The following is a 102,322-nucleotide window of genomic DNA, read 5'->3' on the forward strand; positions in this document are numbered from 1 at the left end:
TTCTAGGGCACAGTGTGTGTGTGTGTGTGTGTGTGTGTGTGTGTGTGTGTCTTCCAGGCAGAGAGACTCTTGTTCTAAACATCATTGTAACTCCTTCCTAGCCCAGCGTCTCAAATCAGGGTGCTTAAGGAATGTTTGCTAAATGAATAACCATCTTCTCTGTCTTATTCTCCAATGTGTCTTTTGTCTGTCCAGGGATTTTAAAATGTAAAATTTCCTTAGCCCCTTACCTATAACTTTCAAATTTGTCCATTCTACAGTCTTTCATGGCAAAGCAGTGTGATGCTATTTTCCTAAAGACCCTACGTTAGAGGCTCACAACATTTATTCTGTTTCACCTGGAAACACCTTGGCCTGAATAGAAATGGTAGTGCCTGTTGGAAAGAAAACTGAAATTCACGTGTAACAGTGGGTGCCGAACTACCTTAAGCATACATATGAGGTTGGGATGTGCCCATCTTCTGCCCCAGCTTTTGGGCATTGGTGTTTGCTGTGGGCATTTTAGGTGCCAAGAGAAGGTTCTATGGCTGCATCGGGGCTGCAGTCATGGTTGTGCAGGTTGTCCACTGCACAAGAGCTCCTGGCAGAGGTGGTGAGGAGGGCTGAGATACAGCCTGTATTCCACTTACCAGGCTGTGCACCCTGGGGCTTTGTCCACCCAGATGGAAGAACGCTTTTTTAATCTGGCACAAATGCATCACTGAGTAGGGGCTACTTGCAGGCCTGTGTCCTTGGCTGTCATCACTGTGCTGTTCCAGCTGGGAGAAGAGTCATGCCTGAGAGTCTCCCTGTCCCTGAGAGTCTTCCTTTCAAAAGAGCTCCCTCGGGCTTCCCTGGTGGCGCAGTGGTTGAGAGTCTGCCTGCCGATGCAGGGAACACGGGTTCGTACCCTGGTCCGTGAAGATCCCACATACCGCGGAGCGGCTGGGCCCATAAGCCATGGCCGCTGAACCTGCGCTTCTGGATCCTGTGCTCCGCAATGGGAGAGACCACAACAGTGAGAGGCCGGCATAACGCAAAAAAAAAAAAAAAAAAAAAAAAAGCTCCCTCAATTCTCTTCAGCTTCAAAGTATCTTTTCAGAGGATCTTCTCAAGCCCTTTGGTGGATGACTAACGCATCACTGGCAATCCACAGATGGAGAATTATCCTCTGCCAGGAGACCTTCTGAGTTCTGTAAAAAGGCAAAGATAAGCTCATTTCCCCCATGCTTCTTGTAGCCCTGCAGTTGCTTCTCCTGCCACAAGATGGCAACCTCCCCCAAGTACTATAAAGAGACTTCACTGAGGACTAAAGTGGGGAGACAGAGGAAGTGGGGACGCAGGGGCTGCCTGTGTAGAACGGACTTTAGTTTGATACCAGCCTTTTTTTTATTATGTGATTTGGGAAATACCTTATCATCCTGTCATGTAATTTTATTAAATGGAGTAACAGTTTCACAGCACTCACCAAGCTCATATAGAGCCTCTTTTCTTTTTCTTGTTCGTCTGGATATATTTCAATCCACAGACGTTTAAATCCAGGAGACACAGGTCAAGGCATAGGGAACACAGTTCCCTGAAAACTAGTATTTCTGGGAAATACTACAAGGCCTTATTGATAACATCATGGGGTGTTGGTTTCATAAATTCTGATTCCAGGCAACCAATAGCTATTAATCATTTTAGCATTCTTCTTTTTTAATTGGGGCATAATTTACACTATATTTAAAAGTATAATTTTTTTTAAGGAGAAGGTTTTTTTAGTCAAGTTTTGATTATGATTTTTCATTGAACTATAGTTAATTTACAACATTGTGTTAGTTTCAACTGTACAACAAAGTGATTCAGTTATACATATATATTTTGATTCTTTTCTGTTATAAGTTATTATAAGACATTGAATATAGTTCCCTGTGCTTGTTTACCTATTTTATATAAAGTAGTGTGTATATGTTAATCCTAAACTCCTAATTTATCCCCCCATCCCTGCTTAAAGGGAAAATTTTTAAGTGTAATGTTCAGTGTGTTTTAATAAATATATATGCCAGTGTAACCACCACCCCAATTAGGATATAGAACGTATTCATCATGATGGTAAGGTCTCTTGTCTGCCTTCAAAGTCAACCCCCAAGACCTGAAGAAGACTTAAGGCCCAGGGGAGTGCAAACAGTGGGTTGAGCAGGGAGTATGTGGCCTTGAGGATAGCGTGCATTATAAGAAATTAAATAGAATTCTTTTTTTTTAAACATCTTTATTGGAGTATAATTGTTTTACAATGTTGTGTTAGCTTCTGTTATATAGCAAAATGATTCAGCTATACATATACATATATCCCCATCTCCCCTTCCTCTTGCGTCTCCCTCCCATCCTCCATATCCCACCCCTCTAGGTGGTCACAAAGCACCGAGATGATATCCCTGTGCTATGCGGCTGCTTCCCACTAGCTATCTATTTTACATCTGGTAGCGTGTATATGTCCATGCTACTCTCTCACTTCATCCCAGCTTCCCCCTCCCCGTGTTCTCAGGTCCATTCTCTACGTCTGCGTCTTCATTCCTGTCCTGGCCCTAGGTTCTTCAGAACCTCTTTGTTTTTGGATTCCATATATATGTGTTAGCATACGGTATTTGTTTTTCACTTTCTGACTTACTTCACTCTGTATGACAGTCTCGAGGTCCATCCAACACATTACAAATAACTCAATTTCATTTCTTTTTATGGCTGAGTAATATTCCATTGTGTATATGGGCCACATCTTTATCCATTCATCTGGACACTTAGGTTGCTTCCATGTCCTGGATATTGTAAATGGAGTTGCAATGAACATTGTGGTACATGACTATTTTTGAATTATGGTTTTCTCAGGGTATATGCCCAGTAGTGGGATTGCTGGGTCATATGGTAGTTCTATTTTTAGTTTTTTAGGGAACCTCCATACTGTTCTCCATAGTGGCTGTATCAATTTACATTCCCACCAACGGTGTAGGAGGGTTCCCTTTTCTCCACACCCTCTCCAGCATTTATTGTTTGTAGATTTTTTGAAGAAGGCCATTCTGACCGGTGTGAGGTGATAGCTCATTGTAGCTTTGATTTGCATTTCTCTAATAATTAGTGATGTCGAGCAGCTTTTGCTGTGCTTCCTGGCAATCTGTATATCTTCTTTGGAGAAATGCCTATTTAGATCTTCTGCCCATTTTTGGATTGGGTTGTTTGTTTTTTGATATTGAGCTGCATAAGCTGCTTGTATATTTTGAGGATTAATCCTTTGTCAGTTGCTTCATTTGCAAATATTTTCTCCCATTCTGAGGGTTGTCTTTTTGTCTTGTTTATGGTTTCTTGTGCTGTGCAAAAGTTTTTAAATTTCATTTGGTCCCACTTGTTAATTTTTCTTTTTATTTCCACTCTCTAGGAGGTGGGTCAGAAAGGATCTTGCTGTGATTTATGTCATAGAGTGTTCTGTCTATGTTTCCCTCTAAGAGTTTTATAGTGTCTGGCCTTACATTTAGGTCTTTAATCCATTTGGAGTTTATTTTTGTGTATGGTGTTAGGGAGTGTTCCAATTTCATTCTTTTACATGTAGCTGTCCAGCTTTCCCAGCACAACTTATTGAAGAGACTGTCTTTTCTCCATTGTATATTCTTGCCTCCTTTGTCATAGATTAGTTGACCATAGGTGTGTGGGTTTATCTCTGGGCTTTCTATCTTGTTCCGTTGATCTATGTTTCTGGCCAGTACCATATTGTCTTGATTACTGTAGCTTTGTAGTATAGTCTGAAGTCAGGGAGCCTGTTTCCTCCAGCTCCGTTTTTCTTTCTCAAGATTGCTTTGGCTATTTGGGGTCTTTTGCGTTTGCATACAAATTGTGAAATTTTTTGTTATAGTTCTGTGAAAAATGTCAGTGGTAGTTTGATAGGGATTGCATTGAATCTGTAGATTGCTTTGGGTAGTATAGTCATTTTCACAATGTTGATTCTTCCAATCCAGGAACATGGTATATCTCTCCATTTGTTTGTATCATCTTTCATTTTTTTCATCAGTGTCTTATAGTTTTCTGCATACAGGTCTTTTGTCTCCTTGGGTAGGTTTATTCCTAGGTATTTTATTCTTTTTTTTTTTTTGCAGTGGTAAGTGGGAGTGTTTCCTTAATTTCCCTTTCAGATTTTTCATCAGTGTATAAGAATGCAAGAAATTTCTGTGCATTAATTTTGTATCCTGCTACTTTACCAAATTCATTGATTAACTCTAGTAGTTTTTTGGTAGCATCTTTAGGATTCTCTATATATAATATCATGTCATCTGCAAACAGTGACAGTTTTATTTCTTCTTTTCTGATTTGGATTCCTTTTATTTCTTTTTCTTCTCTGATTGCTGTGGCTAAAACTTCCAAAACTATGTTGAATAATAGTGGTGAGAGTGGGCAACCTGTCTTGTTCCTGATCTTAGTAGATATGGTTTTAGTTTTTCACCTTTGAGGACGATGTTGGCTGTGTGTTTATCATATATGGCCTTTATTATGTTGAGGAAAGTTCCCTCTATGCCTACTTTCTGGAGGGTTTTTATCATAAATGGGTGTTGGATTTTGTAGAAAGCTTTTCCTGCAACTATGGAGATGATCATATGGTTTTTATTCATCAATTTGTTAAAATGGTGTATCATGTTGATTGATTTGCATATATTGAAGAATCCTTGTATTCCTGGGATAAACCCCAGCTGATCATGGTGTATGATCCTTTTATGTTCTGTTGGATTCTGTTTGCTAGTATTTTGTTCAGGATTTTTGCATCTATGTTCGTCAGTGATATTGGCCTGTAGTATTCTTTTTTTGTGACATCTTTATCTGGTTTTGGTATCAGGGTGATGGTGGCCTCATACAGTGAGGTTGGGAGTGTTCCTCCCTCTGCTTATTTTGGAAGAGTTTGGGAAGAATAAGTGTTAGCTCTTCTCTAAACGTTTGATAGAATTCGCCTGTGAAGCCATCTGGTCCTCGGCTTTTGTGTGTTGGAAGATTTTTAATCACAGTTTCAATTTCAGTGCTTGTGATTGGTCTGTTTATATTTTCTATTTCTTCCTGGTTCAGCCTTGGAAGGTTGTGCTTTTCTAAGAATTTGTCCATTTCTTCCAGGTTGTCCATTTTATTGGCATAGAGTTGCTTGTAGTAATCTCTCACGATCCTTTGTATATCTTCAGTGTCAGTTGTTACTTCTCCTTTTTCATTTCTAATTCTATTGATTTGAGTCTTCTCCCTTTTTTTCTTGATGAGTCTGGCTAATTATTTATCAATTTTGTTTATCTTCTCAAAGAACCAGCTTTTAGATTTATTGATCTTTGCTATGGAAGAAACTCAATAAAATTCTTAATTACTCACAACCCTATGTTTTCTGGTTTTCAAACAACCGTTTATTGTTAAGAAAGAAATGGCATTTAAGAACCATTTCATTTTACCCAGCGTTTTAGTAACATAATTTTCTTCCATATATGACATGGAATATATGAAATTCTCTAAAATGTGTTTAGTCCTTTCTTTGTAAAGTCATTGGTTCTCATAAAGTTCTTTTACTATGCAATTGTTGGGCTGCAGCTGAGAAAATTATCAAAAATGTTTAGTGAGACCACTGATTTGTTTTGAAATTAATTTTTCCTGAAGAACCAATCAAAGCATTCATCAGCCCAGGAGTTTTAATTCACTTGTCAGTCTGCACTGGCTGTGCCTTTATTACTCTGCTAGAGAAATGCAAAGCATACATATGGGAAAGTGCACAGCTCAATGAATTTACACAAAGTGAACACACCATGTAATCAGCACCCAGATCAATTAACAGTTACCAGAACCCCACAAGCCCTTCTAGTCTCTACAAAGGTAACAATTACTCTGACTTTTAAGAACATAGATGGATTTTACCTGCTTTTGGACTTTCCACCTAAACAGAATCATATATTAGGTGCTGCTTTGTGCCTGGCTTCTATTACCCAATGTTTTATTTTTAATTATATATATATATATATATATGTAGTTTTTCTTATTCTTTTCCATTATAGTTTATCATAGGATATTGCATATAGTTCTCTGTGCTATATGGTAGGACCCTGTTGTTTATCCATTCTATATATAATAGTTTGCAGCTGCTAACCCCAAGCTCCCAATCCATCCCTCCCCCAACCCCCACCCCTTTGACAACCACAGTCTGTTCTCTATCTGCATCACTCAATTTTTTTCTTTTTATATTTGGCTGCATTGGGTCTTCATTGCTGCATGCAGGCTTTCTCTAGTTGCGGCAAGCAGGGGCCACTCTTTGTTGTGATGCGCGGGCTTCTTGTTGCAGTGGCTTCAGTAGTTGCAGCATGTGGGCTCTAGGGTACTCAGGCTTCAGTAGTTGTGGCACTCAGGCTCAGTAGTTGTGGCACACGGGCTTACTTGCTCCACGGCATGTGGGCTCTTCCTGGACGAGGCATTGAACCAGTGTCCCCTGCATTGGCAGGTGAATTCTCAACCACTGCACTGCCAGGGAAGTCCTCACTCGATTCTTTTATAACATCTTTATTGGACTATAATTGCTTTACAGTGGTGTGTTAGTTTTTGCTGTATAACAAAATGAATCAGCTATACATATACATATATCCCCGTATCTCCTCCCTCTTGCATCTCCCTCCCACCCTCCCTATCCCACCTCTCTAGGTGGACACAAAGCACTGAGCTGATCTCCCTGTGCCATGTAGCTGCTTCCCACTAGCTATCTATTTTATATTTGGTCTCACTCAATTTTTTTTTTTTTGTGGTACGCGGGCCTCTCACTGTTGTGGCCTGCGGAGCACAGGCTCCAGACGCGCAGGCTCAGTGGCCATGGCTCACGGGCCCAGTCGCTCCGCGGCATGTGGGATCTTCCCGGACTGGGGCACGAACCCGTGTCCCCTGCATCGGCAGGTGGACTCTCAACCCCTGCGCCACCAGGGAAGTCCCTCACTCAATGTTTTATTTGAGAAAACATTCATGCTGTTGTGCTGTAATTTGTTCTTGCTCTTGCTGTATTGTGTTGTGTCACCATACCACAATTTATCTATTCCACCATTGATGGACATACATATTGTTCCCAGTTACTGTCTATTACAAATAATGCTGCTATAAAAATTTTTGAAAATATCTATTGATGCACATTACCCACACATTGCTGGGTCATAGGAGCTACATTTGTTCAGCTTAAATTGATGCTGTCAAACTGTTTCTCAGTGTGGGTGTACTAATTACACTCCCATCAGCAGTGTAGGAGAGTAGTAGTTGCTCTGATCTGACAATATTTGATAGAACTAGTCTTTTTCATTTTAGACATTCTGGTGTGTGCAGTGGTATCTCACCAGGGCTTTAATTTGCATTGCTCTTATGACTGATAAAGATGAGCACTTCTTATCATGTTATATTGGCTATTTGAATATTCCTTTTTGTAAAGTGCCAATTTTCTGCAAAATACTTGAACAGGTATTTTACCAAAGTTGTTATTTTCTTCTTTATTTTTAACTTTTCATTTTGAAATAATTTGAAATTAGTACCCCCAAATCCCATTTTCCCTTCACCCAGCTTCATATCTTGATATCTTGCATAACTATGGTCTGGTTATCAAAACCAATAATTTAACATTGGTACTCAACTACAGACCTTATTACAATTTCATCAGTTGTCTCACTAATGATTTTTTTCTGGACCAGGACTCAATCCAGGATTACCCATAGCCTTTAGTTGACATGTCTCCTTAGTCCCAATTAATCTGGGATCATTCTTCAGTCTTACTTTGTCTTTTATGACCTTAACACTTTCGACGAGTACTGGTCAGTTATTCTGTAAAATGCCCTCAATTTGTATTTGTCTAATGTTCCCTCATGATTAAATTCAGGTCATGTATCTTTGGAGGAGTGATGTTGTATTCTTCTCAGTGCATAAGAGCAGGAGGAACATGGTGTCAATTGTCTTCTCCGGAGTGATGTCAACTTTGATCACTTGGCTTAAGGTGATATCTGTCAGGTGTCTCTACCATAAAGTTACCATTTTTCCCTTTGTAGTTAGTAAATATCTAGTAAGATAGTACATAAATATTCTGTTTCTGGCCACTCTTTTACTCTAAAATGCTTTAAATTTATAGCATTATATATATATACTTGTTATTAGTCCTCTTTTTGATATGTGTATTGTAAATATCATACCCTACTCTAAGACTTGCCTTTTCATGCTCTTCATGTCTTTTGATGAACAGAAGTTCTTAAGATTAATATTATTAAATTGATCATTTTCCCTGTATGATTAGAACTATTTGTATCCTACTTAAGAAATCTTTACCTATTCTAAAACATTGACTTGTCTTCTTCTAAAAACTTTATTGTTTTTTTTCTTTCATGTTTGGATCTACAGTCCATCTGCAATTGATTCTCTTTTAGGTAACTACCAAGATTCATTATTTTTTCATATGCTGTAAATTGACCCATCACCATTCATGGAAAATGAATGGTGCACTTTCCCCACTGCACTGCTACCTTGGTTATAAATTAGGTGACTGTGTGGGTGAAGGTCTATTTTTGCCCTCTCTCTTCTGTTCCAGTTATCTATTTGTCTATCTTTGTGTGAGTGCCACACTGACTTAAGGACCATATTATTATTTTTTAAATTTTTAAATAAATTTATTATTTATTTTTGGTGGCGTTGGATCTTTGTTGCTGCACGCAGGCTTTCCCTAGTTGCAGTGAGCAGGGGTGCACAGCCCTCTCATTGCAGTGGCTTCTCCTGTTGTGGAGCACAGGCTCTAGGTACACGGGCTCAGTAGTTGTGGCTCACGGGCTTAGTTGTTCCACGGCATGTGTGATCTTCCCAGACCAGGGATCGAACCCATGTCCCCTGCATTGGCAGGTGAATTCTTAACCACTGTGCCACCAGGGAAGTCACAGGACCTTATTAAGTCTTGATATCTTTATACTTCTAGATTTCATCTTCTTCAGGATAGACTTTGCTTTCTAATTAGTGTTTTTGTTTTCTTTGGATAAATACCCAGGAGTGGAATTACTGGGTCATATGGTAGTTCTAGTTTTAATTTTTTGAGGACTCTCCATACTATTTTCCGTAGTGGCTGCACCAATTGACATTCCCACCAATAGTACATGAGGGATCCTTTTTCTCCACATCCTCGGCAACACTTGTTACTTGTTATTTGTTGTCCTTTTGATAATAACCATTCTGACAGGTGTGAGGTGATTTCCCACTGTGGTTTTGATATGCACTTCCCTGGTGATTAGCCACGTTGAGCATCATTTCATGTGCTCGTTGGCCATCTGTATTTCTTCTTTGGAAAAATGTCTGTTCAGATCCTCTGCCTATTTTTTAATTGGATTGCTGTTGTTGTTGTTGTTGTTTTGATATTGAGTTGTATGAGTTCTTTGTATATTTTGCGTATTAACCCTTATCAGATATATTGCTTGCAAATATCTTCTCCTATTTAGCATGTGGCCTTTTAATTTTGTTGATAGTTTCCTTCATTGTGCAAAAGATTTTAGTTTGATATAGTCCCATTTGTTTATTTTTGCTTTTGTTTCCCTTGCATGAGGAGACATATCCAAAAAAATATTACTAAGACTGATGTCAAAGAGTGCACTGCCTATGTTTTCGTGTAGATGTTTTCTGGTTTCAGGTTTTACATTAAGTCCTTAATTTATTTTTTTTAATTAATTAATTAATTTACTTTTGGCTGCATTGGGTCTTCGTTGGGTTGCATGGGCTTCTCATTGTAGTGGCTTCTCTCGTTGCAGAGCACGGGCTCTAGGCTCGAGGGCTTTAGTAGTTGTGGCTCTCGGGCTCTAGAGCACAGGCTCAGTTGTAGCACACGGGCATAGTTGCTCCCCGGCATGTGGGATCTTCCTGGACCAGGGCTCGAACCCGTGTCCCCCGCATTGGCAGGCAGATTCTTAACCACTGCACCACCTGGGAAGCCCCCTTAATTCATTTTGAATTTATTTTTGTGCATGGTGTGAGAGAGTAGTCCAGTTTGATTCTTTTGCATATAGCTGTCCAGTTTTCCCAGCACCACTTATTGAAGAAGCTGTCTTTTCCCCATTGTATATTCTTGCCTCTTTTGTCATAGATTAATTGCCCATATAAGTGTGGGTTCGTTTCTGGGCTTTCTATTCAGTTCCATGGACCTATGTGTATGTTTTTATGCCGTTTTGATGACAGTAGCTTTGTAATACAGTATAGTCTGAAATAGGGAAAATGACATCTCCAGCTTTGTTCTCCTTTCTCAAGATTGTTTTGACTATTTGTGGTCTTTTGTGTTTTCATACAAAGTTTAGAATTATTTTGTTCCAGATCTGTCAAAAATGTCATTGGTATTTTAACAGGGATTGCATTGAATCTGTATATTGCCTTGGGTAGTATGGACATTTTAAGAATATTAATTCTTCCAATCCAAGAACACGATATGTCTTTCCATCTATTTGTGTCATCCTCAATTTCTTTCATCAATGTCTTATAGTTTTCTGAGTACAGGTCTTTTACCTCCTTAGTTAGATTTATTCCTAGGTATTTTATTTATTTGATATGATTGTAAATGGGATTGTTTCCTTAATTTCTCTTTCAATATTTCATTGTTAATGTATAGAAACACAACAGATTTCTGTATATTAATTTTGTATCCTGTGGCTTTACCAAATTCACTGATGAGCTCTACCAGTTTTCTGGTCGTGTCTCGAGGATTTTCTATATATAGTATCATATCATCTGCAAACAGTGACGGTTTTATTTCTTCCTTTCCAATTTTGATTCCTTTTATTTATTTTTTCTTGTCTGATTGCTGTGGCTAGGACTTCCAATACTATGTTGAATAAAAGTGGTGAGAGTGGCATCTTTCTCTTGTTCCTAATCTTAAAGGAAATGCTTTCAGCTTTTCACCATTGAGTGTGAAGTTAGCTGTGTCTGATTTACTGTGTTTACTGTATATTTGCCTTTAACAATGAGCTTTTTCCTTTTGTGTGGCCTGTCTTTTCTTTTTCTCATAGAGAAGTCCCTTTAACATTTCTTGTAAAGCTGGTTTGGTGGTGCTGAAATCTTTTAGCTTTTGCCTTTATGTAAAACTTTTGATTTCTAAATCAAATCTGAACGAAAGCCTTGCCAGGTATTCTTGGTTGTAGGCTTTTCTCCTTCATCACTTGAAATATATCATCCCACTCCTTTCTGGCCTGCAAAGTTTCTGCTGAAAAGTCAGATCATAGCATTATGGGCATTCTCTTGTGTATAACTTGTTGCTTTTCCCCTGTTACTTTTAATATTCTCTATTTATTTTTAACTTTTGTCATTTTAATTACAATGTATATTGGTGTGATCCTCTTTGCATTGATCCTGTTTGGGACTCTGTTCTTCCTGGACCTGGTTGTCTGTTTCCTTTCCCAAGTTAGGGAAGTTTTCAGCTATTATGTCTTCAAATATATTATTTGCCCCTTTCTCTGTCTCTTCTCCTTCTGAGACCTCTACAGTGCGAATGTTAGTAGGTCTAATATTGTCTCAGAGATCTCTTAAATCTCAGTGATCTCCTCATTTATTTTAATTCTTTTTTCTTTTTCCTGTTCAGCTTCAGCGATTTCCACCACTGTGTCTTCCAGCTCACTAATCCATTCCTCTGTATCATTGAATCTACTATTGATTCTTTCACATGTTTTCTCCATTTCAGTTATTGTATTCTTCATCTCTGTTTGGTTGTTCTTTATATTTTCTAACTCTTGATTAAAAGCTTATAACTTCTCACTCTGATTACCCAATCTTTTCCTGAGTTCTTTGGACATCTCTTTGATCATAACCTTGAACCCTTTATCAGGTAGATTGCCTATCTCCACCTCACTTAGTTCTTCTTCAGGGACTTAATTTTGTTCCTTTGGAAAATATTTCTCTGTCACCTCATTTTGCCTAATTTGCTGTTTTTATTTCTATGTATTTGGTGGGTTGGTTATTTTTCCTGACCTTGGAGAAGTGCCCTTTTGTAGAAGACATCCTATGCATCCCAGGAGGGCACTCCCTTCTGGTCACCAGAACTGTTACTCTAAGAGTGTCCTCTATTTGGGCTGTGTGTGTCCTTCTCTTGTGATGAGCTGACTACTGTGGGCAGCCTGGTAGGTGTGACTGGCCGCTGGTCTAGTTGGCTTTCAGGCCTGGCCTTGTGTGGAGGCTGCTGACCATTGGTGGGTGGGGGCTGGGTTACAAGCCTGCTGGCTGTGGGCCCTAGGGGTATAGTGCTGGCCCACAGTTGGGCATAGCCAGGTTCATGAGTGGGTGGTTGCAAGGCCAGGAGTCCCAGACCTAGTGTCAGCCTGCTGGTGGTTGGGATGGCTTCCTGACATGGCTGGCTGTGGGGTCCAAGGTGTCTTGGAGCTGGTGTCTGCCTGCTGATGGTCAGGGCTGGGTCCTGGGGCTAGTGTCAGCTCACTGGTGGGCAGAGCCTGTCCCAGGGTCCCTGGCTACAAGTCCGTATGGGTCCAGGGGGTAGTGCTGGTGCACTGGTGTTCATGGCCAGGGCCAGGTGGTACTGTGGGCTCATGGAGTCTTAAGGCAGCAGGCTTGCTGGTGGATGGGGCTGTCTCTCCACACTGCTAGTTGCTTGGCCCTAGGTGTCCCAGTACTTGTGCCAGCAGGCTAGTGGGTGAGGCCTGGTCCTGGTGCTAATTAACAATGAGGATTCTAAAATGGTGCTTACTAACACCAGTGTCCACCTGGTAGAAGGAGTTCTCAAAAATGGCTGTCACCAATGTCTGTGACCCCAGGGTGAGCCCCAGTTGCCTCCTGCCTCTCTGGGAGGCTCTCCAAGATCAGTAGGTAAGCCTGACCCAGGCTCGTTTTGAATTACTGCTTCTGCCCTGGGTCCCAGAGCATGTGAGATTTTGTGTGCATCCTTTAAGAATGGACTCTATTTCCCACAGCCCTCCGTCTCTCCTGAAAGTGAGCCCCGCTGGCCTTCAAAGCCAAATGTTCTGGGGGCTCATCTTGCTGGTGCAGGACCCCCAGGCTGGGGAGCCCTATGTGAAGCTCAGACCACTCACTTCTTGGGGAGAACATCTGCAATTGTAATTATCTTCCCATTTGTGGGTTGCCCACCCGGGGGTGTGGGGCTTGACTATACCGTGTTTCCACCCCTCCTACTCATCTTGTTGTGGTTCCTTCTTTATATCTTTAGTTGTAGAAGATCTTTTCTGGTAGATTCCAGTCTTTCTCATCAACAGGTGCTCTGTAAATAGTAATTTTGGTGTGCCCATAGGAGGAAGTGAGCTCAGGGTCTTCCTACTCTGCCATCTTGGCCACTCTGAGTCTTGTATGTTGTACTATGCCATTTTATGTAAGGAACTTAAGCATCCAGGGATTTTGGTGTCGGTGGGTGGGGGGGTCTTGGTACCAATTCCCCATGGATACCAAGGGACAGCTGTATAGAAAAATGGATTATCATGCTAGCTCTCACCCTATACTATTTGCAGCTGCTGTGTTTTTGTGATAGCTGTCTTACCTGCAATCACTTCAGGGCTGTCCACGTTCATCTGGGGTATTTGCAAAAACAAATGAGACCATGATGACTCCTATGATCAGAGCTAATTTTCAAAATGATGGTTTGATTTTATAAGGCATATATGTGAGCTGCAGGACAGCAGCAGGAAAAGTACAAGCTAGAAGAGCAGATGCTTAAAAAAAAAAAGGGTCAACAATCTTGAAAGAAAATTACCTTCCTCATCAGCCGCCAGGCTTCTGAGTGGGGTGAAACATGGACATGGGCACTTCCCTGGAGCCAGTGATCTACAAATGCATTGTTATTTGCTTGTCAAACTTTGCTAAAGTTTATACTGTTGTAATGCAAGTGATTAACCTCTCTGAGGTCAAATCAGCTTTCTCTTTTGGTTGAGCTGCAGCATCTTATGGTAGCCAAAATAGGTTTTGGAGAAGAAGAGAAAAAAGACATTCCTCTTTTGGGTCATTGAAAAAGGAAAACAGCAAGTGCTGCACGTTTTTCTTTGATACATTTCTGGTAGAATTAGACTATCTCCTGATGGGGAATGGGGTTCATAGAGGATTCATCACCACTGCTTACGATGTCTGTCTGTTAGGCAAACATAAATTTCTGAGATCCTAATATCTAAAAATGAGATAAGTTGGGCAATACCTCTTTCCAAACACCAATTCATTGAATAAATATTATTACAGTACCAAAAGAGGACCTAATCCAAAGTTTGTACTAATGTAGGCATGTTGCTCATCTGCTGCCATGTTATGCCTTAAATTTCTTGAAGGAGGCCAGGCTGGAAGTGAAGCAAGTTGCAGTGTCACCTTCTCCATGGAGGCAGTGATCTGCTGGCTCAGGTTTGAGGAGGTGGGGAAAAGGGAAGTCCAATGCTAATCACTGAAGGTAGAACTGTCACTACCATTGGGCAGGGGTGTCGCCAAGCAGACTTGTTTTCCTGTCTGTTTTCTTATCACTTTTCTTTCCCTTACTTTCAATTTAGCAGGTTGGAAACAGAGATCTTCTTAATTTTTTAAATTTTATTTTGTTTTTAAAGTGAGGTATAATTGACATATGACATTATATTATCAATACTTCAGGCATACAGCATAATGATTCAGTATTTATATACATTGTGACATAATCACCACAATAAGTCTAGTTAACATTCATCACCACACAGTTACAGAAATTTTCTTTTCTTTTCTTTTTTTCTTGTGATGAGGACTTTTAAGATCTACTCTCTTAGCAGCTTTCCAATATGTACTGTAGTATTATTAATTACAATCGCCATGCTGTACATTACATGCCCATGATTTTATTTTATAGCCAGATATTTGTAGCTTTTGACACCCTTCACCCATTTTGACCTGCCTGACACACGCACACTTCCCTCTGGCAACCACCAATCTGTTCTCTGTATCTATGAGCTTGGTTTTTGTTGCTGTTGTTTGTTTGTTTTGTTTTTCGGATTCCACCTATAAGTGAGATCATATGGTATTTATCTTTGTCTGATTTATTTCACTTAGCATAATGCCTTCGAGGTCCATCTATGTTGTAGCAAATGGCAAGATTTCATTCTTTTTTATGGCAGAGTAATATTCCATTGTGTATATATACATCTTCTTTATGTCTTCATCCACTAATGAACACTTAGGTTGTTTCCATATCTTGGCAATTGTAAATAATGCTACAAGGAATGTGGTGGTGAATGTATCTTTTCAAATTGGGAACAGGTTTTCTTCATGAGAATACCTCTTGCAAACCTTTCACAGACTTTATTTTAGCAAGCCTTATACACTGCTGTGACTTGTGATTGGGATACCTATTATATAGTCTCAGGAATCAATGGATTCTATGGCTGCAGATGGGTTTGTGCCTAAAGCAGCACTAGTTCCCTGGCAGAAAGATGGAGAGAGAGAGGAGATGGAAAACTGCTGTTCTTTTTGTAACAAATCTTGTAGAACTATTTGTCTTTTAAAACTATGTGCATTGGGCTTCCCTGGTGGCGCAGTGGTTGGGAGTCCGCCTGCCGGTGCAGGGGACACGGGTTCATGCCCCGGTCCAGGAAGATCCCACATGCCGCGGAGCGCTGGGCCCGTGAGCCATGGCCACTGAGCCTGCGCGTCTGGAGCCTGTGCTCCGCAACGGGAGGGGCCACAACAGTGAGAGGCCCGCGTACCGCAAAACAAAAAACAAAAAGCTATGTGCATTTGCAACTATGATAAAAATCAAAGCTGTATATTAAAAAAAGTTGGTAGATGGGCTGAATAAAATGGACACAACTAAAAATAGAATTAATGAACTGAATTAAGATTAATCCTAAGAATTCTCTCAAACTCAGAGCTAAAGGACTAAAACAAAGCCAAAATAAAACAAAAACAACCAATGAAAGAAAGGTTAAGTGACATGGAGGATAAAGCCAACAGTTCCCACAGCATCAAATAGAAATTCCAGAACAAAAGAATGGAAATAATGGAAGAGAGATATAATATAGGTGAACTTTTCTGAGTTTGGAAAATATTTCAGTCTTAGTGAACAACCTAAGAGTGCCAATCAGGACAAGCAAAACAGGTCCACTCCTAAACACATTCTTCAAGGGAAAGAGGAAATCTTAAGTTTTTCTTGTGAGAAAAACTAGATTATCAACTAAGGAAAAAGAACCAGTTGAGTATCAAATTTTTCTTTGATACCAGTGGATTCTAGGAGACAATGGAGAGATATCTTGAAGGACGGTGTCAAATTTAGTTTCCTTATGAGCCCCCAAACATGGCATTTAATATAATTAGGTGGTAGCAAACACTATTGATTTTAAAATCAAATACTATTGATTTTAATATAATTAGGTGGTAACAAATACTATCGATTGGTTAATAGTTTTGTTATTGAATTTTAATTTTATTAACTGTGATCAGAAAAATAGCTAACACTAACATAGAGTTACAACAAACTCTTCAAAAAATATGCCATTTAGTTATTATAACATAGCACCTATAATGTAGGTACTATCATTATTCCCATTCTACAAATGAGAAAACTAAGGCACAGAAAAGATAACTGACTCTCTTAAGGTCATCAACTAAGAAATGGTATAGCTGGGATTCAAACCCTATTTTTATTTTGGAATTTTATGAGGTTTTCTTTGCAATAAATATTTTGTCAGTTTTTGTGAATATTCAGTAGATGATTGAAAGGAAGCTGCTTTCTCTGTAGAACATGGAGTCCAGTCCAGTTCATAACTATTCATTCTACCTCATAAATAATATTATTCCAATCACTTGTATGTTTTTTGGTGTTTGGTCTATCAAAGTCATAGCAGAGACAGTTTAAAACTTACTTCTGTTTCATATTGTAAAACTTGGAAAACTAGTTTCTTCTTCTGCCTCTTAGATGCTGTTTTCTTTTCTTTGTTCCAGAATTTTTTCATGGTTTTATAACCTTTTTTACGCTTACTCATCCTTGAATTTAACCATGCTTTGCACTTGTTCCCAAACAGTATGAGCTAATGCTTCTTGGCTCCCTGCCTGTCTATTTGGATGCTGTTAGAATCTTCTTCATATCTTAAGCTGAAGGATTGATTACCTTCCGGCAGCCTGTAAGGATTGTGAAGAGAGCCATCTGGCAAGGAAGGTCACCCCTGTAAGGCTTCTTCTCAAAGTTTTTGCAAAGCCACTGTCTCAAAGGGCTGAAGGTTATCTGGTCTTTGTCCTCACCTCCTTCTCGGCCAGCAGCCAGAATGAATATCAGAGAGGAGCTTGCCACTCAGGGTAAAAATTCCGCCCCCCCCCCAAAGGCTCTGGGGCATTTCAGTGAGTACTGGGAAGGGAGATTCAGAAGTCTGGGTTAGACACCCCCACTCCTATCTAGAAGTGTTCTGGAAATCTGTTGTGCCATAAAATAACATCCCAAAGTTCATGGTATGAAACAATGATAATCATTTACTATTGTCATCTCTCAGGAGTCTGAGGATTGGCTGAGCTCAGCTAAGTGGTTCTCACTCAGCGTCTCTCATCTGGCTGCTGTGAGACAGGGATGATGCTGGGGTCATCTGGCTTCTTCATTAGCTTGTCTACCACTGGCTCTGGGAAAGTTCAAACTGCTGGGGCTGAAACAGCTGGGACTCCTCCGACTCTCTTTGTCTTCATGTGGTCTGTCCACGTAGTCTCCACAGCATGGTGGCTTCAGGGAAGCTGTACTTCAGGGCTCCACAGGCATATGCTCTGAGTGAGAGAACTAGACAGAAGCTATATCATCTTTTAAGACCCAGCTTCAAAAGCATTACTATTGTTATGCAATCACGGAAGCTCACCCAACAAGTCCACTCAGGTCCAAAGAGTAGGGACAGATGCTATCTCTTGACTGGGGTGGGGAGAGTGGTGTTGGAACAGCATGAGAGACTGAATATATTATTACAACCAATTCTGAAAAATACAATCTGCCACAGGAAGTTTAATACAATTTTGTTCAATTAGTAAGTGATTGTATACCATCAATAGTAATACTTACTGACACATACTCCATGCAAGTATCTAACTCATAGAACTGTTGTGAGGATTAACTGATTAAAACAGCATATCTAAAGTACTTAGAATAGTGACTGGCGCATGCTAAGTGCTTATATAAATGTTAGCTGTACTCTACAGTTAAGTAAATTAGACTCAATAACTATAGTGTTAACTAACCACCCTTCCCTGCCATTCAATTTTCAGTTGTCCATTCCACTGTTCACTTTTTTTTTTTTAAACATTCTTGGTTTACTTCCTTGTTTTGGTGGAACATACCATCTGAAAGCTTCTTAAGAAAAGATTCTTGGAAGATAAAAAAATATTTTTAATCTTGCATGTCTGAAAATATCTTTATTTACCCCCACACTTGACTGATAGTTTGGCTGGGTATAAGAACCTGTATTGGAAATAATTTTCTCCCAGAATTGTAAAGACATTATTCCATTGTCTTCCAGCTTCATGTGTTGCTATGGAGAAGTGATGCCACTCTGATCCTTCCTGATCCTTTGTGTGAAACCTCATTTTTCCCTCTGAGTGCTTACGATCTACTCTATGTCCCCAGTGTCCTGAAATTTTATCATGATGTGCCTTGGTGTGGTTCTGTTTTTGTCCATTTTGTTGGGCTCAGTGAGCCCTTTCAATATGGAAACTCATGTCCTTTAGTTCTAAAAATATATGATTGAATTATTTAATTGATTTCTTCCACTCTGTTTCCCAGATATCCTGGGCTGACTTTTGAATTTTCTTATCCTTTCTTACATCCTTCTCTTTTTTTGGTCTCTTATCTACACATTCTAAGATATTTCCTCACTTTATCTTCCTACCATTCTACTGAGCTTTTCATTTTTGCTATCATAGTTTTAATTTAAAAGAGCTCTGTTTGGTTCTCTGAGTGTTCATTTTTTAGAGAATCTATTGTATTTCTATTCTATTTTATTCTATTTTTGTTTCTCAAAGGAGATCAATGAAAGATTTTTCAAAGTTTTCAACTCTCCATATAGTCTTGTTTCTTCCAAGTTTCTTTTTTGCTGCTCTGTTTCATATCAGATCCTTCCCTTAAATTCTGATGACCTTTGAATGTTTGTTCTTACTTAGTAGTGTCAAACTTAGTAAAACAAACAAAACAGGACACTTAGTTAACTTTTCATTGTAGATAAACAATAAATAATTTTTAGTATAAATATACTCATGCAATAGTTAGGACATACTGTATATAAGAATTTTATAATTTAGTAAAAAATTATTTGTTATTTATTTGAAATTCCACTTTAAGTGTCTTGTATTTTATCTAGCAGCCCTAAGACTAAGATCTAAAATGCTGCCTGGAATAAAAAAGAGTGGGATGAATTGGGAGATTGGGATTAACTTATATACGCTAATATGTATAAAATAGATAACTAATAAGAACTTGCTGTGTTAAAAAAAATTAAATTAAAAAAAAAAAAGAATGAAATCTTGCCATTTGGGACAACATGGATGGACCTAGAAGATATTATGCTAAGTGAAATAAGTCAGACAGAGAAAGACAAATACTGTATGATTTCACTTATATGTGGAATCTAAAAAACAAAACAAATGAACAAACATAACAAAATGGAAACACAGTTATAGATATAGAGAACAAACAGGTGGTTACCAGAAGGAAGGGGTCTGGGGAGAAGAAAGAAGTAGATGAGGGAGATTAAAAGGTACAAACTTCCCGTTGCAAAATAAATGAGTCATGGGTATGAAGGCTTGGGGAATATAGTCAATAACTAAGTAATAGCTTTGTATAGCAACATGTAACTAGATTTATCATGATGATCATTCTGAAACGTATGGAAAAAATCAGTGTTGAGTAACAGGAACTAACATAGTGTTGTAGGTCAATTATACTTCAAAAACAAACAAACAAACATACAAACAAATTCATAAGAAAAAAGATCAGATTTGTGGTTATCAGAGGCTGGGCAGTGGGCCGGGAGGGGTAATTGGATGAAGGCAGTCAAAAGGTACTACAGGGCTTCCCTGTTGGCACAGTGGTTGAGAGTCCGCCTACTGATGTAGGGGGGACGCGGGTTCGTGCCCTGGTGCGGGAAGATCCCACATGCTGCGGAGCGGCTGGGCCCGTGCGCCAACGGGAGAGGCCACAACAGTGAGAGGCCCGCGTACCGCAAAAAAAAAAAAAAAAAAAAGGTACTACAAACTTCCAGTTATAAGATTAAATAAATAGTAAGGATGTAATGTACATACACCATGATAAATATAATTGACACTGCTGTATGTTATACAGGAAAGTTGTTAAGAGAGTAAATCCTAAGCGGTCTCATCACACGCAAAATTTTTTTCTATTTCTTTAATTTTGTATCTATATGAGATGATGGAGGCTCACTAAACTTATTGTGCTAATCATTTCATGATGTATGTGAGTCAAATCATTATGCTGTACACCTTAAACTTACACAGTGTTGTATGTCAATTATATCTTAATAAAACTGGAAGAAAAAATAAAATAAAATACAAACATTTAAAAATTAAAATAAAATGCTGCCTGGAAGCTCTGTATGCCTGGGTAAGGGGTGGGGCTTGACTATGGTGAAGTCACTAAAGGATTGCTCCGGTTTCATTGAATAACCGATGACAGTCTCTTTAGGTCTTTTCTCTTCCCCAGAGGAGAGTATTCCAGACTCCTCATCTTGGTTGCCAGGGTTGTAGGAGTCAAGTGAAGGAGGAATACTGAGCAGCTCAACATTCATTATATTAAGTTTCATATAGATCTTCAATTTCAGAGCCACTCCCCCAGCCTTGTGTGGTAGATTAAAGGTGGCTGCAAATTTTTTGCTAGTCTCCCAATTGAGGGATGAAGCCTAATGCCCCTTCCTTGAGTCTGGGCTGGCCTTAGTGACTTCCATGAGCTATAGAATGCAACAGAAATAACGTCCAGGGGCTGCCAAACCTAGATAATAAGAAGCCTAGTAACTTTTGCTTGGATCTCTTGGAGTATCCTTTTTTCATGCCCTGAGCCTCCACAGGAAATCTGACTACCCTGAAACTGCCATGTGGAGAGGGCATGTGTAGGTGCTCCTGTGGACAGTGCCTGCTGAGATCAGCCTTCCAGCTCACCTTATCATGGTGGCAGACACGTGAGTGAATCCTCCAGACTGGCCCATCTGCCAGATGAATACCATCAAGTGACTTGTTTAAAAAAGTTTTGTCTGGTGTATATTTTTAACATACATACATATATATACACACACACACACATATATATATATGTGTATATATATATATATATTAGTTCCTGGTATACAACATAGTGATTTGATATTTCTATACATTTCAAAATAATCACCATAAGTCTAGTTGTCCTCTGTCACCATACATATTACACATTATTACATATTATTACATATTATTGACTATATTCCACACACTGCACATTTCATACCTGTGACTTATTTATTTTGTAACTGGAAGTTCTACCTTTTAATCTCCTTCACCTATTTCTCTCCTTCCCGCCCCTCCCCTCAGGCAACCACCTGTTTGTTCTCTGTATCTATGGCTCTGTTTCTGTTTGGTTATGTTTTTTCATTTGTTTTGTCATTTAGATTCTACATGTGAGTGAAATTATACAGTATTTGTCTTTCTCTGTCTGACTTATTTTACTTGGCAGAATATACTCTAGGTCCATCCATGTTGTCCCAAATGGCAAAATTTCATTCTTTACTATGGCTGAGTGATATATATATATATATATATATATATATATATATATATATATATATATATCTTATTTGTCCATTCATCTATTGATGGTCACTTGGGTTGCTTCCAAATCTTGGCTATTGTAAATAACACTTCAATGAACATAGGGGTGCATATATCTTTTCTAATTAGTGCTTTCGTTTTCTTTGGATAAACAGCCAGAAGTTGAATTGCTGGATTGTATGGTAGTTCTATTTTTAATTTTTTGAGGAATCTCCATACTGCTCTCCATAGTGGCTGCACCGATTTACATTCCCTCCCACGGTGCACGAGGGGTCCCTTTTCTCCACACCTTCACCAACAACTTGTTATCGGTTGTCTTTCTGATAATAGGTATCCTGACCTGTGTGAAACTAAGTGATTTCTGTTGGTGTCACGTGGAACAGAAGAAATGCCCAGCCAAGCCCTGTCCAAATTCAGACCTAAAAAATCAGGAGATATAATAAAATGGTCATTGTTTTTATCCACCAAGTTCTGGGCTAGTTTGTTAGTCAGCCTTAGATAACCAGAACATCTCGACTACACTTGGTATGCCCCATTCCAGAGATCCTCTGCTTTATCCCCTTCAGAGACTATGTTTCTGATTTGCTGCCCAAGTGGGAGGGGGCAGTGGCAGCTGTGTACTATTGGGAAGGAGATGGAGGAGATTGGCTGCTTCCAGTACAGACCTACAAAAAATCCTCCTGTTTTTAGTTTTAGTTATATACCCACCCTTAGAAGCACTTGGTGCAGCACGCAATACCTGCGTTACCCTGGGAAATTCTACAATATCATGTTGCTTCTTGGCTTTCCCTACTCCTGGCTTAGGAGTCAGTTTTCTCATGTCTGCTATGTCAATTATCACCTATCTGCTTTCGGGTTTCCAAAATTTTGTTATTTTTCCTCACTTGTTCTTGTGAGGTTTTCTTGGGGGGAGGGGGTTAGTTTCTTGTTGTTTGTTTGTTTGTTGGCTGTGTCAGGTATTAGTTGCAGCATGCGGGATTTTCGTTGAGGCATACGGGATCTGTAGCATGTAGGATCTTCAGTTGTGGCATGCAGGATCTTCAGTTGTGGCATGCAGGCTCTTAGCTGAGGCATGCGGGATCTAGTTCCCTGACCAGGGATCGAACCCTGGCCCCCTACATTGGGAGCGTGGAGTCTTAACCGCTGGACCACCCAGGAAGTCCCTCTTGAGAGTTTTTTTTAATCTACTATTTAAAAAAATTTTTTTACTGAAGTATAGTTGATTTACAATGTTATGTTAATTTCTGATGTAAAGCAAAGTGATTCAGTTACACATACGTACATTCTTTTTTATATTTTTTTCATTATGGTTTATCACAGGGTATTGAATATAGTTCCTTGTGCTAGACAGTAGGACCTTGTTGTTTATCCATCGTATTTATATATAATAGTTTGCATCTGCTAATCCCAAACTCCCAATCCTTCCCTCTCCCACCCTCCTCCCCCTTGGCAACCACAAGTTCACAAGTTTGTTCTCTGTGAGTGTTTCTGTTTTGTAGATATATTCATTTACATCATATTTTAGATTCCGCATATAAGTGATATTATATGGTATTTGATCTTTCACTTTCTGACTTACTTCGCTTTGTATGATAATCTCTAGGTCCATCATGTTGCTACAAATTTGCCCTATTTCATTCTTTTAAAAAATCTACTATTACTTTAGTGAGATTTCAAGAGGGAGCAAGGCAAATGCATGTGTTCATTCTGCTACCTTTAATTTAAAGTCTCCTTTGAATCTTTCATTTCAACTGTTACATTAATTTTTTATTTATTTATTTTTTTAAACTGCTCAGAGGCTGATGATTTGTTTACTTCCTTTTTTTAAAATATTTTCTTTTGGATGGGGTCCATTTTTTAAAGTCTTTATTGAATTTGTTACAATATTGCTTCTGTTTTATGTTTTGGTTTTTTGGCCGAGAGTCATGTGGGATCTTAGATCCCTGACCAGGGATCGAACCCTCACCCCCTGCACTGGAAGGCAAAGTCTTAACCACTGGACAGCCAGGGAAGTCCCTATATTAATTTTGTAAATACTCCTAAAAAAAACTTAAAACATTAAATGAAATAAAATACTCACAGATCAGGCTGCCTAGAAGTAAAGCCTGAGATAGGGATTCTTGTGTAAGTGTCTTAGTGAGGAGGTATTCTCAGGAGAACCTGTGAGTCAAGCAGGACATTGCAGAGGAAGAAGCAAAGCACAGAAGGGTTTTCTGCTGAAATTTAGCCTCAGCCTAAGCCCATGGGAGCTCTGGAATAGGAAGGATATCATAGATTAATTCTTGGCCTTTTGTACCCTGTAAGGTTAGCATTGACTGTGGCTTCCCAACCTGGAGTGAGGGCAGTTATGGGGAGAAAAGGGGGCGCTGTGAGCTGGGTACACCCGCCTAGTAAAGGTGATCTTGGCAGGGTGCATCTGCTCCATTTCTAACCTTTTCTTTTTTATTTTATTAATTATTTAAGGATTAAGTAGTGGATCTAATCCCTCTGAGGAAATGAATTATCCTTATTTCATTTTTTCCCCACTGTTTGTCTTCTTTAGTTGACTCCACGTTAGTTCATAAACTGAAGCTCAGAAACTTAAAGGTATCAAGCAGAGAAAAGGGGCTGACCAGGCATAGAATCCAGACCAGTCTGATCCCCAAACCCATGCTCTCAACCATATTAAACCACCTCCTTTAGTCGCATCTTAAGGAAATAATTTAATGTTACCTCTCCAGCTTTTTGTTTTTAATATAAATTTATTTATTCATTTATTTCTGGCTGCATTGGGTCTTCGTTGCTGTGAGCGGGGGCTACTCTTCATTGCCATGCGCATGCTTCTCACTGCAGTGGCTTCTCTTGTTGCGGAGCACAGGCTCTAGGCCTGTGGGCTTCAGTAGTAGTGGCTCACGGCTCTAGAGCACAGGCTCAGTAGTTGTGGCGCACCGGCTTAGTCGCTCCGAGGCATGTGGGATCTTCCCGGACCAGGGCTCAAACCTGTGTTCCATGCATTGGCAGGCGGATTCTTAACCACTGAGCCATCAGGGAGGCTCACCTCTCCAGCTTTAAGGTTGCTAACAGTCACTTGCATTTTGATCTGTTCGATATAAAACACACTCCCCAGGGACTTCCCTGGTGAGGCAGTGGTTAAGAATTCGCCTGCCAATGCAGGGGATCGATCCCTGGTCAGGGAAGATCCCACAGGCTGCAGAGCAACTAAGCCCCTGTGCCACAACTACTGAGCCTGCACTCTGGAGTCCGCTAGCCACAACTCCTGAAGCCCACGCTCCTAGAGCCGGTGCTCCGCAACAAGAGAAGCCACCGCACTGCGAAGCCTGCGCACCGCAATGCAGAGTAGCCCCCGCTTGCTGCAACTAGAGAAAGCCAGTGCGCTGCAACGAAGACCCAACGCAACCAAAAATAAAAAATAAATAAAATCGATTCTTAAACACACACACACACACACACACACACACACACACACACACACACACACACACACACTCCCCAAAGCTACCTACCCTCTGTTAAATGAAATCCGAATTTGCCGATATACCCAATAGGTTCATTATGCGAGCATTCACCGAGTACCTGCCATGTGCCAGGACGGTACTGGGTGTGAGTGCAAAGACCACTTAGACCCAGTCAGTGCCTTGTTTGAGTCCAACCGGGGAGGCAGATACGAACAAAGACTGTATAGTAAGGGGAGAGCGCTGTTTCAATGCCGAACCCGGGAGCTACTTGACCAGCAGCGAACCCAGGTAATGGTAGCGAGAAAGATCTGGAACTGCTGCGAACTACCATTTCCAAAGGTTTCCCCAAGGAAAGGGAACTCGGCTTTTCTCAAGGGAGAAGTGGAACTGCGGGGAACTTTGGGGTATGTATAGTGCTGAGAGGGAAACGAAATGTGCCGTTCTGATTTCACTTTCCACTTTTCCGGCGTGAGAAAGTGCAGTGTCGCAGGGAGGAAGCTTTGACTCTCTGCCGGAATTCCGGCCGCGGTGGGCGCAGGGCGTGTGCGGGAGAGGTCCCGGGGCGCGGCCCTCCGAGGGTGTGGGGACGCCCGAGCACCGGAGAGACCTGAGAGTCCTACTGCTTCGACTCGAGGGAGCCCGAGCGGGCCCGGGCGGGGCCGGGCAGGCTGGGATCCAGGCTGGGGACAAAGCCGAGAGCGCGACGCGCGGGCTCTAGGCCGGTGCAGCCCCTCCCCGGGCGCCAGGCGCGGCGGTCCCGGCCCCGGCGTCCAGGTGCGCGTCGCCCGCGTAGGCTTTTCCGGTCTCGTGGGCAGAGAGGGACAACCAGGAACTCGGGCTCAGTCTCCACCCCGAAGCGGGGCGGGTCCGCTTGGGATAAGACCCGCTGCCCGGCCCCGTCAGGGTGTGATCTCGGTGACCGCACAGAAGGAGCACCGTCCCGTCTCGGTCCCAGGGGTAAGGGGGTCCCGGGCTCCGGAAGGGGTGCAACAGCCCGGGAAAGCCTCGCGGGGGTGGCGGGTCCGGCGCCGCGCCGCTCCCAGGATGGGGTGCCCGCGGCCGGCCTGCGGCCCCGCCCGGGCAGGCACAGGGTGGAGCGAGCCGGACTCGCTCCGGGTGGGCAAGGTAGAGGCAAACACCGCCCTTATCCACCGGCACCTTCCAGGAGAACCTCCAGAGCAGTTTATGCAGCTCAGGATGTACACCAGTTAGAGACCACCGCAGCTATTTATTGAGTTCATGTGCCAAGCACGGTGCTGGATTTAGGCATTACAAACAAAGGATTGAGTAATATTCCCTGAAGCTGACTCAGTCCAACACCCAAGTTTTGCTTTTTTAATTCTTTTACTCCGTTTAAGAAACGTACTCCTTTGTCCTAGTCTCTTACCCTTTCTCTCCGTGTGCACCTGACGTGCTCAGCACAATGCCTGGAACGTGGGAATCTGGTATTATTATGAGATCCATGACCTGAGTCGGCCGATGGCACAGCCTCACTCTTTAGTCATGGTTTTAACCAGCTGGAGACTTTGGGACCAAAGAGGTTATTGCTTTTCAACAATCTGCCCAACTTTAAGTGCTTCTCAAATTGATGCAAGTCTTCTGTAAGCTGTTGGGAGCATGTGGGTCCTGAGTAACCCACAGCTTTCATGAAAAGTGGGCATCTGCTCTCTCTAGCTGACAGTGGGAAGAATGAATAGGGTCCCCCCCCCCAAATGATCCATCCCATTGTCCATCAGTTCTAGAACCCTCCACCTTCTCCTTACATTGCAAGTAACTCTCTTGATAGGGAAGCCCTCGCTCTTTAGTTGCCAGGGAATTCTCAGATGACAGAGGTGGAAGAGCAAGCAGCAGAGGAAGGGGACAGGGATGAGGAAATGGGTAACCATAGCCGCCCAGGACTGGCTGACTTCCCAGAGCCCTTTCTGGCCAAGGCCGGATCCCCTACATGAGCTTAGATCAGATTTCTATTGCTTTGGGGGTACACGTGCGGGCACAGACGTACACACAATTACTGGATCAAAGGTGTCTGTGAATTTCCCTCCTAGATGTTCTTGCATTTGGTTAGGGATAATTTTTCTCTGAAAGCTATTTAGAGGGTAACATTGCAGTTAAGTCCGAGCACACCAGCCCTCAGTATCTGTAGGGTGAGAAGCCGCTTGGTCATCCACAGACTGTATCTTGTGGCCCATTTCTTTGCTTATGTCCAGCCGCTCATTTGTTTCTCAGCCTTCCACATCTGCTTGTAGATTAAGCCTGCTCTTCTCCAAGGGAGACGGAGGTGAGGGGCGGGCACCGGGATAACAGACCTTGTGCCAGGGAGTACTTGTAGCTTCAGAATAAACCAGAGGGGGAATTTTCCTTGGGTGTCAATTTTATCCAGGTACTTGAGGATAAAAACACTTTTCATACAAAAACAATTACAGATATACTTTGTAGTAGGATTCAGAATTTAGATACCTTCTTCGTATAAAACAGACACTTCTAAACGTTTTGCCTGGGCTTGGGGCTGCAATTTGACCCAAACCTAACCTTTGGGAGTTTGCTTTTACTGCAGTTAGGGCTACTCATGGAGGCAGTTTGATAGACGCTGCAGTATCCTTCATGGAGGGACTTTGAGTAACAGCTGTACGAGGTTACTTGTTTAATCTTTATTTCAACCTGAGGCGGGGTTATTAAGCTTGTTTTACAGAAGAGGATCCTGAGGCTCTAAGTGGTGGTCCTTAGTCAAGGTCAGACCTTTTGCGAACATTTAAATCCAGCTGCTGGATACTAAAGCCTGTTCTGTTATCCTCTCTGTCCTACTGCAGCTCTGTCAGTGCTTGGTTCAGAGTGATATGGCATTTGGATTTGTGGCTTCCTGGCTTATTAACTAAATCTTGACCAATGTTTTTCTTTGCCTTTTCATCTTTCTTCTGGTCAAGCTGATATGTAAACCATGGTGGGAAGAACTGGACCTGGCAGTAGTGTGGGGATACAGGTGAATGGCCCTAAATTCGGGAAGGGCTTGGCTTGTGGATGAGGGAATAGACTCACTCTTTGTGGCACTGGGCAGAGCTGGGCAGGAATTTTTGAATGGCAGGTTCTGGTTGGACTTAAGGAAGTGGCTTTTGAAACCCGTAGGCTGGGTGACTTTGGAGCTGGCAGGAGTCTCTCCCCAGAGATATCTGGGCAGAGGCCGAACAGCCCCTTCCTGATGGAGCTGGGAAGGGCACAAGGTTAAACTAAGATGTCTTCTAAAGCCATAGTTTCCAAACTTCAGGTACATCCCTCCGGGAGCTTGCACAGCACACAGATTCTTGTCCCCAAAGTTCTGATCAGTATGACAGGGTGGGACCCAGGAATCTGCCTGTCATTGGTTTTATTGGGAATAACTTGTTAGTGTTCAGTTATGTTTGAACTGGACAGAGAGCTTTGCTGTGGGAACCTGCACCACCACCTCTGAAGAATTTATTTAAAGGTTCAAGATGCTTGAGGTCAGTAAGTTGCCATTCTGCTTCTTGGTCCGGACTGCTAGACATAAAACTCATGTGGAACATTTTATCCGCAATCAGCAGCAAGGATAAATTGCAGCCAAAGGCCAGACTGTAAGTTACTCTGGAAAAGACCTTCACCTTTTCCCCCTCAACATCATTAACCCTTTAAGGCCCGGATATAACGCAGCATGAACAGCCTGACTTGAAACAGATCAGGAGGCCCCATGGGTGGACTTTTGTCAAGTCATCAGAAAGACGTCCCTGCCCAGTCACTGTGGATTCAATCCTCTGGGTTAAGGCACTCACCTCCCCCCACCACCCAACAGGTAACATTAAATTATTACCAGGAGCTAGTGTAGAGGGGCCCTGTGGTGAATGGGAACAAGTTCTCCTGATTCCTGTGTAGTGGAGCCGTCTCCTCTGGAGGAGGTCCTTTGTGGACACAAGCCCGGTGGTATCAACAGTCCCCAGCACCTGCCTTCTCACTCCTCTCCAAGGGCCTCAGGAAGGCATTTTCTGGACCCTGCTTAGCTTCAGCTTCTGTTATTGCTGCTTTTTGATGCTGTACAAGGACCCAGTGACTCACTGGTTCTCATCCTTGTTAGAGTCACAGACCCCTTTGAAAATCTTTTCTTGTTTTATTTATTTATTTTTATTTTTTGGCCGTGCCACACAGCATGTGGGATCTTAGTTCCCCAACCAGGAACTGAACCCGTGCCCCCTGCAGTGGAAACGCAGTGTCTTAACCGCTGGACCGCCAGGGAAGTCCCTGAGAATCTGATTAAGGCCACGAATCTCCTCTTGAGAAGAATAAACATGCATTTGACATTTTCCCATACAGTCTCAAGGGGTTTACGGACACCCTTCTAATCCCAACCATGGATGCCTAGACATTGTGTTAAGAATTGCCCTAAAATTTGGCAATGTTTCTCAGAATTTTAAAATCCATTTACTTTTGTTCCATCAATTTGAATACTAGGAATTTATCTTAAAGATATACTTGGACATGTGTGTGGAGACATGTGTACAAGGATATATACATTGCAGCATTGTCTGTAGCACCAAAAGTTTGGAGACGATTAAATATCAGTAAGGGACTGGTTAAGTTATGGAACATCCATGCAATACAATACAATGCAGCTGTTAAAAAGTGGTGCAGGGGCTTCCCTGGTGGCGCAGTGGTTGAGAGTCCGCCTGCCGATGCAGGGGACACGGGTTCGTGCCCTGGTCCGGGAAGATCCCACATGCCGCGGAGCGGCTGGGCCCGTGAGCCATGGCCGCTGAGGCTGCACGTCCGGAGCCTGTGCTCCGCAACGGGAGAGGCCACAACAGTGAGAGGCCCGCGTACTGCCAAAAAAAAAAAAAAAAAAGTGGTGCAGGTCGATAGGAACAGATATAGAATGATATTGAAGATATATATACATATATTTAAAGCAAAATACAGTTTTACAAGATATGCTAACATTTCTGTATATAAGAATCGTGGAGGCTATTTATATTCTTAGGTACTTGTTAATGCATAAATACTTCTGAAAGTTTACACAGGAAAATTATGACTGCCACTGTAGTTGGAGGGAGGTGAAGTTCTTACAGACTTATCAACATATACTTTTTGGTACTATTTGAGTTGTTTTTTTTTATCATGTTCATGTATTGTCAGCTTTTTAAAACAGAGAGTTACAGATAACACCTGTCCATTTAACACTGCTTGTGAAGAGGGAGAATGAAACAGAAATGAAGAATGTACAATTATCAAGTTTTCCAACCTTAAAATTAATATATGGTCATATACTTTCTTATTTGTATACAAAGAGCTAGCATGGAGTGTGCTTTGGTTTCCATACATTTCATCTGGCTATACTTTAACTGGTTGCAAAAATATTGTAAGGTGCCTTGACTTGCATGGTGGGGAAAGTTCTGCATTTAAATGGTCCGATGGGTCCATGTGTTTTTAGCTGCAGAAGCAGAGAGAGGAGGTAGATGGGATAACGCACAGCTTGTAGACTAGATAGACCTGCTGGGGCAGGTCGCTTTGTCAGAGAAAGTCCTCACAGTGATATCAGGTCATGGGCACTCAGAGACCTGGCTTTAGCTTCAGAGCCTGGACCTCCTTCTGCGGCTCAGTCTGTGAGGTCTCTGCCTCTCTGTAGGCTGAAACCTAGTGTCCCCTATGAGCCTGACCCTGTGCCAAATTTATGGCATGTTATTTTAAAAAAAATTTTCACCTATGTTAGGTGGGTCCTGCTAATGTCGTCTCCATTATACTGATGCAGAAACTGAGGCACAAAGGGATTGAGGTATTTGCTTGACATCACATACTATCAAGTGGTAGAACCAAGATTTGAACTTGGCAGTCTGATTCTATCTCCTGTGCTTACTACTCTGTTATACTATATAATGGGTTAAAAGTGGGGAGTCAGCGTGAGAAGGCAGGGCTGGTAGATTAAGCTGACTACGGGGTTGGACTTTTTCAGCGGTAAAGAGGTAGAGGCTATGTCCAAACCACTGGTCCAAGATGGATTTGATGTCATCTGGGTCATTCTAAGTGGGCAGGGAGTCCCAGCTGTTAGGTGGGGAGTGGAGCAGACATCAAACGAAGATGATGTGCTGTGTCATGATGCTGGTGGTGCCTCCCTATGGGAGCAAGACTTGGGGCAGCATCTAGGGGCAAGAGAGGCAGCTCAGCACCTCAGAGAAGGGTCTTCAGGTGGTAGGCAGGATGTCAGTGCCCCCCGCCAAATGGAAAAAGGTTCATTCATTTATTATACAATGTGACATATGCTAGATATTCAAGGATAAAATACCCAGACCCCATCCTTAGGGAGACAAACAAGCAAATCAACAATTAAAAAATCATAGGATTGCATGCAATTTTTTTTTTTTTTTACAGAAGCCAAATACATTTATTAAACCTGCTCTCAGCCAGGCAGTTAGATACAAAGATGTCTATAACTACAGGGGTTTCACAACCTCCAGAACCACTTAACTAGGCAATGCTGGGTAAAGGTGACTTCGATTAGCTTTAAGCAAATAAGTCCATTTTGAGCTGGTCACTTGGCCTCTGGTCAGCAGTCATCCAGTTTGAGAAATACAGAAGATGCTGCTGCCTCCCAGAGTGTCCTGTCCCAACAAGTGGGCCCTGAGGCTGGGGCACAGGGCAGTCTGCAGAGGTTCACTCCATTACCTCACTGCATTTATCATTGCATGATAAATGATTTGATACACTATGCACAGACTGCCGTAGAACTGAGGGGGTATACCTAACTCCATCCTGGGTGGTCAGAGGAGGCTTCCTGGAGGGGGAACCATCCTGGAGGTGGGCTAGGAGAAGAAGGGCTTATGCACAGGCATGGGGATGAGAAAGAAAGACCAGGCACAGTGGAGGAGTGGCATGTCAGCCAGAGCAGGACTAGTCCCAGCGGCCAGAGCGGGAGGGAAATTAAGGCCATTCTGTAGGCCCATGGGAGACAGGACCAATTATTGGGGGATAGGTCTTAGAGAGTCCAGGCATCCCATAGTACAAACTGCTGGCCTAGGTTATAAATCCCTGTTTTCTTTTGCATCTGCTCCAATGCTTAGCACAGTTATGTGATAAATGTTTTTAAATAAAAAGGAAGCTCTGGGTACCAGGAAGGAAGAGATTCAGCCTTGGAAAAACAAGGCTCCCTGCTTCCCTGCCCTACACTAGGCCAACTCTTTAAGGTTTGGCTTGGATATAGTCTTCACCCCTGATTGGCTTAATCTGGGTGAGGGGTCTCCCCTGGGTGCTCCTGTCTCCCTGTGATTCCCCTACCACAGGAATGTTCACACTTTTGTGCCTGATTACAGGCCTGTGCCCTCCCCTCAGCTTTGAGCTCCTCTGAGGGCAGGGCCGTGTGCCCCCCGTCCTCTGGCCCAGTGCACAGTAGGTGCTCACCAAAGGGATGCTGAATGAATGTGCTCTTTTTCATGGCCTGGAAAATTCAGTCCAACCTCCAAGCCCCGCAGAGTGACCCATTTTTGAAAATGACTGTTCCAGCCTTTATCTCTACTCTCTTCATGTCCTTAAACCAGCCCAACGCCACACTTAATGCATTTGACCCTTGAACAACTCAGGGGTTGTTCACTTCCTGCACGGTTGAAAATCCACGTATCACTTTACAGTCCATCTGCTTATCCTTGGTTCCTCGGTATCCTTGGTTCTACACCCGCGGATTCAACCATCTGTGGATGGCATACTGGCGCAGTAGAACTTAGTGAAAAAAGCTCAGGCATCAGTGGCTCTGGGGAAGTTCAAACCTGTATTGTTCAAGGGTCAACTATACTCTTTTCCAAATAAGTCTTACCAGTCATAATCAGAGCTGAGGCTTCATTTTTACTGTCTTTGCCTACAGACCTCTTGGCTGTTTAAATCCTGTCTGTCTTTCTAAGCTTTTATCAAACGAGAGCTTTTTGACTCTCTTGGGTGGTGGTGGGACGACTTAGTCTGTAGTCTCTCGCTACCCTGAAGGTTTTATGATAGTTGCCAAGCGCTGCTTTGTCACTGGATTGGTTAGCAAGATCTTCTCCGTCTCTGTTTCTCTCACAATGCCTAGTACCTGATTGGGGCAAAATAACTATTTAAGTAAAGACGATGAGTGGCTGCCCACACAGCAAGTGGCAGTTTTGGAATGGGGGGTCTCAGGCAGGGACTACCTAAATGAGAATCAGGGCCTGGAACTGGGTGTGAGGAGAATAAGCAAGGGTGCTTATTGGAACTTGATTACATAGGGTCTTTGAGCCCCACCCAAGGTTTACTGACTCAAGCTCTAGAGTCTAGCATCCCCCAAATCCATTTTTCTGAACACTCCCTGAGTGATTTTTGGGCACACTAAAGTTTGAGAACTTTTCCCAGGTACCGTGCTAGGTGCCTTACCCTCTGTACTAATTAGAATCTTTTTCAAGCCATAGCTCCAGATGCCAAGTCCTGACATCATCCAAGGCCCCAAGGAAGGAGGAAGTTGGTAGGCTGACTCTATCTGTTTTAGCCTGGGGGACACTCTGTCTCCAAGCCCCTTGGCAGGCTTGCCTTTATTTCTCATTGGCCAGAGTGTGTTACATGGCCACTCATAGACCATTGTGGCGGTTGGAATGGGCTTGCCTTGGACCAGTCATTATTTCTTCCTGGGGAGTCCCACCTTCCTGGTTTACCAAACCGTCTGTCAACTCATGAAGGTTCTCTTAATGAGGAAGGAGGGTGTGATGGGGATTGACATTATTGCTAATCCTGGCAGAAGTCCTGCACAATAGACACAACTATCTCAGATTTATGCCAGAATAAGCTGGCTCTCACAGTGGGGGTGAACCTTGGAGCAGGGACTGGAGCTCCGCCCTTGTTCTGGATTCCCAGCCTCCTACCTCCAGCGCTACGTGTCCTCCTTTATAGCCTAGGCCAGCACTCACATGTAGGAAGAGACTAGAATTTGGAGTTTCACAGATCTTATAAATTAACAGCTCAGGCCTGCCAGAAGTAAAGCATGTTTGCAGTGGGTGGTTTTGAGAACTCTGCTGTTTAAATAATCTTTGGCAAACATATTTCCTGAGTCATATTTAGGCCTAGCTATGCTTGTATATATTAAACGGTGTTAATGTTATGATACCCCCCCTTCCATTAATAAAAGTTTGCCTGTTTTTCCCCCCATTACCTTATTCTTGATGTAAGATCATGAGTTGGGAATCTACACTTATAAAATGCCCATGGGATGGTTTGGGGACCATTTTAGGCATCAGTGGTTGGAATCTAGAATCATTACTCTAAAGCAGTGGTTCTCAAATTTGAGGATGCATCAGAATCACCTGGTGGGCTTCTTAAAAACTAAATTGCTGGACCCCAGCCTCAGAGTTTTGGATTCTGTAGGTCTGAGGTTGGGCCTGAGAATTTACACTTTTAACAAATTCTCAGTTGATGGTGACGTTCTTGGTCTGGGAACCACACTTTCACAGCCACTAGGTTGTATGCACTTCTTTTAGGTTGAAATACTGGTCTGGATTTATTGAAAAGATAAACATAGTGGGATTTTAATCATGCACATGGCGCCTTCTACCTTTTTCAGGTTCTTTTGTGCTCCCTATTAAAGCTGCCTGTGACCTCCCCACCAGAGCCATGCTTTGGGTGCACTGGATTCCCAGGGTTTTCTGTACTTCAGTGAATCTGGGGAAGGCTTATTCCTCAGAAGTGAGAAGATGAAGTGGCATCCACACGCCCTCCCTCCAGGCCAAGCATGGTTGTCTGGGCACTAAAGGTGGCCTTAACTATTGGTCTTAAACTCCGGCTTTTACCTTAAGAATGAATGAATTTCTGATATATGCTCAAACATATTGATAGAAGAACTTTGAGAACATTATGCCAGGTGAAATAATCCAGACACAAAAGAGCAAATATGATTCCACATATAGGGGATGCCTAGAAAAGCCAAATTCAAATTCATAGAGACAGGAAGTAGAATGATGGTTAGCCGAGGCTGGGGTGAGGGGGGAATATCGAGTTATTATTTAATGGGTACAGGGTTTCTGTTTGGGATGTGGCGATGGTTGCATGATATTGGGAATGTAATTAATGCCACTGAATTGTACATTTAAAAATTGTTAAAATGGTAAGTTTTGTTATGCATATTTTACCACAATTAAAAAGAAAATCATCCTTCGTCTCTGTTCTCCCAGTGGTGTGCTGGAGCGTTCTTGTATCAGTCCATCAGAGATGGTTGTTAAATGTTCAAGGGTTTTGCAAGCTGATTGCTAAATATAGCCACTATTTAAAATTCAGTTAGGGCTTCCCTGGTGGCGCAGTGGTTAAGAATCCGCCTGCCAATGCAGGGGACACAGGTTCAAGTCCTGGTCCGGGAAGATCCCACATGCCATGGAGCAACTAAGCCCGTGGGCCACAACTACTGAGCCTGTGCTCCAGAGCCCGCAATCCACAACTACTGAGCCCGCGTGCCACAGCTACTGAAGCCTGCGCTCCTAGAGCCCTTGCTCTGCAAGAAGAGAAGCCACCGCAATGAGAAGCCCACGCACCGCAAGGAAGAGTAGCCCCCGCTCGCCGCAACTAGAGAAAGCCCGCGTGCAGCAACGAAGACGCAACACAGCCAAAAATAAATAAATAAAATAAATCAATTAAAAAAAATTCAGTTAAATGAACTTAGGCGTAAATACATTACATTAAAATAGACATATTTATAAATAAGTTTTATGTATTTATTTTTAAATAAGTTTTATTTAAAACAACCCATCACTTTCCGATTATTTTACTACATTTTACTATTATATATGGTCTCTTATATCTGTGTGGTGGAAATACTATATAATGGTGTACTACTGCCTACTTACTCCCAGCTCCAAGTTCAGTGACACCACATAAGTAAGTTGAAATTGGTCATGTTGGAAATATTTACACCAAAGAAATGGAGACAAACCAGGGTTTTCTTTCCCTGGAGAGCTCCTGTTAGATTATTAGCACACCCCTGGTCTCCTCATGTCTCACTGGTGGAGCAGGGTTGGAGTAAGCTTGTAGGGATAAAGCACCAGCTACTTGGGATCTTCCAGCCAGACTTTCTTGAACTTAATTCTAGCTGTTTCCAAATAGCCATGTCATTGGGTGTTTTCCCCATGCCTGAAAAAGAAGACGTGATGGCTAAGTTTAGTGGGTAGGAAACTGGATGAGTCATATAGTAAGCGAGTGACTTTAACCTCCTGGGCAAGAGTTTTCTCAGCTGGAAGGGGTGGGAGAAAAACTAGTAGAAATAAAATAAAGCACTTATTCTAGCAATGGGGAAGAGATACTGTTTTTAAAAGTTTTCATCATGGACTTTTCCCCACATATACCCAAAGTGGGAGAACAAAATGAAGCCCCACATACCTGTTCCTCACCCAGCTCAACAATTATCAACATTTCACCAAAAAAGAGACTTTTCTAACCATTGAAGTAATAATAAGAGGGAAGAGTACGAAGGAAAAGACGGGAAGAGTACAAAGGTATGATTTACAATTTTTCTCGCGAATTTTGACTGTACTAAAAGGAGAATATGAAATTGGAAAGATACATAATAAATTCTTGATATAAAATATTAAATTTTATAATATATTCGTAATTTCTAGAAATGTGTTAGTGAAGCACCAAGATCCCAAAAATGGGCAAAAAATGCAAACAAATAATTCACAAAGAAGGATACAGGTGGAAAAAGAGAAGAGAGCGTTCCTGCTACACATTCAAAAAAGCAAGTTAAACCAACGGTAAGGTTCAGTACTACACCTCCTAAACATTAAATTATAAATAAATAGTAAATAAATAAATAAAGCAGGCAAACAAGCTTATGGCTGGCTGGGATTTGGATAGCCTTTTAACTTTGGAGGACAACTGGAAATGTAATTATCAGATATCACCAGGAATAGGTCAAAAGAAGAATAAAATCCACAATGCTAACTCTAAAGATTGTAGTTACAGCATAAAAAGACCTGAACAACCAATAGGAGAGGGACATTGAATAAATTATATCAATACAGTGGAAGAATATAAATTTAGTAAAATAATAAATATGATGATTGTGTAGAATTAGGAAAATTAAGAGGAGAGAGTAGAACATAAAATGATATACATACTGTGATTACAGCTGTGCTAAAAGATTGGAACAAACAGTAGATTGGAACAAACAGTAAGTGAAAGTTGATGGTAAGTTTACATTTTTTTAAATGACCTTTTCAGTGCTTAAAGTTGACTTAATAATTTACAAAATAAAATCAAAGGGGGAAATAGATGTGATTACTTAAGACCTTATAGACTCTAAAATTCTATGAAAGTTGATCTTTTCCATTTGTAGGAAAGATCCATAATTATTAGCACTGCACTGGAAAATTCTACCTCTGCCCACATTCTCACTGGGTTTGGGAAACAAGTTTATCAGACCATGCAGGCAACTTAAATAATAACAACTGGAGGGAAAGAGAGGTGACAAATAAAATTAATGCTAACTATCCTGGATCCATACGTCATTGTTACAATTACAAAATCCTGAGGTTGCTAAAACAGAAATAAAACCAAATAATAAATTGTCTGCCATGTACATTTTATAATAAATAAAGGTTATTTTTTAAAAGCTACCCAGTATTTTCTGTTTTATCTTTTCTGTGATCTCTTAAGTTGTTTTTTTAATTTATTAATTATTATTATTATTATTTTTGGCTTCGTTGGGTCTTAGTTGCAGCATGTGCTGGGCTTGTTGTTAATGCATGCGGGATGTTTCATTGCAGCTCCTGGGCTTCTCTCTAGTTGTGGTGTGGGGGTTTTCTCTTCTCAAATTGTGGCGCGTAGGCTACAGAGTGCATGGGCTCTGTAGTTTGCAGCTCGCGGGCTCTTTAGCTGAGGCGCTGTGAGCTCAGTAGTTGTGGCGCATGGGCTTAGTTGCCCCGCGGCATGTGGGATCTTAGTTCCCCGACCAGGGATCAAACCCGTGTCCCCTGCATTGTAAGGTGGATTCTTTACCACTGGACCACCAGGGAAGTCCCTCTTAAGGTGTTAATATTAGATTTTTTATGATCTCTGCAGATAGTCTCCATGTCTTTTAGAAGGACTCCTGCTGGAGGATTGATTGATTGATTTTTTTTTTTTTTTTGCGGTACGCGGGCCTCTCACCGCTATGGCCTGTCCTGCTGCGGAGCACAGGCTCCAGACGCGCAGGCTCAGCAGCCATGGCTCACGGGCCCAGCCGCTCCGCGGCATGTGGGATCCTCCCGGACCGGGACACAAACCCGTGTCCCCTGCATCGGCAGGCGGACTCCCAACCACTGCGCCACCAGGGAAGCCCTGGAGGATTTATTTTTATGGGGGAAAAAACAGTTGAATCCAAACAGTAGTGAAAAGAATATTATTTAGATGTGATTTGGTAAGCCCTCTTAAATACACATGAGATGAGTGTTTTAAAAATAAAATCTCTTGCCACGGGACTTCCCAGGTGGAGCAGTGGTTAAGAATCTGCCTGCCAATGCAGGGGACACGGGTTCGAGCCCTGGTCCAGGAAGATCCTACATGCCACAGAGCAACTAAACCCATGCGCCACAACTACTGAGCCCGCGAGCCTCAACTACTGAAGCCCGCGCGCCTAGAGCCCTTGCTCTGCAACAAGAGAAGCCACTGCAATGAGAAGCCCACGCACCGCAACGACGAGTAGCCCCCGCTCGCCACAACTAGAGAAAGCTGGCGCGCAGCAACGAAGACCAAACGCAGCCAAAAAAAAAAAAGTCACTGTTTTTCAAAAGTAAATTTCTTATAAAATTAAACCAAAAAAAAAAAAAATCTCTTGCCACTCGGGAGGGAGGAAAAGGGTGATCATAGAAAATTAATCTCGGCCTTGATGTGCTGAATACAGAATATTTAAGCCAAGCTCTTTAGTCTCAAAGGATTTCTTGATGTTACTATGCTAATCATTTTCTCCTCCTATTTAGAATGTGTTCTTCTGCCAATGGTTCCCTGAATGTTTCTTATGAATAATTAAGTGAATTATTTTCAGGGATAAGCTTTGCCTTTAAATATTCTGAGGCTTTTGTTCTTTTGTCATAGACCCATTATGTGTTTTTCTTTCTTTTTTTAACAAATGGGGAAATTCAGGCACCAAGAAGATAAATAATTTTCTTGGTGAGATCTAAAAGAGATAATCTGAGATAATCATTCACGTCAAGTGTTTAGAACAGTGTCTGACACGTTATAAGTGCTCAAAAATAGCTCTCATAATTATTACACAAGGTATGTAATAGAAATATAAAGTGAGCCACAAATGTAAGTTTGAATTATCTAGTAGTCACATTTTAAAAAATAAAAAGATACAGGTGGAATTAATAATATCAATTATCTTACCCAATAGATTCAAAGTATTATCATTTCAATGTATAATCAGTGTAAGAAGTGATTAATGAGGTATTTTACAGTATTCTTTTCGTACTAAGTCTTAACAAACCGGTGTGTATTTTACACTGACAGAACATCTGAATTCTGTTGCTGAAGTTTCATCAGAAATACTTGATCTGCATTTAGATTTAGTAAAATTTAGTTTTCATGTAGATTCACAGACTCACATTATTTCAACCATACATAAAAGTTTTCCAAAAAACTTAAGTACCAAAAAATAATTTTCCTTTAATATTTGCATCCACATTGAAAAACGTGGTTCATCTTTTTTAGAATTGATTTGACTTTCAAATGAAAAGCACATCACTTTTATTTATTTTATTTATTTTTTATTTTTAAAAATATTTATTTATTTATTTACTTACTTATTTTGGCCGCGCTGGGTTTTAGTTGTGGCATGCAGGATCTTTTCAGTTACGGCATGTGGGATCTAATTCCCCGACCAGGGATGGAACCCAGGCCCCCTGCATTGGGAGTGCAGAGTCTTCCCCACTGGACCGTTAGGGAAGTCCCAGCATATCACTTTTAAAACTGCACCTGTCCCAGTTAATTCACTAACTCTTATGCCAATTGAATCTCTTTTTCCTTACTGTGCCAGTCATAATGCTTCTGCCTCTCCACTCAATTCCACATCAGTAAGCTGCCTTCATTTAAAATTTTTAAATGTGTCCATAGCTATTTTTTCACACTAGAAAATGTTATAATTAAAATAAGTATTTAAATGTGATTACAAATTACAGTTTACATAGATATCACTGTAATTCATGCTGTCTGCAAGACATATTCAAATAAACACATTAAAAATGTTGCATCAATCCATAGATAGTATCAGTCAAAGTGAATCAATCCGTTGACACCAAGTGGATTGGCGGTGTGATTAGATGTAAAACTAGAACAGATGCAACGTGCCTGACATGCGCACTGCACAGTGCAATGGTTAAAGTGAAATGTGACCCCACCAAAACATTGCAGCTGTGTGTTATGGAAAAATATGCTGCCTCAATTTAAAACTTTAAACTTAATTAAAATTAAACAAAATTTAAAGTTATTTTCTCTGTCACACTAGCTGCATTTCAGTTACTCATAACCACTTGTGGCTTGTGGCTATGGCATTGCACGGCACAGGTATAGACTGTCTGTCAAGGATAGGGTGGATGGGACACTTTCCCATCCTGTGCACCTTTTTGTGTTGGCATCAGCTTTTTTTTTTAATTTATTTATTCATCTTATTTATTTATTTATTGGCTGCATTGTGTCTTTGCTTGCACCCAGGTTTTCTCTAGTTGCTGAGAGCGGGGGCTACTCTTTGTTGCAGTGCTCAGGTTTCTCATTGCGGTGGCTTCTCTTGTTGCAGAGCACAGGCTCTAGGCGCGCGGGCTTCAATAGTTGTGGCACACAGGCTTCATTAGTTGGGGCTCGCAGGGTCTAGAGCTCAGGCTCAGTAGTTGTGGCGCACGGGCTTAGTTGCTCCGCGGCATGTAGGATCTTCCCGGACCAGGGCTCGAACCTGTGTCCCCTGCACTGGCAGGTGGATTCTTAACCACTGCGCCACCAGGGAAGCCCGACATCAGCTTTAAGCAGGAGAGAAGGTTGTTTGTACAGTGCCTGATCGAATTCCCACCTCTAGCTGGTTTTCTCTTTGTTTCTTTTCTGCCTCTCCGAGGTAGCATCTTTTCCTACCCCCAATGCCCGGTTCTCTGATATATAAATGATGCATTTCCACCAGGGTTTTTTTCACTGGTCACCTTTCCCTGCCTCTACTCTGCCTCTTGTCTGGTTTGGGGATGAGTAGGATGAGTTAAGGGTCCACCTCACAGCTTCTCAACTCAGGTGGCTGGGCTGGGCTGGGCTGGGGTTTTCTGGAGGGATCCCCACATCAGACAGCTGATGGAGGTGTGTAACCCGTCTCCCCACTATCTCCCTCTCTCTCTCTCTCTCTCTCTCTCTCTCTCTCACACACACACACACACACACACACACACACACACACTCACTCGATCTGCCTCAAGTTAGTTTCAGTTCCTCTCAGCTTCTGACATTGTCTCATGTCAGTCCTAGAGCTTTGGGTTTTGTCACGGAGTTTCTTCCATTGCCTCCCCGTGCCTTCATGAGTTTTTTTTTTTAATTTAATTTAATTTTTTTAATACAGCAGGTTCTTATTAGTTACCTATTTTATACATATTAGTGTATATATGTCAATCCCAATCTCCCAATTCATCCCACCACCGCCCCCGCTTCGTGAGGTTTTTAATGAAAAAACTGGGAGAGGCGGCATCAGAAATAGCAAGTTCCCTGTGTGAATCAGACATCCACTGTGGGAGAATCTTAACAGTTCTGTTTTTGTATTCTTCTTTCAGAGTCAGCTTGAACTCTGGAAAGATTTGGAAATAGAACCCTGCGCTGGCCCACTGAGGGAGTGTCTGATCCAGGGGGGAGTGGCACGGCCCACAGAGCTAGATCTTGCATACTTCAGGGCGTGGAGGTGCCAGAAGAATATGTGACATTTAAGAGAGCAGTGTTCATTCTCTGCTCGCTTCCAGATCTCCAAGGTTGAAGCAGTGTAAATCTGTGAAGGAAAACCTAGTTGCTTTTCCTGTTTGTTTAGGAAGAGTGTTTTCTTCCCTCGTGGCGAACAGAAGTGGTGGTATTGGTAAGGAAAGGCCTGGGCTGCGTAATACCTGTTTTCCTACCTACAGGCAAACAAACCCTAGCAGGACAGGAGGACGCCTGGCCGCGTCAGACTGTCTCACCGCCTCTTTACCGATCACTGCCCTCCAGTACTATAGTTTCTCATTCGGCCCCGTCTGTCTCCTCCCTTCCCGCATCACAAGGATTTTGTAAAGAACGATGGAGTGGATTTTAGTTTCTCTGGGAAAGATTACAAGAGAAAGGCCAGATGTTAGATGCAGGGTTCTTTTTTCTGATGAGGCGCTCCCCTTGTTTACCCCTAAGACTTGTGATGGCTGAGACAAGACAGGAGATCAAGAGTACTGGTCAACCTTGAAATTTGGGTCTCAAAATATGCGGCCTGTTGTTTGTGATTCATAAGGAGGGGTCCAGGTAACCCAGGTGCAGATGGACATACAGAAGCTCTGGTGATAGAAGAGACAAGAACTGGACATCAGCACCAGTAGCTTTGTGATCATCCTAGGTGAACAGCTAGTGGGCTTCCTGTCTTAGAGTCTTACTTGCCTGGAATAGTTTACTTATGGTATTTCTGAAGGGGAACATGGAATTAAGTGACCTTTCACATTACCTTGAGGGCCTCTAATTCTAAAATAACTCGGAAAATGGATCGGGAAAACAGTGTAACCTGGGGCAAAGCTTAACTATGCCGAACAGATTTTTCTCTTTGAATAGTTGTTATGCCTGAGGAGCCATGGTTTTACCCGTGATGCTGTGCAAAAGCTGTATGGATTTTTGGATTCCACTGAGTTGGACTTTGCCTTTGAGTGGGTATTGCTAAATGAAAGAGAACAGCAGCAGACTTCCCCTGAGAGGCCACTGTCAGCCTACAAAGCTGTATAGGTGTGTGTTATCTTAATCATATACTTTTGGCTGTAGACATGTTTATTATCTTATTGAAGTGTAATTTACATACAAAAAATGCACAGATCTTAAGTGCTTAGTTCAAGGAGGTTTTTTTTTTATTTTTTAAAAAATTATTTTTTTAAAAATTGTGGTAAAATGCACGTAAGATAAAGAAGATGTGGCACATATGTACAATGGAATATTACAAAGCCATAAAAAGAAACGAAATTGGGTCATTTGTAGAGACGTGGATGGATCTAGAGACTGTCATACAGAGTGAAGTAAGACAGAAAGAGAAAAACAAATATCGTATATTAATGCATATATGTGGAACCTAGAAAAGTGGTACAGATGAACCGGTTTGCAGGACAGAAATAGAGACACAGACGCAGAGAATAAACGTATGGACACCAAGCGGGGAAAGCGGGGTGGGGCGGCGGTGGGATGAATTGGGAGATGGGGATTGACCTATATACACTAATATGTATAAAATAGATAACTAATAAGAACCTGCTGTATAAAAAAATAAAATAAAATTCAATTTTTATTGGAAAAAAATTATTTTAAAAAAATTGTGGTAAAATACGTAAGGTAAAATTTACCATCCTAACTATTTTTAGGGGTTCAGTTTAGTGGCGTTCAACGCATTTACATTGTTTTGCGACTATCACCACCACTCTTTTCATCTTGCGGAACTGCAACTCTGTACCTGCTAAACTGTAACTCCTTTTCCTCCCTTTCTCTCACCCCCTGGCACTACCATTCTACCTCCTGTTTTATGAGTTTGACTAAGTACCTAATATAAGTGGAATCATACAGTATTGATCTTTATGTGTCTGGCTTATTTCACTTAGCGTAATGTCCTCAAGGTCCATCCATGTTGTGGCACATGTCAAATTTCCTTTCTTTTTAAGGCTGAATAGTATTCCATTGTGTGTATGTACCACATTGTGTTTATCCATTCATCTGTCAGCTGACACATGGGTTGCTTCCATCTTTTGGCTATTTTGAATAGTGCTACTGTGAACATGGATATACAAATATCTCTTTCAGTCCCTGCTTTCAATGTTTTTGAAAGATACATACATACATATATATATATATATATATATCCAGATTGTATATACCTAGAATACATATACCCATAAGTGGAATTGCTGGATCACATAGTAATTACTCTATTTTTAACTTTTCAAGGAACCACCATGCTGTTTTCCAAAGTGGCTGTACTATTTTACACTCCTGCCAGCAGTACACAAGGGATCCGGTTTCTCCACATCTTCACTGACACTTGTTATTTTCTGTTTTGTTTTGTTTTTGTTTTTGTTTCTGTTTTTTGGCCGCACCATGTGGGATCTTAGTTCCCTGACAGGGATCGAACCTGCACCCCCTGCAGTGGAAGCTCAGAGTCTTAACCATTGGACTGCCAGGGAAGTCCCATTTTGTTTTGTTTTAGTAGTAGCCATCCTAATGGGTGTGAGGTGAGTTCAATGAGTTTTGACAAATGTATACAGCTGGGTACCACTGCCCCAGTCAAGATAAGGAAGATTTCAGTCACCCCCTAAAGTTCCTTTCCTCATGCTCCTGGGCAGGTATATCCCCTCCGCCTCACCACCACCCGCCAACCCCTGACCCTAGGCAACCATTTTTTGCTTTCTGGCATTATACATTAGCTTTGTTTTTTCTAGAATTTCATATAAACACTTTATTTGGCTTCATTCACTCAGAATAATATTTTAGATTCATCCATGTTATCCCTATATCAGTAGTTTACTGAATAGTATTCCATTGCATGAATATTCTGCAATTTGTTGAATATTGAGCTGTCTCCAGTTTGGAGCGGTTGTGAACAGGGCTCATGTGAGCACTCTTGCCCAAGTGTTTTTGTGGATATGGGTTTTCACTTATCTTGGGTAAATAAGAGATGGAATCCTGAGTCAAAGGGTAGATTCATCTTTAACCTTATTTTAAACTGCCGAATAGTTCTCTCAAGTTCACAGTGTTTGAAAGTTTCAGTTGCTGTATATCTTCTCTAACATTTAATGATGTCCGGTTTTTGTTTTCCGTTTTTTTTTTTTTTTTTTGCGGTACACGGGCCTCTCACTGTTGTGGCCTCTCCCGTTGTGGAGCACAGGCTCCGGACGCGCAGGCTCAGCGGCCATGGCTCACGGGACCAGCTGCTCTGCGGCATGTGGGATCTTCCCGGACCGGGGCATGAACCCGTGTCCCCTGCACCGGCAGGCGGACTCCCAACCACCGCGCCACCAGGGAAGCCGCCCCCCCTTTTTTTTTCACCATTTTAGGGGATGTGAAATGGTATCTCATTGTGGTTTTAATTTGTATTTTCTGCATAACCAATAACAAGCATGTTTTCATATACTTACTGATCATTCATATATCGTTTGTGAAGTGTCTGTTCAAGCCTTCCATTTAAAAAATTGCCTTGTTCATCCTTGTGTTACGATTTTTAGTTCTTTATATACTCTTGATTCAAGTCCTTTGTCAGATGTATGTGCAGTGAGTATTTTTCCCCAATCTATGGCTCTTCTGTTCATTTTCTTAATAGTGTCTTTTACTGAGCAAACCTTTTTTATTTTGATGAATCTTGTCAATATTGGCTTTTATGGCTAGTACTTTTTTGTGTCCTATCTAAGAAATCTCTGTCTACTTCAGGGTGGAGAATATATTCTCCTATGTGGGTGAGAAATAAACCCCAGTTGGACTGTGGCGTTGGCTGCACCACCCTCAGATTTGGACCTTCCCATGGGTGTTTCCCATCATAAGGACGGCACGGATTCTCCTGTACTAGTGTGAACCTGTCCCACCCATGCTGCCAGCACCTGCCAGACCTTGGGTCAGTGAATGAATCCAACACGTTATTACCACGCATGTTACCCAGAGGCGAACCCACCACTTACCTGTAGACAGGGCTATCTCATGTCTACATGAAGGGGTGGGCTGGGCGCTCTCTGTAGCCTTCTCTACCCTTAAAATCCAGCACTGGTGGAAATGAGCTCTTTCTGGGGCAGGCATTTCCGCTCCATTTCTACTCCCTCTTTCTTTGTGTACTTACATCATGGCCTTGGATTGCTCTCTCACCTGTGGTTTGCTAGACGTTTTGATCTGAAATGGGGGGAAAAATCAACTCTGGGAGATCAAAAGAATAGTTGTGATTTAATTCTGGAGGGGCACTGCCTCTAATAGCATAAGTAAACTGGCATCTGGGGCTTGGGAAAACATGTCAGAGTTGCGCCAAACCCATGTTAGACTTTGAATGAAAGCCCGTGCTGTTTTCGGTCCGTAGCATAAGCCGGAAGAGCTATTTCTAGCATCCCTTCTCTCTCTCCCTACTCGTGTACACTGGAGAGTCTAAATATTGCTGACATTAGGATAAACATAACCAAATGGGTCCATTATTTTAAACCTTTGACACTGGACTCAAACTATCCCAAGGGTGTGATGCATCAGTCAGTCTGAAGCAGGCTGCACTTGGGGTACTTTCATATTGTGGTTGGAACCCCTGCACTGAGTACAGGATTCTGGGCCCTATTATGGGGGGGAGAAGCACAGAATGCGCCTGGATGGACTCCTTATGTCCCTCTCAGCTGGAAATGGCACAACTCTGGCCACGTGTCAGCTCCAAGAGACACTGTCACAGAGCCATGTTGCCTTGTTCTCCCACTGGAAAGGCTGGACGGCTGAACTAGGGCAGGGGCGTGTGGGGTTAGAAATATGGTCTCTTCAAATAGCCAACAGTCTTGTAATCAACACTGTTGACTGGGAGCTGTCTGCCAGTCAAAGTGTGGTCTAGTTTCCAATGGATAAGTCTGGGAGAGGAATGTTTTTGTTGTTGTTTTATTTTGCATCCAGCTTGTTAAAGACATGAAGAAGAAGAAAGTATTTAGGTCAGCAAAAGAAGTGACAATTTAAAGTTTTGATTCCATTATTACTCTAAAAGCTTCTAGCATTACGCCTGCCCTAATGCATAATGGTACATGTGTGTACACATGCCTGCATTTAACGTGGTATAGTATAAAGGTCTCTAGGGTCACGGCTGTGACTGAAAACACAGCTCCTACCACCCGCTACATGAGTGACTTTGGGCATCATGCTTAACTTTTCTAAAATTTAAGTTATCATGCCCAGTTCACTGTACAATGAGAAGGCGAAAAGATAGAGTATTGATAAAGGACCCAGGCGCACAGTATAACTAAATGGTCAATAAATATTTATTTAAAAATAAAGTCCCTCCAGCTCCAGCACACATGACAAGGAATACAAGGCCAGCATTCCTGATGCTGAGCAGTGGCAGAGGCTGTCGCACGGCGGAGTGAACCCCAGGACCAGAAGGAGGAGATTAAAGGCTAGGAGATGAGCCTTCAGAAAGGTTGTAGAGTCCTTGCAATGGGAAGGAAGTTCAGCAGAGCTCTCGCCAACCACCTGCAGGATTTTTTTTACTCATAGGCTACTCTTGAACAGACAAGGCACAGGGGATAATTTTCTGTATGAAGGGAATAGACGGGGTGATGAAGGTGTGCCTTTTAGCACCTAGAATGGTACCTAGCCTGGGGCAGGCATTCAGATCATATTTGTTGAATGAATGAGCGTGAAACATCAGTGAAACTATCCTATCAGTTCCATGATTGAGAGCAATAATTGGTGTTACCAGTGCATCAGCTTCTTGTTTCTACGGTCACTAGCCTGAGAGGACAAGGGGAAGTTTGTCCGCAGTTAAAAGGCAGAATAATTTAAAAACACCACCACCAACAAAAAAAACAGCCAACCAGAATTCCAAAGATCTCCAGTCCACAGGTAGCATTTGGAGTCACTCAGATAATGAAAGAAAATTACTTAGGAAAATTTGAAGCCTTATATTATGAAGCTGAATACAGTACCCAGAGAAACACTTATAAAATTTATTAGAATATGCATTGATTTGTGCCCTGCTTGAAGCTTATGCCTGGGGAGGTGACACTGAGGTATTATGTGAAGTAGAAAGGACATGTAGCAAAGCAAGCATTGAACTAAGAGTGCAGGGCCCAACCAGCTCTCCAGCAATCATTAAAGCCACCTCATTGCTCTTTTTATTTTTCTAATCTTATCTCTTGATACAATATAGAACTCACCATAGCCAGCTTTCATTATTATATCACCCAGTTGGTTTGTAAAGTGGAGATAATATCATGATTCCAAAGGTTACTGGGTAGATTAAGATCATGTAGAGGAGTGTTTAATAAATGTTCCTTCCCTCCTTCTCCCTGCCTTTTGGACAAAGGAATCAGAGTCGAAAACTTTAATAGACTTTGGCATGATGTAGGAATGGTAGAGAAGGAGTGGGGATGTTTTAAATTCTATGTAAAACCTGTGTTTTTTAATTATTTGTGGATTGAAATTATTATTACTGTTTCCAACAATGCTATGAATAAGTGGCTAAAATTTGGACAAAAGACTGTTAATAAGTTACTTGCCAGATGATGGGTTGGAATAGATTCTTCCCTGTAATTGCTTAACAAATAGGTTTCCAACTTTCCATTCATTTGGCTTGCACACTTTGCCTTGGATTAAATGTTTGAAAATGAAAACGCCATCCCGGCAACAAAATTTCCTTTGTTTTTATTATTTATTTATTTATTAGGTTGTGCCGGGTCTTAGTTGTGGCAGGCAGGCTCCTTAGTTGCGGCACGTGTGCTCCTTAGTTGTGCCATGAGAACTCTTAGTTGCGGCATGCATGTGAGATCTAGTTCCCTGACCAGGGATCAAACCCAGGCCCCCTGCATTGGGAGCGCAGAGTCTTCTTACCCACTGTGCCACCAGGGAAGTCCATCCTTTACCTTTAGAAGAATCTGAGTTCCAAGGAAAAAGAGTTGCTTTCATGTTCCCATTTCATAGACAGTTTTAAAAACCTTTAGTGCCTGGGTGGGGCCCACTTGCACTCCACAGAGCCACAGACTAAATGTTTAAATTTGTCATCCTGTGGGATGTAAAATGAAACCACGTACCAAAGAAAAATGGTGAATGACTCACTCACATGTGATCTTCCAGGGAGGAGAAGGATTCAGTAAGAATGTGTCACAAGGACATCAGATCCCTTCACGATGAAGGTGGAGGTTGCCTGTCCTGGCATGTGAGTCAATGTTATGAATCTGAATGCAGGCTGCCAAGTTATGTCGGGGTCTCGAGGAGAGCATGTGGTACTGGGGTGAATTCCTCATGGTGCCGCATCCAGCAGTACCAGAGAAATTGTATTTGTTAGCACATCAGGAAGGGGTTCACCTCTCAGGGACGGGTTCATATTTATAGGCTTATCACACATATGCTTGCACACGCTAATTTATTTATGTTGAGAAATATAACTGTTACTTAGACAAAAATCCTCATACTCCAGTGCTTAGTAGACAGGTCCACATGGGAAGCCAAACTCTAGTCCAGAGGTTGCTTGGCACCCGAGGAATCAAAACAAAGAGTTTTAAATGGATAAAATTCATCTTCATAGTGGGGAAATGTCTGGCGCCTGAACCATTGATCGTGGGGCCAAGCCACCCTTTCTTGAGGCCAGGGTTTTGATAAATATTTCAAAGTACTCTTCTCTGATGGTTTTGGGTTGAGCTTGCATTGTTGATGGACACAATTTTTCTTTAAATATGTCTTAATACCCTTCAGCAAGCTAGCTTCATCTCGGAAGCCATTCTTTCTCCTTGAGATGAGTTTGCATATGTTTGTTTTGATGATCATTTACTGATTTTACTAGTGAGTCTGATTTGCCTGCTTTCCAAATTCTGGGTGAGTGGGGAGGAATGCACCACACTGCTGCCTATATGGCCTACTGAAATATTACCAGGAGTCAGGGCCTTGTTCACATACCTGCAGTCTGCCATAAGGACAGGAGAAACTTTATGCTTGAGTCAGTACCTGGCTTGCCAATTTCGGGCAGTGATACAATAGGGCAGAATGCAGGGTAGTGTAATTATTATCCTTCTGGACATACTAGAGGAAAACAGTAGGGATGTGTTCTCGACATACCTAATTTTTCTTTATGAATTCATCATAAATTATTTCTGAAAGTGTATGTAATCTTACTTGAAATAGGTTGAACTTATTTATAACTTATTATTCCCTTATGTAACTGCCATTGGGATAAGTCTCTTACATTTAGTTCCCAGCTTTCTTTCAGTTGCTCTAAAACTATGTCCTAAAATCTTCAGGAATCCTGTCCTGAGCCCTAGGTGAGGAGTTCCCATATTATAAAGAAGATGCAGTTTCCCACCCACTGCATAACCCATAGTTTTTTTTTTAAAAGGCATCGCAAACATATGGTCCCTTCAGCCTTCATCTTTCCATCTTGAAGTGTCCTGATGCTTTTAAGGTCATTTGAGCGACACCCAAGACTGAGTGTGTCTGCATTTCACAGATGTAAAGACTGAGGCAAGTTGCTAATTATTTGCCCCCTTGTGAGCCACAAAGGAGCTTGTACAACCCCAATACAAAGTCTGAGTCGTTGTGAACTCGATCACACTGGTCAGTTTATGTGACTGTAGGCTGGCCTTCCGAGAGAAAGAGCAAATGAATCAAGGAGGTTGAGGCAGAAGAGGATTCCTATAAAGAATCCTTGGCTCTGCAGGCCTGCGGACGTGCGGGTGGCCTTTTAGGGATGGAGTTCAGGTAGAAGGGCCTTTCATCCTCTGGAGGCTGATTATTCTGCGCAATTAAGAAGAGGCCTACAGCAGTCCTCTATTGGGAGAGGGGGGTGTTCGATTCCTTCCCCCATTCTTGCCAAGAGTTATTGAGGTGCCAGATACTGTGCTAGTAAGCATGTGTGTGGGTTCACTTTACACGTATTACCTGACATCTAATGAAAGAATCAAAGGGTGCCTTTTACTGCATTCATTTCTAAAATCTATTTAGAAACTCAGTTGGTACTAGTAAATAATAAATATACAACAGCTGTCTTTATATAAATGGACTTATGCTGTGTGCTGTCCAAGTTTTAAAATAAATTGTCTGGCTAAAAGCACCCTGTGTTCAAGTGTGATACAGTTTTTTCCTTTAGTAAAACATTTCTAGCTCATTGAATAATGACTCTCAGTATTTCCAGAAAGCTTTGCTCAAGCCACCACTGAAATTTGAATTTTATATAATTTAATGTGTCATAAAATATTATCCTTTTGATCAACCGTTGAAAATGTAAAAAACCATTCTTAGCTTGTAGACTGTAGAAAGATAGAATTTGGCCCCGAGCTGAAGTTTGCCAATCCCTCTTCTATACCATTATCCTGTTGTATCTTCATCTTACTGGTATCAGAAATTGTCTTACGTATTCATTTGTTTGTTTGTTGTCTGTCTTTCCTGGTACATTGTAAGCTCCGTGAAGGCAGGTTCTTTGTCTTATTCACTGTATTATCTCTATCAACTAGAACAGTGTCTGGGATATAGAGGTGTGTTATGAATATTTAGTGATTGAATGAATAAATCCATATAGTTTAGGAGCCACTAAATCCAATAAAGTCTTCCTTCCAAATATCTCATGTGTCTATCCTATTCCAGGGGCCACATCCTACCCAGATCTTTGCCTCTGTTTTAGTGCAGATCTTTGTTCCTGTACTAATACCTCGAGCCTTCCTGACCCCTTGTCTCTGACTCTAGTCTACCCTCTAGTATAGTAACTTGCTGAAATATATTTTGTCTTACATCATTTCTCTGCAAAACCCAAACCTTTTCACTGTTTTCCCATTCCTACAGTATAAGTCAGACTCCTCAGGTGCACGTACAGGGCCCTTGGTAATCAGTTCCCCACCTGCTTTTCCACCCGTATCTCTGAGCCTTCCCTGTAAGGAGCCCTCTGCTCCAGCAGCCTCATCACCTTCTTGTCCCTGAAGCCACTGCTCATTCCCACCTCTGCACCTTTGCTCCGGCTGTGCCCCAGAGCCAGTGGACATTCCCCGTAGGAAGGGATTGACCCCTAGGTCATAGGAGATAAGCCTGTAGTGAGTGATGGGAAACAAGGAAGAATGAGCTAAGCCTCAGAAAGTGGAAGATGAAGAATGAACGTGGCCAAACATAACTCAGTTGGTGATAAAGTGGGGCAAGAAGGATGTAGTTATTCTGGGAGAACGATTGAAAAGGGCTGCCTGGCAGGGTTATCTAGGCCAGTGCTTTTCAAACCACTGTGTGGACAGATATTCAGGGAGTCTTGTTAAAACGCATATTCTGGCAGTAGGTCTGGAGTGGCGGCCTGGGACTCTGCACTTTGTAAAAATTTTTTTAATTTATTTTTTAAATCTTTTTTATTTATTTATTTTTGGCTGTGTTGGGTCTTCGTTTCTGTGCGAGGACTTTCTCAGGACTTTCTCTAGTTGCGGCGAGCGGGGGCCACTCTTCATCGCGGTGCGCGGGCCTCTCGCTATCACCGCCTCTCTTGTTGCGGAGCACAGGCTCCAGACGCGCAGGCTCAGTAGTTGTGACTCACGAGCCTAGTTGCTCCGCGGCATGTGGGATCCTCCCAGACCAGGGCTCGAACCTGTGTCCCCTGCATTAGCAGGCAGATTCTCAACCACTGCGCAACCAGGGAAGCCCTGGGATTCTGCACTTATAAGAAGCTCCCACGTGATGCCCATGCTTCTGGTTCTGGGATGATTCTTTGAGTATCAAGCATCTAACTAAATGCTCAGGAAAGGAACCTTTTCCATAAGACCTGGATGTGGAAACAGGAAGCCAGTTGGCCTGCTCCTCAGAGGCCTGCCTTCAATAAAGACATTTCTTGCATTCTAAACGACTGAATAAATGAGTGATGGCTCCAGGCTTCTTGCTGAAGGAGGGGGTGTTGAAGAGAACTGAGGGCCAAGCTGAGCGTGTAAGGCTGCAGCTTAAAGGGAAGAAGCACCTTTAAGTCCTGAGATGGTGGCAGTGAAAGTGGTCATTGGGAAATGAAAAGTCTAATGTTGGTTGGGCCAGTGGCCTGTCATTATACACAAATGCGCGCGCGCACACACACACACTCCCTCATTTAGGGTAAAGGCTGGAGTGCAGTGCTTTCCCTGTTGCAGTCGGATTCTCTTTTCTCTCCGAGAGGCACCTCTTCTGATCCACTAGAGCTTCCAGTTCAGAATCTAGGTTTGGCTTGAGTACAAGCAATGTACCTCACCCTAACTAAGCAAGAGGAATGATTTCTGTAATGTGTTATCTCCAAACAGAAGAGCAGGTAGGACAGTATTTTGTTGGCGTAATTAACTCGCCCCTTAGCACAGTTTCTCTCTAATGATTAGCCTGGCCCTTGTCTCTTTGGCTAATCAGTAGCTGGCCTTTTGATGAAATTGGGTGTTATTTCCCTGTGCCTTAACTTTGTGCAAATTGTACGTCATCCTGATTAATGATTTTAATGACACTTCTCTTATCACAGTAATGTCCCTTCTGCTTTTATCACAGAGAAACTTCTGCTTGGCTGACTGAACTCTGATCCTGACATAGTAAAAGTCATGGTAAGTTGGAGACGTGCCTCACCCTCCCTGGTGCCAGCTGCAGACAGGTACAGGATGTGTACTCAGGGACTGTTGCCTTATACAAAGAGTTGTTTGCTCATCAGAGGAGAGGGACGAGGAAATGGAAAGACAGTTTCTTTTTTCGAAAACACCATTTTAACTTCTTTCAGGGGTGGTGAGTAACCTGACCCTGAAAATTAATTCAAAGAGGGACTCCTTTGAATCCTTCTAACATCCTGAGATACAGAAACAAGTTATAGTTTTCTCTCTGCAGAAACACTACATGTTCATTTTAGAAATTGTAGGCAAATAAAAAGGAAAAACTCAAAATCCCGCAGCTTCCTCCACTAGGAGATGACCGCTGTCCACACTTTGTGTAACCCCATCATTTCAGGCTCATCAGCTAAGAAACACTTGTCATCTGCCTCTTGCTGTTGGCTGTGACTGGACTCCTCAGAGCTTGGTTACCTGATCTCAGGGACAGGCAGGGAATTGGATCCCTTTGAGAGTTCCATAAAGCTCACTGCTGCTGTGGAAGCTGAGCCTTTCAGCTACAAACGTGGCTGTACCTGAGGCTGGCCACCTGCTCTCCTTCTCCTGCCCAAATAAAGTTTCTCAATAGGCAGGTGATGCTTGATCCCTGGTCTTCTAGGAAGAAATAATAGAAGTAGAATCTCATACTTGGAGAGGAACTAGACATTCCGCCAACTCTACACACTTCCCTTTAGGAAGATAGATGTGTAAACTATCCTGAACAAAGAGTATTATACTCTTAACATCTTTTTTTAACTTTAGACATTCTAGAATTTTCTTCATCATCTCTGACAGTCAAGGGCTTACTCGTGTCTGCACCAAATCTCTTATGCTGTCCTTTAAAATCCATTTGTTCTTGATGGGTTCTCCCTGGACATGTACAACATTTATTCAGAGATGTTTACAGTGCCCCTACTTTGTGATGATTTTTGGCTCTGGGGACCCATAATTAATGGGACACTCTTCCTGTTCTGAACAAGCTCGCAGCCTTTCTACATGTGAAGACAGTAACCAAGTGACCCTTTAGTGAGCTTTCCACTGAGGAAAATTACCTCAGTTGCTCTCATCTTTCCTCCTAGAACCTGTTTTTCCATTATGACTGTTATTTATTGGACAGATAAAGGGCTTCTTTAAAGGAAAGGAAAACCATACAGTATAATCACAATATTGTAATTCCCAATTATTTTCCATCACTTTATTTTAGACCCTACTTGTATGACAGTGGTTTTGAAATAGTAGTAATAAGAACGTAAAGAACAATTAATGTATTCACTCTAGTCTTTGCTATGCTAACACGTTTATTTTACATCTTATAGCATATTAAAATTATTTACTCTCGATGGTGGAGTTATGGGTGTTGTATTTTTCTTCTTAATTATTTAAAATTATTTTATTGAAGTATAGCTGATTTACCATATGTAAATTTCAGGTGTACAGCATAGCAATTCAGTTATATATATATTATGTATATATTCTTTTTCAGGTTCTTTTCCCTTATAGGTTATTACATAATATTGAGTATAGTTCTCTGTGCTATACATTAGGTCCTTGTTGGTTATCTATTTTATACATAGTAGTTTGTATATGTTAAGCCCAGCCTCCTAATTTATCCCTCCCCCTACCCCCGAGATTTTCTTCTTAATTCTTAAAAAAATTTTTTTTCCAAATCTCTACAATGACCATATGACACATTTCTAAAAGGAAAATATGTTTTAAAAGCCATTGTATTCAAATATTTACCAAAAAGTTTTAGAGGTATAATTTACATACAATGAAATGCACAGCTCTTAAGTTTTGACAAAGGTATGTATCGTGTGACCTACCCCTCTTATCAAGATAGAACATTTCATCGCTCCAGGAAGTTCCTCTATGCCCCTTCCAGATCAGTCCCCACCCTGCTCTCCACTCCACTCCAGAAATGGAACCATTGTTCTGATTGTTTTCACCATAGATTAGTTTTGCCTGTTTGAGAACATCCTATAAATGGAATCATAGAGCGTGTACTCTTTTATTGTCAGCATTATATTTTTTGCAATCCATCCCTGATGCTATATCAGCAGTTTGTTCCTCTGTTCCTTTTCATTGCTAAATATTTAATCGTATCGTGTTCCCATCTTTTGACATTTATCTTCATCATTATTTATTATTTTAATAACTGAATGACATTTCATTGATTGTGATGTATCACTGATTTCTAGCTATTTGTTTTCATCATTCTTCCCTACATCCTCTGCCTGTTTCCTTTGCCTGCTGCCACAAGAAGCCTTCCTGGGGTGGAATCCCCTGCCTTCCTGGAACAGATAATGGTACATTATTCCCTGGAATTTAGTCGATATGGATACTTTAGAGCTAACAGGAACCAATTTTCCGGGCTTATCTTGTTCTGGAAAAAAGATGCTGATAGATAAGCTGTATTATCTTTGCACATTTCTCTATCGATTCATCTTGTTAGATATTAATTTTAATCCCATACTAGTGTCCCTCAGCAATGCAATTTGCTTTAAAAGTCAAATGCAGTGTTTAAGTACCATCCAAAATTTTTTCAACACTGGAGTTCCAGAAGAACATTGGGAAACGTTTGACTCAGACAGCTGTCTTGGAGGGGTCAAGGGCTGAGCGAGGCCATTTGAAATGCTGACAGCAAATCACAGCTTGCTTATTACTACAGATATACAGTAGAAGAAAACAAGTAGAATGCCTGCATGAATTTCCTGAGGCTGCCGTAACAAAGCACCGCAAACTGGGTGGTTTAAAATAACAGAAATATGTTGTCTTGTATTTCTGGAGGCTAGAAATCCAAAATCAAGATGTTGGCAGGGCCATGGTCCCTCTGAAATCCGTAGGGGAACTCTTCCTTGTCTCTTTCTAGCTTCTGGTGGTTTGCTAGCAATCTTAGGCATTTTTTGGCAGACATTGGAGTCAACAACACATTATCATGTGGTGTTCTCCCTGAGTGTCTTTGTCTTCACGTGCTGTTTTCTAAGGACACCAGTCATGTTGAATTAGCGGCTTCCTCATCTTGCTTTAATTAATTACAATTAATTAATTCATTGTAATGACAGTATTTCCAAACAAGGGCACATTCTGAGGTACTGGGGGTTAGGACTTCAACATATCTTTCTTTGGGGATGCAATTCGGTGCAATTGATCTCTTTGCCTTTTATGGACACTGTGAATCTCATTATTGATTACAGTTTCCTCTTGTTTGGCTTCTAGACAGAGAAATCTGTGGCTCATGTCGAATAATTACACAGGCCTTTAAGGTCTCTGTTTCCGTTTCCTTTCTACCCTCTTCTTTACTGTAATTTTCTATGCTTTGTGGCCTGTCACTGAACTTCTTCATCTATTTATTTATCTTTTGTATTGAATTATGTTTCTCTTTGCTGCCTCACGTACATAAATAACATTAATAAATTAGTAAATAATTAGAAATACTCAGGGCACCTCGATCTTAATCAGTACATTATCTCTAAATCATAAGTCAACTGAATGGTACCTACTGGTTACTAACCCATGTTTTACTTGTTGATGTTTTTAATTTGTAGTCTGTATATGCAGAGGGTCTGATTCACTAATTTTTTTTTGTTTGTTTGGTTTGGTATTTTGCTTTTTTGTGTTACGCGGGCCTCTCACTGTTGTGGTCTCTCCCGCTGCAGAGCACAGGCTCCGGACGCGCAGGCTCAGCGGCCATGGCTCACGGGCCCAGCCGCTCTGCGGCATGTGGGATCTTCCCGGACCGGGGCACGAACCCGTGTCCCCTGCATCGGCAGGCGGACTCTCAGCCACTGCGCCACCAGGGAAGCCCAGATTCACTAACTTTTTGTCCCTTGTATGCATCAGAGTATTTGTCACTTTAAGGCATGCTGGTCGTTTCCGGTGATGCTAATCCTCATCTCCAGTGTCTAGACTGCCCTCTCCTCCTCGTGACTTCCCATCCTTCCCTCTGCCACTTGGTCAGGCTTCTGTCCCCTCCATTCCACTGCAGAAGCCTTTGTCAGGATCACCAGGACCTTCCGTGTTGCCCAATCTGACCATCCCTTCTGTGTCCTCTACTCACACCTACCTTAGCAGGCACTGACATCTTCCTCCTTCCTCAGCCTCTGGACAACACACAGTCCTGGTTTTCTTTATACATCAAGGACCAGTCCTTCTTGGTTATCCATTCCGGTCCTTCTCTGCTGGAGAGGCCCAGGCTTGTCCTAGGACCCCTGTTCTTCACTTTCTCCCTAGGTCATTTTGTCCAATACCATCCAAACGCTGATGTGTCCTGAATTTATTACTCTAGACTTGCCCTCTAGATTTACGTTGTATAACCAACCATCCTTTTGACAACTCCACTTGGATGTTTAATGGACATCCCAAACTTAACATTTTGAAAATAGGACTTCTAAATCCCACTCCCCACTGCCATCCCAAATCTGGTAGTCCTCCAGCATTCCCCATCTGGGTAGAGGATGCCACTCTCTGCTAGGCTGCTCAGGGGAAAAGATTTAGAGTTACACTTGCTTCTTTTCTTTCCTCACCTCCCACATCAGTCCATTGGCAAGTTCTGCCGCCTTTGCTCCAAAACATGTGCTGAGTCTGTCTGTCTCTTTCCATTTTTACTGTTTCACCCTCGTCTACCATCATATCCCTGGATCATGGCCCAGATTCTCAACTAGTCTCTGTATCTCCCTACAGCAGCCCAAGTGATCTTTTTAACATGTAAATCAGATCATCTCGTCCATCCCTTTGCTGAAAACCTGCCAGTGCCTCCTACTGCATTTAGAATAGAACAGAAACTCCTCACTGGCTTGTGAAGGTTCTTGTTCTGCCCTTGAAACCTCTCTGATTTTCTTTCTTTTTCATTTTTAAAGTTTTTATTATGGAAAAAGGTGAACACATACAAAAGTAGACCAAATATTAAAAAGAACCCCTTTGTACTTATAATTATTATTAACTCATGGTCAGTAACTATTATATTACATAATAATAACTCAGTAATTATTAACTCATGGTCAGCCTTGTTTCTTCTTTACCTCCACTTACTTCCCCCAACCCGTTATTTTGAAGCAAATTCTAGACATCTTATCCTCTCATCTATAAATTCTTTCAGTGTGTATAAGATTCAAACTCTTAAAAAAATAAAATATAACCACAATACCATTATCATACCTAAAACCGTTAACACTAGTTGCTTAATGGCATCGAATATCAAGTCAGTGTTCAATGTCCAGCTGTCTCATAAATGTCATTTTTTTTTAGTGTTTGATTCAGGATCCCAATAAGTTCACCCATTATGATTATTGATGTGCATTTTTAATCTCTTTTAAGCTATATTTCCCCTCCATCTCTCTCTCTCTCTTTTTTTTAAAAGAAATTATTTAATTTAATTTATTTATTTTTGGCTGCGTTGGGTCTTCATTGCTGCACGCGCGGGCTTTCTCTAGTTGCGGTGAGCGGGGGCTACTCTTCGTTGCGGTGCGCGGGCTTCTCATTGCAGTGGCTTCTCTTGTTGCAGAGCACGGGCTCTAGGTGCATGGGCTTCAGTAGTTGTGGCACATGTGCTCAGTAGTTGTGGCTCGTGGGCTCCAGAGCACAGGCTCAGTAGTTGTGGCGCACGGGCTTAGTTGCTCCGCGGCATGTAGGATCTTCCCGGACCAGGACTCGAACCCGTGTCCCCTGCATTGGCAGGCGGATTCTTAACCACTGCACCACCAGGGAAGTCCCTCCATCTCTATCTTTTCTAATTCTCCTTGCAGTTTATTTGTTGAAGAAACTAGATCGTCCATCAAGTAGTGTTTCTCACAGTCTGGATTGTGCTGGTTACAGCCCTGTGGGGTGGGTTAACATTTTCCTCTTTCCTCTTTCTCCTATTTACCATAAATTGGTATTTGGCCTTAGAGGCTTGACTGAATTCAGGTTTGATTTTCCCCTTTCAGGGGAGACAAGATTACTTTGTAGGTAACGGTGTAACTTATCTTACCACTCCCCAGCTTGCCCACCAACTCAAGCCACACTGGCCTCTGTCCCACTCCTCCCCCAGAAGGCAGCTCCAGCCTCAGTGCCTTTGTCTCAGCTGTTTCCTCTACCTGTAACACTTTCCCCTGATCTTTGCACAGTCAGCTGTTTCCTGTCACTCAGACCTCAGCCTGAATGTCACCCCTCAGAGCAGCCCCTCCAGGACCTCTCTGTCTGCCCTGTAGCCCTTCTCACCACCGGCCGCCTCTCACCGATTTGTTTGTTGGCTCGTTTACTGTCTGCTTCCTGCTGAACTTGAACATCAGCTCCAGGGGAGCAAGAGCCTCATCTCCCACAGTCACTGCCGTGTCCCAGCACCTGGAAGAGTGTCTGGCCCATGGTGGGTGCTCAGCAAACTTGCTGTGTGAGATGGCGCCATGCTGGTGAGAAGTGCCTCTCAGTCACCATCTTTCTCTGTGCACTCAGGCAGCCAAGGGAGGCACCGTCAAAGCTGCTTCAGGCTTCAGTGCCACTGAAGATGCCCAGACCCTGAGGAAGGCCATGAAAGGTCTCGGTAAGTGTCCCACTGGAGGTAAACACCCCTCATGTGCTGTGCATGACAGAGTCACCCAGAGGGTGTTGTGTCCACAGGCAACTGTGAGTACGTCTCAGGCTAAGAAAACACAATGGGAACAAGTTGACTTTTCAAGGCAAACTCGACGGGAGGGTTTTTTACTAAGAATTTTAAATGTTATGAACTCATTCTGGACCTCCCTGATAATTTAAATCTGTTTTACATTCCGGTATTATGAATCTATATATCAGATTTGAGAAATGTATTTGTTTTCCAGTTAACCCACGTATGCATGTCGTGCCAGAAGGTTTACAAAGCACTTTGACAAACATTATCTGAACGAATACGTGCGACAATCCTGTGATGTAGTGAAAGCAGCTGGTCCTATTATTATTTTCACCCCATTTTACAGATGTGAAACTGAGACTCAGAGAAGTAACATAGGAAGGCACAGAGTAAGTGCAACTGAGTCATGAGTCACACTCAGCAGAGCCTGCCAGCTCTAAGTCCATGTTCTTTCCCTTGAGTCAGCCCCCCGCCTGTTGCTGCTGTAATACGCACAGCTAGGCCAGTACCCCCGTGTAGCATGTGGGATTTTAGGTGAGAAGGCTGTGCGTACGTGACCAGAAGGGCTTGTCTTCCAGTGCACCACCCTCTGGTAGCTCCCATGGGCAAAGGCTTCCCACTGGGTGGGCACAGCCATGCCCGGGCACTGCAGGCCATGCTGACTTAGACCCTGCCTCCAAACTTGCCTGAGTGGACATTTGGCCAGAGAAGTGCTCTCTGTTTCATAGCTGCTATTTAGAATCTCCTCAAGATTTGGATAAAAACGTTTGACCATGAGGCATTATTTCCCAGTTTTTCTATCCAAGAAGAATTCATCTTAGCCCCAATGCTACTAACAGGAACAATAATAGTGAGCATTTATTAAGCTCTACTGTGTGTCAGGCACAATGTGTTACATAGATTATGTTTTAATTCTGACAGCAGCTTGTTTAACTAATGAGAAAGTTGAGGTTTAGGGAGATGAGCTAACTTGCCCGAGGTGTCTGGGGTTGTACGTGTCAGGATTCTAGGCAATTCCAGGCAGTCCGACTCCAGAGCTGGAACTCAAGCCACTGTGCTGTGCTGCTGCCCACCTCTGAACAGGACGTTACCCTGAATCTATCATTTTCCCTTTTTATAAATAAAATGGAAAAGGTACTCGGCCCACCCTTCTTTTCAGGTGTATCCTAATTCTTTGGTGGATAGCAAGAACACCATAATTCAGAACGTAGACCACATGGCATTCGGAATTCTCAGAGTCAGGAGGCATTGGATACAACAAACCATTTTCAGTGCTCGCTGTGTGGGCCAGTGAAGGTTAGAGGAGACAAGGACTATAAACCTAGTCCTGTGGTTCAGTCGTCCACGGATGCTAGGCAGCCAAGGCATGCGCAGAAACATGATCGGTTCATAATATGATAGCGACGGGAGGGGCACAAGTAAGATCCCATTAGGAGTCAGAGAGGTCACATGTCATTTGAGAGCATCAGGCAACACTTCTTGGAGGATGTAGAAATTGAGATGGGCCCTGGGAGAGGAGTTAAATTTATTCAGTAAGTAAATAAATAGATAAGAGAGAATGGGTTTCAGGTGAATGGAACAGTGTGAGCAAAGGCATGGGATGAGTGTGAGCATTGCCCTGTTTTGCATTTTAGCTGAGGCACTTAGCTGCAGGCCATGTAAATACATGGCTTGCAGCAGGATGTACCTACAAAGCAGGAGTTGACTTTTTAGGTGACTTCTGGGAAGGCAGGTACCATGGGGCGGGTCCTGAGGATGCTACTGACATGGGAGGATGACCCAGAGGCATTGTCCAGGAAACAACAAATGCCAGAATCAGGATGCTAGATGGAGGGGGTTAGGGAGACCTAAGCTCATAGACTGGTAATGAAGGAGGTCAGGAGAAAGGAGTGCAGTGTAGTTGGGTCAAGTACAGGAATTCAGGAGCTAAGTCTCTGGATTTGGCTGCCTGTAACTTTTTATGTGGATATTTACAGTAGTGAATGGGGTATGGTGGAGAGTCCCAAATGCCAGACAGCAGTGCAGATAGTAAATCCAGCAAATGGTGGGGAGCCATCGTGTATCCTGAGCAGGGGAGGGACACTGTGAGAGCTTGTCGTTTTAGAAAAATGAATCTAGCAAGACGTTGGAAAGACCAATTAGGAAGTGAGACTACTACTTAGCAGACTTTAAGTTGTCTAAGAAGAAACCCTGAACTGGAGTGGTTGTCATAGGAATTAAAAAGAGGGGACAGATACAAAAAGGGTTTTAGAGCTAGATTTTGCATGAACAGATACAAAAAGGGTTTAGAGCTAGATTTTGCATGACTTGACAGGAAATCTGAATGTGAAGGAAGAGAGCAGGTAAAATAATCAAAGCTATTTCGAGGGTTCAAGCCTGACAGCCCGGAAGAGTGGTGGTGCCTTTCACAGAAACTGGTTAAAAAAGCAAAAGGCAATGAACCTTCTCCCACCAGCTGAGGGTTCTCCTGGAAAAAGGATGGTTGTATCTATTACCCTCTTTCTTTTTTGTTTTTCCCCCCGAGGGAACAGAGTAGGTCACTAAGTTATGTAAACTTAAAACTCTATAGCGGGCTTCCCTGATGGCGCAGTGGCTGGGAGTCCGCCTGCCAATGTGGGGGACACGGGTTTGAGCCCTGGTCTGGGAAGATCCCACATGCCGCAGAGCAACTAAGCCGGCGAGCCACAACTACCAAGCCCACGTGCCATAACTGCTGAAGCCCATGCGCCTAGAGCCCATGCTCCGTAACAAGAGAAGCCACTGCAGTGAGAAGCCCGTGCACCACAACAAAGAGTAGCCCCTGCTTGCCACAACTAGAGAAAGCCCTCACACAGCAACAAAGACCCGATGCAGCCATAAATAAAAATACCCCAAAAAACAAAAAAGACCTCTATAGCTTCCTCCGTACACCTCACATTTTTCTAGATCTCTAATTTTGCAAAGAATAACTCGTAAATCTATACATTTTTTGATTTCTTCCTGAAATATTTCAATAGACTCTCCTGTAACTCATCACATCTTCCCATACAGTATATGGGAAAATGGAAAACTCACCCAGCATACATGAACATCCAGCTGTGAAAGTCGCCTGTAAAAGCTGCTGCAAGAAACAGGCAAACAAAATTTAAGACATTTTAAATCCGTAATTCAGGGACTTCCCTCATGGTCCAGTGGTTAAGAATCTGCCTTCCAATTCAGGGGATGTGGGTTTGATCCTTGGTCGGGGAACTAAGATCCCACATGCTGCTGGACAAATTAGCCCGTGTGCCGCAACTACTGAGCCCATGTGCTCTAGAGCCCGCACACCATAACTAGAGAGAAGCCCATGCACCACAATGAAGAGCCCTTGCACCACAACAGTAGATCCCACATGCCTCAACAAAGATCCTGCATGCTGCAGCTAAGACCCGACACAGCCAAATAAATTTTTTAAAAAGAGCAAAGATAATCTTTTAAAAATATTTTTTTAAAAACTGTAATTCATAGTGAAAAGTTTTGGTAGGATATTGCATCATGGGAATTCATGGGCAGTTATAAAAAGTTTCCTGATCAGAGATCAGGAAAGAGAGCTTAGAAAAGAAAAACACAAATACAGATCTTAAAACGCCGTGGATACAATGAGCAGCCAATTTAAACCCTGTGAAGTGCCAAATCATGAATTAAAAGACGGGTTTGAACTGTTTTGAAACTCAGAGGAGACAATAAAGAGATAAAAGTGAGGAGAGAAAGGCAAGAACATGGAAGATAAATATGGGCGATCCAAAGAGGGAAAGTACTATGATCACTCACATTCATAGATAAGGAAACTAATGCTCAGAGAAGTTAACTCTTTCATTTAGTGGCGCATATATACAATGGAATATTACTCAGCCATAAAAAGAAACAAAATTGGGTTATTTGTAGTGAGGTGGATGGACCTAGAGTCTGTCATACAGAGTGAAGTAAGTCAGAAAGAGAAAGACAAATACCGTATGCTAACACATATATATGGAATCTAAAAAAAAAAAAAAAAAGGTTCTGAAGAACCTAGGGGCAGGACAGAAATGAAGACGCAGATATAGAGAATAGACTTGAGGACATGGGGAGGGGGAAGGGTAAGCTGGGATGAAGTGAGAGAGTGGCATGGACATATATACACTACCAAATGTAAAATAGATAGCTAGTGGGAAGCAGCTGCATAGCACAGGGAGATCAGCTCGGTGCTTTGTGACCACCTAGAGGGGTGGGATAGGGAGGGTGGGAGGGAGGCTCAAGAGGGAGGGGATATGGGGATGTATGTATATGTATAGCTGATTCACTTTGTTATACAGCAGAAACTAACACACCATTGTAAAGCAACTATACTCCAATAAAGATGTTAAAAAAAAAAAAGCTAATGAAAGGAGAGACCAAGACTCTAATCTAGTGTCTGTTTTCCCACCAAAATAGACAAACCCTCTGAACAAGAACTTCTTTTCTTAGAAAGCTCTCTGCGTGTGTTTGGGTTACACCAGTGTCCGCAGAGGAACCCATTGTCTCATTCCTCTCTCAAATCACACTCACTCCCTGTCTCCGCTCCTCACCAGGCACGGATGAAGACGCCATCATCAACGTCCTGGCCTATCGCAACACGGCCCAGCGCCAGGAAATCAGGACGGCCTACAAGACCACCATCGGCAGGGTAGGTGGCAGCTCTCTGGCTTGACAAGGGACCTGTCAGCAGTAAGGGAGCAGGGGCCCCTTCCTTCTTGAATCCTGAAGTAGTGGCCCTTGGTTTTTAAAAGATGGATCCTTTGCCTTGTGTAAAGATGTTCTTGGAAAAAACAAACAAAAAACGCTTTCAACACGTTCAAGAGTTCCTCCACTGTCCATAGCCAGAAGTGATTTCAGGGAGCTCTTGATTCACAAAATTCAAGGCTAAGTTTAGTCTCTTCCCCCACAAGTCCTTTCAGGGACTTGGTTGCGGAATGGACTCAGTCCCCTACCCTTTGGAGCACTGGACAGGGCTCAGATTTCAGTGTTGCTTCCCTTGGCCTTTCCTTTAGGCCACTTGCGAATGAAGATCCTCCAAACTGACTAAAATGTTTAAATCCAGTTTGTTCTAAATAGGCTCTCCGAGGATTTAGGGTCTATCCAACTCTTCTACATAAACCCATTTGTAGTATATATTCATTCCTTTGAATGATCCTTAATTGAGAGCCACCCGCTCCAGTTCTAGAATGGGGCTCTGCGTGTGTGTGTGTGTGTGTGTGTGTGTGTGTGTGTGTGTGTGTGTATGTATTTTAGTGGCTTATGCATTCAAAGGCGGTTCACTCACCATGTTTTCCCCTTCCTCTCTGAATTCCACACCCCTGAGCAACCCTGTCTCAGTCTCGTTTTCAACAGCTTACTTACCAGGGTCATTCACCCAATCTTTCCACATCACTGGAAGCCCATCTGTGTGATTAGAGAATCTTTTTATTGAGGTAATGTTATCGATGAGTGCTTCCAGGTCTCAGAGTGCTGTTAACTCCATGATAAGTATTTCTATTCTTGGATATTTTTATAAAAGCTAGTCAGACGGGCTGCCTCTCAAAGGCAGGCATTAAGCTGCTGGGTGGGGCACGGCTGGCTCAGCTCTTCCCGGGAGCATCTACATGCAAACCTTGGCTGGGCACCAATGGGATTCCTCCCTCAGATTGCTCAGAGTACCTTCTGGGGCATTTTAAGCTCTTCTCCATCCCCAAAGAAATTTAATGAACATGCATGAGACGTGTGAGCTAGAGACAAAGTGTTGCCACACATTTGGGGTTGATTATTCATCTTCAGAACTAAGCTGATCTGACAGCAGTTTGTTTAGATGACCAACCTTAATGGAGTGACTGAACGCTAATTTATTTGTTCATTCATCTATTTGATACGTGTGGATGTAACATAAAAATATGCACAATAGATTGAAATATAGTGTTGCAGACTCAGGTTTGTGAGAATCTGAGATCGGAACTTGAAACCAAATCAACTCCCTATCGGTTGATCTTAAGCAGGTTCTTAAATTCTCTGACCTGTTCTAGGAGGAAATGTGACTAAATGTCTTTAGGAATTGGTCCTTTGGACTCCCTCTTGCAAGAACACCAGAATCACAATTAGCTGCTGGACAGTCATCGACAGGAAGACACTGGAACTCACCAAAAGAAATACCCCACACCCAAAGACAAAGGAGAAACCACAATGAAATGGTAGGAGGGGCGCAATCACAGTAAAATCAAATCCCATAACTGCTGGGGGTGACTCACCGACTGGAGAACACTTATACCACAGAAGTCCACCCACTGGAGTGAAGGTTCTGAGCCCCACGTCACGCTTCCCAACCTGGGGGTCTGGCAACGGGAGGAGGAATTCCTAGAGAATCAGACTTTGAAGCCTAGTGGGAATTGATTGCAGGACTTCAGCAGGACTGGGGGAAACAGAGTCTCAACTCTTGGAGGGCACACACAAAGTAGTGTGCACATCAGGACCCAGGGGAAGGAGCAGTGACCCAAGGGGAGACTGAACCAGAACTACCTGCTAGTGTTGGAGGGTCTCCTGCAGAGGCTGGGGGTGGCTGTGGCTTACCATGGGGACAAGGACACTGGCAGCAGAAGTTCTTGGAGGTACTCCCTGGCAAGAGCCCTCCCAGAGTCCGCCATTACCCCCAAAGAGCCCAGGTAGGCTCCAGTGTTCGGTTGCCTCAGGCCAACAACCAACAGGGAGGGAACCCAGCCCCACCCACCAACAGTCAAGGGGATTAAAGTTTTACTGAGCTCTGCCCACCAGAGCAACAGTCAGCTATACCCACCACCAGTCCCTCCCATCAGGAAACTTGAACAAGCCTCTTAGATAGCCTCATCCACCAGAGGGCAGACAGCAGAAGCAAGAAGAAATACAATCCTGCAGCCTGTGGAACAAAAACCACATTCACAGAAAGATAGACAAGATGAAAAGGCAGAGGGCTATGTACCAGATGAAGGAACAAGATAAAACCCCAGAAAAACAACTAAATGAAGTGGAGATAGGCAACCTTCCAGAAAAAGAATTCAGAATATTGATAGTGAAGATGATCCCAGGACCTTGGAAAAAGAATGGAGGCAAAGATCAAGAAGATGCAAGAAATGTTTAACAGAGATCTAGAAGAATTAAAGAACAAATAAACAGAGATGTACAATACAATAACTGAAATGAAAAATACACTAGAAGGAATCAATAGCACGATAACTGAGGCAGAAGAATGGATAAGTGACCTGGAAGACAGTATGGTGGAATTCACTGCTGTGGAACAGAATAAAGAAAAAAGAATGAAAAGAAATGAAGACAGCCTAAGAGACCTCTGGGACATTAAATGTAACAACATTCGCATTATAGGGGTCCCAGAAGGAGAAGAGAGAGAGAAAGGACCAGAGAAATTATTTGAAGAGATTATAGTCAAAAACTTCCCTAACATGGGAAAGGAAATAGCCACCCAAATCCAGGAAGCGCAGCGAGTCCCATACAGGATAAACCTAAGGAGAAACACGCCGACACACATAGTAATCAAACTGGCAAAAATTAAAGACAAAGAAAAATTATTGAAAGCAGCAGGGGAAAAATGACAAATAATGTACAAGGGAACTCCCATAAGATTAACAGTGATTTCTCAGCAAAAACCCTATAAGCCAGAAGGGAGTGGCATGATATACTTAAAGTGATGAAAGGGAAGAACCTACAACCAAAATCACTCTACCCAGCAAGGATCTCATTCAGATTTGATGGAGAAATCAAAAGCTTTACAGACAAGCAAAAGCTAAGAGAATTCAGCACCACCAAACCAGCTCTACAATAAATGCTAAAGGAACTTCTCTAAGTGGGAAACACAAAAGAAGAAAAGGACCTACAAAAACAAACCCAAAACAATTAAGAAAATGGTCATAGGAACATACATGTCGATAACTACCTTAAACGTGAATGGATTCAATGCTCCAACCAAAACACAGGCTTGCTGAATGGATACAAAAACAAGACCCATCTATATGCTGTCTACAAGAGACCCACTTCAGACCTAGGGACACATACAGACTGAAAGTGAGGGGATGGGAAAAGATACTCCATGCAAATGTAAATCAAAGAAAGCTGGAGGAGCTATACTCATATCAGATAAAATAGACTTTAAAATAAAGAATGTTACAAGAGACAAGGAAGGACACTACATAATGATCAAGGGATCAATCCAAGAAGAAGATATAACAATTATAAATATATATGCACCCAACATAGGAGCGCATCAATACATAAGGCAACTGCTAACAGCTATAAAAGAGGAAATCGACAGTAACACAATAATAGTGGGGGACTTTAACCATTCACTTACACCAATGGACAGATCATCCAAAGTGAAAATAAATAAGGAAACAGAAGCTTTAAATTACACAATAGATCAGATAGATTTAGTTGATATTTATAGGACATTCCATTCCAAAACAGCAGATTACACTTTCTTCTCAAGTGCGCACGGAACATTCTCCAGGATAGATCACATCTTGGGTCACAAATCAAGCCTCAGTAAATTTAAGAAAATTGAAATCATATCAAGCATCTTTTCTGACCACAACACTATGAGATTAGAAATGAATTACAGGGAAAAAAACGTAAAAAACACAGACACATGGAGGCTAAACAATACATTACTAAATAACCAAGAAATCACTGAAGAAATCAAAGAGGCAATCAAAAAGTACCTAGAGACAGGGCTTCCCTGGTGGCGCAGGGAAGAGTCTGCCTGCCGGTGCAGGGGACATGGGTTCGTGCCCCAATCCGGGAGGATCCCACATGCCACGGAGCGGCTGGGCCCGTGAGCGATGGCTGCTGAGCCTGCGCGTCTGGAGCCTGTGCTCCGCAACGGGAGAGGCCACAACAGTGAGAGGCCCGTGTACCGCAAAACAAAACAAAAAAAAGAAACCTTAAAGAACACACACATGCACACCACACACAAGTATTAGCACTAATAAACAAATCTGGCAAATTTTCAGAGTGCAACATCAACACTCAAAAATCAGTTCTTTAAAAAAAAAAAAATACCTAGAGACAAATGACCATGAACACACAACGATCCAAAACCTATGGGATGCAGCAAAAGCAGTTCTAAGAGGGAAGTTTATAGCTATACAAGCCTACCTCAAGAAACAAGAAGAATCTCAAATAAACAATCTAACCTTACACCTAAGGGAACTAGAGAAAGAAGAACAAACAAAGTCCAAAGTTAGCAGAAGGAAAGAAGTCATAAAGATCAGAGCAGGAAAAAAATGATACAGAAACAAAGACAACAATAGCAAAGATCAATAAAAGTAAGTGCTGGTTCTTTGAGAAGATAAACAAAACTGATAAACCATTAGCCAGACTCATCAAGAAAGAAAGGGAGAGGACTCAAATCAATTAAATTAGAAATTAAAAAGGAGAAGTTACAACAAACACCGCAGAAATACAACGCATCCTAAGAGACTACTGCAAGTAACTCTATGCCAATAAAATGGACAACCTGGAAGAAATGGACAAATTCTTAGAAATGTATAACCTTCCAAGACTGAACCAGGAAGAAGTAGAAAATATGAACAGACCAATCACAAACACTGAAACTGTGATTAAAAATCTTCCAACAAACCGAAGTCCAGGACCTGATGGCTTCACAGGTGAATTCTATCAAACATTTAGAGAAGAGCTAACACCCATCCTTCTCAAACTCTTCCAAAAAATTGCAGAGGAAGGAACACTCCCAAACTCATTCTATGAGGCCACCATCTCCCTGATACCAAAACCAGACAAAGATACTACAAAAAAAGAAAACTACAGGCCAATATCACTGATGAACATAGATGCAAAAACCTCAACAAAATACTAGTAAACAGAATCCAACAACACATTAAAAGGGTCATACACCATGATCAAGTGAGATTTATCCCAGGGATGCAAGGATTCTTCAATATATGCAGATCAATCAATGTGATACACCATATTAACAAATTGAAGAATAAAAACCATATGATCATCTCAATAGATGCAGAAAAAGCTTTTGACAAAATTCAACACCCATTTCTGATAAAAACTCTCCAGAAAGTGGGCATAGAGGGAACCTACCTCAACATAATAAAGGCCGTATACGACAAACCCACAGCAAACATCATTCTCAATGGTGAAAAACTGAAAGCATTTCCACTAGGATCAGGAATGAGACAAGGATGTCCACTCTCCCCACTATTATTCAACATAGTATTGGAAGTTCTAGCCATGGCAATCAGAGAAGAAAAAGAAATAAAAGGAATACCAATTGGAAAAGAAGAAGTAAAACAGTCACTGTTTGCAGATGACAGCATACTGTACATAGAGAATCCTAAAAATGCCACCAGAAAGCTACTAGAGCTAATCAATGATTTGGTAAAGTTGCAGGATACAATATTAATGCACAGAAATCTCTTGCATTCCTATACACTAATGGTGAAAAATCTGAAACAGAAATTAAGGAAACACTCCCATTTACCATTGCAACAAAAAGAATAAAATACCTAGGAATAAACCTACCTAGGGAGACAAAAGACCTGTATGCAGAAAACTATATGATGCTGATGAAAGAAATTAAAGATGATACCAACAGATAGAGAGATATACCATGTTCTTGGATTGGAAGAAACCATGTTGTTAAAATGACTATACTACCCAAAGCAATCTACAGATTCAGTGCAATCCCTGTCAAATTACCAATGGGATTTTTTACGGAACTAGAACAAATAATCTTAAAATTTGTTTGTAGACACAAAAGACCCTGAATAGCCAAAGCAGTCTTGAGGGAAAAAACGGGGCTGGAGGAATCAGACTCCCTGACCTCAGACTATAGTACAAAGCTACAGTAATCAAGACAATACTGTACTGGCACAGAAACAGAAACACAGATCAATGGAACAAGATAGAAAGCCCAGAGATAAACCCACACACCTCTGGTCAACTAATCTATAACAAAGGAGGCAAAGATATACAATGGAGAAAAGACAGTCTCTTCAATAAGTGGTGCTGGGAAAACTGGACAGCTACATGTAAAAGAATGAAATTAGAACACTCCCTAACACCATACACAAAAATAAACTCAAAATGGATTACAGACCTAAATGTAAGACCGGACACTTTAAAACTCTTAGAGGAAAACATAGGAAGAACACTCTTTGACATAAATCACAGCAAGATCTTTTTTCATCCACCTCCTAGAGTAATGGAAATAAAAACAAAAATAAACAAATGGGACCAAATGAAACGTCAAAGATTTTGCACAGCAAAGGAAACCATAAACAAGACGAAAAGACAACCCTCAGAATGGGAGAAAATATTTGCAAACGAATCAACAGACAAAGGATTAATCTCCAAAATATACAAACAGCTCATGCAGCTCAATATTAAAGAAAGAAACAACCCAATCCAAAAATGGGCAGTAGATCTAAATAGACATTTCTCCAAAGAAGACATACAGATGGCTAAGAAGCACATGAAAAGCTGCTCAACATCACTAATTATTAGAGAAATGCAAATCAAAACTACAATGAGGTATCACCTCACACCAGTTAGAATGGGCATCATCAGAAAATCTACAAACAACAAATGCTGGAGAGGGTGTGGAGAAAAGGGAACCCTCTTGCACTGTTGGTTGGAATGTAAATTGATATAGCCACTATGGAGAACAGTATGGAGGTTCCTTAAAAGACTAAAAATAGAATTACCATATGACCCAGCAATCCCACTACTGGGCATATACCCAGAGAAAACCATGATTAAGAAAGACACATGCACTCCAATGTTCATTGCAGCACTATTTACAATAGCCAGGTCATGGAAGCAACCTAAATGCCCATCGACAGATGAATGGTTAAAGAAGATGTGGTACATATATTCAATGGAATGTTAATCAGCCATTAAAAGGAACGAAACTGGGTCATTTGTAGAGACGTGGATGGATCTAGAGACTGTCGTACAGAGTGAAGTAAGTCAGAAAAAACAAATATCGTATATTAACGCATGTATGTGGAACCTAGAAAAATGGTACAGATGAACCGGTTTGCAGAGTAGAATTTGAGACACAGATGTAGAGAAGAAACGTATGGACACCAATGGGGGAAAACTGTGGGGGGTTGGGGATGGTGGTGTGCGAATTGGGCGATTGGGATTGACATGTATACACTGATGTGTATAAAATTGATGACTAATAACCTGCTGTTTAAAAAAAGAAAAATGCGGTTGATACAATTCCATTTTTGTGGGTTAAAAAAATGTCTAGTAAAAACTCATGGAGCTGTTTACACACACACAAAAAAAGAAATTGATCCTTTGTCCAAATAATTGCATTTCTTTTTAATCATTGAGCGTTAAGAAATAATCATGAATGATCACAAGGATGCAGCTAAATGCTTGTTTAGAAGAATAGTAGAAAAATAGAACGGGGGTTTTATTAATTATATTGCCTCTACATATGGAAATTTCTGCAGCTGTTAAAAATGTTGTAGGTAAATATTGACTTGGAAATACATTCAGGGTATATTGTTAAGTGAGCGAATACACTGATGTTGGAACCCCTTTACACTCTTAAATTATTGAGGACCTTTCTGTTTTTGTGGGTTACATCTATTGATGTTAGCCATTTTAAAAATTAAAACTTAATTTAAATTAAAGACATTTAAAAATAGGTATTTGTTAACTTATTTAAAAAACTATAAAAACATATTACATGTTAACATAAATAACGATTTTAGGAAAAAATAGCTTTATATTCCAAAAGAGAAAAAATTAGTGAGAAGATTGGCATTCTTTTAATATTTTGCAAATCTCTTTAATGTCTGCTTAATGGAATACCCTGGATTCTCATATCTGCTTCTGCTTTCAACTTGTTGCGATATGTGGTTTTGGTTGAAGTAGGAAGGAAATCTGGTCTTGTACAGATAGGTAGTTGGGAAAGGGAGGAATATTTTATTATTATTATTATTATTTTTTTTTTTGCAATAAGCGGGCCTCTCACTGTTGTGGCCTCTCCCGTCGCGGAGCAGAGGCTCCGGACGCACAGGCCCAGCGGCCATGGCTCACGGGCCCAGCTGCTCCGCAGCATATGGGATCCTCCCGGTCCGGGGCACGAACCTGTGTCCCCTGCATCGGCAGGCAGACTCTCAACCACTGCGCCACTAGGGAAGCCCGGGAGGAGTATTTTAATAGCCTTTTCGCATAACTGTAGATCTGTAGACGTACCGAGTAGCCTTTGGAAAGCTTCCCTGGACAACTGTGAGAGGATGAGAGTGTAAAGTCAGATCCCAGCGTCTTAGTGTTATTATGAAGATGGTTTTGTGCACACCAGCCCCTGAAAGGGTCTTGGAGGCCCCAGCCGTCCCTGGACCCCTCTGAGGGTGGCTGGTTTCCGTTACTGTAGCAGTTAAGCAGCGTGCTTTCTTGTGTCCCAGGACCTGATGGATGACTTGAAGTCAGAACTGAGTGGCAACTTCGAGCAGGTGATCTTGGGGATGATGACACCCACGGTGCTGTACGACGTGCAGGAGCTGCGAAAGGCCTTGAAGGTTCGTGGTCCTCCCCTCCTGCTCTCGGTGCTGTTTGTGTAAATGCTGGCTGCTGGCGGGCTTTCTCAAGAAACAGTGATAGAGGCCTCCTGAGAGTGGGGAGGAGGAGATATAGGAGAAAGATTTTCCTGCATTTACGACAACTTGAAAACATGACATTGCATTCTAGCCACCGTAATTTAAAAGTTGTCTCTCCAGAAGTTAAGGAATCATTTGTTCTTTCCTGTGGCTCACTGGGGACTGATTAAACTTGTGCTTTTGGTGCAGCTCCAGAAGCTTTCTTGCTGTATTAGCTACTTTTGAGATATGAAACTTCTGACTGACATCTTGGGGGCCTCTCGGTCTGCTCAGAACTGGTAAAGTGTTCTCAGCTGGATGCTGGATCTACTGTGCCCTACCCCAGGGTCTGCCGATTGTTAATGACCAAGTATGAAATTCAAATACAACTACCCTCCTCCACCATGTCAATAAATAGTCAGCCTCGTGGAAGGTTCTGGGCTAGACTCTGGAGAAACAAAGAGATAGCAGCCTTTGCCAGAAGATTCTGCCCTGCAAAGGAGAAGTACAGGGGAGGGCAAGGAAAGACAGCCCCCAGAGGGCAGAAACTGTCCCTAACCAACACATAGAAACAGCCTATAAATGTATGTTATGACTAATAATGATTATAGTAGACATGTTGGAATTTGGGTCGGACAGTTAAAAAGGAGCAAATCCTGTTGCTAGAACTTGGTGAGTTGTTTTTATTCTCTGCAGATTCCTGGTTGTATTCCTCCTGTGTCTGGGACTCAACTTGGTAAACTGACTCATAGCCCTCTCCTCTGGGTTTTGCATTTAGGGCGCAGGCACGGATGAGGGCTGCCTGATTGAGATCCTGGCCTCCCGGATGCCCGAGGAGATCCGGCGCATAAACCAGACCTACCAGCTGCGTATGTAGCATCCTCAGTGGCCCTGGCTGAGGCCCTGTTCTCTGAGACCTAGAGTAACAGCAGGTGGTTACCCACTGAAACACTGACCATGAGGGATCCTCAGTTCCAAGCTCTGCCTTCAGGCAGATCTCTGTCTACACAAATGACTGTTGGCTTTTCAAGACTTCTCAGATGCACCTGCCACTCTACTTAGGCTACCCAGGGTTTTATTACCCTGAAAGCTGGAAAGGGGTTCCTTATTATCAAGCAGAGAATCAAAGGTGCTTGTTCAAAAGTGGTGGTGCCATTGAATCTTAGCATTCCAGGGAATGGCCTGGAGGAGCAGTCTTGCCCAACTTCTTACCTTCAGACTGGACTATAGGTCCTGCAGCCACCTCAGAGGGATAGCCACTTACTCCCCTCTTAAGAATCTCCAGAGGGCTTCCCTGGTGGCGCAGTGGTTGAGGGTCCGCCTGCCGATGCAGGGGACACGGGTTCGTGCCCCGGTCCGGGAGGATCCCACATGCCACGGAGCGGCTGGGCCCGTGAGCCATGGCCGCTGAGCCTGCGCGTCCGGAGCCTGTGCTCATCAACGGGAGAGGCCACAACAGTGACAGGCCCGCGTACCGCAAAAAAAAAAAAAAAAAAAAAAAGGGCAGAAGAACTGAATAGACATTTTCCCAAAGAACACAAACAGACGACCAACACGCGCATGAAAAGATGCTCAACATCACTAATCGTCAGAAAACGCAAATCCACAATGAGATAGCACCTCATACCTGTCAGAAAGGCTATCATCAAAAAGAATATGTGTATATGGGGGGAAATGAGGAAGGATATTCACCACAATGTTACCAATGATTATTATTTCTGGGTGATTAGATTCATGATGAGGTTTTCTTTTCCTCCCTTCATTTTACTTAGTTGTTTTTTCCTAAGTTTTCTGTAATAAACACGTACACTTTGGTAGAAAGAAAACAAAACAATAAGAGTTTTTTGGTAAGTGTTCAGATCTGGAGATTCTAAACCTCCGGAGTCTGGTTCTAGCGCTGGCTCCCCACGTCTGCTGAATACAGGACTTCTCCCTATGGACAGTCCCCTGCTTGTCCCCAAACACAGGTTCAGAAACCCCACTCTGTTTGCCTTTCCACGGGCCGCTTAGCTGCTTCTCTGCGTCACTGCAAACCATGTTCAGGACAAACCCCTGGACGGTCGGAGCCACAGAGTGGGGATCACAGCCCGGCCTTCTCAACTGCCCAATTCAAGGAAAAAGAGCATCTCATTTCCCCTCTAATGACAAACTAAACTTATCTTGACCATTTTAACAGAGTTTAGTTTTTGGAAAACTGTGTGTGGGCTGAAAAACCTCACGAGGAGCTGCTTCAGTAGACAGGTCCTGAGGAGGGTGGGAGGCTCTGGGGTGTGACGCGGTGCCGGGCAGGGTTCTTTACTCTGATGTCACTGATTTTACTCTCTTGCTAGAATATGGGCGGAGCCTTGAAGATGACATTCGCTCTGACACATCGCTTATGTTCCAGCGCGTGCTGGTGTCTCTGTCCGCTGTGAGTCGCTCCCTCCTTTTGCGGGGGAGGGTTGGGTGTTATTGAGACACTTACTCTCTACCCACTTTTCCAGCCTTTCTCATCTTTTCACCCTCCCAAATGGGCATATTCCCCTGTGTTTTTCTTGGGTCTCTGTTATTTTATCCTCTCTCTTTTAAAGACTCTGGCTTGTCATGTAGGCCCATTTGTTCTCGTTTATACATACAAGCACCGGATACATGCCAGGTGCTCTTTTTTTGTTTGTTTTAAAGTTGTTTTTTGTTTTTTGATGTGGACCATTTTTAAAGTCTTTATTGAATTTGTTACAATATTGCTTCTGTTTTATGTTTCGGGTTTTTTTTTGCGCGTGTGGGATCTTAGCTCCGACCAGGAATCGCACCTGCATTGGAAGGCGAAGTCTTAAGCACTGGACTGCCCCGGAAGTCCCAGGAAGAGTAATGTTATAGCGATATGTTAGATGAATTGAACCAGAGGCGGGGAGCCCAGGCGGGAAGGTTACCTCGGTATTCCAGATACCGTGAAAAAAGCAGGTCTGGGCTAGTGTGGGAGCAGGGGTGCCAGAAAAGAGAGATGGATTTGCAAGGCCTTCCTGGTGAGCTGGTGTTGGTGAGGGATGGGGCACTTTCAGGTGCTCCTCAAGCCCCCACCGTTGGCCTCAGAGTCTCTTGGTTCTCCTGTCTTTCCAGCTTCTGTTTGGCAGAATTGATCAGTGTACATTTGCCAGTTAGGAGGGCATAAGTCAGCAGGGAAGACACAGGAGTGGGGGGAGGGGAGGAAGGAGGAGAGGACTGTCCCAGAGGGAGCAGTCACCAGGCCATATGTGTCCTCCTGCCCCTTCAGCTGGCAGAGACGCCCACACAACATCAGGGAGCCACACCGAGCTTGCCTTCTGATTGGTCAGCTCAGAACTGTGGGAATATCGCAAGCACATTCAAAGACATCTGTCCTCTCTCCCTAAGCTGGACTCAGGACCCCTTCTGTCTAATTACCATGTCCTTGGGTTCCCACACATTCTGTCTTATCAGACCTCCCAAGTCTTCATGGATCCTCTCTGAGTCGCTCTGGTTTGTTTTTCTTATGCTCAGGGTTTGTTTTTCTCATCCTCAGGGTGGCAGGGATGAAGGAAATTATCTGGATGATGCTCTCGTGAGACAGGATGCCCAGGTCAGTAGAACTGCAGCTTCTTTCTTCTCTTTTGCCAATAAGACAGACCCTAGTTGGTGGACACTAGTTGTGTCCTAGCTGGTGGACATATATATATATATATCCACTCTCACCTTTTTGTGGGTTTACTAGGTGCTAGGCATTGTGTTAACTACTTTACATTTCTTCCTTACAACAGATCTGTGAAGTAGATGTTATTACTTCTGTTTTATAGATTAGGAGACAGATGCACAGATTTAAGTAACTTGTATAACATCACATAGCTGGTGGAATTGTGCTCTTTGAATCCAGGTCTGTTTGATTTTTTTAAAACCATGCAATTCATATTATAAATCTATAGTAATCAAAGCAGTACGGTATTGGCATTAAAACAGACCTACAGATCAATGGAACAGAATACAAAGCTGAGAAATAAACCCATGCATTAATTTATGACAAAGGCACCAAGAATATACAATGGGCAAAAGATAGTCTCTTTGATAAATTTTGTTGGGAAAACTGAAAAGCCATAAACAAAAGAATGAAAGTGGACCACTACCTTACACCATACACAAAACTTCGCTCAAAATGAATTAAAGACTTGAAAGTAAGACCTGAAACCATAAAGCTTCTAGAAGAAAACATAGGTGATAAGCTACTTGATATGGGTCTTAGCAATAATTATTTTAATCTGACACCAAAGCAAAAGCAACAGAATCAAAAATAAACAAGTAGGACTACATCAAACTAAAAAGCTTCTGCACAGCAAAAAAAACCATCAACAAAATGAAAAAGCAACATACTAAATGAGAGAAAATACTTGCAAATCATATATCTAATAAAGGGTTAATATCTAAAATACGTAAAGAATTCGTACAACTCAATAGCAAAAACCCAAACCATGCAATTTTAAAATGGGCAGAAGATCTGAATAGACATTTTTCCAAAGACATACAGATGGCCAACAGACACATGAAAAGATACTCAACATCACTAGACATCAGGGAAATGCAAATCAAAACCACAGTGAGATATCACCTCACTCCTGTCAGAATGGTTGTCATCAAAAAGACAACATGTAACAAGTGTTGGCGAGGATGTGAAGAAAAGGGAACCCGCATGCACTGTTGGTGGGAATGTAAATTGGTGCAGCCACTATGGAAAACAGTATGGAGTTTCCTCAAAAAAAAAATAAAAATAGAACTACCTCGTGATCCAGCAATTTCACTTCTGGTATTTACCCCTCAAAAATGAAAACACTCAAAAAGATATATGCACTCCCTTGTTCATTGCAGTATTATTCACAATAGCCAAGATATGGAAGCAACCCAAGTGCCCATCAATAGATGAATGGATAAAGAAATTGTGGTGTATATGTACAATGGAATAATGCTAGTCAGCCATAAAAAAGGGATGAAATCTTACTATTTGCAACAATGTGAATGGAGGGCATTATGCTAAGTGAAATAAGTCAGAAAGAGAAAGACAGATACTGTATGATCTCACCTATGTGTGGAATCTAAACAGACAAACAACAACCAAAAAAACCAACCTCATAGATACAGAGAACAGATTGGTGGTTGCCAGAGGCAGGGGTGGAGGTGGGCAAAATGGGTGAAGGGGGTCAAAAGGTACAGACTTAGTTATAAAATAAGTAAGTCATAAGGATATAATGTACACCACAGCGACTGCAGTTAATAACGCCGTATTGCATACTTGAAAGTTCCAAAGAGAAAAAGATCTTAAAAGTCCTCATCATAAGAAAAAAAATTTCGTAACTGTGTTTGGTGCCAGATGATAACTAGACTCATTGTGATGATCATTTCTCAATACATACAAATATCAAATCATTATGTTTTATACTTGAAACTAAAATAATGTTATATGTCAGTTATACCTAAATTAAAAAAAAAATACACACAACGAAAACCATGCAATTCAACAAATACTTGAGAGTTCTTCAAGGAGCACAGTTCTCCTTGGAAGTGACCAGATGAAGAGGTGCTTCCAAACAAATTTGGGCTGGGAGAAGTTGGAAGGAGTAGAAGCAGTAGAACTCAGAATAGGGTTTTTCTGGATCCTCCAAGTCTTACAAAGAGGCAAGGAATTTAAGAACAGCTCCAGTCAAGGCTTCAGCTCTTCTTCCAAGATAAGACAGTAGGAAAACCTGGTCAACCTTCGCTTTTTAACATACGTCAGCAGTAACGGATATATGCAAACTTTGGGTATTATAGCTGAATTTTGATGTAGGAAAGTAAGTGAGTTTGAGATGAAAAGAATTATCAGAACAAGTGGAATTAGCTAGTAATTTATTATCAAAGGCAGAAATTTTAAAGTATAGAGAGGCTATTATCTAAAAGTCCAATTTTATCTATTCTTGGTGTGAAAACTGCATTGAAGGAAATAGCAGGCAGTATTCAGAATTCCTACTTTAAAAAGAAATTTGTAGGATATTAGTGCCACATTAAAATGCCCCTTGGAGCTTTTGTTAGAAGATGGCACATGTTTGATTCCCTTCTGAAAAACAAACAAACCAGGAAATACAAAAATAGAGAAAAATCTGCATCAACACTGGAAACTGTGGAGGAGGGCCATTAAAATGCCAGATGGGCAGCAAAGCTGGGCCAGGGATGCAGGAGAGCCATTCCTGCCCCAGAAAAGATGCTAACACACACACACACACACACACACACACACACACACGCCCTGCCCCCACTAGAAATAGACACAGCGGCTTCCTGCAAATGGGGAAACTCCTCAGGGAAGACTTGGGCTGTGTCTCAGGTGCCTCCACTGGACCAGTAGCATGTCCTCCTGTTTGAAATTCATCCAAATGAAAAGTGAGGAGCTCAAAGGAGAATCCACTTCACCTCGTTCTGGGGGAAAAACCAGGTCTGGATATACTGTTCATCATTTCAAGATCAAAGAGCATGAACATCACCAAATCCCAACTCAAACACTTTGTGGTCTGTGAACAAACTGGGCCACAAAGGGAGGCAAACGTGGGCTCACTGTATGGAAGAGACAGATTTCAGATCGCTTTGGATCCTGACACAAATGAGAGAACGACAGATTTTAATTAAACAAGAGCCAAAAATAAAAAAGATGCAATGAGAAAATAATGGAGATGAAAATGGAGCTGGATGAAGGGCAAGCAGAGATACAGAGAGAGCTACATGAGTGGAGGAGAGGTGTTCTTAGGAACAAGGAAAGACAGAATCTAAATGTTTATTAGAAGCAGAAATGATCAGAAATGACATTGCAGAAAACAATCATTGTGGAAGGCAGTACTAAAAAATCTCCAGGGTTCAGAAGAAAAGGACAAAGCAATCAGAGAAGAGGAAGAATATAGAGGAAACACTGTGGAGATTAGAATCTCAACAAGAAGGGTGTGGACAAATTTGCCCTAAAATATATTTCAATATATAATAAATGTACAAATAAATTAAAGCATCTGGTCCTGGTGTAAGAATAGGGAGAAGTCAATGGAATGATTAGAAAGTCTAAGAGCAGAACCAAGCCTATGTGAGAATATTCAGGAATACATACAGAATAGATGCATTTCAAGTCAGTGAAGAAAACACAGATTACTCAGTGGAGTTGGGACAATTGGCTAACCATTTGGGAAACAATAAAGTTAGATCCCAACTTTCACCTGACATCGTAATAAACTCCAAATAGATTGAAATTTTTAACATAAATAAAGCAAGCCATAAAGGTACTATAAAAAAGTATAGTTAAATATTCTTTTTTAAATCTGGAGCTGGGAACGGATTTTGTATGCATTTTCTTTTAAGGCAGAAACCATAAAGGAAAAGGGTTGATAGTTTGGCTAAAAAAAAAAAAATGCACTGTCTTAGCAAACAATACCACAAACAAAATTACAAGATCAAATGATAGAATGGGAAGAAATTTCACCTTATGTATAATAAGCTTAATATATAAAGTACATAAGTAAACTACAGTTTTGATACTATGAATAAGAATGCCCCGGGCTTCCCTGGTGGCGCAGTGGTTGAGAGTCGCCTGCCGATGCAGGGGACACGGGTTCGTGGCCTGGTCCGGGAAGATCCCACATGCCGCGGAGCGGCTGGGCCCGTGAGCCATGGCCGCTGAGCCTGCGCATCCGGAGCCTGTGCTCCGCAACGGGAGAGGCCACAACCGTGAGAGGCCCGCGTACCGCAAAAAAAAAAAAAGAATGCCCCATTTCTCCAAAAAAAATGGTCCATGTGTATTAACAGGCAGCTCAAAAAAAGGAAAAATAGAAATGGCAAATACACCAAAAGATGACCAACCTCACTAGTTATTTTTTTTAATTAACACAAAAAGATACCATCTTCTACCCATTACTAAAACTTTACTCAAGTTCATTCTTATGGTATTTTACAAAAGTATCATTCTGTGACAGATTGAAAGTTCGTTCCTTGCCCACATGTTCTAGTTACTATTGCTGTATAACAAACCACCTCAAACTCAGTGACATAAAACAGCTACCATTTTAGTATGACCATGGATTCTGTAGGTCAATAATCCACACAAGGCACAGGTGAGATGGCTTGTCTCCTCTCTGCAATGTCAGAGGTCTTAGCTGGGAAGACTTGAGTAGCTGGAGGTGACTCAAATGGCTGGGGTTGAAGGCTCCATCACTCATGTGTCTGGTGTCTGGGCTGCAGTGACTCAAAGGCTGGGCTCATCTGGGGCTTCGAAAGGATCTCTTACATGTGGCCTCTCCAGGTGGCGTGGGCTTCCCAGATCATGGCGGCTGCATTTCAAGAGGGACCATCTGGAAAGGCAGCACTCCACGAGAACCAAAGCTGCCTGACCTTTATGACCTAGCCTCAGAAATCAGTGTCACTGCCACCACGCTTTAGTGATTGAAGCAGTCACGAGCCTGCTGAGATTCAAGTTTGAAAAACACTGAATTAGATGAACCTTTTGTGCCCTCCCAGCTTTAAAATTCCACGGTCCTATGAACTGACTCTTTAATAGTGTGGGAATTAGAGAAGGAAGTGAAGAAACAGCTGAGTAGATGGAGGTAAGCCCAAGGAATGACACAATGTATCAAGGTAGGGAATTTTGAGAAAATGAACAAGCCAGCTGCTGATTATAAATGAACAGTAGGGTTTAAAAAATTTTTTTTAATAAAATACATATAAAATTTACCATCTTAACCATTTTTAAGCATACAGTTCAGTGGTGTTAAATATATGCACATTGCTGTGCAGCCAGTCTTCAGAACTTTTTCTGAACTTGCACAACTGAAACGCTATGCCTGTTAAACAACTCATTTCCCCCCTCGCCCCAGTCACTGGCAACCATCATTCTACTTCTGGGCTCCATGATTTTGATGCATCTAGGTACCTCATATAAGTAGAATTATGCAGTATTTGTCTTCTTGTGACTGATTTATTTCACTTAGCATAATGTCCTCAAGCCTCATCTCTGCTGTAGCATGTGTCAGAATTTCCTTCCTTTTTGTGACTGCCTTGTATTCTATTGTGTGTGTATATACCATGTTTTATTAATCCATTCATGTGTCAATGGACATTTGGGTTGCTTCCACCTTTTGGCTATTGTGAATAATGCTGCTTTGAATATGGGTATACAAATAACTCTTTAAAATCCTAACTTCCATTCTTTTGGAGATATACCAAGAAGTAGTATTGCCAGATCATATGGTAATTTCATTTTACTTTTTTTGAGGAAAAGCCATGCTGTCTTCTATAGTAGCTTCATCATTTTACATTCTCACCAACATAGCACAAGGGTTCCAATTTCTCCACATACTCATGAACACTTGTTATTTTCTGTTTGTTTGTTTTAAATAGCAGCCATTGTAACGGGTGTGAGGTGTTATGAACAGTAGTTTTGATTTATCGATAATACCGCATAGTTAAAGGGAATTCCCTGGCGGTCCAGTGGTTAGGACTCCGTGCTTTCACTGCTTAGGGAGTGGGTTTAATCCCTTGTCGGGGAACTAAGACCCCGCAAGCTTCACAGCACAACCAAAAAAAAAAAAAAAAGTAATAATATAGTTAAAGTAACCAGAATCAATTTCTTATATTTCTACCAGGTTGGAATATAAGCAATTACTAATGGGGTCCTGGTTCCACTGTGAGACCTTCTGTAGTCTCAAGCAAATCACAGATCATTCCAGAGTGGTGTTGTCCAATAGACTTTTCTGTGATGTTGAAAATGTTCTACATCTGCACTGTCTAGTATGGGTAGCCACTAGCCACAAGTAGCCACTGAGCACTTGAAATGTGGCCAGTATGACTGGGGAGTTGAATTTTTAATTTTATTTAATTAATTAAAATTCAAATAGCCACATGTAGTTAGTGGCTACTGTATAGGACAGCCCAAGTCTAGGGCATTCCTTTCGGGTCTTAAGACAGAAACATGTAGTCTGCATGTAGGGAGCTGCTGGTGTTTGCCCTGACTCTCAGGGAGATATTATAGAGTCCCATTAGTTTTATACCTAAGGAAAAATCCTGAGTCATTTCCACTTACTGCCAACACCACTTCCACCGCCATCATCAACAAAATAAAACTAAGCTAACTCTGCTCTCTGAAGTTCTGGAAATATTTACATATGTCCTGGCACCTGCTCCATTGTGTTTTAAACTTGTACTTTGTTTGGCTTCAGGACCTGTATGAGGCTGGAGAGAAGAAATGGGGGACAGATGAGGTGAAATTTCTAAGTATTCTCTGTTCCCGGAATCAAAATCATCTGTTGCATGGTAAGGCACTTGCCTCATTGTCTAAAGAAACTATTTGAAAGATAGTGAAAACTATATCACCTGTAATTGATAACCTTTTTCCCTTTACTTGGTACAAAGATCTAATTTTACTGAACTGTCTTAGATGTCTTACCTTGGAAATTTATGGGTGCAACAATGTGCATGAGGGCCAATTGCTGAAAGATTAATTATGAATAATTAGCAGATATCTTCATAGAAGTTTGGAATTCCTGTTGGTAGGAAACTGACCTCCATAGTCAGTCCTTTTTCTAAAGCAGCTCCATTTAAATATAGTTACATAAGACAAAATCTTTAGTACATCAGCAAGCAATAAAATAGAAATGTTGGTTGACATTTATTCCTATTTAACATCCAAGTTGTAAAAGCTAATAGAGGGCTTCCCTGGTGGCGCAGTGGTTGGGAGTCCGCCTGCCGATGCAGGGGACACGGGTTCGTGCCCCGGTCGGGGAGATGCAGGGGACACGGGTTCGTGCCCCGGTCGGGGAAGATCCCACATGCCGCGGAGTGGCTGGGCCCGTGAGCCATGGCCGCTGAGCCTGCGCATCCGGAGCCTGTGCTCTGCAACGGGAGAGGCCGCAACAGTGAGAGGCCCGCGTATCACCAAAAAAAAAAAAAAAAAAAAAGCTAATAGAAGTGATTTTTTTAGGGGGTATGTTGCATAAGATGAATAGTGGATGATTTCAGATTTTATTTCCTATGTGTAAAGTTTCTAATTTGCTTCGGATAATGCTAGTCTTTTTAATGTGATTTTAACTTCTTTGGGAAAAAGGTACTATACGATTGTAGAATATTTATTGTCAGGTTTATTTTCTTCTTGTAAACAGCAATAAAGGTTTAATAAAATATTTCATCTTTTATATAAGCTTTTGAGGTCTTTATGCTATATCCTAATTTTATAAACTCATCATGCCCTTATAATCACTCACAATTTATAAAACTTGTGGGAAATTTGAGAAGAATGAGTTTGCTAAATTGAAAACGTGAAAAAAATGGAAAATTACAACACATTTGGAAGTTGCAATTATTTCAGATATTCCACAGTGACAGTAGGTGATTACTCCAGTTAATAAATGTCATGGGCAGTCATCAGATGCACCAACTTCTGACTCAGATCCTTATTTTTTTTGCCTTCCCTTGCCTGATTACTAGTAAGGCAAATCTCTCCCTGGTGTTATTTTCCAAGAACTGCAGGTCCTCAGAAGCCGATTTAATGCAAATATATTTGTAACAATTTTCACATCCAGGCATAAGTCAATAGTTGGGCAGTTATGAAACATTTGCTTGTAAGCCACTGGAAGAAAATCTTTTCAGCATTATTTGAATAAAGAAAACATCATAATTTTCTTACCAACCAACAATAATAGTGAGGACTCATAATAACTAAGATTTTGTTAATTATCTTCTAGGTGCAGTGCTAAGCATATTATAAGCATCCCAGTGAAGCAGCCATTATTTTCCCCATTTTACAGTGGAGAACACTGAGTCTTAGAAAATGTGTCAATTAGATTTTTAAATTCCAAGAAATAGGCACTGAATAATTACATAGGAAAAGAGAAAATCATATAGAAGGGGACAAGAGGGAAAATGGAAAATACTAGAGGTCCATTGAATTGAAGGGAGAGCTGAACCGCTCCAGAAAGACTAGAAATCAAGGCAGTTCTGAGGATCTCAGTAGAAGGGAGTCATGGATTTATTTCTAAGGCAGAGTTTCCTAAAATCTCGTCTCCATTAAAAATGCTGATTCTTGGACCCCTACTTCAGACTGGCTAACTTAGGATTTCTGAGAGTGACACGCAAGGAGTTTAACAGGTTTCCCAGGTGATTCTTATGTTCTCTGAAGTTAAAGATGACTCAGTGCTTTTGGCTATCCTCATCATATCTGCTCAGTTAAAAAATTCCCAGGAGAGTAAGACTGATTGGCCCTGGTTGGCTGAACTGCTCACTCATTTGTTAGAGCTTGTCATGTATGTTGGGGGGTAGGGGTGTTCCTGGATTGACAGCCCTGTGAGAATCACTCTGATGGGGGTGGAGTAGCATCCCAAAGAAGGCAGTGTTAAGAAGATAAACAGCAGATATCCACTCTAAGAAGGCTCCAGAAGGAGGCAGCAAGAGAGAAAAATATGTTCATAATATTCAAAAATACTTGGTAGAAAAGGGGAGAAATTTTAATTATGTTAAAGTCTATTAAAAGGTGCAAGCAACTGTTACCAAATGTGACCAAGTTTTGAAAAGGTTGAATTGCTCTAGTTATTTTTTTAATTGACGTATAGCTGATTAACAATGTTGTGTTTGTTTCTAGTGCACAGCAGAGTGATTCAGTTATATGTATATGTATATACATATATATATTCTTTTTCAGGTTCTTTTCCATTATAGGTTATTACAAGATATTGAATATAGTTCCCTGTGTTATAGAGTAGGACCTTGTTGTTTATCTATCTTATGTATAATAGTTTGTATCTGCTAATCCCAAACTCCTAATTTTTCCCTCCCCCACCTTTCCCCTTTGGTAACTATAAGTTTGTTTTCTATGTCTTTGAGTCTGTATTTGTTGTGTAAGTTCATTTTTATCATTTTTTAAATTCCACATGTAAGTGATATCATGTAAAATTTGTCATTCTCTGTCTGACTTACTTCACTTAGTATGATAAACTCTAGGTCCATCCATGTTGCTGCAAATGGCATCATTTCATTCTTTTTTGTGGCTGAGTAATATTCCAGTGTGTGTGTGTGTGTGTGTGTGTGTGTGTGTGTGTGTGTGTGTGTGTACACACACCACATCTTCTTTATCCATTCACCTGTCGATGGACATTTAGGTCGCTTCCACATCTTGGCTCTTGTAAACAGGAGTTGCTCTAGTTTTGACGTGCTGAAAGGAAGATGAACATACAGGTGATTGCCAAGCTTATTAAGGAAACAAGGAGAAAAAAAAGCAAATCTCTCCAGAGGTTATCTCCACTTTATGTAGTGAAAACAGGGTCCCACATAAGGGAAATGACTTGCCTGATGTCCTCCAAGATTCACAATATTCCTTCCTCCTCTCCTCTGTTCCATTCCACTTGCCATATGCATCCTGGTTCTCACCCACATTGCTAATTAGTTTCCTCTTGAAATATGCCAAAGAATAATAGTATAGTCTAGTTAAAAGATGCTCATTCTCTCTGTACAGTTTAGTTTCCTCTATTCTTTTTTATTATTTATAATTTCATTTTGTTATTGTTTATAGTGTTCGATGAATATAAAAGGATATCACAGAAGGATATTGAACAGAGTATTCAATCTGAAACATCTGGTAGCTTCGAAGAAGCTCTGCTGGCCATAGGTAAGCTGGTAGGGGGTGGGGAGTGGAGAAACAAATATTTATAGACTTTCCTCCTTATTATCAATTTGTTGTCATGGGTTGTAGAAATTTTTTTTCAGGGATAAAAAAATTCTTTAAATCATTCATGACATGTGATCCAGAAATTTTTTTTTAAATTGGCTTATTTTGGGTTGCACTGGGTCTTCGTTGCTGTGCACGGGCTTTCTCTACTTGAGTCGAGCAGGGGCTACTCTTGGTTGCTGTGTGCGGGCTTCTCATTGCGGTGGCTTCTCTTGTTGCAGAGCATGGGCTCTAGGTGTGTGGGCTTCAGTAATTGCGGAATGCGGGCTCACTAGTTGTGGCTGGCAGGCTGTAGAGCACAGGCTCAGTAGTTGTGGCACACAGGCTTAGTTGCTCCACAGCATGTGGGATCTTCCTGGACCGGGGCTTGAATCCGTGTCTCCTGCATTGGCAGGTGGATTCTTAACCACTGTGCCACCAGGGAAGTCCCGTGTGACCCAGAATTTTAAGCGAGAAATATTATATATAACCTGATTGTTATTGTACCATGTGGCTTTATCTATTTTATATCCTCTGTGCCTTTATATCTTAGCACGTGGAAAGGTTAATCCTATACTAGCTGCATCTTGCAAGTCTGTGAATGGTTAGAACTAATAACTGTTTCATATGGTACAGATAGCAATAATCTTTTTGAAATTTTATGCTGCCTTTTGCTTTAATGGCCTTTATTAATTATTTGTCTAGGAACTTGACAATAAATTGAGGGTACTTTCCATCTGTGAAAATGCTTTTAGCATAGCCTATGCTCATAAAACATTGTTTGGCTAAATTTTTCGACAAAGCAATCAAAAGATACTACTTCACACCTTGTAGAAACAATGGGAACAACTGTCTCTTCTTGTTTTGCAGATTTTATCTGTAATCTTTTCATTTCTCTTTTTATCTCTTGACAGTAAAGTGCATGAGGAACAAATCTGCATATTTTGCTGAAAGGCTTTATAAATCTATGAAGGTAAATGGCCTCATTGTTAGCATCTGAATGGCTCTGAGGGTCTTGTGTCTACCTTCATATGCTTACTTATATCCCCCATGCAAATTAGCCAAAATCAGCTTGAGCTATTCAGTTCAATTCTTCAAATACTTCACTGAGTGCTTGCTAATAATAATGCTAGGTAATATTTATTGAGTACTTATAATGTGTGATCACTGTTCCTAATACTTTATATGTATAATTTTATCCCCACAACAGCTCTGTGGGGCAGGTACTGTTATCAGCTTCCATTTTACAGATGAGAAAACTGAGGCATAAAGAGGATAGGCAATTTGCCCAGGGTCCTCAGTGAGGAAAGGAATGGAGCAGGGATGCAAACACTGGCAGTCCAACTTCAGAGCCCCAGCTCCTAACCATGCATTGTACTCCGTGCAAGCACCCTTGCTGAGAGCCATGGGAGGGGCAAGAGAGATCAAAATGCAATCCCTGGTCTCAAAGAACTTCTGGCTCTGAGAGGAAGGCAGCTATGTGCAAAACACCAGTAAGAACAAAATAGAATGTAAGACAGTAGTTGAGGATCCAAATATTATAGGAACACAGAGGAAAGGGTGTTTAAAAAAAATATTTGTTTGGGGGTGAGGATCAGAAAAGGACATATAAAGAAATTGGTATATTTGAGCAGGACCTTAAAGGAAGTTTTACATCAGAGGGTTTTACATGGTAGGAAGGATGGTAAAGCTGGGAAGGGAGGATGACATGGTGGGTGGATCACTGTATGTGAGGCAGGAGGGCTGGAGAACACAGGGTATGTCTCTAGAAGGGCAGAGAGCTATCTCCTCTGGTCAGAACACTGAGTGTTGAAAAGATAAGTTGGGGAAACCCTTGAGCTCCGTGGTAAGGAACCAGACTCCACAAGCCTCTAAGGTTAGAGTACAAGGGATGTCATCGGGAGACTGATACATAGTTTACCTTGATAGACTAACAAAGAGCACTGTCTAAACTAGCTCAGCTTTGCATGCAGGGATCTTGTTTCTTCCTTAGGGCTTGGGCACTGATGACAACACCCTTATCAGAGTGATGGTTTCTCGAGCGGAGATTGACATGTTGGACATCCGGGCAAACTTCAAGAGGCTCTACGGAAAGTCTCTGTACTCCTTCATCAAGGTGGGTCACAGCAGCCTTGCCTTGGCCCAGAGGAAAGTGCTGATGAAAGGAGGGGGTTCTGACCTGGGTTTTTAGACACTTCTTATCCTCTCCTTGGCAGACATCATTCCATTTAAGGATGGTACTCTAATTCAGATATTTCCAGTCTCTCTCCTTTCCCACAGATGTTTAAATCTCTGCCTGGTTAGAAGCTGGACATGTTTGCTTTCTAAATAGAGTCAATTATTTCATGTTGACCCCAGACAAAGAAAGATTATATATATATATATATTTTTTGGAGTGTCCATATTTTTTTTTAATTTTTGAATTTTATTTTATTTATTTTTTTATACAGCGGTTCTTATTAGTCATCAGTTTTATACACATTAGTGTATACATGTCAATCCCAATCTCCCAATTCATCCCACCACCACCCCCACACCCCCTGCCGCTTTCCCCCTTGGGGTCCATACGTTTGTTCTCTACATCCGTGTCTCAATTTCTGCCCTGCAAACCGGTTCATCTGTACCATTTTTCTAGGTTCCACATATATGCGCTAATATACGATATTTGTTTTTCTCTTTCTGACTTACTTCACTCTGTATGACAGTCTCTAGATCCATCCACGTCTGTACAAATGACCCAATTTCGTTCCTTTTAATGGCTGAGTAATATTCCATTGTATATATGTACCACATCTTCATTATCCATTCATCTGTCGATGGGCACTTAGGTTGCTTCCATGACCTGGCCATTGTAAATAGTGCTGCAATGAACATTGGGGTGCATGTGTCTTTTTGAATCATGATTTTCTTTGGGTATATGCCCAATAGTGGGATTGCTGGGTCATATGGTAATTCTATTTTTAGTTTTTTAAGGAATCTCCATACTATTCTCTATAGTGGCTGTATCAATTTACATTCCCACCAGCAGTGCAAGAGGGTTCCCTTTTCTCCACACGCTCTCCAGCATTTCTTGTTTGTATATTTTCTGGTGATGCCCATTCTAACTGGTGTCAGGTGATAGCCTCATTGTAGTTTTGATTTGCATTTCTCTAATAATTAGTGATGTTGAGCAGCTTTTCATGTACTCCTTGGCCATCTGTATGTCTTCTTTGGAGAAATGTCTATTTAGATCTACTGCCCATTTTTGGATTGGGTTGTTTGTTTTTTTAATATTGAGCTGCATGAGCTGTTTATATATTTTGGAGATTAATCCTTTGTCCATTGATTCGTTTGCAAATATTTTCTCCCATTCTGAGGGTTGTCTTTTGGTCTTGTTTATGGTTTCCTTTGCTGTGCAAAAGCTTTGACATTTCATTTGATCCCATTTGTTTATTTTTGTTTTTATTTCCATTACTCTAGGAGGTGGATGAAAAAAGATCTTGCTGTGATTTATGTCAAAGAGTGTTCTTCCTATGTTTTCCTCTAAGAGTTTTATAGTGTCCGGACTTACATTTAGGTCTGTAATCCATTTTGAGTTTATTTTTGTGTATGGTGATAGGGAGTGTTCTAATTTCATTCTTTTACATGTAGCTATCCAGTTTTCCCAGCACCACTTATTGAAGAGACTGTCTTTTCTCCATTGTATATCCTTGCCTCCTTTGTCATAGATTAGTTGACCATAGGTGTCTGGGTTTATCTCTGGGCTTTCTATCTTGTTCCACTGATCTATGTTTCTGTTTTTGTGCCAGTACCATATTGTCTTGATTACTGTAGGTTTGTAGTATAGTCTGAAGTTGGGGAGTCTGATTCCTCCAGCTCCGTTTTTTTCCCCCGAGACTACTTTGGATACTTGGGGTCTTTTGTATCCCCATTCAAATTTTAAGATTTTTTTGTTCTACTTCTGTAAAAAATACCATTGGTAATTTGAATCTGTACATTGCTTTGGGTAGTACAGTCATTTTCACAATACGGATTCTTCCAATCCAAGGACATGGTATATTTCTCCATCTGTTGGTATCATCTTTAATTTCTTTCATCAGCGTCTTATAGTTTTCTGCATACAGGTCTTTTGTCTCCCTAGGTAGGTTTATTCCTAGGTATTTTATTCTTTTTGCAATGGTAAATGGGAGTGTTTCCTTAATTTCTCTTTCAGATTTTTCATCATTAGTGTATAGGAATGCAAGAGATTTCTGTGCATTAATATTGTACCCTGCAACTTTACCAAGTTCATTGTTTAGCTCTAGTAGTTTTCTGGTGGCATCTTTAGGATTCCCTATGTATAGTATCATGTCATCTGCAAACAGTGACTGTTTTACTTCTTCTTTTCCAATTGGTATTCCTTTTATTTCTTTTTCTTCTCTGATTGCCATGGCTAGGGCTTCCAAAGCTATGTTGAATAATAGTGGGGAGGGTGGACATCCTTGTCTCATCATTCCTGATGTTAGAAGAAGTGCTTTCAGTTTTTCCCCACTGAGAATGATGTTTGCTGTGGGTTTGTCGTATAAGGCCTTTATTATGTTGAGATAGGTTCCCTCTATGCCCACTTTCTGGAAAGTTTTTACCATAAATGTCTGTTGAATTTTGTCAAAAGCATTTTCTGCATCTATTGAGATGATCATATGGTTTTTATTCTTCAATTTGTTAATATGGTGTATCACATTGATTGATTTGCATATATTGAGGAATCCTTGCATCCTTTGGATAAATCCCACTTGATCATGGTGTATGATCCTTTTAATGTGTTGTTGGATTCTGTTTGCTAGTATTTTGTTCAGGATTTTTGCATCTATATACATCTGTGATATTGGTCTGTAATTTTCTTTTTTTGTAGTATCTTTGTCTGGTTTTGGTATCAGGGTGATGGTGGCGTCGTAGAATGAGTCTGGGAGTGTTCTTTCCTCTGCAATTTTTTGGAAGAGTTTGAGAAGGATGGGTATTAGCTCTTCTCTAAATGTTTGATAGAATTCACCTGTGAAGCCATCTGGTCCTGGACTTTTGTTTGTTGGAAGATTTTTAATCACAGTTTCAACTTCATTACATGTGATTGGTCGGTTCATGTTTTCTATTTCTTCCTGGTTCAGTCTTGGAAGGTTATACATTTCTAAGAATTTATCCATTTCTTCCAGGTTGTCCATTTTATTGGCATAGAGTTGCTTATAGTAATCTCTTAGGATGCTTTGTATTTCTGTGGTGTTTATTGTAACTTCTTCTTTTTCATTTCTAAGTTTATTGATTTGAGTCCTCTCCCTCTTTTTCTTGATGAGTCTGGCTAATGAATTATCAATTTTATTTATCTTCTCAAAGAACCAGCTTTTAGTTTTATTGATCTTTGCTATTGTTTTCTTTGTTTCTGTTTCATTTATTTCTGCTCTGATCTATATGATTTCTTTCCTTCTGCTAACTTTGGATTTTGTTTGTTCTTCTTTCTCTAGTTCCTTTAGGTGTAAAGTTAGATTGTTTATTTGAGATTTTTCTTGTTTCTTGAGGTAGGCTTGTATAGCTATAAACTTCCCTCTTAGAACTGCTTTTGCTGCATCCCATAGGTTTTGGATTGTCATGTTTTCATTGTCACTTGTCTCTAGGTATTTTTTGATTTCCTCTTTGAGTTCTTCAGTGATTTCTTGGTTATTTAGTAACGTATTGTTTAGCTTCCATGTGTTTGTGTTTTTTATGTTTTTTTCCATGTAATTGATTTCTAATCTCATAGCATTGTGGTCAGAAAAGATGTTTGATATGATTTCAATTTTCTTAAATTTACTGAGGCTTGATTTGTGACCCAAGATGTGATCTATCCTGGAGAATGTTCCGTGCGCACTTGAGAAGAAAGTGTAATCTGCTGTTTTGGGATGGAATGTCCTATAAATATCAATTAAATCTATCTGGTCTATTGTGTCATTTAAAGCTTCTGTTTCCTTATTTATTTTCATTTTGGATGATCTGTCCATTGGTGTAAGTGAGGTGTTAAAGTCCCCCACTATTATTGTGTTACTGTCGATTTCCTCTTTTATAGCTGTTAGCAGTTGCCTTATGTATTGTGGTGCTCCTATGTTGGGTGCATATATATTTATAATTGTTATATCTTCTTCTTGGTTTGATCCCTTGATCATTATGCAGTGTCCTTCCTTGTCTCTTGTAACATTCTTTATTTTAACGTCTATTTTATCTGTAATGAGTATTGCTACTCCAGATTTCTTTTGATTTCCACTTGCATGGAATATCTTTTTCCATCCCCTCATTTTCAGTCTTTATGTGTCCCTAGGTCTGAAGTGGGTCTCTTGTAGACAGCATATATATGGGTCTTGTTTTTGTATCCATTCAGCAAGCCTGTGTCTTTTGGTTGGAGCATTGAATCCATTTACGTTTAAGGTAATTATTGATATGTATGTTCCTATGACAATTTTCTTAATTGTTTTGGGTTTGTTTTTGTAGGTCCTTTTCTTCTCTTGTGTTTCCCACTTAGAGAAGTTCCTTTAGCATTTGTTGTAGAGCTGGTTTGGTGGTGCTGCATTCTCTTAGCTTTTGCTTGTCTTTAAAGCTTTTGATTTCTCCATCGAATCTGAATGAGATCCTTGCTGAGTAGAGTGATCTTGGTTGTAGGTTCTTCCCTTTCATCACTTTGATTATACCATGCCACTCCCTTCTGGCTTGTAGGGGTTTTACTGAGAAATCAGCTGTTAACCTTTTGGGAGTTCCCTTGTATGTTATTTGTCATTTTTCCCTTGCTGCTTTCAATAATTTTTCTTTGTCTTTAATTTTTGCCAATTTGATAACTATGTGCCTCTCCTTAGGTTTATCCTGTATGGGACTCTCTGCACTTCCTAGACTTGGGTGGCTATTTCCTTTCCCATGTCAGGGAAGTTTTTGACTATAATCTCTTCAAATAATTTCTCTGGTCCTTTCTCTCTCTCTTCTCCTTCTGGGACCGCTATAATGCAAATGTGTTGCATTTAATGTCCCAGAGGTCTCTTAGGCTGTCTTCATTTCTTTTCATTCTTTTTTCTTTATTCTGTTCCATGGCAGTGAATTCCACCATTCTGTCTTCCAGGTCACTTATCCGTTCCTCTGCCTCAGTTATTCTGCTATTGATTCCTTCTAGTGTATTTTTCATTTCAGTTATTGTATTGTTCCTCTCTGTTTGTTTGTTCTTTAATTCTTCTAGATCTCTGTTAAACATTTCTTGCATCTTCTCGATCTTTTCCTCCATTCTTTTTCTGAGGTCCTGGATCATCTTCCCTATCATTATTCTGAATTCTTTTTCTGGAAGGTTGCCTATCTCCACTTCATTTAGTTGTTTTTCTGGGGTTTTATCTTGTTCCTTTATCTGGTACATAGCCCTCTGCCTTTTCATCTTGTCTGTCTTTCTGTGAATGTGGTTTTTGTTCCACAGGCTGCAGGATTGTATTTCTTCTTGCTTCTGCTGTCTGCCCTCTGGTGGATGAGGCTATCTAAGAGTTTTGTGCAAGTTTCCTGATGGGAGGGACTGGCAGTGGGTAGAGCTGGCTGTTGCTCTGGTGGGCAGAGCTCAGTAAAACTTTAATCTGCTTGACTGTTGGTGGGTGGGGCTGGGTTCCCTCCTTGTTTGGCCTGAGGCGACCCAACACTAGAACCTACCTGGGCTCTTTGGTGGGGGTAATGGCGGACTCTGGGAGGGCTTATGCCAAGGAGTACTTCCCAGAACTTCTGCTGCCAGTGTCCTTGTCCTCACGGTGAGACACAGCCACCCTCCACCTCTCAAGAAAGATTATATTTTAATGAATGGTTTTAAGAGCACAATTTCCATTTCTACCTGCTTACAATAAAAGAGAAGCAACTAAATCAGTCATGCAGAACCACATCCAGGGCCAGCTGAGGTCTGCTGAAAATATGGGAAAACATGATAGTCATCCTGGATTGCTATTCTTTACATGGCACCAGACTTCTAGGAGTCCTAACATAGCATGGGAGTGATACGAAATGATTCACGTCTCTCAAAACCCCTCATTACTGGGACTTTGCTTCTTGAGGAAGCCAGAAGGGCCTCAGGAATATGAAGCCAAACCCATTTCCCTGGAAGCTGGTGTTGCCAGCACAGATCAGGATTTGATCTGTGAATTAAATATTCTGATCCTACTCATAGCTTGGAGAGGTTTAACTACTAGGTGATTTGAGCTGCAGAGTTTATGACTATGTCTACAAGGCATTTAGGAACTTGTTTCTATTTCTGTACAGTCTGTGAGGTCACTGTTTTTTGCAGAGCTGAAATATAGCTAGCTGTAAGCAAAACAATTTTAAGATTCAAGGATGACCATAAACGAAGCTATGGGAAAATATATTTGTACCATATACTTATAATGTAGGGTTAATATCCCTATATGAGGAACTTGTACAAATTACTAAGAACAAGGAGAAAAATCCAAAAAGGAAACTGGACAGAAAGAAAACATGAGCTTCATGAAAGATGAGACACAAATGGACAATAAATATGTACAATGTTTAATCTCACTAATATACAATGGATTGCAAATAAAAGCAAATCATCATTTTTCACCTAATACCTTAACAAAGTTTAAAGAGGTCATAACCAGCATTGAGAAAGGCTTGGGAAAATCTCACCGTCTCTTATGGAAGCACTATAAACTAGTCTAACTTTCCGGGGAGGCAACTTGCCAATAAATGTTTAAAAAATAAACTATACCTCTTACTTAGTTATTATATATTTAAGAATATCTTTAGGCAAAATAATCAGATAAAAGTGCGCTAATCCACAGAATGGGAGAAAATAATATCTAGTAAGGGTTTACTATCCAGAATATATAAAGAACTCCTAAAACTCAATAACAAAAAGACAAACAACCCAATTAAAAAATGACAAGGGATTTAAATATCGTCATTTCTCCAAGGGAGATATACAAATGGGCAATAAGCACGTGAAAAGCTGTTCAACATAATTATGAAAACCACAGTGAAATACCATGTCATACCTACTAAGATGGCTATAATTTTTAAAACATGAAAAATAACAAATGTAGGAGAGGATGTGGAGAAATTAGAACCTTGTGTATTGCTGGTGTGAATGTAAAATGGTGCAGCCGTTGTGGAAAACAGTTTGGCGCTTCCTCAAAAATTTAAACATAGAATTACCATGTTACCCCGCAATTCCACTTCCAGGTGTATACTCAAAAGAAATGAAAAAGGGGACTTAAACAGGTATTTGGACACCAATGTTAACATTATTTATAATAGCCAAAAGGTGGAAACAACCTAAAGGTCCATGAACAGGTGAATGGATAAACAAAACGTGATATACACACACATAATGTGAATGAAGTTTCCAATACATGGATGAACTTTGGAAACATGCTAAGTGATATAAACCAGACACAAAAGGACAAATATTTTATATGATTCTACTTACATGAAATATTTAGACTAGGTAAATTCATAGAGACAGAAGGTAGATTAGAGTTTACCAGGGGCTGGAGGATAAGGGGAATAGGAAGTTCTTGCTTAGTGGTAACAGAGTTTATTACACATTATTTTAATTTTTATTAACCAATAGGGAATGACTCAAATTATGGGAAATCTATCCAGTGGAATACTATACAGACACTAAAATGATGGGGTAAAAAATATTGATTGACTAGGGGAAACAGCACAATAAATACATTTACATTATATGTTTGTATATATATAAATACGTTAATATGTGTATACACACACTCACACAACACTGGAAGAAATTTAAAATAAAGAATACATTGCCCATTCAATAAAAATTGTCAAAAGAAACAGAATAGAAATAGAAAATATGTAAATAATAGAAAAAAGACAGGAGTAAGGTTACAAATGTAAGTTATAATAATAAATAAACTCTCAGGTTAGGTAAAAATATAAAATCCTACTCTATGCTGTTTATAAGGAACAATTGAAATACAGTGATATGTAAGAAGCTTTAAAAAGAAAAGGCCAGGGAAAAGAACATTTGACAAAAAGAAAGCAGGGTTTATACTATAAATAAAAAGAAGAATTTAAGGGGAAAAAGCATTAAATAGGACAAAGTAATGGATCACTTTATATTGATAAAAGCAACAATTTACAACAAAGATTAAATTACCATAAAACGTTAGTTGCCAAATAGTATTGCATTCAAGTATATAAATAAGAAACTTGAGGCTCCAAAAGAAGACGTTGATGGAAATACTATGCTAGATAGACTTCAACACATCCTTCTCTTTTGGCAGATCAATGAGACAAAGTATAAACAAGGGTGTATTAAGATTGATTTTAATAGATATACATTAAACTTTGAATCCCATCCCATCTTTTCTAGTGCCCATGAAGCACTAGCAAAAATTGATCTATTATTTAGGCCATGAAAAATTCTATGTAGAAATTATAGCACCTTTCTGGAAGGCTATTTTGCAACCCATATTCAAAGAAAATACATGATCATTAATCTGGTAATTCCCATTTTATGAACATTTATCCTGAATACATCATTCAAAAAATGCACAAAAATTTATAGTATGTTTATTGCAGCAGTGTTTATAATAGTGAAAAATTGGAAAAAAAACATATAAATATCCAATGGGGGGTAATCAAATAAATTATTTTACCTATGTACAATAGAATACTCTGTAACCATTAAGGAATGATGTTGTGGAAGAGTATTTAATAAATTAAAATAGGGAAATAGGTATAGAAGGTTGAAAAAGTAGAATATGGAAGAATACTACAATCCCATCATGTAGGAATCTATATCCATAGAAAAAAGTCTGGAAGGATATGCAAAAAACAAAATGTTAGGCAGAGTAATCTCTAGATGTTAGAATTATAGATGATGTTTTTATATTCTTTTATGTCTATTTTCTACATTGAACAGGTGTTCTTTTTATAATAAAAAATAACAAATGTCATTTAAAAAAAAAAAAAACCTCTCTAAGAAAGATCCCGGCAAGACTGAAAAAGTTAACCTAGATGACTTTGAGCTGTGTATTGTATTTTAAAACCCATTTATCTGATTGTAACTCTGCTTTCCTTGTCCCCAGGGTGATACATCTGGAGACTATAGGAAGGTATTGCTCATTCTCTGTGGAGGAGATGATTAAAATAAAATCCAGAAAGGATAGGAGGATTCCCTACACTTCGAATTTTTTTTAACTTCATTTTTCTACACTGCTACTAGCATTATCTCAGAATGGTTATTTCCAATTAAGATGCCTACAGATGCCTCCTGAGATATAGACTGCATTGTTATTCATCTGTAATTACTCACTATGATGCTTTAAAGCTGTACTTGCTTTTCAAAGCTTATAAAACCTAAAAGGAGATTTTAAATTAGAAATAAGAGTGTGCTCCATATTTTCAACAGATTTCTTCCTTGTTTGTGTTTCACAGAAATGGGAATATATTAAATTATTTCATATTTTCTTTTTGGTGAAAACTGTTGAAATGGAAGACTGTTCTAAAATCACTTCTCTTCCCTAATTCTATTTTTAGAGTGGCTAGTAATTTCTTGGTTTGAAATTGTGAGCATCTAGTTAGTAAGAAAATCTATCCAATATGCTATTTTATATGTCATAGTTTGAAAGCATCCACAGATCTCCTTTGTTTAGGTTTTTGTCTAAAGTGTTAGTTGATCTTTACTAAGTTTGGCATTAGAGACTTCCTCCATCACATCTCTCCAGGTTAAAGTATACCAAACTCACCAACTCTTCTGAACGAATTCAATTCTAAATGTGGTTATACAGATCATATATGTCTGGTTACCAAACATAAATGCTGAACATTCCACAATATTATGGTTAATAATAACAATATAATAAAATAATAATAATGGTATTGATCCAGCTTGAAGATGAATGTGAAAGAATTGTGTCAAACTGCGTATTCTGTTGATGCTGTAGTGCTCTGAATTTATTTTTACTTAAAGAAAAATTTTTGTGCCCAAAATTTTTAAAATCATTTTCAGTTTTGTTGATTTGTAGTAATTTATACTTGCACTGTGCCTTTCAACTCTAGAATTACTGTAAAGGTGTACTTGGATTTAATTTAAAAGTTCACTTTGTATACAACATGGAAAAATAATTTCAATAAAACACAGTGTCTTTCAAATGAGGTGTATGCTTTCTCTGACTGACTTTTCTGCTTGTGAGTTTTTTCATCCTGGACTCTGAAAGTAGATATTTTTGAAGGATTTGTGTTACTCAATTTCTATTAGAAAGTACAACATTAGGAAAAATAACACATTTAATCTTATGTACCTCTACTGCTGTAAAACTAATGTTCATATATACCAAACACTACTTAATGATATAAAATAGTATATTTAAGTTATCTCTGGAAATGAGTGATGCTCTCGGTTGTAAGGAGAACATTCATATTAAATAAGAATATTTGTCTTCTCCATTCTATGGTTATTTGTTGTATTTTGATGGGTGAAATATAAGGATTTGTTTCTACTTGCCTAGTACAAGTGCTTGACTACTGGTGAAAGCTATTTACATGAATACGTAGTCATTCCAGTTAATTAGAGGAAATAGTACTGCTGCTTCAATACCTACCCAGAAGAGCATGGAATTTCCAAATTAACGTTATTTGGCTTTGGAAGCATTACAAATTTGGGAGGGGTTATCTTTAAATTATATATGGCTTAGCCAGAATTTTAAAACAAATTACATATGTTGATGGGAAGCTTTCTACAGAGTAGGTTAAAGCCACCCTGGAGGAATGATTGATGTACTGAACAAGCATGACTTTGTAATATAACTAGGAAGCAACTTTGTTTTTTTTCTCCCACTGTCCATTTACATTTATTCATTGGGTCCAGTTCTTCTCCTGTCTTTAGATGAAAATTCAGATAGAGGATAGGGTCGTGACTTTTCTGGTCATTCTTTGGCTTTAAAAAGTCCTACTATAGAACTGTGTCATTTCAGCAATTAATGTTTTCATTCAAAATTCCAAACTTCATTTACAGTTGAGGCTTCTCCCCTCATTCAGATCTGGCTTATTGCCAGCAGGAAGCTGGAGTTTGGGGAGGGTGGTATGGTGGGCTTCTTTTCTTTCTTCACCTAGTCTTCTTTCTAGACCCTACCTTCCCCTCCCCCACCTAGCAGAAGGGAGGAGAGTAAATGGGAGCAGGAAAGTTCTTATGTTAGTGCTGTGGTGGTAGATGATCAATGCTGTGTGACCCTGTCAGATGTTTTTTGTTTTTTAGTTCTGTCAGATGTTTAAAGCTGATTCTTGTTGGCATTCTCCTGAGTTCCTTTACAACTCCATCACCAGTAAAATACTCATCTTTAGTTCCTTTGGCAAAGCAAATGCAGTTCTCCTTTTTCAGCCCCTAGGAATTCAAGCTCTTTGGGCTGAAGTCTGTTTGTCTTTCCACCCAGGCCTTTTAGACAGGATCTAAGATGATTCCATGCTGGCTGTCTTATAGTGGCCCACATTTGTTCCATGCGTATCCTTTGTGCTGACAAATTCTGGGCATGCAGGCTGATCCCCTAGCAGCAATCATTTTCTGCTCCTCCCCTACCCCCTACCTCCACCAAGCTGCCTCTGCTAGCCTCTCTCAGTTCAGACTTCTCAGAGTGAGTACACTGGGATGTCCAAATTACACATACCGCTGATGGGAGTATAAACTGGTGCAGTCATTTCAGAGAGCAATTTGGCAACAGATAATAAAGTTGAAAAGTTCCCAGCAAATTCACTTCTGGGGATCTATTTGGTGACTCTCTTGCACATGGTGTTTAATGCTGCTCTATAAGAGCAGTAAAGTAGAAACAACCTAACTCACATGGTGTTCAATGCTGCTCTATTAAGAGCAGTAAAGTAGAAACAACCTAACTCCCTCAGTGAGGGAAAGGATAAATTTTGGGTGTCACACAAGAGCAGTGAAAATTAACTATAGATTTGTTAATTGAATAAGTCTCAAAAGTATAATTTTGAGAGAGAAGAAAGGTGCAAAATGATAGGTATGAATGATTCCATTTAATTTACATGTCTAAACGTGCAAAAGAAAACGTATTGCTATGGGTACACGTATAAGAACGTGCATGGGAATAATGATATACACCATTCTGAGGATAGTGGTCACTAGAGTGGAGGGAGAGAAACAGACTGAGATGGAGAGGGAGCTTCTGCCTATCTCTATTGTTCTACTTAAAAGAATTAATCAAAACAAGTATAATACATTGAAGTTTTTATTAAAATTTATTATACTTGTGGTGATAGGTATTTATCATATTACTCAATTTGAGTAATTCATTATAAATATTTCATTTATGGTATTTCATTATAAATATTTTCATTATAAACATTTTATTTAGAAAGTAGCCGAAGGGTGATGAACCTAGGGGCAGGACAGGAATAAAGACACAGATGTAGAGAATGGACTTGAGGACGCAGGGAGGGGGGAAGGGTAAAATGGGACCAAGTGAGAGAGTAGCATTGACATATATACACTACCAAAAGTAAAATAGATAGCTAGTGGGAAGCAGCTGCGTCACCCGGGGAGATCAGCTCGGTGCTTTGTGACCACCTAGAAGTGTGGGATAGGGAGGGTGGGAGGGAGACGCAAGAGGGAGGGGATATGGGGATATATGTATATATATAGCTGATTCACTTTGTTATACAGCAGAAACACAACGTTATAAAACAATTACACTGCAATAAAAATGCTAAAAAAAAAAAAAGTAGCCGAAGGGAATCAGGGAATGAAAGCTGACTGTCCAGGGTCCATAGCAATGGCTGCAAACTCCAGGCATACACCTGTAATTTTTGCTCAGACACCTGTAAATTTTGCTTGGGTCTCCAGAAGGCACTTTAAAACCTGA

The 102,322-nt window shown here is 41.1% G+C and overlaps 1 protein-coding gene across 2 annotated transcripts; it reads left to right on the forward strand.

The window, feature by feature from the left end:
• Positions 1-26,049: 26,049 nt before the first annotated feature.
• Positions 26,050-99,594, forward strand: ANXA4 (annexin A4). Of its 2 annotated transcripts, none has more exons than XM_082851898.1 (13): positions 26,050-26,135; positions 53,514-53,566; positions 60,026-60,113; positions 64,745-64,839; positions 73,625-73,738; positions 74,574-74,664; positions 76,126-76,205; positions 77,313-77,369; positions 83,995-84,088; positions 87,336-87,431; positions 88,385-88,443; positions 89,464-89,586; positions 98,537-99,594. In XM_082851898.1, the coding sequence occupies exons 2-13, from the start codon at positions 53,564-53,566 to the stop codon at positions 98,594-98,596; spliced, it is 960 nt and encodes a 319-aa protein (XP_082708024.1). In that variant the 5' UTR covers positions 26,050-26,135; positions 53,514-53,563; the 3' UTR covers positions 98,597-99,594. The 2 variants fall into 2 exon arrangements, with proteins under 2 accessions (XP_082708024.1, XP_082708025.1); XM_082851899.1 differs by lacking the exon at positions 26,050-26,135 and adding an exon at positions 53,116-53,289.
• The last annotated feature ends 2,728 nt before the right edge of the window (positions 99,595-102,322 follow it).

The sequence above is a fragment of the Leucopleurus acutus genome, assembly GCF_964270905.1.
Source record: "Leucopleurus acutus genome assembly, chromosome: 12".
NCBI lineage: Eukaryota > Metazoa > Chordata > Mammalia > Artiodactyla > Delphinidae > Leucopleurus > Leucopleurus acutus.

Bases quoted from the DNA above. Each gene is read 5' to 3' on its own strand.
- ANXA4 (XM_082851898.1), top strand. The intron at 74,665-76,125 runs GTATGTAGCATC...CTCTCTTGCTAG, and splicing joins AAACCAGACCTACCAGCTGC to AATATGGGCGGAGCCTTGAA. The intron at 88,444-89,463 runs GTAAATGGCCTC...TTTCTTCCTTAG, and splicing joins GGCTTTATAAATCTATGAAG to GGCTTGGGCACTGATGACAA.